Genomic DNA, 143,680 nt, shown 5'->3' with positions numbered 1-143,680 from the left:
CATTTTCAGTTTGGCAGACCTGAGCAGTGTGTGCTGAATGTTTTGCCTACTTTCTAGTATTTTTTTGAACAGAAGTTGATCCTAAACCTTCTATGAAAATACCCAGTGTTCTATTGTAGGCATGCTAAATGCTGAACTATCTCAGGCCAGGAGGTGGTGCCAGAAATTAACTTTGTCTTCAAGGCTCTTCTTTTCCAATATAGTGCGTTCGGAAATGTCCCCTTGCCACATTTTCAGTGATTGTAAAAGATCTGGGAAGAAAACTTGTGAGCCTAAAGTCTATTCTTACCCAAAGCCAGGTATTCAATGGTGGCAGTCATGCCTGCTGCTGTTGTGTTGCTGTTTTTTGATTTTCTGAGGGAATTAGACATGTTGTGTATAGCCTGTTTGGTCTTTGGACTCTTGAATGAAGCTATTAGGGTAAACCCTGGAGAGTGGAAATGTGAGTTAAATGCCAAGCTGTTATTGATTTGAGTGGTGGGTGGTGGTGGAGTACCAAGTCTTAGCTTCTGGGACTGAGTTTTAAGTGGATGCTGAAAAGTGAGGCAGTGTATCTAATTACTAAATTTCTGTGCTATGAAGTCTTTCATCCTTATTTTTGCCATTTTTACACCTAAATCCTGTGGATTAAATGAGTTGACTGCATTTGCTCTGGACAGGTCGCCTGGATATCGATGTAGAATATGTCAGTGATTGCAAGAGGTTGGCCAAGCAGTGTCGCCTGCAGGACCTCATTGATGATTTGGAGACCAAATGTAAAAAAGTCTATGAATTTGGTAAGCATTTGACTTGCTGTTATCTCTGCTGTGTCTGTGTGCCCTTCCAGGGAGAAACAGGAAAGTGTGATGGTGGATGTTTCATGGTATTCTTGGGGCTTCTGGAAAATGATTCTGTTGTGGAATTTCCACGTTTGCATGACAGTTTTCAGTCGTGGCCTTTCTGTAGGGTAGCTGTAGTAGTTTCTGACACATGCTTGTTTATAATTTATATTGAATACTTTCTGTATAGTAGAGCAGCCATGGCAGCAGGACTTTGCCATGGTTGCCAGACATTCAACTGAGCGTGGTGGAGTATATACTGGGAAGTGCCTTCCAACATGGAGTTTATTTAAGTCCCCAGAAAGATAAAAGATATACAGTTAGAGGTATTTTTCTGCATTTATCTGACTCCTAACCAAGGTGAAACGTTTGATAATTGGCCCAAAAAGGGTGCAGAGGGAGATAGAACTCTTTTTTAAAAGCAAAGAAGTATTTCTGAAAGCACGTGTGTATTAGTAACACATGGATGTGCCAAACATTAAATGAAACAATCCTCTACTTAAGGACTTTTTGTTATCCAAAGCTTATTTCATGAAGACCAGCAGCTGGAGTTTATCATTCATCTCCTTAGCTCAAGCTCATGCACACGTGAAGAGCAATCAGAACAGCACAAGTGCTGTTAGTCACGAAGCAGAAAAAATTACCAGATAACAAAACCTTCAGGGTGAAAGCTGCTGATTCTCATTCCATGCTCTGAGTTAACTTCTTTACTTTAATCAAGTTAATTTTTTTCTGAGAAGAGACTCCAGTCTATAGTTTAGAGGCAATAGCATCCTCTTCCCTAACCTAAGAGGCAGGGGTGTAGCTGTTCCACCTTTTCCTTTTGAATACGAGTTGTGATTATTCAGCCTCCTGAAGTTGCAGGACATAATTTGATAGAATACTTCTGGCTCAAGAAATTCCTCATCTGCAAATCACATGGAAGATATTACCTTGTGCAGGCCTCCCTTTACACATGTGCAGTTGTTTGGTGGTGGTGGGGTAGAAGATTACCATGCTACAACTGTTCCCATGTAGACCAGGGTGCAACTCCTTATGGAAGCTGTGTCACAGATCTTACTTCTGCTGTGTAAACACAAATATAAACATGGACCCAAAGAGATTAGAAATGCATTTCTAGGTACCTACAAAAACTGTAAGGTATCAGTTTGTATTAAATAAGTGGCTGAAAAGGGAAATGGTGAATGAATATAAAATAAAAGCTACTCAGAAATCAGGTAACAAAATTATTTTGTGTCATCTTTTGATATCAGAGTAATTCAGTAAGATGCCATCGATCTGTTTTTTTCTTTTTATCTTTTTCTCCCAGGGTCTAGCTGAGACATTCCATCTTAATTAATTTAGTTAACATCCCATATTATATTGTGGAAGGAAAAGAAGGTGCTTAAATCTGTGAACTGCAAAAAAGCTGATTTCTTGGTGGGTTTTCAGATGGAAAATAATGAAGTAAAGATTCAGGTTAGTTGGAAGTTTAGATACAAGCACCTCTTGGAAATACAATGACACTGGACAAATAATTTAACTTCTTTGTTCTTTGGGGAGGGACCAGTTTTTCAATTTTGAGGCCTGACAGAAGACTATCAATGGGTAGTTTAAAACACTGATGGAAATTATAGTCTTGATTTTTATTTATGACAGGTTGGATTTAAACAATTAGAACAACTGTTAAAAGTTTGTATCTAAAATCTCATGTGGAGCCAGGAAAACTTGATTCTGCAGAAAGGCATATATGTAAGATTTATAGAAGTTAAAAAATTGGAAAGGTCTTAGATCACATCATGTCTGGCACTTGACAAAGCGTGTCTGTTTCTTTGAGTGTTTTAGGAACCTGTTCCAAGTGCATGCTGTGGAGCAGACATCTGATTCAGGTTTGCAGAGCAGGATCATGTATTGCATCTGTATTATGAAGCTGAAACAAGAAAACAAGATGAACTCAAGCCTCTGCTGCTCCACTGGATAATTGCAGTGTCTGCAATCTCATTATCTAGAGTTAATCAGTATTTCAAAAGCACTTACTATCTTGGCATGCACAGACAGTAGGACAGGAAGAGGATGACCCAGTGCCTTCTGTTGCACCTGAGATATATTTGGGTGTGAATGCTTGCCTAATTTCCCCTGTGTGTATATTGTGGCTATAAAAGGAAACATTATTGTAGTGTTCGGAAGAGCTCAAACAATTTGTCTAGATTACACCATAATCCTTCCTGTAAAAATGCATGTATTAAAAAATAAATGTTCTGCAGTTACTTCAGCAAGTTTTAGGCTAAAACGGGTGAGAGTAAGGTTTGAGATGCTTACCATTGTGGCAAAGACACTGCATATTCAGAATCTGTGTTTATACCTAATTATACCACTGGGAAGAAGATGCATCTGAGTGTGAACATTTTGAAGGTATTGTGAGTTTAGTGTGGTTTATTTGTGGCTCTTATGTTTTGTGGTACATTGGCTCAATTTAACCAGAAGACTGCAAAGAAGTATTGAGCAGGAAAACCAAGGCAGCTGATACATTGGTAGGTGATGTTCAGTGCTGTACAGCTGTGCTAGACTGGGAAGAAATCTGAACCTCAACCACAGTTTGCTTATTCCCTTCAGCTCCTTGCGTTGTTTATGTTATTTTTTTGGAAACCCCTCCATTTGTCTTTCTTGCATTCCTCTTTCACGGTCCCTGCTCCTTGCTGGCAGCCAGCAGCTTATTCCTATTTCACAACTTTGATTTTTGTTGTCTCTGTTAGGAAAGATTTTTGAGTGATACCAAGTGCCCTTGGATTTGAGATGCAGTGTCTGAATAGAGTTGCTTCCCAGAAAAGTCACTGTTCTTTTATTTCACTGGGAGAGTTCACAGATGCTCTGTGGATCCCAAGAGAAGAGCTCTTTGCCTTGACTTACAACTTGCTGAGTCCATTAGCACTTACAGAGCCTGACCTGGTGACTGTTCCAATAAGTACTACAGAAATACAAACGTTTCTCTTTGCCATGAAGAATTTCTAATTGCAAAGTTAAGAAATTTCCTCTCATGCAGGTGTGTAAGTGATCTGGGCTTTTTGAGAAAATGCACTCTGGTTTGTGTTGGTGCCAGGCCTCCTCTTAGCTTATTTACCCTGGAAGTCATCTATCTGAGGGTAGCATTAGGGCAGCCTGTCTCCTTGCTGGTGAGCTTTGTGTGTAGCAATCATGGTACCTGACTATTTCGTACTGGTAGAATATCCTTCCCTTTCCAGCAATCTTTCTGGGATATGCAGCCTATGGAGAGGCACATTAGTGGCATATTTGAAGAGTGCAGCAGTGATGTGGAGGAGGGGGTGGAGATCTTGTTTTGTGGCATATCGTGGTCTTGTTTCGCCCACGACCCAATGGAGTCATCTGATGGAGTTCATGTAATGCTGTGCAAAATGTCAGGAGGAATGAGGTCTCAAGGTGGCATGATTCACCTGTGAGGGGTGAATCATACCTGTCAGAAATTCTTCTGAATGCTTTGGAGTTAACTCTGTCTCTCTGGCTCCCAACAGTACCTTAAGGCTTCCTCACCACAACTTTGCATTTTCCAGTGGTGCTCTATCTTTTTTTACATGTTTCCTTGTGTGCCAGGGACTCTTGAATGTCTTACATGATCCAGTTCTTCCCCCAAACCATGCTGACCTGGGAACAAACCTCAGGTGATGGAGCAAGATAGCCAAAACAAGAGAGGCTGTGCCAAAAGTGGCATTGTACCATGGTGGGTCTCCTTTGGGCTGCCACTCGTTTGAAATTCGGGTTGGTTTCTATGAGCTCCACAACAACTTTGGTTATAGCAAGACCACTAAGGTATGATCACTAAAGTATTTTGCTTTCCCTTTAATGGGCTGTTTTATTGTGTAGGCTGATAGACAAGATGGGAAGACACACTAGGTCTGAAAAAGGCAAATGAAATTGCTGAATTTGAATGGTCTGTTTGAGCTCTTTGATGGTAGTGATGCTTAGGTCAGGCATGTGCAGGAGTTTGAGTACTTTGGAGTCTTTGTGATTTAGGGATCTAGAGATGGAGAGTAGAGGACAGACTCACCTGCTGAATTTACTGGCTAAACAAGAATAAAATCCCTTTGTTCCTTGCAGTGAAGTCAGGATGGCACAGCTGAAGTGTGAGCCAGTGAAAGCATGTGACAGAGCAGAAAGGCTTGGAAGCAGATTAGTTTTAAAAACTCCCTGGCATGGATTTTACCTTAGGTGACACTGTCAGCTCTAGGGGTAGTTGAGGAAGGCAGTGTGTGAGTGGCTTCTACAGGGATCAGGGCAGCCTGATCCATGGTCCTTAACTGTAATTGATGACATGGGTTCCAAAGAGCAAGTTTGGCTGAGGGGTGCTGAATGTGTGTGGGCATAGAAGAATCGGGTGTGTTTTGCAGTAAAAGCTGAACAGCAATAAAACTGATTTTCCTGATGTGTCTTTTATCTAAACGGGAGAGAATGTTCATAGAGGAATTCAGGAGTCTCTGCTCTTTTGTTTTTTTGCTTCTTCCAGTCTCTTCCAAGCCAGGGACCTGTGTGAAAGTGCTGACGATTGAGCCCACAGGTAACTGCCGGCTGCAGGAAGATCTGGCTCTCCTGGCAGACTGCGCCCTGCCAGCTGAACTGCGGGTAGGGAGCACTTCTACTCCTCGTGGGCTCTCTGGGGCTGGGATATCTGCTCACTTGTGTCCAGTCCCATCATTGCTCTATCGACTTTGGTGCTGGCTTCTTTCCTGGTGCTCCCAGTGCTGAAAGGCTTTTATCGCTTGGAAATGCTGTAAAATTGTGTAATGAGTGCTGGTCTTTCTCCTTGAATGTTTCTCCCAGCAGGGATCTTGGTAAATAACAGCCTTTCCATGTGGTTGGTGGGGATTTCCCCATTGAATAAAATGGGACAAGGCCCCCCAGCTGTTCTCTTTGCCATCCTTCTTGAGCATTAGGAATGTTGTAGCAGCAGGCTTTGGTACCCAAAGAGATACATAGGTGAAGGATGGCTTACTGGGCTTGCTTGCTAGGAACTGACACACTGCAATGGAGAGAAGCTACCAAACCTTGAAAATATTTCCAGCAGAAATGTGAGTCCTTCAGAAGAGAATTCAATTGACTGGCAATAGATCTGCTTTTCCCAACTATGTCTTGTCCCTCAGAAATAGCCCCTAGGTTGATGATGACTATGTTAAAATCCCATCATATTATTAGTTAGGATCACATATGTGGATCTTCTCTCCCGTTTGCAGAACAGGATAACTATTAGTTGTCTTCATTCTTTCTGCATCTGGTGTTTTCTGTAATATCAGCAGATTGATTTTGGCCTTATGTATGTCCTTTTTTTGTCCTCTTTTTTTATACCAACCACTGTATTTAATAATGTGGACTCCTTTTAGGTGGCTGCTGTGCCCAGAGGTTGTATGATTGAGCAATACAGCAAAGTTTTATTGCCTTTTCTCTTTCTGTCCCCTGCCAAATAGACCTGCCTGCTGGTGCAGAGTGTGTGTGTGTGTACATGGATAAGGTCTCTTACATTCATAGGCCAGCATGTTTTGTGCTGGCTATTTTCAGATATATTTCACTATAGAAGGAGTTTTTTTCTCCATCAAGTTTACAACTACCAGTTCAGAAATCTTTCCTGTGTAACCTGCCTCCTCCAAATAACTGTACATTTTTTTGTAACTTTTAATATGCTTTTCTGTATGTTTTCAGGCTTTAAAGGGAGGTGATACTATAAGAAAGCTTCAGATTACCTCCCCAGGAATTAAAAAAAAGGATCATGGACCCCAAAATAGTGAGATTTACATATATTTTAAGTCACTGCACAAATAAAAAGAATACTTCCTGTTTGCTTGCTTGTTTCCAGACCTTGATGGCATACTCCTGTTAAGCTGTTCTTCTAGAGTTAGAAACACTTTCCTTCTTAATTCTTTCATGTAGAACAGGAGCTGTAAGGAAAGGAGGAAATTGGAATAGTGTAACCATCTGACAGTGCTGTGAATTGTGAGCTGTGGTGTTCTTGCTGTGTTCATAGATTGGTATGAAGGCAGCATTAGAGTTATAACAGCTGTACAAGTGAAGAGGCCATGGGCATGCATACCTGCTCACTAGGGAATTTGTGTGCCATGCACATGTGTGGGTGCTTTGTTTAAGCCTGATAAAATCTAAAATATTCCCATTTTTCTCTCTCTAGGTGCTTTTTGTTTGTTCCTTTTTGTTTGTTTGCCATTTATCTCTTACTTGAATGTTTTCAAATTGTTAAATTCTATGAATTGGGCATCTTTGTTCTGGGACAGAGGCATTGCACATCCTCATTCTTGCAGGGTTTGCTGCCATCCAAGGAATAGGATACAAACTATGTAACCTCAAATGTCAGGAACAAGTGAATAGTCACACACAGACATCTGTGTTTTGAAGAGAAGCATGCATTATTTTTTTTTCCAGCCTATGCAGAACAAAATAGATATTTGTATTCTGGATAAAAGCTAGCATTTCCAGAATTTGGCAAGAAACATTTTGAGCTGCTGCATGTCGTGTAATGCCATATTATATGAAATGGGGATGTATTCAGCTTTCTGTTTCAGTATAAACAAATAATTTGCATGTAATGTCTTTGATACTTGGATGATGTATGAAACTTTGTGCATTTCAATTTCATGGTTAGCGGTATCTTGCAGGACTGAAAAAATAATGAATGTTTGATATCCAGTTACAGCTCATTATTATTTTCTAGACTGAGAACTATCTATTCTTTGAAATCTCAAACACATTTATAATTGTGGTACCTTGTTTCTCTTTCCTGTTTGCTTGAAAGCCTTTTTTCCCCCCAGGGTCTCCTCTTACAAGTATAGTTATTGTCTCTGTTTTGTTTTAAAGTAGTAATGGCCAGGATTTTTCTGTCCACAACAGCCGCTTCCTCAGTTTGTTGCAATAACATTTAGCAGTTACAGATTTAAGTAAAATACCATGAAAAGCCAGGCAACTGTAAAAAACCATGTGGTTTCCCACTGTCTGCCTGGTTCTTCCTATCTGCCTGGTGACCTCTGAGTTACAGACTCCAGGGTTTCCTTGTAACTGTTTTTCAGTTACCTTTTAACTGAGATCTTATGTTCCAAACCAAGGTGAAATCAGACTTAAAGGATCAGAGTTTGCCATGAAATAAATACTGTTCTTTCCATCCATATTGACATGTGGTGTGGCTGCAAAAAAGAGACCATTTGCCACTTTGGGGGTAAAACTAGATCTCATAATGCATAGGAAGAACAGTTTGAAACAAGCAGATGGGTTCGTCTTGTCTGTCTGCACCTGTGTACTGTGCTTGTCCAAGGCAGTGACTCCTGTGCTTTGCTTTGCCTGTTTGGCAAGAGGCAGATGAACTGAAATATTTACAACATGTTTCCAATTTAGGGTTTTTTTTGTATCCAATCCACTTGCATCTGGTTGTGAGCTGCTAATCTCTTCGATCACCAACCCCTGTATTTTGTGTTGTAATTTATTTACAATTGTCTTGCTGAGATAATTTGGCCAAGGTACAAATTGCTGCCACTGATTTGTTTTCTATGTTTTTGCCTCCAGCAACATTTCTATTTAAGCTCTAATACGAAATTTGCAGCAGCAAAGACTTGGTCTTCCATGTGTGATGGTGGAGAGTGAGAGTATTCAGGGTATTTCTATATGGTGATTGTGTTATTGTGAATGTGTTTGGACCTTGTAGGCTGGACTGTGTTGTGCTCCTTGGGCAGAATACTTGACTTTGGCAGCTGTGCATTGCCTGGACAGAGGCCTGTGAAGGAGGTTGTATGAATAGGGGTGGTGGGAGGAATAAGCCAATTTTCTGCAGGAAGATCCTGAAAAGGAGATTAGATTCCTCAAGCATGACAAGGGAGGAGAGTAGAAGTAGAAGAGACTTGAAAGTGGAGTTAAAGGGAAAAATCTGCAAAGCCACTTGGTGCTGAATAGGTGAAACAAAGACATGAACCTTCTTTTGTAGTAGAAATTGAAAATAACCTTGTAAACCTGAGCAGCAGAGTGGGAACCAGGCAAGGCTAGAAGCAGGAAATTGAGCCCAGAGGAGTTTATAATTCAGGAGACAAACTCTGAGACAAATAATACTCCCATATCCATTCCAGAGGGATGGACTTGTTTTAGATATTTACCTTTGGGCAATGAAAGGAGAGCAAAGGAAGGATGCACATAGGAGATGTGGCATTTATCTCAATTAAAATTCCTATGCCACAGAGTGGCATCTTGTCAAAGTTAGTTTCTAGGTTTGTTTTACCTGTGATGTGCCTGCAAATCTGTAGCCTTCAGATTTCTGTCAGAATTTGTAGGAGAGGACATGGAAGCTGTGGGTATAGGGTGGGGAGGGCAGCAAGGCAAACAGAGGAGGCAGTTGTGTCATGATACTGGTGTTTTAACACACTGCCACAGAGTGAGGCTGCAGATCCCCAGACCATGGACCAAGGACCAAAGCCTTGAAATATGAGACATGGATAACAGTAAAATAGCAGCCTGGGAAATCTACAAACGGGACAATTTCATCTCATTTTGATGAGGTGCTGCCCTTTGTGTTGCAGCTGTTGCCCTTTGTGTTGCAGCTATATGAAAAAGAGGTGATAGATCAGGTGGGCAACATTCCTTGAATTGCTGCCTCTCTTCTGGAACAGGAGTTGCCCAGTGGAGCAGGACTGCAGGAGAGAGGTGCTATGGAGAGCCAGCATTACTGCAACAGCCTTGTGCATGATTTACATCCCTGGGCTTCTCCTGTGATGAGGAATCAGAAGCTGCCAAGTGTTGCTGTGGACCAAGATCATGGTGGATGAGTGCAGATTGCCATGTTCAGTGGTGGTGTGAGCTTTTGCCAGCTTGGTGCCTTGCCACATCTGAGAATGTGTTTTGTGAGAAACCTCACTGAGCCTGGCTGAGAGCTCCCACCCAGTGTGTTCCAGTCTGTGTCTTTGTTCAGCTCAGGAGGGAGGAGTCATCTGGCTCCTCAGTGGAGCTGGAAGCCCTGTTGGAGGCAGGTGGGTTGGAAATGGACAGTCTGCTATTGTGAGTGCAATCTTTATTGTCAGGCCAGGATTTTCCTAGGTGCAAACTTGGGACGTAATTTTCCTGGATGAAAGGCAGCAGGAATAAACTGCTTATCCTAGGTACCTCAGGGAGATGTTTATGGAAAGCTAGAACCAGGGGAAACTTGTTCCCAGAGATTGTCTTGGCTACATGACTGTGGCTATAAACTTTTTTTTTTTTGCAATTGAATTACACTGTGTATAGAATAAGGTGAAAGGGAAAATATTTGGAAGCATCACTTTAAAATAACATAAGGCAAACTGGCTTTTTTTTTTTTGGTGTGTGCTGTCATTGTTGGCATGTGGGATTGGGTGGAGGTGTGTTGTTAAAATAATTCACTTGAGTATTAATACTGCAACAACACTATCTTTGGCTGCAAATCAAATCAAAAATCTAAAATGAGCTCTAGCAATGTTGGATTATTCAAGTGAGGCAATAATTGTAGCCAAACCATTTCAAACTGGTGTATACATGGATGTAATCTATATATTAATACATGTACCCAGTGAAAGGCTGGTTCCAAAGCTCCAGTATGCTTATGATACCTACTGCATGAAGTAAACTTCATCTCCACCTGGTTATCTGCCTTGTTAGATGGCAGAGAAACACTTTCCAGAGGTGTATGGAGATTCAGGAAATTGCCATGGATAAAGGAGGCAGCTGTAACTTGTACCAGGAATATCTCTTAGAAGCAGTGGAGTTCTTAATTTCCTGACACTGGAATCTGTGTTCAGAGCATCTCTGGTGCTCTGCACTGTGCTGAGGGAATAGAGGGATGGCATTTTCTGGGAAAACACAGCAGTCTGAACTTGGGACCCTGGGTGTGTCTAAAACAGGAGTGTTAAAGGAAGGGTTTTCTGCTGTCTCTTCCTAGGTTGGGTTTGGGGAGTTGCCCTTTGACAGCACTGACAACTTCAACAGCTGTCCTGACGTGTGTTTCCGTGTGGAAGATTACAACTTCTTGTGCCATAAGGTATGTGCTTGTGCTCTGTTTCCTTCTCCTCCCTTTTTGCCATGAATCTAGCCTGCTTGTCCCCCACTCCTTCTGTGCTGGATACACTCTGCAGAAGCAGCATTGATTCAGCTGGAAAACTGCATTTAAAACATTTAACAACACAGCAAAGCCTGCCTTTTCTGCAGAGGTGTGGAGATCAATTTATAAATTCAGCTGTGGCATTCACAGCTGCAAAATCTGCTGTTGCTGGCTTATGAGTTCAGTATCTGGAGAGAGGAATGTTTGATCTGCAGATGAACAGCACTAAGAATGAATTTTGAGATCCAGCCTCAACTCAAGGTCCTGCCCTAGTGCCATGCTAATTTAGAATCTCTTGAGCTCACCATTTGTGTTTGTGGTTCTGAGGGTAGGCATGGATATAATAAGGTCTGGAAAAATATTGGAGATACAGCTTCAGAATCTAAAGAAAATCAAAGTTATGGAGTCTGAACTTTTGAAATATCTCTGAGCTGCTCTGACAGCTGGTTGGTTCTGCCCTTTGGCTTGGTGCAGTGAGCAAGGTATCAGTCTTGGTTTTTCATTCCTCTCCAGGCATTTTTCTGTGGTCGCAGTGATTATTTCAAAGCCCTTCTTGAAGATCATTTCAGTGAGAGTGAGGAGCTGCAGACACAGCCCAGCATCCCTGTGGTGACTCTGCACAACATCTCAGAAGACATCTTCATCCGGGTCCTCTACTACATCTACAGTGATGATACAGAGGTGAGCCCAATCACTGGTCCTTCCTTCAGTGCTGGTGAGCTCTGAGGGGCTTTCAGCAGTGTTTTTCTAAATCTGGAGCAGGGTCTGTGTGTATATTCTTAAATTTTACTGCCCTGCCCTGCTATTTCACTTTTGTCTCAGGAATCCACATACTGGGACATGCTGTTAGCCAGAGAGGGTTGTAGTTCATGTGCATGATGTTCAGGAAGCAAATCTGTAGTCTTTTGTCCCACAATAGAAATCTGGAAATTAGGTTGCATGCTGTTTATTGACAGGATAAGTACAGGGCTTTGCAGCTTTTCCTCTGGGGCTCTGTGGAAAGATAAGGGAAGCATCTGCCAGTAGGTGGCAGATTGAACACATTTAGAGATCTGGATTGGTTGAGAGATTCTACTTATTTACTCTTGGCAAATAACCTTACTCATAGCCTACTTTTCCATTTGTAGCAAGTCATTATTTCTACTGTTATTTATTACTGGGATGGGCAAAGGTTCCACTGTGAGACCAGTGTCTTGCTGTGCTCAGTATTGCAGGCAGTAACAAAATAGTCCTAACCCACTTAGTTTTCAGCCTAATGGAAGATGCCGCAAATCCCAGGGTTTAATTAGCTTCCTGCTTTGGTTTTGTGGCAAATGCTTTCAGCAGATCTCTTCTCTGCAAGATCCCAGAACACATTCCTGCATCAGGGCAGTGACTGGAGCTGCTGCTGCACCTGCCAGTGTCACTTTCCCCAAGCAGTGTTTGTGCTCTGGGTTAGGTGCCACATCCAGAGAGTGCACACAGCTGTGACCTTGTTTCTGCTGATCTGTTCACCTCTGGGTAGCAGTGAGGAGAGATGTGTTTGGCAGGCAGCAAGGGCAGGATTGATACTGGTATGCCAGAGAGCTGATTCTTCACTTGTCTGCCTTCTTCCCTCAGCCCTTTGCTGAAGGGGCAGGCAGAGAGGGAAAGAAGCTGCTTGAAGATCCTCCTGATCTTGTTCCCTTGCACTGGAGCCTGACCCTGTTCCTTTGCACTTCTCCAGTCTGCCTGCCCTCCTCGTGATGACTCACAGGAAGGATGTTTCCCAAGCAGCTATTCCTTTCCAGGGGGTGCCTCAGCTGCTCTGTCTGGGCTTGGGTCAGGAGGATAGACCAACAACAATGTGTAGGAGTTAAAAGGATCTTACTCATATGTTTCATGTGCAGAATGGTGCTTAGCTTGGGTTTCAAGCCGAGCAGCCAAGATGTGAGCTTCTGCAGGGAGTTCACCTGTCATGAAAAACTACCAGAAAAAAATGGTTAGGAAGACAGGAATATAGCTCAAGTTCCACATTCACACTTGGAGTGTTCTCCCTGGCCTGTGTTTTTCCAGCCAAGTATCAGCACTCTCAATTCCATTTTTTCTTCACCAAGGATTTATGGTGTCTTTCTGCCATGCAGTAGTGACAGTGTTTGCAGTTATAGGGAAGAGTGTGTGCAGAGGACATAAAGGCTTCCAGGCACAAAGACAAGTTTCTGATCAGAATACTTGTGTAGGCTCGAGGGCAGTTCTTGGAGGAACATTTACCAGGTTTGTCCTTGATGAAGCAGTTGGGAGCTGCAGCCAGCAATACTACTGAGGTTTCCACAGCTTATGAAGGGACAAAGCAGCACTTGATTAATAATCCCAAAGGTCTTTGTTACCCCCTGTGCATACATAGCCCTCGTGACATGGCTCTCCTACATCTTGCATTCTTCTGCCCAGCTGCTGCAGGGTGTTACACAGCTGGGTCACTTGCTGGGAGCTGTCTCTCCAAACACAGGTGGAGACAGCTGTGGGAGAAGAAAAAATCAGTTGTTTGCAGTTGTCAGAGTGAACAACCACACATATAGATGTGCACAGCAGTGTGTTTGCTGCTCACTGGTTATCAGGAGAGTGGACCAGGCTGCACCAGTTATCATTCCTCCATCCAGACCAGTGTGGTTTTGTCTGTAAATGCAAGGGCCCTTGCCTCCTCCACAGCCAGGGCATGCAGTGTCCTGCAGATCCACTGTTACAATGGATGTGGGTAACTGAGCTCTTTGCAGTTCACATCAGCAGGAACAGAGAGATACTCTAGATCCAGGTTAGTGATGCAGATGGCTGATAAAAATAGGGTTTGCCTGGCCAAGGGGAAGAGGCTGAGTGAAGCTGGAGGTGGTGTCTCCAACTTTGTCTACAGGTTTTTTTTATCCTCAGATCACCTCCAAGTACCCAAGAGGGAAATGGGAAGGTGGTTCTCTTGCTCAAGAGCCTTAAAATGTTAAAGACCATTCACAACAGTTTAAGTTTGAGCATCTGGTCCATTAATTTAGTGCATTCTGAATGCATGTTAGAGCTCCACTAGTGTTTGATGTGCAGAATATGTTCTTACTCAGCTGGGCCTCACCTACAGTTTATTTTGAATTCAATTTTCTGTCCTTTAGTGTACGCCCCCCTGCCAGGGAGGTTGTGCTGGTTCTTAAGAGAATTTTGCATATTTTTCACAAAATGAGAGTCCAGCAGTATAAAATGGGAGGGAAAATGTGGGGACAAGGTTCTCTGTCCTGCCAGCCTCTTCTGTTTGTCTCTTGGAAGTATGTCTGGTAAAAGCTACCCAACACTGTCACACTGAGCTTTTTTTAACAGCCAGGTGCCCTTGGGTGTTTCAGCATTGCCTTGAGGTTAGCTGCAGCATGAGAAATTCCCTGCTGCACTTGAAATTCCTCTGTGGAAACTGAGTGGGAGACACAGGCTGAAAGACAGGGCTCCTGTCTCTCCATAGTCAGCACTTTGCCCAGTAATGGGCCAAACAGCACATTAGTTGCCAGTGACAGGCAGCGTGCCTGGGGCTGGGCAGTAACTCCCCTGTGCCCTGCAGCTGTCCCCAGAGAACGCCTATGACGTGCTGTGTGTGGCTGACATGTACCTGCTGCCCGGGCTCAAGCGCCTCTGTGGCAGGACCCTGGCGCAGATCCTCGACGAGGACAACATCATCAGCATCTGGAGGATTGCAAAACTGTTCCAGCTGACCCGACTGGAGGACCAGTGCACTGAGTACATGGCCAAGATCATTGAGAAGGTATTGAAACACTCCCCATGGCAATGACCACCTGTGCCCCTGTATCTGAGCCATAGAGATGACAGATTGAATGGTTGTACTTTGGTCTGTAGTTAATGGTTGTCGTCTCTGGATTAATGTGCTTCCAGGAAATGAGCAGCAGTTAAGTAGCAAGGCACATGGTGAGTTAGGACAAAGGAGGAGGAATGTGGCAGTACTTGATGTCACCACTATAAGCCAAATTTTGGTCCCTGGCTAGCACATCCCTGTGGAATGTGGGGTGAAAAAGTTGCCCAAAAAGCTTTGCAGGTACCAGGGGTGGTGATTTTCACTGAACCTTCAGCCACTGTGCCCAGGTAGCCATGGTGTTGCTTGAATACACCAGCTGCAGCCTGGAGAAGTCAAAGGGGTGAGTAGGAAAGCTCTATGCAGGAAATGTTTTTCAGTGTTTGCTGTGGGAAATTCTTCCTGGCACAGTGCTCTAGATAGGAAAAATCAATGTGACCTCTAATCTCCTCCAGGATGACAAATCAAATAGTAGGGGTTTGCTCAGTGGATAATTTGCTGTCGAACAGCAAGTAATGAATTTAACACTGAAGTTTTCTTTATGGGGCTCAATTTAAGTGTTATCCTGAGTGCTTATAGCTTAGACTCAGGACTCGTGGAGAAAGCTGCCATATGGAAGGATAAACTAGAACCTATGAAGGGTTTTTATGCTGAGACAGATCTTTATAAGTGGCTTGTGCAGTTCACATGGGAATGTGACATTTTCACCTGCAGCTTGAAAGGTGTGAAATTATTTTTGGTGTGAGAAAACAACCCAGAAGAAGGAAATGGTTTTGTTACTTTGTTCAGTGTATAGCTTGGAAATGACATCCGCATGTACCCAGATTCTGAGTTCTGAAAAAGGATTTAAAAGATGTTGAATATCCCAAGTAATGATCAGGATAGGGCTCTGCTTGTGTGTTCCCCATTCTCTAGCTTGAATGGGAGTCCTTGAACCCAGCATTGGCAGGGTTTCTTCTTAAGGGTGTTGGCACAGACAGAGCCACCCCAGCTGATGTTCAGACATCAGTGGTTGCCAGCATCCTGTGGAGATGCACTGATGGCAGCAGGGAGAGATTTTGGCAGTGTGGTAGCAGATCAGAGCTCAGCAGCCTGCTGTGCCCAGGCACAGTTCAGTAGCATAGACAGATGGAAACTGCCTCTCACCCCTCAGCTCACCACACATTCCTGGGGAACCTGTGCAGAATCATTCATGGGTGACCCAATTCTGTCAGGTTGAGTGCAGAGCAGAGCAGCTGCCTTGCTGGTGGTGATGGGCCTGAGTCAAGGCAGAATTGTAACTTGTGGCTCCCAGTTCTGAAATGGGCACAAGCACCCACTGGCTTCTGTGCTAGAAGACATTGCCCAAGTGTCTGGCAACATCTCCTGGTTCCTGCTGGGGAGCCTTTCTGGGGGGAATGTTGTGTAGTGCATGTGCCCCAATACCAGAACCAGGGATGCTTAGTTAGAGGGCAGTGTTGGCGGTGCAGATTGCCTTCAGCTGAGACTGTTTGTTGTTGGAGTATTACTGTGTCCTTTGGATGGATGCAGGATGCATCTCCAAGTGGTGTCTGCAGGAGGATTTGGGCCTCCATGTATCCTAGCTTTCCTTTCTTTTCTGTGGGATCCTTTAGCAGTGTCTGAGACCGTTATCCCAACCCTTTGCATCTCTTTATCTGTCCTCTTGTATTCCTAATGGTTCTCTTGTCCTTCTGGCCCAGCTGGTGGAGTTGGAGGAGTTTGCAGCTGCTGTGAAGGAGAACGCAGAGGCCGTGGAGGAGCGGCAAGAGACTGACTCCATCCCTCTGGTGGATGACATCCGCTTCCACATCACCAGCAATGTGCAGACTTACAGTGCCATTGAGGAAGCCAACCAGAAACTTGAAGCTCTAGAAAACCTCCTGGCCAGTATAGGGCTCGAGTGCTGATGTGTGCAAACCCTGCCTGTCATGTGCAGCCTGCACAGCCCTCACTGCGTTGGCTCAGAGTGCAAGAACGTCTGAGTCTGAATGTCCCACTTCCCATTCTTTGTCCTCCTTCCCATCCACCTTCAGGCATAGTTTCTTTTTAATTTATTTGTGTCTGGACATTTGCATTTCTGGTTTGTGTTTGGTTTTACTTTGTTTTTTTTTGTTTCTCCTTTCAGAAGTAGCTCCCAAAGCTCAGACTAAGTCAGTAGCTGCTCCTTTGTGCAATATACTGTGGAGAGGAGACTGTGATCTGTTGGGAATGGTGAAGGAGCTGTTCTGGGGACTTCCTACTGCCTGGGGTTAGAACCCATCCCATTCTGTGGTTCAATACAACACACTTCTGAAACTGGCTTATGCCAGAATATTTGTTGAATTACCAGCAGCAGAGGAAGAAAACTGGATTAAAGTCTTAAGTGTATGGGAAAGGAGGTCAGCACTGTCACTGTCAGCATTATAAGACTGGCAGAACCGGGCAGTGCTTCCCTAATGGGACAGAGAGGTACTTGGCTATGTGGAAGGCAGTGTCTTCACCTGCTGTTTTAGTACTTAGATGGAAAAAAACAACAAAAAAAGTGATTTCCAGGTCTTCCCTAGCTTTTCATTGCTTTGAAGTGCTCAGAATTTAAAAGCTTTGCTCTCTGAACCAGCATCTTTGGGAATACAGTAGAGACCAGAATCCTTCCATTCTTAGAAAGCAGTAGCTTTCAATGCACAAAAGAAGGAAAAGCAGCCCTTTTTAAGAGGGGATGGAAACACCTTCTTCTTGGAAACAGCACTTTTCCCTTTATTTTTGTCCACTGTGGTAGGGCAAGGCTGTCTTGCTGGTGGGTCTGGGAAGAGGGGTCACTGGAAATCTTTTTCAAAAGGAAAGGGGCCTTTCAGGGCTCTCATGGGGCTGCTGTCCCACTCTGTGACCTTCTGGCTTTGCTCAGCCTTGAGCCTTGTAGCTTCATTGTTCTCCAGGAAATTCACTGTCTGTACTAATGAATGTTTTTGAATCTGTATTTTGTTATCTCATGTTGTCTGCCTGGATTCTTAATGAGGGTGATGGTGTTCCTTCTCCTTGGCACTGATCAGCAGGTGATAACCCTGCATTGCCTTGCCTTGCCAGCTAGGCTGCCCTTGGAGCTGTCCATCTCTGGAATGGTGTGTTGGGTCTCCAGGGTGCAGGCTGGGTGTACTTTGCCATGCTGTGCTTTGGGAGGGAGAAGAAGCTCTGAGTGAAGCACAGGCATTGGGCTGCTGTGACCACCTCATACAATCATTTTGGTCCCTTCCTGAGGCAAGAGTTGAATTTACTGTGCCAGAGGTGCATTTATTATGTGATGTGGGAACTGGGCGAGGATCCCCTGCAGCTTCAGGGTGTTGTTTTCTGTAATGGTGGGGGTGCCTCTCATGGCTGAGGGGTTAGGAGATCTGGGGTTTGGCAGGGACTTTCTTCAGGTGTGGAGTTATTGAGAGGATGGGTTTTTCTTTGCTAGTCTCACTAGTTGAGAGACTGATATCCCACAGCAAGTGAGAGCTGCAGCCTCGCTGCCTGTTCCTCTCCTGTTGGCAGGTACATGGGCAGGCTCTGGGCACAACCTGCACTAGGCAGGCTGCCTTCAGTTCTGAGGAGGGGACTCTGGACAAAGTCTGGAAAGCCAGACTTTGGCAAAATCATGTGTCAGGATTGAGTTGCACTTAACAGAAGCTGTGGGTAGAGCTGGGGTGGGGGAGCAGGGATGAGGTTCATTGATATAATTGAACCCCAGATGCTTGTGCACTTTGTCACCTGTGTTTAAGTGGTGCCTCTTGCAGATCAAGTCTCTGGGGCAGGGGATGGTGGTGGCAAGGCTATCAAGCAACATGTGCTTCAATTCTGTTTGAAAACCCTTGTGAAGAAGTGCAAGGAGTTGTTGTGGTTTGTTTCCTGCAGTCATACCAGGTGAGGATGGAGGATGTGTCCCTCCACAGGAATGTGTTGCTGCATGGGAGCAGGAAGCAGCAGGTGTGTGCTTCTGTTTGGGACAGTGACATGGAGAGGAGCTGTGCATTTCTTGTGTGATTTTTAGAATGTACTTCCATGTCCACCTCTAAGCTCAGTGTGTCTTTGACAGGACCACCAAAGAGCCCAGCACAACTGATGAATATATCCCCATGAACTCGGGGAGGGTGAAGGGCTATCGAGGAAGCTTTAATATGAAGTCCCGTATATTTTGGAGAAGGCAGGGTGAAAGGAGAACTGCTTGTTTTCTTGCTGAGGAGTGTCAGGCTCATGAAAATCTGCTACAGAAACCAGCAGCTTAACTCAGTTGGTTCAGTTCCCCTATGTTTCTCCTCTGTATATGGCTGAAGATAACACTGAACATAAGCAGGATGTTTAGTTTATCATATCTCTTCTCCTCCAGCAGAAATTCCGCTTCTGACATCTTAGCAGTTGGCTTTCCACAGCAGTGGTTGTGACAGCCCACGAGGCTTGCACAGAGCCACCAGAGAACAGGACGTGGCCTTTGCCTTCTGCTTGTACTGAGCGAGATGCGGGAGCAGGATTATCAAGGAATGTGCTAATGCTTTTCTCTGCAGATGCCTTAGCTGCTAAAGCAAATGGACACTGGCAGTGGGCAAAGCAGGAGGAAGGCAGAGGGGGAGCAGCAGTGCTGGGAAGCATTTTCCATATGGCTGCTCCTGAATAATTCCATTCCTGCATCCTTAAGTGTGGAGCAAGTGAGGCTGCGGTTGTGCATGTGGGAGAAAAGGTCAGCGTGGCCTTTTGATCTGCCTCCCCAGCAGTGCGAGTCCACGTGGGCTTCCAGGCAAATGCCTCATCTGTCTGTGTGCACTTAGTGGTCACATCTGTGAGGCCTGTCAGATTGTCCAATTACTTGGAATCCTTTAACTCCCCCCCATCCCTTTTGGCAAAATAGGGCTATCCAAAAGCATGCATAAGCAGATGGTCAGCATGCAGGCAAGCTCTCTAATTAAGATGAGCCAGGACAAAACTTAGGTTTGAATTCACTTAATTCTTGCTGCAAATAATTTTATCACAAAATAAAAACCTTCTGATTTTTCTTCTGTTGCCAGTGTCCTTTCTGTGTTTTGTTGCCTCTCTCCTTTTTATTTACTACTACCCACTTGCTGAATCAAGAAGATTGTAAAATTTACTAGAGCAAGGTTATATTTAAGAAGAAATGTGTAAGCACGTGTGCAGCAATAAAATAGTCTATTTCACTATATCTGCTCTGGCTGTGGCCTCTTTGTTACTGACTGACAACATCAGCATGGGTTTCATTTTGAGACCAAAAACGAGCTCCTTCATCTTCCCTTACCCAGGCTTACTTACCACGGTGGCTCTGCACTGTGTGGCTCCCAAGCAGTGTGTACAGTCCTGATAGAACAGGTGAGTAAAGCACTAACTGGTTTTTTACTTCTCCTTTCTCCAAGGATTTTTCCCTTTCTTTAGCAGCACCACAGCACAGGCTTGGTCAGTGCCATGGTTGTTGTCAGGGAGGTGATGTTGTCTTGGAAAATTGCTGTGGGCTGTTGCTAACAGGTAAGTTGTCATTCCCTTTTTTTTCCCATCTTGTGCCCCTGTCATTGATGGCTGTCTGTTATATGAGATTTTTCAGCCTTTGTGTTTAACTGCTCTGACTTGTTAGTGCACTCCTGGAATTGGAGGCCTGTGTTTTCTTCAGAACTGTGATTCTGCTGAAGTGGCTGGGCAGTCCTTCCTCTCTGAGGACACAGGAACCTGTTTTCTTGTCTGCTTTCTTGTATGTCTGGGTGGCTACAATTTTTTTGGGTAAAGGCAGTAGCTGAGCTGTCTGCTCAGCCCCTGTTGGCTTCAGAGCATGACTGGCATTCAGGGAACAAGCATCCATCTTGTCCTTGTTGCTCTGTGTAGGAACATGAAATTTTCAGAGAGGAGATACTAATAACATCTGAATGACTAATACTGTTGAAGGGAGGGCTTGGAAAAGTTCAAGGCTTAATCAGGTTTTTGGGACTCAACAAACAGTGCACACAAGGAGCAGCATTGTGCTGTGAGAGTAAGGGATGAGCTTCTGCAGGAGGCTGGAGCTGTTCATGTTGTGCAGTCATGGTCAAAGTGGAGATGGCACTTCCCACACAGCAGTTTGCAGTCAGTGTGCATTGACAGACTCGTCTGCTCAGGGTGACATTGTTCTCCTCTCTTGCTCTGGACAGCCTGGCAAAGCCCATCACAGCTCCAGGAGCTGGAATGTGTCTGTGCCCAGCTCCCAGTGATGAGCCATCCTGGCTAGAGCTGGTGATGGCAAACCGTGGCTTGGCTTAGTTCTCTGCTCATGGGGTGGCTGTGCTGAGATGCAGGTTTTTGTTTTACCTTCTAAGCTAAAATAGATTTGACAGAACAAATTTATTGAGAGGCCACACCAGCAAACCATATATTATATTCAGGACCTGTTTTGAATAAAGGTGCTGGCTCTGCTGGGGTTGCTGCCTGCCTTGAGGAAGTGCTGAGGGAGAAGGACAGAGAACCCTTTCATAGGCTGCAAATGGTTTCAGGGGTTTTAGGTTGGAAATTGGGGGTGGGTTATTGGCAATACCCAAGGCAAGGGCTGCAGAGGAGCAGTTAATTGGGCAGCCACATTTTGGTACAGCTATGGACATGCAGATCCTTAAGCCAAAGTCAAGCTTGAACTTCAAGCTTGTGTGTGATCAGCATCTGGGGCAAAGGGGACGAGCACACACATGCCCTTTGCTTTCCCTGCTTGTGGTTAACTTAGTAAGCACAAAAGTGCAGGACAAGCTTTGAAGGGCATTTCAGCAGATTAAAGAAAACCTTGGAAGAGAATCAGTACCATGCAAACAACTAGCTCCAGTCCCAGGGGTCTGGCTGCCAATTCCCAAAATAAGCTCTGAAAATGAGTGTGAGAGCTTTCCTCTCCCTCCTCCTGTTACCAGCAGAGCAAGCTCAAGGGGAAAGAGCAGGATTAGAAAGTGGGATTTGCTGGCTCATGCTCTGTTTGCTGGTATGGCAGAAGGCAAGGCTGTTGCTTTGGTGTGTTGGGTTAGGAAAAGGAGCTGAAGGAAGTGAGGAAGTGCTGTGGTGTGGCCAGATGCTTCTGTTCAAGGGCTCAGGGAAGATTTGGTCCAAAATAACTTGGTGTAGCTTTCCCATGGAGGAAACCAAGCTGGCCTGTGTTGCACTGTGATATCATTAAAACTCCAGGAAGGATAAATGCCTCCCTCTTTATTCTTGTATAACAACTTAGTGAGTCAGGGTCATCCCAGCACTCTTTGTACAAGGCTGTGACAGTGATGAACTGTCTGAGGCAGGCTGTGCAGACCTGCTCCAGGGGAAGGAAAGCTGGTGTGTTAGTTGCTACTCCTTGGGATGTGCTTTAGGAGATGCAGGCTGATCTTTCATATCAAGGCTGTGTTGACATTGTATCTCTCCTGTCTGCTCAGAAGGCTTCATTCTAACACAGTCTTGGCACAGCACAGCAGAACTACCAATATTTCTATTAATTTTCTTAAGCTTGCTTCCGTAGCAGGAGGCAGCAATCTGCTCTCTGGAGCTCCTTCCATCCCCTTTCTCCATGGATCTAAAACTAAAATTTATCCAGAAGTTTCAAAAGGAGTTTGCTGGTGGCAAGTTCAATCTCCTTCCTGTTTTGAAAAGCTCTTCTTGAGAAGCTGAAAATGCTTCAGGTGAGTTGTTTGCTGCTGTGCTGTTCTCTGGTCTGAGTGCCAATCAGGCACAGCATCTCCAAAGCTGTTCAAGGTTCTGGCCATCCTGCTCCTGGGGTGACTGCTCCCTCTCTTGCTGGGGGCAGGGAACATGGTATTCTTGTTTCCTGATTTTGTGACCTTTTCCAATCAGGCATGCAATTAAACACCAGTCCTCCCAGTCTGAAAGCACACAGGGGTCAGTAGTTCTTGCTCTGCTGAGCAGGTGCTCGTGGTGCTGCACTTAGGGGCACATCAGGCCTTTACTGGGCATCCAGGACTCTGCAGTCACACAAGTGCCTCAGGGCTGGGTTTGGCACAGACCAGCCTCAGCATGGGATGTGCATCAGCTCAGCATGGGAGGAGAGGGCTTGGTGTTAAAAGTGCACAGGGTGTACCCTGAAAGCTTTTGATGTGACAGAGACAAGGGCTGCCCTGTGCAGCCCACAGGGAGAAGGGCTCACTGCTGTCATTTCAGCATGAGGCTGACCCTGCAGTCCAGCCAGAGGGAAAAGCTGATTTTTTTTTTTTATTTTCCTCTGCATGGGGAACCTGAGTTGTTTATTTGCTAAAAAAATCTGCTCCAGGGTTCACTGTGTCAGCCTGCAGAGAGCTTTGCTGGTGTTGCCATTGCATGTTTGTTTTTTTTTTAACTGTAAATGAAGAGAAGATGCTGACACAAAGGCTGCTGACTTTGGGAGGTCTGGAAAGCCTCAGCTTTTCCTGGGGCTCTGTCTCATGCCAGGGTTTACTGTGCTCTGGCAGAGGTTTGCTTGCCTTTGGTCATGAACCTTCCTGAGGTACCACTTGTCCTTTGCCCCTGAGCTGCCATTCCCTCCCCTCTGCCATTCTTGTCTCTGTGTTTTCTTGGAAGACAAGTGTTTTCCATGCTTGACATCTTGCCCTCCCATCAGCTCCCCCCCAGGCCAAGTAGCTTTCTTTGCCAAGTTTCCTTTGGATAGCACATATCATGCAATCTACCCAAACTCTTAATTGATCTCTTAGGAATTGTTTTTCATCTAAATTCCTGGAATGTTTCCATCCACTGAAGAGTTTCCTCCGGAGAGAAGGGAAATGAGTCCTGTGTCACTCCCCTCCAGGAGTGGTGGCCATGGGAAGGGTGGTTGTTTGGCTTGTGCCTGTTGGGAGATAGATGTGGGTTCTGCAGTGTTTGCTCAGTTGTGGCAGTTCTGCTAAATAAGGCAGCTGTTTGGAGAGCAGCAGGGAGGTGACTGGCAGCTCCACATCAGCAGCTTCCCCCTCAGAAGGAGAAAGAGCATCCCAGATGGATAATCTGGGAGAGCATGACCCTGTTTCTGTGTGTGCAAAGGAGACTTGAGCTCATATGAGGAGAGAGGAGCAAATGACTGATCAGCATCCCCCCAGGGGCTGGGTGAGCAGGAGGGGTGTGGCAGGGGGCCAGGCTGCAGCATGTGTGTGACCTGTGGTCTCTGGTGGTGTGGTGGCACCTGCACAACCCTTCAGCTCCATCTCCCTTTTCCTGTGGTGAAATTCTGCCTGAAGCCAGGCAGGGTGGGGAGGTGTGAGTCCCTGCTCACCCCCAGCAGCAGCTCTGCAGAGGGTTGCAGCCCCTCTTCCCCCTCCTGTGATGCTTGACCAGCAGCAAATGGCAGTGAAGCACTGTGGGTTATGTGCTGAGCAGATCTGAATTTAAATTCTTCACCATCCCTGGAGCTGCAGCCTTTGCCTGCTCAGTGCCTGAGCCTGGCCTGGGTGGTGCCAGAAGTCTGACAGAGGCATGGTCCTGCTGCTCTGTGGCTGAGGATGGCACCTCTTCTGTCCCAGTGGTGGTGCAGGCTGTCTGTCCTTGCCAGGGTGGCTGGAAAGGACTCCCAAGGAGCTCTCCCCCACCCTGACACTGCTCTGGCTCCTGCTTTGCCATTCACAGGCTGATCCCCAGCTGGCAGCTGCCCCCAGAGCCAGCCTTGGACAACATCAGGCTGAGCACAGACTGAGGGAGGAGAAAAAGGCAAAAAGCTTCAGGGTTCCTGCAGGGTCAGAGTAGAAGCACAGGCTAAAAACAGGAAGGCCACCTATGGCTGTGGCAGCTCAGCAGCCATCAGCTGGTGACACTGGGAGACATGCACACTTCCAGAGAGCTCCTTTTGGAGCTGCTGCTGCTCCCAGCCTTGTGAAGGACTGTCCCCTCCCTCCTGTGCTCAGTCCCTGTCCCAGCACCATGGTGTGCACCCTCCAGTGACCCTCAAAACTGTGTTGAGCTTAACAAACCACCAAAATATCAGAAGAAAGAGCTGTGGACTTGCCAGAATTGAAGCAAATGTTACCAATGATGCTCCTTGCTAGTGTGGTGTGCCTGCTGGCTTGGTGAAGAGCCCCAGCTCTGTTGTCTGTGTTGATGGCATCAAAGCCCTTGGCCAGAGCTCCTGGCCTGGTGAGCTGGGGTGTGATCAGACACAGAGCCTGCACAGGACTGCAGAGAAAAAAATACTCTTGATTTAGTGGCTTGAGGCATAAGGAAGATGAAATGAGTTGATGAAGGTTGCAGGTTGGGGCTGGTGCTGCTGATGGCTCTGGCACAGGGCTGGTGTGGGAGCAGACTGTCCTGTCTGTGCCCTGCTGCAGCAGCTGTCACAGGGTTTGGAGTGTGAGGGGCTGGGGAGCCCTTACAAACAAGGGACTTGTCCTGAAATGTGCATGGAGAGCAGAGCAGGAGAGGATCCTGAGGCTGCTCTTTGGGCCAGCCCCGCTCTCTGGGCAGGGGGACAGTTCTGCAGTGTGGGGCACTCTGACAGCACCAACCCTGGCTCTGCATGCACCAGGAGCTCCTACAGCATCTGGGCACTGCCTGGGAGCTGAGGGCATCAAAGCCACTCCCCAGCCTCATCTGCAGCCACAGCTGGGGTCAAAATGTAGGATTTAATCAGCAGTCACTCCTGGCCACAGTGCAGATGCTTCCTGTTGGAATTGGGTTTAGTTCAGGACCAACATCACATTTTAATGGGCGTCTAAAAGCATGGGAACCAGGTGCTGAAGCAGGCTGGGTTTGCCTGACACTGCCTATCCTCCCACAGCCCCACACTTGTTTAATCTGGGGTCTGGGAAGCACTTAGTAATGGTCACCAATGACACCCTCAGACACACTCTGTTCAGAAAACATAACTTTATTATTAGTTGCAATATACATTGTATTCCTTTAAGAATCCTAAACTTGTATATGGTTTTTCCACTGAAAATACATGTGTATGTATATATGTTTTTATATATGTATATATATTTATATAATGTATTTTATTGGACTGGAACACAACAGAACAAGAGAGACAACCTCAGGAATTACTTGTAAAAGGAAACGTGTTCCCGACGGGTTTGTGCTGGCAGTGTGCTAAGGTGAGTGGTATAAAAAGGACAGGCTAAATAGAAAACAGGGTGGGTTAGGCAGTGGGAAATGGCCTCTCAGTGCTACAGGTGGTGAGATATACAGTAGTTACACGTTGCTATTGCTCAGTCACGGGTGCCACCTGTTCTCCAAGGCAGACCAGACTCTGGTGCAGCTCTGCACAGCAACATTCGTAAGGCTGGCTGTGCTCCCTGCAAGTGGTACCTGCCAGCTGGAAATAGAGTGTAATTACATTTCCCTCAGCAGCTGCTCTGCTCATTGCTAATCTGGTCAGCCAAGGAAGAATTCCTCCGGGGCTTGGTGAAACCTAACTAGGTCAGTATAAAGGAGCTTACAGGCAGGGAAAGGGATCAGCAAGAGCAGAGAGAGCTGAAATGTGCAGATTGCTGTCTCACCTGGCCCAGGCTGATTTGTAGCTGGCTCCTTCCCTCTGCACTCCTTCCCCTGCCAAGGAGCTCTGGCCCCTCTGCTCAGCAGCCAGCCTGGGGGTCTGTGGGGTCAGCGCAGGCAGTGTCCAGCTTCTTTAGGATAGGTTTCCCTGTGTTAATTGCCTCAGAAGGTAACTCCTCAGAAAACTGGCTGAGGGTGGTAATACCTGCTGCTGTGCCATGGCTTTGGGGTCATTTGGCTTTTTGTTGCTGCTCTTTGTAGGTTTTGTTTGTAAACCTTTTTTGGAAACAGCCTCCCCAGGCCGTGTGCCACTGCTGAGTTTAGCTATAGACTGAAAGACAAGTCTTCCCCAGATCAATGTAATTGGTTTCCCTTTATTTCTCTTCAGCTGCAGATGTTTCTTGGGTGAAAGGACACATTTTAGCAAAGGCACTGACAACGGACGTTCCTCTGCCTGAAGCCAGGTTGGAGGGAGCGGACGGGTTCTGACCTTTCTGCTGAAGGGTCACTTCCCTCTCCCCTCCTGCAAAGTGCTTGTCACTTTGGAAGGGATGTAAAAATTGTGGGCATTGATTTACTCCTCCTGACTTCCTCAAGAAAAGTGCTTTCAAAAATCCTATCCTTAAATCATCATCTTGCTACTACCCCCGCAACGTCTGTCACCTCTGGATCACACCCACTTGTTTCCCCTTCCAGCTGAAGAAGCAGGTGAGATTTATCACTGCTGGAGTGTTTCTCTTCTTGCTGTCTTTCTCTGGCAGCATCTGGCCAGGAGGGAGCTTGCTCAGGCAACAGAAGTTGCTGGAAGAAGGAAAGCAGGTGACCTGCTCGTTGCTCTTTCCCAGAGTGAGTGTCACAGAGGTTTCACAGGGGCTGCTGAGAACAGCTGATTGCACTGGAATAACATTTCAATTAAAAGCTAATGTTGCTGGGAGAGCTACAGCTCTTTCCTCTCTTTAGAGGCAAGAAAATACAAATGCCAAAGTGCCTGGATCAACCTGTATAAAAGCTTCCCTGACTCGGGCCCCTTAGGGCAACTACAAGGACACAACCTGCATCCACACATCTTTCATCCATCCGTGCTGCCGGGACTGGATGGGACTGAGCCCTGATTCTCACTGTTATTGCACAGAGGTCCCTCTCCTGAACCTTGCTGGAACTGCTTCCAAAGGGAGAAGAGGTGGGTGACCCCCTGGCTGCCAAAGGGGGGATCCAGCCCTGGGGGCAGCAGCTCAAGGCACAGTGGCTGGTGCTTCTTGCTGCTGCCAGGGAAGGCAGTAAGGGCTGGTCTGTCACTGGGGGAGATGCCCACTCTCTCATAGTGCAACATTTGCATTCTCTTCTTGCAAAAGCAGAGGGAGAGGTGCAGGTTAAACCCATCCCTTGGATAGTGCCAAGAAGTATATTCATGCTGAGGGCCATCACGCTGGATAAATTGTCCTGCACAGCCACTCTGTCACCACTGTGCAGCTTTTACTGTGCCAGTGCGATGGCTCTGCTCTCACCCAGGGTCTAAACTCTCTCCTCTCAGAGACTCAGGCAGCTCAAGAATTTGCCTTACCTGCACCACAGGCCCTGCCCACAGGCTCCTCCCCAGCAGGTTGTTGAGCAGGGTCTGTGGGTGCCCAGCACACAGGGTGGATGGATGATCACACTCCACACTCTGCCTTCAGTCCCCACATGTCCTGAAGGGCTGAGCTCAGCCCACCCTGACCTACCCCAGTGCTGACTGGGAGGAGACTGGGATGGGCTTGGACAGGATCTCTGCTCGTGCTGTGGGTCTCCTGCTAAACCAGCAGACCATGAGGACACCCACTGCTACTCCCCAGCCACCAGATGCTCTGCACTTCTCTCTAGCATTATTTTCAGGACATTTTCCAGCTGATGAAGGAAAACAACAGATTATGACTGTAAAGTTATGGTGAAAGGACCGGATCCTGGTAGGACAACACTGTTCCTTGCCAAGAGAAGGAATGATTAACTCCTTCTTTACTCTCCTCCCATTTCTTTCCCAGCTTCCAGCCACTCTATATCATATATTATATTACTATATTCTCTTATAACTTTAACTTTGCTTTTTCATTTTCAGTAGCACAAGTGATTAATTCCAAAAGGAAAAAAGAAAGGAGAGTTAAAAAAAAAAAAAAAGGAAAAGAGGAAGGAAAAAGCCCCTGACCCTAGGGATATTTACAGAATAGTTCATCTTGCAGAGGAGATGGGGTTTGACACGGGGAAAAGCAGGGGAATTGAATGTGCTAAGTGGGTTTGATTCCACATTCCTGCTCTTCCCTCTGGGATCCTGCTTGGATGATGAAAATCAAAGCACTGTTCAACATGCTTTCCCCAAGTGCAAACTCACAGAGGATGTGCAGGGTGGTGGGGGAGGCATCTCTATCCCCTGGCCTGGTCTGCTTAAAAAGGTAGTATCCAAAGGGGTCTGATCTTGAAAATCAGCCTTTCACCTTCAGGGAGCTGTCAGCTCCATCTTTAGCCTCTCCTCATCACCCAGCACCTTTGTTAGTGCTCTCCTCTCAAGGACCAGGGTTTTTAAGGTGCTGGATGGTGGGGACAAGGGGCGCACCTGGCATCAAAACCATGAAGTGGAAGATACAGATTTCTTTTACATACCAATAATTATTGCAGTAAAAACACACCCCAGTCACCACAGCGAAAGCAGAGAAGGGGAAGCCGTGGAGAAAGTTTGGTGGGTGAGGGGCATCCCCCAGCTATCAACTCTTCTCCAGATGAGGGCAGTGGCCATTTACATCAGCAAATAATGCCCCACCCTGTGCCTCTCCCCCCACCCCCTCCCTTAAGCTGTGTGTGATTAAATATTCCAAGAATCCCTCCGTGTTAGATCTTTTCCCAAGAGATTTCTAGTAAGAAAAACATCTATTCCTAGAAAACCCCAGTAAGAGCTGCAAATGCAATTGCTCTTAAGTGTGGCTGGTTTCCCCAGCTGCTGAGACCTTCTGGCCAATCCATGTCAGTATTTCTGTGAAGACAGAGGTAGAGACCTCAGGCAGCTCTTTGTGGAGGGCATGATAGGCTTCCTCATACACCTGCAACCAGGGAGAAGTACAGATTAGCACAGAAAAAATAAATCTGCATGAACAAAACAGCCTTCAGTCCCCTCTCATCAACACCCACAGGTCCAACACCTCCTGCCCACAACTTGTCAGGTTTTTTCCAAGATGTAGCAGGTTATGAAATGAAGGAGATGCCACTGGTGGTGCTGGCCCTCAACAAGCAGGAAGGTGTTGGCATTGCTGCCTGCCTGACATCTGTGGGTACCAGAGCACCCTGCTGCCCTTTAGGAACATAGTGCATGTCCCAGCCCCATTCCACTAAGCAGGAGGAAATACTTATCATGCCCTTGGAATGTAAAGGACAATGGGGGATGCTCCCATCATGCCTTGTGCAATTTTACTCCTTTTATGCTCAGACTATCCAGTTATTTTTTCCGATGACAAAAGCTTTCCCTTGGTCTCCCTCCCTTTTCTTTCAGGTTTATTCATGTGCTAACAATTGGTTAATCAGCTGTGGTTCTCTTGAAATGAGCAGATGTGAAGTGGCTTTTATTGTCCAGCATTTTGGAAAGACCTTCCTGCACCTTTACACGCTGGACATGAGCTAAGGCTGGTGCTCACACAGTTGGCATTGTTCAGAAGAGCTTTGTGGGTCAACGCTTTACCTGCTTATGAGACTTGCTCTACTTCTACACCGAGCTGCTTCATGTCCAAGACACCCTCTGGGCACGCAGCCACCATCCCCTGCCCCCAGCCTGGTGAAAGGCCACCACACTGAGCCCAGGGAGGGCTGGGCTTGGGCCAGCCTGGTGAAGGGGCTGTCACCTGCCCAGCCTCCCCCTCTCTGGAAGCCAGCAGGCTCCTACCCCGCACAGCCCAACACTGACAGCACCATCTCCCAAGAACCGAGCCAGCCAGGTGACCTTGAGCGTTTTGTCCTGGCTCTGCACGGTGTCCATCAGCAGGTAGGAGCCCCTGATGTCGCAGAGCTTGTCGGAGGAGCCGTGTAGCACCAGGATGGGCAGGGTCAGCTTGGGCAGGGCTCGCTCGATTCTGGCGATGGCGTTCATCAGCTGGATGACAAAGGACACCTTCATGCCGCCGTGGTACACCAGGGGGTCAGCTGTGTAGGACTCCATCTGGCAGGGAGAAAGAGGTGGTTTGAGGTCAGCGCTGTTTCGTGTGTAAGAGAAAAAGCAGGTCAGCCTGGCAGTGGAGAGTCTTCCCTTGGCCTGCACAGTCATTCCCTGCTCTCTCAGGACATCTGGCCATCAGAGTCAAGGTCGAGGGACTGTGGTTTACCAGCACTGCTCACACAACCTGACATGCATGCTCTTTGCTGCAGGTTTCTGTCTTACATCACTAGAAAATATTCAAGCCAGAGCTCTTTGACAGGAGCTCCTGCAGGGAAACAACCAGTGTTGGATAAAGACCATTCCCACAGGGGCTCCTGCCTGCATTTTTCTCCTCTGCTGTGCCCTTCAATGTGATATCTCTTCTACAGAGGGTTCTTCAGGCTGTGTTATTTGAAAGCTGATGTTCTCCAGGCCAATATCTTCTCTGCTGAGGACTCAAATATTCTCTTTCCCTGCCTGGGGGTGGTGACTGTCAGTTGTCTGGAGGTGTAGGTCACAGAGGTGACTGCAAAGCCAAGGGCTCTGCAGTCTCTGGCTGCAAAGCATGACAGACAGGGCAGCAAATGATGGTATTAGGTGGTAGGCAAAAAAAAGTACTCAACAACCTGCTCAGCAGATTGTGAGGGGATAAAAATGCTCAAGAGCTGGTACAGAAAGTTGCTAGGAAGGAGTAGTTACTGCAGCAGGCAAATCTACAGTAAATATTTGTATACTGTATGTGGAGACGGCCCACACAGGCCCCACTATTGCAATATTTGCCAGAATGCTTTGATCATGGGCTGGTCTCTGGCACAGCCTCCACTTTCTCCCAGCCCTGGCTGATGTTTATAGAAATGATGGTTATTTATAGGGTAGCTGAAAACAGTCTCCTCCTCTCCTCACAGGCACTGGGGTCTGTTCAAGTTCTACCTTGGAGGCTTTAACTTGGGGTCCTTTTGCTCCTGCCTGTGCCTGCCCCGAGGGGACCATGGGTAGGAGGTGACCCAACGGCCACCCAAGGACACCTAGCCATGGGAAGGTGTAGCACAGGCAGGCACTGTAGGACAGAAAGGTTTTGGGGTGGATTCTGTCTTCAATTCCCTGTGAGATGAGATTCTCAGGGTGGCAGAACATGGTGGGGCTTTCCCACCTGGATGCATTCACTTGCCAGAGGGTTTGGAGCCAGTTTCTCCTGTTGTCATCCCAAGTGTGCTGGAGCACAAAGCACTGGAAATGGAGGTGGCAGTGAGGTACCCTGATACTCCAAGTCTTTCCCCATCTCTTTCTTACTCCTGGTCCCCACCATCTCCCACTGCCTGAATTCAGGGTTCCTATCCCTACATGCAGCAAGAGAAAGATGTAGGGGGAAATTTGGGACTATTAGTGCCTGACACCATTCAGACCCAGCCCACACTACTGAGGATGGTCCAGGGAGGGACAGCTGTACAGCCACTCCACTTTGTGTTGGAGTTGGACTGAAAAAATTCAAGTTGTGATAAAACTCACTTAGGGATCCTTGGAAGTGGTGGATGTTTCTAGGATTTGATTAAGGCTATTGTTGTATTTTGGTCTCTGTGCAAGATTATGTCTGCTCTGAAGTGAGGGGTAATTTTTGGCAGGGAGACAAAGATAATCATCACAGCTCATCATATTAAGATATTACACACGGCATCTCCCTTTCAAAGAAGTATGTGCTTGCTGAAGGTCTGGAAAACTGCTTTTAAGAGGCAACTGCAAAGATGAGGCTGTGGTTAAAACATCCTCTGCTCCTGCTAATGGCCCTGGGAAGCAGACACTGAACAGCTCACAGTCCTTTTGGCTCTGCATGGACACCCCAGTGTCCAACCAGCTTGTTGGTGCAGAAATCTCCATCTGCATCTTTCATCCCCTGCACTGTTCAGCTGTACCTTCCCTGCCCTCTAAAGTCTTTCAAACAGGGCAAGAAGCCACCTGTGTTTAGAGGAAATTGTTCCCTGGTGGATGTGCTCGTGGGAGAAGTTCAGCTCTGACTTTCAGAACACCAAGCTCCTGGGGGGGTGCAGCTCACTCCCCTGTTGGCAGCTGGGTCCACCCTGGTATGCTCAGCCAAACGTGGGGACTCCCAGCTTTCAGCTTTTTGAGCAGAACCACTGTGTTGCATTGGCTACTTAGCAACTGGCTTCAGCCTGTTCTGGACCTATGTCACAGTGCTGAGCTAAAGCAACAGAGTTTTGAAATGGTTTTATGGTTTTTTAGTTTGGTGGGTTTGTTTGGTTGGTTTTTTTAATTGAATGTAATAAATAAGAGATTTTGCAGCAGGGATTCAGGAAGGATGGGTGGATGGATTGACAGAAGGTCCCTTCCCATGGAGTAAAACAGTGTTGATGAATTCATGTAAGCTGGCCCCTGCCCCAGCCCCATAAATGCTACAAGAATGACCTGAAGTGTTTCTTTGTCTTGTTGTCTGAAAGAATGGGGGATTTTTTTAGCTACTGAACAGCCAACAAATATTTTTGTGTTGATGATGGCAGGAACAAAAAAAAGACCAAATCCAGTCCCAAGCCCAAATGATCAGGAGTGCAGGGGCAGTGTCCTGTTTGTAGTCAAAGAACAGGAATCCTTGTCAGAGTTAATGCTCAGTGAGTGCCAAGCAGCAGCTCCTGGGGAAGGAGCAAAGACAGGGAATGGGCTTCATATTTTTCAGGTTACAATCTGCAAACCCTGCAAGCCCAAAACTGTTGTTGCTGCACCAAGTTCTGAGATAGGGGACAAGAACAGAAGGTGATCCCAGGAGAGGCTGTGACTGCTGCCAGACACTGCCAGGCAAAGGCTCTCCAGGGTCTCTCACAACAGCTGCTTTTATCTTTATGTAATTCCAAGACAGAAGCAACCATCAGGCTGCTGCATCACACTGACCTGGTTAGAGGTCTGCATCTCCTCTTGCAGCCTCATCCTATGGGGACTTGGCAGAAACAAGGCTTGAATCAGGGGGACCATTCCACTAAGTCAACAGCAGCTAACAAAGATTACAGGGGTAAAGAGGCTCCTGTCACTGTGAGGTCATTCCTCCTTGGAATAACAGGACTGGTTTTTAAGGTTGCTTCTCGCTCTCTTTTTTCTCTCTTGTGTTTGGTACAGCAAACATCAAACAAACATCTCTATATCATTCCATATTTCAGTCCCCATAGCCTGAAGACAGCTTTCTGGGAACACAAACTCATTAGGAAATTCTTGGATGTTGTCCCAAAAATATTTCTAGTGAATAGAAAGCTGGTCTGGCAGGAGAGTATGTGTAACATATAAATAATGGATGTTTGCAGCACATTGTGTGCTTTAAATCTGAGCATCCTGAATCCAAAAGGAGGGTGGAGTGTGCTTAGAGGCAGGCAGAGGACCAAAATGCTGTCTTGTCTTCAGTAAGTGCCTGGAGCCTCAAATCCTGGTGTTTGAAGGGGGTCAGGAAAGTGCTTTACATCACTGCCCCCAGCTGCTATGTCAGCTGTGTGCTCACGTGTGGGTGAGAAGGCAGCACAGCACACAGGGGGTCTCATTTGGAAGACATCTCCATTATGGGCAGGCTCCAATGAAGCAGAGCTACACCTTTATCCACTGCAAAAGGCTCTCCTTGCTCCATGGAAAGGGAAAGGGCAGAGCAAAACAATGCTCCAAGGAACCTTCAGAGACTGGAAACATCAGAGAACAGACAAAGCAGCAGCAAATACGTGGTTAGAAAGACAACACAACAGCAATTATTATAAAGTGTGTCCAGTGGTTGCTGTGGTGACTCCTAACACCACCACCACACAGAAGTGCTCAGTCAGTACTGTGTGCCAGCTTCAGCAGCTCTCTGACACTTCCCTAAGTGTATTATTATTCAGGATGTCCCTACATCATCACTTTTCTCCTACAAAGCTATGAGTGCAGCAGTTGCGTCTTCCAGCAGAGGATCCAGCTCTTGGAGGTGTATTTAAAACGTCCTTGAATGTTTTAAATTTAAAACATCCTTTAAATGCAGCTGCAGCAGAGTTCAGGTGTCACAGAACAAATGAGGGCAGAAGCAGGTAAAGACTCACACATCACAGACACGCTCACTCTTCAGGTAGGGAATAAAGCTCTCCAATTCCTCTCCTCCTCCAGAGCACTGATTGCTTTTATCCTCTAAATACAAATGTAGATGGGAAAACTTTCCTCTGTGTCATTTTAGAGAACTGATTGTCTAATTTAAACCTTTTCTCTGAATTATATGCAACGAGTTATGGCAGCTGAATGCAATTAAGAACAGGTTTCTTCAGCTAGATTGGAGTCAGCTTCTTCCCAGGCATGTATTTTGTGCAGCCTCCTCTGGTACTTTGGAGCAGATGTCACATGGTGCATCAGCGGATGCACATGATCTCACTCCACACTAGTCCTGTCTTCTTTTCCTCAGCTCCTCGGATCTTTCCACCTCCAACACAGTGAAATCTTATGCTCTATTCAAGGATAAGTGAACTGAAAGTCATTGGAACAAAAACCCCTCTGGCAGTGCCAAGAAATGACTCTGAGCCTTGAGGCTATTCTGGGAAACTCTTTGCTTTCTGGTTTTCTGAATAGGTGAGCCAAAATGTGGGATATGCTGAGGCCAAGTGCACTGCACTCACACAGGTGTTGGCACTGTCTTTGCCCCTGATCCTTTCAGCTTCAATTCTAATGCTGGTTGAGCTGCCTCCCCAGAGAAAGGCAATTTATTAATTCCTAGTCAAAGTATGAACCATTGCATGAACAGCAGAGAGAATTACAGCATCTGTCAGTGAGATGTGAGCATGGGAGCACAGGAACAAGTGACCACTTTGCACCAGCAAAGCTCTTCAGACACCCTTGAGTGCCATTTTCTATAATTCAAGAAAAAATGGTGCTTTCTGAAATGCACCAAGTTCTGGGTCTAGCCTAAGCACCTTCATTCACTCATGGTTTGTGATTATCTCCTTCCACTCCTCCCACAGGGGTGAGAAGGAAAAACCCTCGTCAGGGGGTGTTCCAGCAGGTGCAGCTACACCTGTTTGTGCAGTGATGGCACGAACAGGCTGACACAGTTATCACCAGGAGTGAGTGGGAGACAGTCCCAGGCTATTGTGGCACTATAAAAACTCAGCCCCAGGACAGTTCCACGCACATTCACAGTGGTGAGGCTGGAGCTGCGTTGTTACAACAGCTGCTTCAATTACTTAGAGAATTATTCTTGGGTGCAGCATGGATATGTCATTTGATTGGAAAGGCTGTACAGAGTCAGAGTGTGATCCAGGAGACCTTGGAACAAGTCCTTTGGTTCAAGCATGCTCTTGTCCTCTGCCTGAATGCATCTGGCACCATGTGATCCTGGTTTGGAAGCAGGAAAACCAATTCCCAGGACTGTAGGGTTTTGCAGGGTTTCACTGCAAAGAGCAGGTGTGGAAAGGTTGACTTTAGCAGTGTGGTTGCTACCTGAGTTGGGTTTTGCTGCTGCCATGAGTGGTGGTGCTGCAGCAGAGGCAAAGACGTGGCTCCCCCGTGCTTCCCCCTGCACCTGCAGCTCTCTGTCCCGTCTGGTACCCAGAGCAGCTGTGGGTGCAGAGCAGGGAGGAGCAGCTGCTTTCCCACAGCCTTCTGTGAGCAGTCAGTTCCACTGGCTTCAGGGATATGTCACCTTTCTACAGCAGCACAGATTTTGCCCTCCTGATTTAGCAAAACGCTTGTGGGTTTTGGCAGGACTGGGACAAGATACCCACTGTGCAGTGAGTTAAAATGGCATTAAGGTTCTCACCTCTTTCTTGTTCCGGGAAATTGCACTTGGATCTATCGACCCCAGGGATAGGTTTGGGAGCACAAAGTTGAGCACTTTTGCTGCAAAAACCTGTGGGAGAGAAAAGGAAGCAGTCAAGGAGCCAGTTAGAGGAAGAGAGGGAACATAGAAGCCCAAATCCTGAGCTGATGGAAATCAGCACAGGAGTTAAACAGTTGAGAATTGTCAACTAACTCTGGAGAAAGATCTGTCCTATATTTAAACCATTTCTCCTAACGAGGAAAGTGTCTGAACTGCTCCTGGGAGCAGGGAGTGGGTGTGCTAGACTGAAATGCCGTCAGCTGTCCGTCCACATGCAGCAGCACAACTTCATTGTACTGGGGCTTTTCCTCATTCTTAAGTTAATTTCTGAAAGGCCTCAGTTAAGTACTTTGATAGGAAAAGGTCATTTCCAGCTCCTAGAGGGCTGGGTTTTGGTGTTTTATTGCCTTTTCCTTGCTGCCACAGCTCTGATCTCAGGCTGCAGTGCATGAGTGATGCTGGGTGCCATTTGCAGCAGTTGCCTAGGCTGCACTCGTTTTGATAAGTGTATTCTCCAGGGAACCTGTAAATAAACAACAGCCAAGTGTGCATGCATTGGCTAAGGGAATCCATTGCTCTCACATCTCCTGGGAACCACACACAAAAGCACTGAGCAGCCTAGGCTGGAAACTGCTGGTAGAAGAAAGGGTAACATCTTTCATTTCAATAGCACTACAAGCACATTGATACCAGAGTTCTGCTCTGATCTTTGATAGCTGCCTTTAATTAAGTGATCACAGCTTAAGTCAGAAAATACACAGTTGGTGTTCATTGGTCTGGTTTGTGGAGCTGTGGTGTTCACAGCTAATGCTTGGAGGTAGGCTGTCCCCTATGCCCTCTGTTCCTACAGATACCTAATAATTTCTGAAGCACTCCCTGGCACTTCAGATCACAGATGACACATGACAGATTAATTATGATATTAGGGGAATAACACAAGGTTGAAGTCAAAGTCACTGAGGAGGGAAAAGCAGTAAAGACTCCCAGCAGGTTTGGGAGCACTGTGTGTACCTTGGGGTAGACATGAGCAGGAACCAGTGTCACTGCCAGTGTACTGAGCCCCTCACTGGCTATGACATTGTGCCAGCAAAGTTAATTTTTACTACACAACAATGCAGGTATGAGTTTATGATTCTCCAAGAAGGAATGGGGTTTTCCTCATTTCATGTTAACTCCAGGCAGTGATGATTTAAATCTATGCACCTCCATGTATCCTAGGCAGGATTATGGACTCTGAACATGATGAGTATAATCTCTGCTAAACTGAATGGAATAAAGGAATAAAGCAACAACAACAACAACAACAACAACAACAATAAAAATGAATATAGTGCTTCTAGTTTGATTACACCTTAGGAAAAGTCCTTTGTACCCACTGTTACTGGGTGCAGATTCAGGCTGAAAAACAGTGGGCAACGTGATCCCAGTCAGGTTAGAAAGCAATAGATGAGCCAGAGGAAAAAGCACAAAAGGTAAAGAGAGAATATCTTGTAGTGAGTCCTTAAACAATAGGCTGAGGGTCAGTACAGGATTAAACACCAGGGAATATGTCCTAAGGGGATGTCCTGCCCACCTGATTTCAAAGCATTCAATAGCAGAGATGTAGAGGGAGATGCTCTCTCACCCCTGCTCTGCCCTTTGCCAGCATATGTGACTGCTGTCTCTGCAGCCTTTGAAACTGCAGATTCAGAGCTGAATTTTGTCCAGGTCAGTTGAGAAGAAAAGGGGGAAGGCAGCAAGATCCCTCTCACTCAACTGGATTTGCAACTGGATGCTTCCATCAGGACACAGGATTTATAGGGCACTGATGAAATTGTTTCTGCAAAGAGCAGCATTTGATCTCCTTGCACAGAGCCTGAAACATGCTGTGCCTCTGCTGCTGCCAGGGCTGGCTCAGCAGTCAGGGAAGGTATTTCTAAGAGGGTCTGAAGGACCCAGTGTGTCATCTGGCTCGCTGTTATTGATGTCTTGAGCCCTCATTTGTTCAGGCCAAGGTAAATTCTTGCTCAGCTGGAAACTTCCCCGGCAAAGGGATGAATGCAGTGGTCCTTGGGAAATGGCCCAGGGCTGAGAAGTCATACCAGTTCCAAGGGAAAACTAAGCCTTTGTTCCTCAGAAGCACAATCACCATGAAATGTTTTTTGACTCTCAGAGGAAAAAAGCCCCACAGCTTTATGGGAAAATGTGGCTTATGCAGGAATACTCTGCTTGTTTTCAATCCTTCCTCTTGCAAATACCTTTTCAGCTCCCGAAATGATTTCAACTGAGTGTGACAGAACAGAGCTATTTCAGGCATAATTAATTTTTTATCAGTGTTGAGATGCAATAGATTTGAAAGAGAAAGAAACTGACTGTGTGCTTTTGTAATACTGCATGTGAGAGACTTTCCTAGAAAGAGACCATATAAAAACCTCCAAAATGCATCAGTTAGAGAATAGGATTTCCTACCTAAGTAATGCATCATTGCATTTATTTCTTACACAGAAATAAAGCAGCACCTGGTACAGATCTGCAACAAACCAGGCTACAGTAATGCTAGTTCCCACAGACCTTCTGAGTCCTTGTTTCAGAAAGGGTTTAGCATCCAGCAAAAGGTAAATCTACAGCAGTTGTTCTCTATTTCCCTTGATTAGAAAGAAAAGGCTAACAGTCTCTCTCATATTCAGACTGCTTATTATTTTTTCTTAATAGTTATTCTTTTTTTTCTTTCCCAGGTAAGAAAAAGCAGGGGCACTGGTGCTCACAGGACATCTTATGTCAGATGTAGTCTCGCATGAAGAATCAGTAACCAGCCTCCTAAAACCTTTGGTACTCTGGCTTCTATTTAAATAAGTTAACTTGGGCTGGATGACTTCAGGATTCACTTCTACTCTTAAAATTAGGTAGGACTATGGGAAAGCACTTAGAAGGAAAATATTGACTGGCATCCAGGTGGTGCAGATCTCAGCAGGGTCCTGCATCTTAAGGCTAGAGGTCTTAATGCATTTTTTTTTCAGTGGAAAAGAGGTAATTAGAAAGCACCCTTTGGTGCTTGTAATGATTTGCGAGGTCTGTAGATGGCTTTGGCTACAGCAGAAAGTGGGACAGGATTATACTGAAAGCTGAGGCAATCTGTCTCCTTCCTCACAGAAGAAGAAAAAAAAAGGAAGAAATAGCTTAGAAGTAAATTAAAACAAGAAGCTAGCCCTAGGAGAAGTGTCTAAGGAGAGAGGATAAAGGAAGGAGTCCTGTGGGAATGAGAGGCTCTGTCCTTTGTGCTGGTTTAGCTGCTCCTTCCCTTTGCTTCCAGCTTTTTTTAGGATTGTTGTTTATTCTTTTTAGAATGCAAAAAGGAGGGGAAAACTGAGGCTCAGTTGCTTTGCAGAACCTCCCTGGGGAAGGGCAAACTGGGCAATGCAACTGTGGATCAGAAACAGCTCTGGAGGGCAGATGGAAATGGGAGGGGGATAAAGCCTAAATGCAAACCAAAAGAGATGGTCTGGACAAGAACCAGCCATGGTACCAGGCCAAATGGGATGCAGCTGGGGCAGTGATGCTTTAGCTGGAAGCCTCTTTTGAGGCTCATAAAGGATTTCTGGGACTGAGGAGCTCTGGTTCTGTTCAGAAATTGGTCATCCCCTAAATGCCAAAAATAACCCTGGCCTGACTTAGCCAGCAGCCTGTGTTGCAACTATAGCAGACTCTGCATGAGTCAGGAAGAAAGCTGTAGGAGAGGAAGGGAAAGGACAGCATTGTGTGGGCTGCCACGGGGTGAGGTGAAGAAAGCACTGTCTGCTACCACCAGTATCCAACTCCTGCTTAAATAGGTTTTTCTGGACAGGTTCAGGATTCACTTCCCCTCTGAAAAGTAGGTGGAACTGTGGGGGAGGCACTTAGAAGAAAAGTATTGACTGGCATCTGGGTGGCACAGATCCCAGCAGGGTTTTGCTTTTCAAGGCCAGAGGTCTCAACACTTTTCCTTGTGCAGAAGAGCAAGGTGACCATGTGCAACGCGGGTTTGCTCTTACCTTGATGGGAGTGGCAACTTCTGGGCTGGCTACCACTAAAGGAGAGATTAACAGCATGCCTGAAAACTCACTGGGTCGCTCACTAGCTGTCAGAATGGAGATGGCTCCCCCCTGCAATGCAAAATAACAGCCCACAGCTTAATACAGGTGCCAACATCTTGTTTGTATAGTAATTCTGCGACTGGAAAAGGTTTAGTCCGAGCAAGAAATTACTTCTGCCCCACTGAGAGTGCAGTGGGGTCAGCAAGGGAGGCTGGAGGAGTAGAAGCACTGGGAGTGTCTGGTTTTTGTGGGGAGGAAGAGGTCTGGTTTCTGTTCTCATGCTACAAACCCTCATGTCACACAACTCAACTCCCCATGCAACATTCATCCGCTCCCCAGGATGCCTTGTGTCCTCCTTAATTTAAAGGACTGAGAAGAAGAAAATGTCTGAAGTGGTAGTTCAGGTGGGACTTGAGATGTAAGGGGAGGTTCACCAGCCTGGCAGACTGGTGCTGCATGGGGGAGATGCCCTGAAGCCGGGATTGCTCTGTGCCGTGCCACTGGTAACCTGGGCAACAGCAATGATGCCACTGGCATGTGAAAATCTTCACTAATTAATGGGAATTAAATATTCTCCTCCCCAGTGTCCCCAGCCCCCAATGTTGTGCCAAGGGCCTGGCAGCAAACACCCAGCCCACGGTCTGGAGCTAAATGAGAGCCAGGCTGAGCCGTCCCGCACGAGGACGGGCTGATGGCGAGGGGTGCTGATGGAAGGGATCCCGTGGGCTTGCTTGGGAAAGTTTGCAGGGGATTAGTTGCCAAGGGAAATATTTGGTGAACTTCCACACTTCTGGAGAAGCAGGGGCTTGTTAAATGGAGCAGCAGCGAGAAGCATCTCAAAGGCTTCACTGGGAAATTGCTCCTTGTTACACGGTGGCTTTGGAGCACGGGAGCCCTTCAGAGCATGCCATGCCAGAACACTTATTTATCTGAGCATGGGCTGAATCCCAAAGTACTCATTCATTTTCCTCTCCTCTGGGAAGGCAGGGAGAGCAGATCAATGACATCAGTGGGAATACTGTTAGCTTGAATAAAGGGATTTGGCCCGTGCTGTCAGAATCAGGCTTCAGATCTGTTCACCAAATCAGTGCCTTTGTTTTTGCAGCCTTAATCCCTGGTACATTTTCCTGTAAGGTTGTTTAACAGAATAAGGCTACAGGGTATTTTCATGCTTCATCCCCATGCTGCTCACAAAGCCTTGGAGGGCTTAACCTCCTGGTTACAGGTTAAAATGAAAGGGGAAACCCGATGCTGCAGGGAGCTGGTGAGACTTACCACGCAGCCACGGGAATGAATGGTCATGTTAAAAAGCAGGCTTCTCCTTGCAAATGGCTAATTAGGGCCATGGTGGGGGTAGAAAGTTAAGGACTGTCTTTACTCAAGGCAGATCTCAGGGCTGTAGCATGCTGGCAAATCAATCAGTGAATGAAGTGGAGGGGAAGGCTCCTTGTAGTTTTGTTTTCCTGCTGTGGAATGAGTGATTTCCTGCCATCCCCATGAGTACCACCAGGCTATGACCCATGTGCTGGGTGCTGCTGGGAGGGGCAGGGGATGGTGCTTACCATGGAGTGCCCCAGGATGAGAACAGGCAGTTTGGGGTGCTCTTTCTTCATGAGATCAATGTGCTGTAAGCTGTCCCTGATGAAGACGTGGAAGTCAGAGACAACCATCCGATCGCCCTCGCTCTGCCCGTGGCCAACTGCAGGGAGAAGCAGAGCACACAGAGCACACAGCTCAGTCACTGGAAGCAGTGGTTACATCAGGAAGGACCTGGCAGCAATAAACCTGTTGGACTGTTACTGTCCTAACTTGACCTTCTCCTGCAGTCATCTCTCAACAGAAAAAGTGCTGCGGAAATGCAAAGGAAACTGCACAGAGCTGTTAAGTGGCACACTGTCCATGACCTGACTTTTTTAAAAAACATCATAGAATATTAAGGGATTGCAAGGGGCCTCTAAATTTGGACTTCTATTCCCCCACGTTTCTATCTGCTCTTCAAGACTAGGAGTACCAATTTACTTCTGGCAATCTCCACCTCAGGGTGGGGAAGGGCTGTCTTGCCTTGCTGATGGGTCACTGCATCCTGGGAAAAGGGGATTTGCCTCAGGGATCACATGCTTTGTGTCTGGTGGCTCACTGGACAGCTGTAACTGCTGTGTAGCATCTTGGCCAGAAACAGAAAAGATTCTGAAGACTAGCTACAGTTGCTATAAACTTAATGGACCATGGACACTGCCTTTTCCAGGGCCTGAATGTGCACAAGATTCACAGTCCTGCTTTTTCTCATCATACCCTGCAGTGCTGGGTGGGCTGCAAACCTCCTCTGGGTGAGGTAAGGGGTCAAGTGATGGAGTTTGCAGCAGCCTGCAGTGGGCAAGAATCCAGTGGCAAACTCCTCCTAAACAAGTGTTAATGCCAACTGTACCACACCTGGACACTGTTTCCTCACTCTGTGTCTGGGAAATATCTTGCCTAATGGAAGCGAAGGGGAAGATTAAAATGGGAGATGGTGAGTTGCCATGGGAACAGTGGCATCCCTGGCAGAGGTGGAGCCAGCATCACCACCAACACAGCCCCAGGCAATTTTGAGCTTGCAAAGGCTTGAAATTAATACCACCTTGGGGAAGCAGTTTGCATGCTTACCTGACCACACATGCATGTTATTGCCTATCACAAATAGGATTTGTCCTTAGAAACAGCCCTTTGCTTGTTTCTGTTCCATGCAGGTTGTTAAGGAATAGTGAGAAGGGGAAACTGCATCCCACCCCTATGGATTAGGATAAAGGGGGTCTGGAACATCTCCCTCCTGCTGGGTGTCTCCTTAGGCCTTCTCCAGTGTGCACTGGGGCACATGTATAGACACAAAGGGACAATGACTTGTTAAAGGAGGTGAAGCTGATAATTGTTGACATGCTGGATGATTCCCCTTGCAGTGATCAGCAGAGGAAAGCACCACTGACACAGCCACAAAGGCAGTCAGTCACATCTGCTGGCAGTGGCCATACCAGTGGGAATCAGTAGGTCTTAACTTTCTTGTAAGCCACCCAAAAAATCACCTTGCAAATTAGGCAGAACTTCTAATAAAAATCTGGACTAAATTCACTCCATCTAGGAAAAACTGAACCCCAGACTTGTTTTTTGTCAGGTGGTCTCCATGGCTGAGTCTTTTGGCAGTGAACGCTGCAATCAGCCACCCTGGCTGCCATAAAAACCCATACATGTCATGCTGATCAATTATAAATAACATTTTACCAGTTCTGCTTTCCATGCACACACTCCAATTCCTGCCAAAATATGGTGCAGCAAGCATCCTCCATGGATCAGTGACCAGAAACAAATCGAAGAGCAAATTAAAATACAAGTCATGATAATCTCCAGAAGTGAAACCATGTGTGTGGCTAGAGGAACTATTGACTTTAAACTGGTTTTTGTTACAAATGGAAAGTGAGCTTATTACAATTTTTATACACATTCAGTCCACTCACTTTATGGTCCTCAAATGTGTTATCTGCCAACTATTCAACTCCAAATGTAGCAGGTTAATATGAGTTTAACAGTCCAGAGAGAGGAACTTTCTCCCTAACAGAGCTCTGCACTTCAGCTTTATTTTTCCTCCAGTGCTGTCTCACTTGCTTCTAGCGTCTCCTTCTCTCCAGTGCTCAGACAGCTGTGCAAGCAGAGCCAGCAAACCCCCGTGGCCCAGGTCTGTAAATGGGCCATGACTCCTTGCTCTGGAACTGGGAGTCTTTGGCCTATTTTTGGATGAGACTGAGGGAGGTCTGGAAAGCCTCCTTGGCTCCCAGTGTGAAGCATTTCCCCTGCTCCTACCACATAACAGTGACACTGCTTGTAACAGCCAAAGCAATGATTGTGGAATCCAAGAAATACCTGTGCAATGCTGTGACAAGTTCCTCTTTGAATTTTTCCAGGGTTTTTTATTGATAATTTATGAGCCCCCTTTTTAACCCCAGTTTTAAAAACTAAACTCCTGTTCCCCACTCAGCTGGCACAAAGCCTGAGCAGCAGTTTGTCTGCACATGTGGGACAGGAAAGCCATGCAAGCCTTTGCTTTGATACTCTCCCTGTCCCTTGCACAAGGTTAGCCAGGAGGCATTGCTAGGTCATGGTCTTTTATTTCACTATTTTCTGTTCTTCCCCTCCAAGAAACCAAACCTGTCCCCCCAGTGAATGAGCATACTGCAAGTTTGAATTCCCCAGCTGACAAACTTCAGGGTGAGGAACCAAGACCCCTTCTATTAGAGGAAAGATATTTGCACAACCAAACATCGATACAGTCAGGAATATTGACGTGTTTTTCTCTGATCTTTTGCCTTTAGAGCTATTAAGAGTGAAAGGTCAGGTTCATCCTTGATGTAAAGCTGTTAGCTTTGGGTTTTGCTGGGAATGAATCTGCTGTGGTGATTCCACAGTGCCAGTGGCACAACAGTGGGTGTAAGAGGAGTGGAATCCCCTTCCCCCAGAGACTGCTCCACACCCAAGGGACACAATGCCAAGGGTGACAACAGAGAAGTGTCCAAGAATCACAGCTCCCTGAGCTCCTCATCCCAGCATTCCCACAGGGAGCCCTGGTTCCAGCAGGGCAGTGTGAGGTGCAGTGCACAGAGCACAGAGCTGTGGCTGCTGGTGCACGTCCCCACAGCACACTCAGCACCCAAAAGCTTTTAAACTGTTTCCCATCCATCTGTCCTCACAGCCAGCTTGTGGTTCACTGCTAGTGCTGTGTCTGTGCAGGGGCTCAGTGATCATTTCAGGCTGTGTGCACTGACCTAACTACAGGCACCCTGCCCACGAGTCTTTAAAAGGGGGAACCCAAACCACATATTTTCAAGTTGCAAATCTAGAATTAGGAGGTTTAAGCATCCATTTCCAACCAAACACACCTCTACAAAATAACATACTTTGCCCAAACAAAATCTGAATAAAGGCTTGATCATCTGGCCCAATATGTCACAGTTATTAAATTCTTCCCTCTATTTTCAGCATGCGCACACTCAGACTGTGGCTCTGCCCCTGGAGTCAAGAACAACAAACAACTCAGTCAGTCCTGTCAGAGAGCATGACTTCAGAGTGTGGATCCACCAATGACTGTAGATCCTCTGGAACTACACATCTCTCTGGATAAAATAATACTGACTGCCTGCACAGGAAGACAAAGCTGAGAGCTCAGGAATGGAGTATTTGAGGGTGTGAAGTCTCTGCGGAGTCAGTTATAACCATGTAAATATGACTCTGCCAGCATAACAGATCCTGTGACCCTGGGAATACATACTTCTGTAAGTCCCTTCATTCCTCAAATCCCATATTCTCTCATGCTCTGGGGCTTGCTTTTGAAAACCACTCCAAAGCAGCCAGGCTCTTCAGCTGGCATTGGCTCACATTCCTCAACAAAAAGGTTACGTCCTGTTCAGATTGGAGATATCCTGAAAAACATGTAACTAAAAACCAGTCCAACTTGACACTCCTTTCCCTTCATTGAAAGCCAAATGGGAACTGCCTGAAGAAATGAGCAGCCCAGCTCTGGGCTTGTTGGGCAGACTCAGTCTGATGAGGGGACCTGGGCTGGGTCTCCACCAGCATGATGCCTTTTTCCTGGGGCTGTGGGGCCACACCAGAGCTGAAGAAATCTGTCCTTAAATGCAGTTAAGAAGACCAGAAGAATATCAGGCAGAGAGGAGAGCTTGGCAGTACCTGTCCTGCTCACTGTGGGGTGCCTCAGCCCTCAGAGGCACCCTGGGGATGGTGAGTGTCCCCACACCCTGTCCACCCTCAGAAACCTGCTCTGGTTTTCTTCTAAACACTTTTACAGAAGCCACCCACCATGAATATTTGTTTCTCTTTCCAAGTGCTCAACCCTCCTGACACAAGTGGAGCCTGAGCCTGGGTGCTTGGATGAGCACTGAATTCACCCTCTGACCTTCAGCAGGAACGTTTTGCTATGGAAAATGAGGCGATGGGAGTGCAGGTCAAATGCTGAGTTCAGCTATGGTGCTGTAAATTCACCAATTTCAGTGCTGTGCCTTAAAGCTTACAGTCATGGGAAAGCAGAAATTATGCACCATGTTGTTTTTTCAGCCTTTGCCCCCTCTTTATTATGGAAAGCCCATAAAACAAAGAGGACAGGAGAAATCTGCCTAGGGAACAGTAATTTTTCAGGAAGAATTTGTATCTTGGCTTTTGACATATTTTGTTGTTTCCAGGGGGAAAGTGGATGGTTTGGACCCATTTTTATTGTAGTGAGAACACCACCACTGTAGGATGAGATGTTCTCCCCTGCCAACTGATGGTAGAAACAATCAGGAGGAATGCAGGGCTTGACTCCTGCCTCAGGATTCTCAATACTCTCTGTTTTCCTCTCTAGAGGTGCACTCCAAGATTTTAGAGTGAGAGAATCAGGAACAGGCAGAACCAGGGGTTAGGTCAGGAATTCCAGGCTAACCATTCTCTCAGCACAGACACATTTTGAATTGCAATGGTACTAACAGAGGAGTGTCAGGAGTTTTCAGTGGTTAAAGGTGAGAAGTGCCACCACTGTGAATTCAATGATTCCCAGAAACAGCTGAGGGGCAGCTCTGGTACCTCAGAGCCCCACACTGCAAAGAAATGTCTTACTGGTGGCAGAGGGGCCATCACTGGCAAGGCTTGGCACTGGAGCGTTTGATTTAACAAGCTGGAGCATGATGTGAGCAATTCCCAAAGAGCTGCTGTAGGCCAGAAAAGGTGATTTTGCTGCTTTAGCACTGGCACTGCCACAGCAGTGGGCAGCAGCTCGTTACAGCACAGACAGTGGTGTGCAGCAGAAGGATTTGTGTTAGAGCCCACAGCCAAGCTCCTCTTCTTTCACTGCCTTGATCACCAATAAACTCGTTGGAATCTGATAGGTCCATTTGAAGCAAATGCCCAAATGGCTTTTGGAAAAGAAGCTATTATGTGTTTATTAGCTTTCTGAAAGATTTGTTTTATTCCTGAAGTCCTCTGCTTCTATTTTCTGCCCAAAACTGGAGATGGAATGGACCTCTCACTGGTGTTGGACACTGTCACATGTGGGAAGGGGAGCCTACCTCACCCTTTTTTTGTTCTCACCCCACCAAAGGTCATGCTGCTGATAAGAGACATGAGCATAGTTGTGTCCTGCTTGCTGTCTGCTTTAGGGAATAAATCACATAATTAAAAATCCTCATGGATGCTTTCGCTCTGCAGTTGGCAGAGGGACAATGCTGGGTCTGGAGCCCACAGAAGGGTGGTGACAGTGACAGAAATGTGGACGGTTCTTCTGGTGCACAGGGTGTAATGTGCCAGCCTAAACCCTCACCCATGACCTCCTGAGCCTGCAGCTGCTTGCTCAGGTGGGCACCTCACTGTGAGGGCCCCCAGCCTATCCTGAGACCCCAGTGCCCTGGGAAAGCAGCACCTCAGCAGCTCATTTTATATCCAAACCCCACGGACTGGGAGAGAGCCCTTGCCTGCCTCTGCTTTCCTCTCTGCCCTTGACAAAATACATTCAGTCTTGGAGGTAAAACTTAGAGCACAAGATGCAGCAGATACAATTTTCCAGAGTGTTTCAGCTTTAGCAGCCAGTGCAGAGTTAATGAAGTGTGTCACTAGGCATTGCAGCTGATGCCTGTATTTATGAGCTCTACTGAAACTCCTCTGAGCAGGGACTGCTTCTTTTTATTTTTTCTTTTTTTTTTTTTCCAGCACTTGTACAGCACCAGCACCACAGGGCATCACCACAGACCTTGGTCCAAGGTATAGCAAGATTTAAAAGTAATAATTAACTCTAATTCCAGGCTATAAGGCAGCATGGTTTTGCAGAGGAGGAGTTTGGAGAAAGCACATGGATGGAGAATTTGAGGGGACACAATACACAAGGAAACGCAGCAAATGTTCTGTGAAACCTTGATTTTCTGCTCAGTGACTTTTTAAGGTTTAATGAAAAAATTATTAATGAAACAGTAAACACTTCCAATTGTCATAACAGTTCACTACTTAAAAAACTATACTTGTTTTGTAATGATTTAAGTACACATCTATTTCATCAAGTGTGCAGAGCTCATTAATTAAACATACTGGATTTCAAAGCTTTCAGTGTTTAATTATTTGTTTAACAAGCAGTACATCTAATCCACCATTCAGACACACAAACAACTAAAACAACAGGAAGAATCTTCAAAGCAGGACAATCAACATCTGGAAAAGTCAACAGACTGTGCCTGTATTGTCAGTAACACATAAAGCAAATGTTCCCCTGGCAGAACAAACACACAGAGGAAGCACCTCAGAGATCATCCTGCTGATTCCTGCCCAACAAAGCATCTTTCTTGCCCTCAGAACAGACTTATCACAGTAAGGGAGCTTGTTCCTGTTTGATTTCCCCACTCTTCAACCAAATCAAGTCTGATGCACAGAGGGCACTAGGAAATTTCTGCCCTCCATCTGCACCTACCCTTCTTTTTGGTGCATGTGGAGAGCTTTAGCACCAGGACAGAGACACACGGGCCAGGAGAGAGCAGGGGAAGCTGTCCTAGGGTTTAGGACATGGGTCATGCTCCCTGATCTGATCAAGCTGCCATCTAGGTCAGCTGCTGTGCTTATTCTGTATCTAAACCTTGGAGCTGAGTGTCTCAGTGTCCACCTGACTGAGCCTCAGCTGTGCACTCATCCTCTCCCACAGCTCTGGTTTCCACTGGAGCAAAGACCAGCTTGACACAAGCCTATGGTCTTTCCCAGGAAGATTACTTTCACATCAGATGGGAAGCGTGAGGAGCTAAAAGGAGAAGATTCTCTCTCACCATGGCTTCCACTTTCATGTTCTTTGGGAACCTGAAAAACAGCTCAACATATGCACATCCTTACCAACATCTGGGTAGTCCTGGGCACCCCTTCTTTAGCAGCTCCAGCAGAGATGCAGTGAACACACTGGGTTTTCCCACACAGGCACATTATGCAACCACTGGATACAGTACCCAACAGAATTACCTCTTCCCCTGGGTGTTTTATGTATGAAGCATGTAACTAAAAACTACAGATTTATTCTGCCTCACTCTGACCAAAATGAGCCTTGTCCTGAAGGCACAAGTCGATCAGCTTTCCTCTTCCCTTCCATGGTTAGCAAAATAATTTTCCTTTCAGCATTTGCTGGGTAGTTTTTATTCACTTGCCTCACACAAAGAGTGCAGCAAACTGAAAGCATTCTCCTCCCACATCAGAGAAACATTTGCAGAGATGAGATATTTTTAGAATAGTGCACACAGAGATATATTGTTTGTTGTCTTGGTTAGGGAAAAAAAAAAGCAACAGTCAATTTTCTATACTAAAATTATTTGTGCCTTATTGCTAGGGAGCAGACAACCAGTCATCTTGGTAAAGCCATTTGAAATCTTTTCTGTACTCCAGAGATGACAAACAAAATGACCTGGTATGTATCAGAGCAGTCGTTAATTCTGGCTAACAAGGCAAACTGTTTCTGTCAATGTTAAGAGCCAATTCTTCTCTAATGGATACAAACATGGTTCTTTTGGCTTTAGAAGCCTTGCCCATTCCTAATGCAGTTGCTGAATTTGGCTCTGAACTGCAGTTCCTTAAAAGTCTTCCTGGAACATTATGTTGCTCATGCAAACATGCTGAAAAAACCCATCTGAGTGTTGGTGTTGCAAAATAAGGAGGTGCATTTGCAAACAGCAGTCACTGTGGCCAGGCTAGAAGCCCAAGTGTCTCCTGGGATGCCATGAGAGGAAGGGGCCAAGGCAGAATGAAAATCTGCACATGTCGTGGTCACTTCCCACACTGCCTGCAGAGGGGCAGCTTTGTCATCCCTGTCACAAAATCAGGAAGCTGCTGTGGCGTGGCTGGTGAAGCCAAGGTCCATGAAAGAGGAATATGGAGCCCGCTTCCTCTTCCACAAAGCACACTCACAACAGCATTCCACTTTCCTCCTCAGGCCCTTCTGCAGTGTCACCTCCCAAGCCAGCCCTTAAGAACATAAAGGCAGAAGACAGCTGGCAGAAAAATCCTTTTCTACCAGGCTGCTGAGATCAATGGTTTGAAAACATTGCACAAAGCCAGCATGGATGGCTGAGTAACTGTTGAGCTCCTCTGCAAAAGAGTTTGCTTTGCTGATGAATGAAATGATTCCTGCCTAATCTCTTCTCCTATGGGATGAAGATCACAACACAATATAAGATACATAATCAGCAAAGCACAACTTACAGTGGATCTAAGGAGTCAGACACACTAACTAATCCAACACTAAGGGATTTCATTTAGGGCCTATAATAATTTTTAGAAGGCACTATAATTTTTAATAGTTATTCTTGCAGTTTTGCACTGAGATTTTGCTCTCTTTCAGGAAGAGCACATAATTTCCTGAAGAATCGGTGAGGTGGCTTTATTTAGTATTGGAATTGGTCATCAAAGACTTAATCTGGCATGACAGAGAACCAGTATCAATGCCCAGATACCACAGAAAAAATGCATGGACTTTGCTGGAGTTAATCCAGGGTCTCCCAAGTTCATTTGATCTACATGCTGCTGATCTAAGAGCAGAGAAGAGCCTTTTTTTCTGCTTTCCACATATGACTTGAGATATCACTAATGGTAGCTAGAGTTTCACCTTCAGTGGAAGAGGCAAGCAGCCAAGGGATATCTCCCTTGGTATTTTATTTTAGCTTTAAAAACATATATAATTTTCTTATCTTGTTTTAATCCCATAAATTAAAAAATCAAGGCTGCAAATTCTACTTTTTCCGAGCTCAAAACAAGGACGAAAATCTAACTGCATTAACTTTCTGTTATGCAGTTTTAAAACAGCTGGGGCACGAATTCAAAATGTCAGGATTTTCAATGAAAAAAATAATTTTGGAGTGCTGGAGTGGAACTGCACACTCCCCTTCCCTGCCCATTTATTGCAAAGCACGTGTGCTGCCTGTCCAACACGCACATGCTATTAACTCCTAGATGACTGCTTCTTCAACTAGAAAACATTTCCATTTCTTTCCTCAACAAAGGCTATTCATTTCTTGCCCTTCTGTTTGAAAGATGGTTCCATTTGGCCTGCCTGCAGAGCCCTGCTGACTGCTCCCCTTGCAGAGTGTCCAGTGAATGGAGGTGGCTGAGCAGGGAGCCTTGCCCCGCTCGCTGCTGCAGCATCAGCCCAGCTGCTCACACTGCAAAACCCAGATGTGAGCCTTGGGTAGCTCTGTGCTCCAGCAAACAACCAAACCAACTCATTTTGGGAAAGACAGACCTAATTCTTCCCTGCCTACAGTAGCTTAGGCATCACAAAGAAAAGAAGATGAAAGCTGGATCATGTAAGAACTCCCTTCATGCTGCTGAGGAATGTCTTGGGAGATGGACACAGCTTCCTTTCAAGCTCTCTTCAAAAGGTTCCTCTCCATGCAGACCACCCATTGGGGACCCACATCAGTAACAACAACAAAAAAGAGTTTAAAAGACCCATTTTTCATCCAATTTATTTACATGTTAAAATAAACTCGAGTTCCCATCTAGAGCAAGGGCTCCCAGTGGGTTCTGTTTAGTCTGTGAGATTCTTGGCACCAGAGTACAGATTTCTCTATTCCAAAGCAATCTTGGCACAGAATTGTTGGTTATATAATTTTTTTTAAGCAACTGGCAAATGAATAATGATGTTTCTAAAAAGAGTGACTCGTGTTCTAGGATACCAGTAAGGTGTTTTACCAATTAATCTGCTAAAAGGTCGTTAACAAACCTGGAGGGTCTTGAGATCCCTCCATTCAGGGTCAGCTCTCTCCATGGGTTGCACTTCCAGTTCTCAATCACCCTGTCCAAAGGGAGCTTTCTCACAGAGTTAAAAAGATTTTTGCTTTTTGCTTCACTTCTTGTTATTCCCACATGGCAGTGCCACCCTCATTAGATGGGATTTGTCCCTACTCCTGACAAGGCACGAAGGAAATACCACTCTCCCAGAGCCAATAGCTTTTTATACCCACTCTGCACAAGCTCAATGGTTGAGCAGCAGGTGGATTATTTGAAGTAAGGGCAGGCTTTTTTAATTTTATTTTTTTTAGCAGGGTACATCCGCCCAGAGCTGTAGCTCACTCAAACCCTAACAGATCTGGGAGCAACACAATTAAGGAAAAAACCTCCTGATGAAGCTGGTCTGGCAGGGAGCATTCCTGGGTGGGTCAGTCCTGCCCAATGTGCCAGAGCACAAATGCTGCCAGTTGGCTCATGGCTGAGTGGCATTTCGATGGTGCACGGGGGAAGTCACGGGGAAGTGGCAGGGCAGAAAATAGCTCCCCTAAATCTGTCTTGCAGCAAAGCTGTTGTCCTTTCCTGGTAGAGGTTGATTTCAAAGTTAGTGTTGTGGTTGTTTTTTACCACTTCATACCCTTTGCTCTGTATCTTTCCCCACTGCAACTCTGAAATTCTCCTCACTACATCTATATTTACCAAAACCACCCCAGGATCAAACAGGCAGGTTATTGCTTTCTGTGCTCTATTACTCATTTCAAGCCATGGCTGGGTGACAGTAGGCAATGAATCCTGGCTGGCAGGTCTACAGTTCAGTAAACAATGCACAGATACAAGTGTTGAGTTATTGAAGGTTACAGACCCAAATGCTGGTTTTGGGCTGCGAGAGCTACTTCCCCATCAGCCAGCAAGGGGGTATTTGCAGCTCAGGGAGAGCTCTCTACAAAATCTGGGCAGGAGAGGTGCAAGGTCCATGAAAAGGCACAGGACTGTAGCCAAAAGTGCAGGTGGTATCAGGCAGGGTCAGTTCAGCAGTGTTCTCTGCCTCCTCTCCCTCCCCCCAGCCCTCAGCATGAACTTGGCACCACCATGGGTCAGGCTGCCTGCTCTGTAGCATTAGAAAAACTGCCAGGATCTGTCAGCAGGCTTTGTCTTGGATAAATTCAGAACCAGAAAATAAATGTAGCATGGAGAATGTCAATTTTAAGAGATCTGGGTTGAGAGCATTAGTCTTTGTACCATCTACAATTCAGCACTTTTTTTTTAAACTTTATTTTGGTAGCTAAGCAAGAATTCTCAGATTAGAGAGTACTGCCAAGCCCTGAATAAATCCCAGCATTAGAGATGCTGTGGGTATAACAGCTCTCCCTATGAACTGAATCTGCAGACAGTATCTTCAGAGAAATTAACCCTTGAGTGCCACAGAACAGGCTCTGCAGCATCAGTTTGGATGCTGTGGGAAAGCTCACCTTGTGGTTAGAACAGGTCTCTCCTATTCATGGAGCAATACTGATGAAGGGTGGAGTAAAGCACAGGCTTAGAATAACTTACAATGGCTGACACAGTAACTTTGCTGCATTGTTGGTGAAGTGGTCAAGTTTCCAGGTGGAATCCTGAAGACAAATTCAGCCAAAGGATGTGTAACTACCAAACTAGTCAAGCAGCTTGTAATTACCTGACTTGTGATTGTTTATTTTCCATCCCCAGCCCATTCCTTCTGAAAGCACCTGCTTAGAATTTGGATAAAAGGAAAAGCTATAGAGGAGCAATACAACCTTTCTTATTTTTCTGCCTCCTCCCTTTCAATATTGGTGAGATGTTTTATTTTAAGCTGCTCTATTCTCCGGCTGAATCTTCCTCTCAGCCTGTGAAGAACCATTCACAATAATGGTTTTGCATTCTTGGAGCTCAGGGCTTCTCAGCTGCCAGCTCCCTGGAAGTGGGTCAACACCACATTCAGATGTTTTCATGAATAACCTGAGATACACTGAGGTGAAGAGTCATTCCTGAGAGCCAAGACAAACCTGTGGCAGAGCCAAGTGGCACTTTCCAAACCCCTTCCTGCATAGCCTAGTGCTGTGCTGCAGAATGAGCCACATCCTGATCTGAGTCACACAGGACTGATCAATGGGAAGGGAACCAGCAAGAGATACCCACAGCAAAAACTGCAGCACTGCTGGAACACAACACAGGCCAGATTAAAGTGATGGGAAATCCAGGAAAGTCTTCAGAAATAAAAGCAAAAGAGCTTTTCTAGTATAGGTCACTAAAATTTGGCCACAGCTGGCACACACCAGGACATGCTCCCATCTAAGGACTGGCTGGTACTTACAGAAATGGGCTGATGAGTCCTTGTTTGATGTCTTAGTACATTATGGAACCAAAATCCCCCCATGACAATTGACTCCCTCACTGCCACAATGCACAGAAGACTTCAAAGTGAATTCCACACACATCTTCAGGTAAGACTTCTTCCAGATGGCCTTAGGTTTTGTAAGACCTTTTGCAATCCTCATTTTGTTATTCTGAAGAAGGCTCAAGGCCAAAAGGAGTGTTACTGGGATGCTGGAGAATCTTATCTGGGTTGGAGAATGAACCAGAGGTTAACCAGATGTTTTGCTTTGCTTTGCCAATGGCCTCAGAAGTGAAGAGGATCACACAGCCAGAGGATTTCAATTATCAAGGTTAATTTCCTAAAATTCTGAAATAATTTTCCCAAAGCACCAACTATGATTGTATAGTTCCCTGTACACCTTAAATGCTAAAATGATATTTTATTCTCTAAAATAATAGTTCAAGATATGCAAGTTTTTTACTAAAATAGGAAAAAAGCCTTAAAACCTATGAGTCAAATCCTAGTCCTGCTGAAGTTAGTGGCATTTAGCTACTGCCTTCAGAGGATGCAAGCATGTATTCTGTGTGCAGCAGCACAGAGGCAATTAAGGCTCAAGCAACTAAGAAATAAATCCCCAAACTATATAAGAATCACATTCTAAACATGGCTTTAAGCTAGAGACATTCTGAAAGAAATGAGAGGCTGCAGGGCTGAGCTGGGCACAAAGGGACGGGCACCACCCCTGAAGGAGAGGGGGGCAAAGCTGATGGCATCTGATCCCTCAGCAGGGACCAGCTGATGTCTCAAAGAGGAAAGGAGAGGCAGAACCAGAAAAGGGATGTGTGGTACAGAAGGGAAAGACATCAGCTAATGACAGCAGTTTCTGTTGTTAATGCTCTGCCAGGCTCCACAGACAACCAAAAGAGAAATGCTCTGAACTGACATGTTGTGAGTAACTAATAGATGGAGAAGAGAAAAACACTGGCCTCCAGCCCTAATGTGGGCAGGAATACACTGGGACAAAAAGTGAGGACCTTCAAAGAGTCAGAGGGACAAGAGCCTGGAACAGCCTGCTCAGCAGCAACAGTGTGTGCTGGCAACCAAACTTGGCTAAAAACTGATCTTGACCCCTTGTGAAGAAGACAGAGGATGCTGTTTGCCGGAGCAAATGCCTAGATAATGCAGGGAGTGACTTTCTGCCCCTGCTGCCAACAGGAGTATGTCTTAATAATAAAATAAATGCCCTCTTTTATCATTCAAAATGAAAGTGCAATAGGAGAAGCCCTATTAAATTATATTAAATCCAATCCACCAGACACTGCAGAACCAAACCTGTTTCTCTTCAACACTTGGACTTATTGAAGAGGGAAGAACCTGAATATGTGAATCAACAAAGGATTAATTTTCCTATTGTTCACTAATTATTTTCCTTCTGGGGCTTGTTGCTGCAATATGCACTCATTTGGAGGCACTGATAGAGAACAGTCTGTTTTTTAAAAACAACCTCTACATATTTTATTATTTTCAAAATTACTATTAGTTTTAGGACTTCTGAGAATCCCTTAAAAGTTCTGCTCACAGTCTGTAACAAATAGAGCTAATCCCAGGAAAATCAGCAGGGAGAAAATCCCCCAGCTGGAATCAGAAATTCCAGCTCTGGAACAACATGCCACACTTTGTGAATGAACAAATAAACAAACAATGAACACTAGAACTACAAATCATGAAAAGCAGTATATGGGTTGCTTCTGCATCTTTATTTTGTCACGTGGAGCTCTGGAACTGAAGAGCCATGAAGGAACAGGAAGCTGTAGGAGCCTGGTGCCTAGAAGGAGCCTGGAGCTGGTTTAGACCCTGCACCAGCCCCTGGCATTTCACACCGTGCCAACACACACCGTGTGCTAGGTTTGCCTGCACTAGCCAAGGGAGTCTGTTAATAGCAAGTTTTGGTGAAAAATAGGCTGAGTGCCACAGTTTAGATCAAAACACACAAATGCATGCAACTTAAGTGAGCCTTCCCACGACTTCAGAAGGAGTTATAAGGAAAAACCATTCTCTTATTGGAAGTTTTGGAAAGTTTTGCTGCTTTAGTGAACCATTTCCCTGATACTGTGACTGTTCAGTTCAGCAAGAAGGATTTCATTCTCAGTTTCCAATGCAGGCAGGGCACAAAGAGCATTAAAAGTGAAGACAAAATTGCAGGTTCAGGCTGTTTATTGACTGGTTACGTGTTTTACTTCTCTTTGTAAATCTGCCTGTCCTTTGCCTTTGCTCATGCTCCCTTTGCACACCCCACTCTTTAATAAGGCTCTTCCCCAGCTTAGTGCTGAAACAGGCACTAATCTGAGCTGGACTGATCTGAGCTGGACTGTGCTCCTTTGACTGCTGTTATCTATCTAAAAAGGTACTGAAGGAATCCAAATAACGTCTTATAATTCCAAATAATCCAACTAGAGTTATATAAACAAAGTATGTTTTTTCCCTTTAATTTTCAAAGGGTGTTCAGTAACTTGGAACAGTAATTTATAACTCAATTGGATGACAAAGTCCACACCTGCAGGAAGATACACTTGTAGGTGAGGAATCATCAGTAATTAGCTTCTGAAACTTCACCCAAATAAGACATCTAAAAAACAATAGGAAAGCTAAGCACATTAATGAAATGCTGTTGCCATGGAAAAGTTGTTCCTGTAAAGGTGGAAATAAGCATGCCTTCTTTTTCTCACAGTGCAAAAATGTCAAAAAGCCTCTCCTTGATGATGAAGCTGGTTTTAACCATAGGAACTATTAAAGTCTGCTTTTAAGGTAGTTTTTCTCTCCCATTTCAAAACCCTCTATGTTTTATTTTTAGAAGCAACATCCCAAATAGTAGGGATGTATTTGGGATGTAGCTAGGATGCTCTTTAGTTCATATAAAATAATTGATGCTGGGGCATATGGTGATTTTCTAGTTCAAGCCTCTCCTCAAAGTGTTTCCCATTCAGCCAGGTTTTCCAGGGCCTTATTGAGCTGGGTTTAAAATATCTCCAAGCCTAGAGATGTCCCCACCTCCCTGGGTCCTGCTCCAACATTTGACTGCCCTCACGGTGAAGACATTTTTCCTTGTACATAATTGGGATTTCTTGCGCTGTAGCTTGTGTCACTTCCCTCTCATTCCATCACGGGGCACCTCTAAGAGTCTGGCCCTGCTGTCACCACTGGAGACTTGTAGGCAGCAACAAGATTCCCTCTTCTAAGCCAAAATAAGGCTTCTTAAAGATTCCTTCTCTTCTAAGGCTAAACAAGCCCAGTTTTATCAGCCTCTCCTCGCACATCTTGTCCTCCAGTACCCTAATTGTTTTGACAGCCCTCCTCTGGCCTTGGTCCAGGATGTCAATGTTTTCATTTTACTGGGGAGCAAATTGGACCCAGTGTTTCAGATGTAGTCCCAAAACTGCTGAATGGAAGAGAATAATCACTTCTCTTTGGTTGCTGGCTATAATCTTTCAATACAGCTCAGTATGGGGTGGCCTTCTCCACCACAAGGTCACACTGCTGACCTATGTTCAGCTTGTCTGTGAGGATCCCCAGGTCCTTTTCTGCAAAGCTGCTTTCCATTCATTCAGTGCCCAGCCTTTAATGCTGAATGGGGTTACTCCACCACAGATGCAGAACTCCCCAAGTGCCTTTGTTGAAACTTCACAAGGTCCCTGCCAGTGTCTTTCTTCTGCACGTCAAGGTCCCTGGGAATAGCAGCCTTCCAGCATATGCTCAATTTCCACCCTGAAAACTGGCTGAAAGTGCTCTCCATCCCACCATCCACACCATTAACGAAAAAGATCCACTGATATTATAAACAACACTGATTTGTTACTCTTCCCCTTGAAGAACACAGATTACTCTGATGCTTCTGGAGGTCAGAGTCCCTGATGATATGAACTAATGTCCTACCACAGAAGTCAGTCAAGGAACAAAGTTTGAAGCGAGTTTGACATCTGTCCAGTAGCCCCAGATTACAGACAGAGCTGGGAACATGAAAGGATCTGTTCTCTCAGCCTCAGCTCTAATAACCATCTGGTCCTTGTCCTTCCACCCCCAAGCATCTTGCACGCAGACATACACCCACAGCCTGCAGAGCTGGTTATGGGAGAGCAAGGAAGCTGTTGAAAACATGACAGGAGGTTGCCAGCCCTTCTGCACTAATATGAAATGCAATTACAAGTTGCAGCTTGAACCTGCTTTCTGACATAGTGACAGAGTTATCCTGGATTTATATGAGCAGTTGGGAAAGCAGAATTTGACCCTTGATTTGGGGATTAATTTATACAGGTAAAGACTGAGTAAAGATGACAACTGCACAGAATCCTGAAATAACAAGAGTGAAACAACAGATGAAGGTAAGATGATTGTAAGATTAAATGAGCTGACTTCAGTCAGGGCTATTTCCCCTTTAGTTTCTCAAACTGACCAAAGCAAAACCCTTGTCCAAAAAGGACAAAATATTTTATTCCTGATTTTTGGGACCACTCACTCAAAATGCCTATCACTTAGGCCCAACATTTTCAGCACCACATGAAAAACAAATTGAATGGAGTGTGTCTCCCACCTGAGAGTCAGAACTGGGGAAGTGAAGCCAGGAGGACCCAACCCTCATGGGAAGGAAAAGCCCTTTAAGTCCCTTGAATGAGTGACCCATCGTTCTTCTGTCATGCTGTCCGTCTGTCAGCAGTGGCAGGCTGAGGAGCACGGTCTGGGCAGTGGGCAGAGCTGACAGTCCCAGCCCAGCCATTGTGTCCCAGGGAGCACTCTGTTCCTTCTGCTGCCCTGTGCACACTCACAGGGACTGTTGTTCCAGCCTCACGCCTCCTTGTGTCAAGGCCAACAGCGAGGCTTTGTTCAAGAAGCAGCTGCTGGGAAGATGTCCTGTCTCATGGAATGACTGACTGACATTTCTCCCCCTGCTCTTTAGTGAGCAGTGAATTATTAGGAGAACTGGGGTGGGCTGCCTGGCCCATTTTGTTTGGAGTAAAAAGCCAGGCCCTCAGATCCCAGGGTGCCCCAAAAGGGATTCCCTCGTAAAGTGGGCTTGAAACAAAGCCAGGGGAGCTGGCTCTGCAGCACCTTCTTCTCATCACCTGATGGAGTGAGGAAAGAGACTGGCTCATGCCAGAAGGTGGATGGGGCATGACTGGATTAAGATGTGTCCCAGCTCTGCTTCCCTCAGAGCTCACACCACATCTCTGCTGGATGATGAGTGAGCTCAGTTCAGCCAGGGCTTGAGCCAAAGATCCTGTTCAACTGGATGACATGTTGTTTATTCAATAACATTTTGTTACAGGGTGGATACAAAGCAGTGAGGAAATGGCTGAGCAGTTGGGAGGAGCAGAGTAACTGAGGAAACCACAACCACTCTTTTGCAAACTTTGCTGCAGCCCAACACGATCATCTAGTGATGTCCACACAGAGGGGCAGTGATGAAGGAACATCTGCATTTTCTTTCCCCCTATCAACAGTGCCTGCATCCAGCTCTGGGTTATAGCATGGAGCTAACCTGTCTGTCTTACCTCACTGACTGTACCACAATTAAACTGATTTAAAGAATAATAATTGGTCAGGGTCAGATAAACAAAGAGATTGCTTTGAGCAGCCTGGGTGTGGTTGGCAAGTTTTCATAGCTCACAGTAGATGACACTACGTGTCTGATTTCAGGTGCTCTTTCTTCCATGTACCTGTGCTAAAGGGGTATCCAATCCTCCCAATTTCCAAACTCCCTTGCCTAAAAGACTGGTGCAAGACTATGTTTGCCCCACTTTTACATCAGCAGGGAAGTCTGTGAAACAAATAAAGTCTCATCCCCCTGAGTGAAGTAGAGAGAAAACACCTCTGAGTATTTCCTGCACCTTTCCCAACCCAAACATTTAAAGCAAAATACTACACTGCTGCGTATGTCATATGCGTGCTCCATCAGACACATCAGCTCTCTGGAGCCTTACTGTTTATTTATTTTTAGTTTTCTGTGGTCTAGCAGCTTCCTGGCCCCACAGAGTTGTTTCATCTGCCTTCACACGACCAAAAAAAAAACAAAAAAAAGGCTGCATTTGCTGTTCTAAGTCCTGGCTTCCTCCAGAGCAAGAGACATTGCAGGGATGTGCTTTCATGATTCACCCAGAGTCTTTTCTCTGTTGTGTAGTTGCTCCTCTCAAATGGAAACAACTCTGACTGCCCTGAAAGATGCCATGTGGTGCACGCAGAGATTCGGGACTGTGTGATCCCCGTGTGAATGAAGGGTGAGGGCTAAAGCAGCAGAGATCGCTTCACCAGGGCAAGATTGGGCTGCAGAAGTCTGTAATGATCTCCTCAAAAATAACAAGAATAATGTGGAAACCTCCATTTAATAAAGCCCATCTCAAAGTGCTTACAACTGCCTGTTGTGCCCCAGGATACTCCCCTTGGGCCACACTGTGTTGTGATACAATTCTGGGCACATTTCAGCACCATTATGTGACAGGAGGTGTATCCAGGGGACTTCTTCCTGCATGAGCTGTGGTCCCTCTGGGAGGTACCACCTCACAATCACCAAAAGGACTCAGGCTCATACAGCAACCTGGGAGAAAGCAAGGGGAAATAGACTGTCCAGTTGAAAGATTGTGTTCAAGAGCTTGTTCAGAGCATGGGAAAAGTTGCATCTTAGCTGTAGGAATAATTTTATAATTTCTATAAATTCAAAGAGGCTAAGACAGCATGACCTAGTTTTCTCAGCAAGCTGTGACTGCTACTCTGAGATCCTGAGTTACAAGATCAGTGATTCCAGAAGAGCTGAAGCTCAGAAACAACTGGTTTCACTTTGCCTGGAGCTCTTTGGTGGCTGCAGGGTGGTATCCCAGCTCATCTCCTTCCATGAGAATCCCCACAGTTAGAGAAGAAAGGCAGAACTATGTTTACTCATTAGCTATTTGTTTATAGGATGATTTTCTCCAGGTTCTGAGTTGTCTCACTGCCTAAGGAATTCCATGGTGTGGTGCAGTATCTGAACTCTCACCCTGCAATTGCATGCTGTGGTTTCAGTTCCCGTGTGCCTCACAGAGGGATAGCATTCCTCACCACTGCCTGGAAGGCAGATAAGCCTGTCTGCCACCTTCATTCAACATCTGGAGAAGGAAAGGCAGGGAAAGGTTTGGGATTGTACCGAGTAGGGAGTCAAAACAGGGATAAAACAGCACTGGCAGAGCTGTACCAGCCGGGGCAAAGAGCCAAATCCTCTGGGGTCCCCTGTAAGAAGAACTCCACGGCAAACCAGCTCCAAATAACCTTTGCCAAGGCTTTCCTGACTCCATCCCTTGAGACTGCCCTGAAGCCTGCCCCATCACAATGTCAGGGAATGCTGCTGTCCAGAACATTCCTGCATGCTAATGTACATGAGCTGTTACTTCACACTTGCAGTGCTACCCTAACTCTTGTTCTTATTAATTCTGACATCTTTCTTGGTCATTTTCCCCTCCCAGTTTGACCATGTTTGGTTCTTTTTAATCTTTCTGTGTAGACCAATCCCTCCCAGTGCTATGAATAAATAAAAGCCTTCTGTTCTCATCAACAAAATGGTCTTTTAACAGTTGCAAGAACAACATAGCAATCACTTAGGAAAAAAAAAACCAAAACAAAAGCAGCTAATATTTGGTGCATTTAAAAATATCTGCTCCAGCTATTTTCTACATTTTAGAAATAAATCCTTCATTAAACAGAAAAAGCAGCGAAAAAATTAATGGAGAGAAGAAGCACCAGTGGGTGTCTGAGAGGGACCTGCTAACCCATCAGAAATGCTCACCACACACAAAGCATCAGCAGCAGGGCTGCCAAAGCAAGCTGAACTTCAGTTAGAAACATCTAAGGAATGTGAATAAGCTGTTAGAGCTGCAACCTTCCCCCTGCTTTGATCTGACATTAAACACAACTCGAGAGTGGGAAACTCAGCAGCTTCAAAAAGGGTGAAAGGGTCAAAAGTCTTCATGTACCAGGACAGGTGGAGGGTTCATTCCTCCTGGAGAAAGCAGGATGAAAATATATCTGGTGCCTAGGAACTGCCACCAGGTTAGGGCTGAGAATTTCATCCTCCTCATCCTTGTGTAAAACTGACACAATACCCCTAAGTAGCATGAGCAAGTACAAGTGAAAAAGAGGGCTAATTTCAATTATGATTAAAAAGTGTAAGAAAAAAGTAACACATTTTTGTGGTGTCTGTATCTTGCAAATGTGTCTCTGACTGGTATTAGTTGACATGTACTTTTGAAGGTGAAATTGTGGTTTTTCTGGGCTCTGGCCATGTAATGCAACCATAGAGCATTAGATCTCAGCAAATGAGATGTTACAGGAAGAGAGACGAGGATGGCTGGAACATCATGTGCTTTACCAACTCAAAATGCTTGGTATGAGAAAACAAAGCCACATTCTCTAGCCTTTATTCTTGTTTTCCTTGGCTCTCAGCTTTACAGATCCCTAAAATTACTGTGTAAAACTAAAGGAGCTGCAATCTGCAGCTGACTGAAGAACTGCAATATCACTTCACTTTGATGAATCCCCCACAGTTATTCTTTCTTGAGAGCTTTCCTAAATTGATGTCCAATAACCTAATATGTTTGTATCGTTCTTCTGTCATCAGAATTTTGCCATAATAAAATATTATTAGTACAGAAATTAAGTTGAAAAGGTGAGATGTTGTTTCAAAATACCTAAACTTGCAGAAATAGCAAGGTCATCCCAGCACTCTTAATTCTGCCATCATGAAGATGCATGCCAAGCAAACCCAGAAATCATGGGAAACAGTTACCTGCCTGTGAAAAACACCCCATAAGAGACCACAGGAAAAAAATTGCTGTGTTACACAGAAATTCCATTTTCCTCTTTCACAGGGCTGATATAAACCAAAGGCATATTTAATAATATTAGATGTAAGGTAAGGTTAAGAGGTCTTCTGGAATTCAATTTCTACCGTCACCATGGAAAATTTCTAATACATATCTATGAGGTCCAGCAGCCTTGTGATTACAATCCCAAAGAGCAAATGTTCAAATCTTCACATACTGAGGAAAGTGAGCCAGAGGTACCTTACACTAAGGGGCAATACTAAGACACAAATTGGGGTGCACAGTGTTTGTTACTCTGTGAAGCACTTTTTTGGTGAAACCTTGCATAGGAGGAAGCACTGATGCAGAGCAGCCTTTGGAAAGATTTAGAGCCCATGTGTGAGGTCCTACAGAGTCAGCAATAAAAATGGAAATTATTTTTCCTTCTTTTGACTGAAGGATAGACACAACATAAATCAGTCAAGTCACACATACTCCAACCCTGGTAACTTCCCGAGTCATTTGGGAAATCTTGCTCGCCACGCTGGGGAACTGCATTAATGATCTCATGGATAATGCACCTGTATTGGGAGTTTTATCCATGAGAATACCAGAACCTGAACAAATATCCAGGTCTGGAAGTCTACATTGAGCTCACAAGACTAAGAGCCATGGTACAAGGTAGGGAACAGACAGCTATTACAGTGCTAACACAATTGAATAATTGATATTACCCAAAGATACCCAAAGGAAAGGACACAAAAGGGAACACACTGCTGAAGTGACTTGGAATAGATAAAACATTGGAGGAAAATTTTAAATCTCCCAGACTGATTAGAGCAGTTTTAGCAATGGAGGTATTTATGTCCTTCAGCTTTCACTGGCATTTAGCTCAGGATGTAATTTGTATTTTATCAAAGTTTATCCTTCGTGGTTGCCTCTTTAAGTGCAAAGATTGTTATGCAGAGCCTAAAAGATGTTAATTGTCTTTCTAACTTACAGTGAATCAAGGCTCAGTTACATCAGCTCTTTGTATAACACAACTGTGTTCTCATTGTTCTGCTTTCAGGTTCCTTTTCACCCTCTCCTCTCTACTGATCAGGAAAACAGAATTTACAAATAAAGCTGTAGGTCTGACAGGGAGAACAAAGTTGTTAACTGACCTGAGAAATCATATTTGTACTAATTGCGCTGTTTAATCCAGCAATACTAGTGTATTTTAAAAAACCTACACAGGGAGAAAGAGACCCAGGAGCTGAGTTAGGATACTTCTGCACAGGTCTGCAGGTGATCAATTGTTCAAAAAAAAATGTCACATGGGTTTTATTTCTTTTCCTTGCAAGCTGTCTTGAGGACTAGATATTCTCTTTTTCAGAGAAAATATAGGGGTCATTTCTGCATATCAAGTGCAGAGCTGTGACCAAAAGTGAGTCACAAGACCAAGAGCAAGGGAAAGCCTTGGAACCAAGATTAAGTAAGGTTTTGCCTATCCTCTTACAGGTAAATGGTGCAATGACTCATGTACATTCAGGATCTTCAAACTCCAGTTAAACAGTCCTGTCTTTGAGGAGACCTTGGGGGAAGGTTTGAGTCTTGGCTTCAGCCAAGTAAATTGCAGTATGCTTCCCAATGTCAGTGGTTAATCTGCCCAAAGGACATCAGATTTACACCAAGATTCATCCCATTTCAACCTGTCAGCTCAGAATCTGGCCTTGCATTTGTCTGCTCTCATCATCAATCCCATTGATTCATTTTGTGATACTGATACTGATGGAGTGGCTGTCACAGGGAGCAGGAGTCTGCAATGATAAAACCAAACCAAAGATCTCCAAGCACAAGGAAGTTATGAAGCTGCAAGGGTTTATGTGTGACAGGAGGCTACCAGAGAACCAGGATGGGTGGTTCAGAGGCGTTGCTGGGATGTCCCCTCCATGCACTGCAGGAGACTTGGGGACACCCAGCACATCTCCATCACAGCATGGGGCACAGAGCTGAGACCTTCAAGCAAGAAGAGGCAGGGGCAGTCCAGTGTACCTGGCCCAGCAGTGCCCCACCCTGCTGGCTGAGGGCCAAAGGGGTGCTGCTGTGCTGTCACAGCCTTGCACCCTCCTCAGAGGGTTTCTCTCAGAGCTGAGGCATGCACAGCCAGCTCCAGTCTCTCTGCTGGAGCGTGGAGATGTGCTCAAAGGTGTCAGTGATGCCTCCTTGCCTCTCCATGTCTCAAGGGTGCAGCTGTCTCATTGTATCAGTATAAGAAAGCTGTGCTGATATTTCAGCCTCCCCTCGGGGATCACTCAGGACATTGACCTGAATTCAGCAGAAATGGCTCCTAGTCCCACTTCCACAGTGGGCAATACCACTTCACCCCCAAGAGGCAGGTGAAGAAGAAATAATCCCTTAGAGTGGGGTCAAAAGGCTAAGGAAAACTCAAAGCAAACAGGGATAGCTTTTGCAGATTCAATATGCAGATCTCGACAAAGCAACAGGTAATCCTTTTTTCATTTATGTCTAGTTGTAAATATTTTATTGGCTCTTCTCTCACTGCTGAGTAGCTGTAATGGCATCTACTTCAGCAAAGGCCTGAGCTGCTGTAAATCAAGTACAGTTTTTTACTCACCATGGTCATGGGCAAAGACAAACAAGTTGAGTCCTGTCAGCTTCTGGGCCAAGTCGTCGTAGCGGCCGCAGTGCTCCCCGGCACCGTGGGCGATGAACACGAGGGCCCTGCAAGGAGCATCAGTGTACAAATCATTAACGTGCCAACCACCCTGCAATCACTGCAGAGCTGCAAGGGAAACCATTCAGTTCAGCAACAGCATTTCAGACATCAGCAAACACCAGGCAGGTACAGAATTTGCAGAGTTTGAATACAGGGGAAGCCATCGTCACCCTGGCCTGCCATCGACCTGGCCATCAGCAGGTTGTTGTAGGATGGGTTCCAGGGAAGGCCAGAGCCACCATGGTCTGCTGCAAGTTCAAGATGCAGGTGGGCATCAGCATCAGTCCCTGAGCTGGATATCTCCATGGGGGCTTGAGGCTCTACGTGGCTCCTCCAGTGTAAGTGATCTAAGAAGTTTCTTTTGGGACTGGTATGTCTCTGGGATTCAAATACCAACACTGTCCTCAACTTTATAACTTCAAACATTGTCTGATGCTCCAGAGCACTCTAAGGTGGAATTCCAGCCAAAGAATAGGTCTCCAGCACTTTGCTTGGAGTTTGGAATTTTATCTTTTGATTCAATGATGGTAATTTTACCATTTCCAGTTTTCACTTCTGTGATTAAAGTGACTCTTACACAGCCACTGTGTAGACAGAGATAATAAAAAGCTAGTCTAACAGACACTTATTTTTGCAAATACCTATCTTTGAAAATTTCAGTTTTATGAATAATACCTTACTTTTATTGGAATGTCATCAAATGGAAGTGACTGAACTCGAACACCCCCAGTGTTTCTGCCAGATAAAATTAGTATAGACTTGGGCTAGAACTATAGCAGAAGTAGCAATGAGATTACAGAAATTCTGCTGGATTTGACAGGTGACTATTTAAAATCCAGTTTTAGCAACATAAACATAACTTGTTTGCTTAAAAGGACCATTTGTCCTTGCAACATCAGCAACTACAAAACCATTTGAAGGCTACAAGTTTGACATTTTCAACTTTATCTTAATTGAGGTCTTTTTAGACAATGTATTCACAACAATGAACTGCTTAGGTCTTAAATATATTTAAACTTAAAAAACATGTTGGATGATGTAGAAATTCCTGTCCTAGCTCTCTAATTAGCACCTGCTTTAAAGCATTTGCCCAGCTGGACAATTTAAAAGAGCATCCATCCAGACCAGAAGGACTGTACAGAGTCCACTGCAAACACAAAAGCAACAAGGCAAAGATGCTCTGGTATCTGTCTAACACCAATTAGCAAGGGTGACACTAGGTCATGTACCATATTTAACTTGCTGTGCCTTACAAATCCTCTTTAGTGTCACTGAAGGTTGCAAAACAATCCATGTGGAGCAGTCATTCCTTCCTTTGTCATTGTCCCTGATCAATTATTTGTCAAGTTATCAATGCACCAGGCAGACAGACTGATTTTTGGAGTGCAGGATCTATTATTACACCTCCAAATACTGGAGAAAGTGAGACATTGCTCACTCAGTGGAGAATACTAACTTTCTTCCTGCGGGCCCATTGCCCTGATATGCAACAGACTCAGCCAGGCTAAGTCTCTCTGCCACACCTCCTACTCCCACACCTCCCACTACCTTCAAGCTTGACAGCTTCCTTGCTCAATGTCTTACTTGAGCTCTTTAGGGGACCTATATTTGTTTCTGCTGACTAAGCACAGAGATAAAGGTGCACCTTGGCTGACAAAATAAAGCCCTTCATTTCTCAGAGAAATGGCACTAAATGGCACTAAGTGAATGAAACCTAATGGGAAGCTGGCAAAGAGATCTCTTCCAGGAAATTCTTAGTTCTTCATCCCTGTGACAGTAAAGTCCTTGTTTTGCTTTTATTCACACTGATGCAGCATCCTTCTAGATGCTAAGAGCCCTCCCTTTATGTGAAACCAAGTGAGAAAAGATAAAAACCCAAAGCTTCAGAGAGGCAAGGTGTTCCTGTGACCTTTCTCTCCACCTGGAACACAGTCTCCAGGTGTCACAGAACTGAGCCTTTGCACACCACAGGGAACAGACCTGGGTTATAATTTGTCTGCAAAATGCTGAGTAAAACCCCTGAGCCTGTTTGTGCCTTAAGAGTTCTAATGACAGTAGCTGTTGAAAGGACTTAGATACTTTTGAAAGTTTTGTCCTATCGATAATCATAAACAAAGCATAAAATTTCAAATTTGTGACGCTGAAACAAAATCAGCCTGTCCTGTTGTTCAATAAAAAGTGAGAGTGGCTTTGCTGACTAAAAACTAGGTCACATCTACACAGCTCTTTAGCTCCAGCTTTCAGGTCTAAGCACAAGGGCCACATTTTGAACACAACCTTCAAAAATTGAAATTATTATGAATATCATGTGAACAAGTATTGAAGGATTTGGCTCTTTCACTTAATCTCCAATTTTCCATTACAAAGTAAGTTTAGATTTGGCAAATAATACCTGAAGGCAGTGTAACAAATACGATTTAACATATTTTCACTAGCAAGCTGCCAGGAAAATACAACAAACTATTAGATTGACTGACAGCAATTCTTTCCTGTATGTAAACATTTTTGCAGATATCCCTGCTCTTAAGTCACAGTCTTCTCCTTCCTTACCACAATGGCTGGAATAACAGATTATCAGAGATTGCTTTCAACAGATTCCTCTAAAATTAACATGGATCCTGCCGTGTTTGTGGTTTTGCAGGACTGCAGTGCCTCTCTGTGCAGTCTCAATGAGAATTTTGTTGCAAAAAGATTTGTATCAAACTGGTAACGGGGAGAAATTTCTTCACCTCCAGCTCTTGCAGTTGTGCTGCTGAAATTCTTGGAAGTTTGCACATAGCAACCAGAAAACATTGTGCACAGCCTGCAAAGCTCTCTCAAAGTGACCTGTGCCTGGACCCTGCTGGTTCTGATGTCTGACCACAGGCACAGAAAGCCCGAGTGTCCCTGGATGCTTCAGCCGGTTTGGGCCGGTGGAAGTGCGATTGCTGAACGCCTCGGAACAGCAGGGCTTTGGCACCTGCTCAGGGCAGCGCTCCTGCCAGAGCAGCAGGGCTCGCCGCCTCCTGGGCTGGCTCTGAGCGCAAAGCCAAGGTGCGAGCGGGGCGTGACTGATCCCACGCTCCTGCTCTCACCCGGCTCTGCAACAGCCATCACGGGCTATTACAGGAAACCACTTTATTGACTGCCGTTTGCAAAAGCAACAGATGGTTTTTGCAGATTCCTGCCCTTCCCATGGCCTTTATCACCTCCTCCTCCTGCAGGTTTCTGCCTCCTGGTACTGCACAGCTTGGCAAACAGATGCCCTTGCTTATTACAACAAGAAGGCAGAATAATATTTGTCTTTAATATTCAAATCAACTACTGGTTGTGTTTTGTCCTCTTCCATGATAAGGTTATGGGCACTCATGACCTGTCCTTGCTCCCACATCTCCCCTGACTGGTTTCAGTCCCTCCTATATTGCAGCTGCAGCCTGTTAAGCTTTGTAAAACACAGCAATGCCACACCTCAGTTAATACAAAGCACCTGCAAACACCCTGTCCTTTATTAGGGGGAGTGGAAATTGTGGAGGCCAGGTTGCAACACGGTCAGTGCGTACAAATCCATGTGAACACCTTGTTCTCTTCTGTCCTGCCTCTTGGAGAGGTCACCACCTGATCCAAGCTTTAGCTGTGTCCAAGCCTTCCCTGTTTCTCACTGTAGCTTCCCACCCACTAATATCCATCCCTCTTCTTGGGGAGGCAGCAGTTTTGCAGGGCAGGGTCGTGCTTTAGGTTGCAGTTCTAGGTAGAAAGGCAGTATCAGGTTTAAAGGTTCTCACTTTCTGTTTTGCTGTCTTTTTTGACAATTGTTCAGAGATACAATTCCACAGTCAACTGGAGGAGAACAATTCTAGGGAAAATAAATTGCAGCACTGGACTTACACATAGGAGCAACAGCCCTCTTAAACCAAGACTGTTAGAAGAAAAATACACTGAAAGCACAGCCAGAAAGCTGCTGTGCTGTGACACTTCACAGGCCTGAAATACCCCTCAGGGCTTGGGTCCTGCTGGGCATAAGACCCATGTTCTTGCTTTGCTTTGAACAAAATTCATGTTGAAACTGAGCTAGACAAAGATGGTTGCAAGCAGGATGGTGTGACTCTAACATCTTGTGTCCTCTGGGGACAGAGCCACTTCTCTGGGACCCCTCTTTTATTGCCAGAAAATAACCCAAAACAGTAGGGCTGAACCACAGAACGGAAGACAAGCTTCCTATGACTGCATATATGAAAAATGCAATCTTTTCCACCCCATTCAAAAGCATCCCTCTTCAGAATAATATTTAAGTACTTGCCTTAACCTCAGGAAACTTTCTTCAACACATGAAAGTCAACAGGACTCTCAAAGTAAAGGATGAAAGTTAAAAAAGGATTTATAAATGCTGTCTGGAATAAGGACTGATTTAATCACACACAGAAGTGATTTCCTGAATCAAGCCCTCACAACTGAAGCTAATACCATGTTATTCTATGTTAGGTAACTGTGCTTTTCATTTGGTCTTGTGGATGTTGTTACCAGAACCAGATCAGCTTTAACAAAGAACATCTGACTTGCACAGTTTTGAATTCCAGACACTAAATTCCTAAAGTAATTTTTAAAAACAAACTGACAGGAAAGCTCTGAGCCAGCTAAGCTGCCAGAAAAATGACTGGCTTAAGTGCTGCATTTTGTTGTGTTGTTTGAGCTGATTTATCAGTTCCTTTGTAGCTGAACAATTAACTTTTATTTACCAAAAACTGGTGATGTTTTTGGACAAGCAAGTGGATAGTCACTCACAGATCTTTTAGTGTGTTAAAAATGTTATGTGTGTATTTTGCTTCCAAAGTATATTATAATGGAAAGTCACTGGAAGGTCCATTCTTGTGTTAGCTGGGTGAATGGGCCTCACTATGAACATTAGCTAGCTATCATATAATAGGATTTGTTGAGGTTTTCTATCTAATTTTCTGTCCTTGGTATTTGCTTAAAGGTTACCAAAAAAAAAAAAATCCAGCTAATAATTTACAAGAACATGTAATGAAGAATAAATTTTTTTGTGATCTAAACAAGTGGTGATCTTTTCCTTTTCTGGAGGGTTCTTCAGGCCCTTGCTTTGGGTGTAAGACCTGAAGTTTGGAAGGGGCTTGTCTCTGTCTCTGCTCTTAGAGTCAGTTTTTGCATTCTTTTTCCTGGAGGTTATTTGGGCCCCAAGACAACCCTGAAAAAACTTGGGTCATGTGTAGGGGTTACAAAAATCTATAGCAATCTCACTTATGTCATGAATGCTTGTGACCTACACACTTAGCCATGAGTTTAGCCTAGTGTCTCCAGTTAGACAGGAATATTTATGGAGTCAGGTGTGTCCCTTCATGCCATCCTTCTGCCTCCAGGAAACATCTGAGTTATGTCCCCCTGGAGGTGCAAGAGGGAGTGACTTTTCTCCCAATTCCAATCCATGTTCTAAGGAGGCATTACACCCAAGGGCATTTCTTGCTCTCTTGCTCAGGTTTTTGCATTCTCAGCCTCTGCCCTACTGCCCCACAGCTTTGCCATGCAGGCCCAGGCTCTGGGCTGCCACCTCTCTCCAGCAGCTCCATCACTGCTTTTCCCAGTTCAGGGAAAAAAGCGAATCAGAACATCAATAGCCTGGAGCTGAGCCTCTATCCACCTCCTCTCAAAGTCACAGACCATACAGCATTGGCATGGATACCTCACAGAGCTCGGAATCTGGAGGAGTTTATCTCTGGGGTTTAACTTTGAAAAACCTTTATGCATGAAAGAACATGTCAGAGGAACCTGCACTGTGCTCACAATGCACAACTTCTGCTTGACTATACAGAGCTTGTGGGGCTTGAGGGTTCTGTGCATTTGTGTTTGATGTGGTTTGATCTAGACTAGTAGAATCAGTAGCTTTATTCCTGTCCAGATCTTACATTGGCAATTAAAAAAATAAGCCTCTTCAGCAAGCTCTGCTTCCTGCTCTCTTTCCTCGTTTCCTCAGGCTTGGAAGTTTCCATGCAAGCCCCTCCAAAGGGGCAGCTGTTAGTTTAAGCACCTTCTTGCTGTCTTACACCATAGAGATTTAGGGCTCAGTCTTAAAACCTGTGCCTGCTCCTGCAAGCAACCCTCTTGCAACATGTCTGCAAGCCTGGTCTCATCACACATCTCAAAATCACAGCTCCTCACAAGGACAGAGTTAGGAGGACAATTCAGAACTGCCCTGTTCTGAAACTGTCCAGAAGGAGTAACAAGGCTAAATTTTCCAACCCCCTCAAATAGTGCAGACATCATAAATCAGCAGAGCAGAGACAGATCCGGTTAGTACAAATATATTTCATAACAAAAGGTTCAACAGGATCCAGCCAGAGCCAGCACAAAACAATGTGGAGAAATAGTTTAAGCTGATTTATTGTAGTTTTTCAAAAAGCAAGCCCTCACTGAGAATAACTCATGAGCGGTCTAATACCGGGAGAAGAGAGGAAGGAAATTTCAGGTGGGGGTGGGAGAGAAAGAATTATTGGGTCCTTGCAACTGCACAGCTCTGGGTCAATCTCTGCAAAGTTAACATCTAAGATCAGCTGTATTTAGTTTCAAGGAGGCTTTGCAGTGATATTTTAGGGGACATGAAGCTGAGATCAGAGGTGAAATGCCTGGTGTGCAGCTTAAAACTCATGGGTTGGATCTTCCCACCCTGCTCTTGAATAAAACTGAGGAGGAGTGATTCTAGGGTTACATGGGCTGCTCTGGGGAGACACTCCACTTTGATATCAGAGATGGGATTTGCCTTGGCAGAACTGCCTGCCAGACCTGCTGCTCTGAACCTGCAAGACAGACAAGATCCCTGGAGGCTTGGGCAACCCAGGGTTGGATCAGAGCCTTCCTGTGGCTGCTGCCCTTCCACAGAGCACAGGAAGCCTTGAAAGAAGGATTATGAGTTCTGCTTCCAACAAGAAAAGGGGTAGGCATTGTCACACACACAGGACCAAGGAAGGGATGATGTGGGGGAACAGAACTGCCCCAGGACCTGAGTGGGAGGAATGCTGGAACTGGACATCCCAGTCCTGTGCTCTGCTTCAGCCCTTGCTCAGTACAAGGGTTACAAGGGAGATAAAATGGAGGTCATATCTCCCAAGGGGAGATACAGGCATGGATGCACAAAGCAGTCAGTGTCTGTCTAAAAAACTGTGCAAAACATTGCTTAAATAGAAGCTGCCAATTTCAAGTCAACCTGAAATCACCCCCAAATTTTTTAGATTAGCTTTAGGGTGTGGAGGGAGAATATGGAGAGAAACAAAAGAGTTTCTGGCACAGATCCCCTTGGAAATCAGGAAAAATAAAGTACTTCTGGTTAGTTTGATTAAAAATTCATTTTGACTTGGAAGCACAGCCAGTGCAGGGCCACCACTCTCCATGGAGCACCGACAGACAGGGAGTAAGAGCAAGAACAGTTTTCACAGACTCTCTCTCCTCTTCACTTGCACTGAATGTTTAATGATTTCCAAAGGGACAAAAATGACTGTTTAGCCAGTCATGAAGCAGTTTCTTCTTGAAATCAAAAAGCAGACACTGCCTAGTGAGCCAAAGCCTTGGAAATAGGAAGGCCTGTGTGGTGAGATGGACTGTCCTTTCCAAGCATGAGAAAGCTGCAGTTGAAGGGCAAGAAGCTTCTGCACTGTCACTATCTCTGAAACTCAGCATTACTCACTAGTTCAGTACTACACCTGCTCTCTGAAGAAAAAAAGGGTTTTTTTATATAAAAGTATGTCTCTGTTTCAAAGTAACTGTGCAAAACCAGTTCCTTTTTACTGAACTCCCTTGAAGTCTTGGCATATTCAGAGCATTGGAACCTGTTCCAGTGACAAGTCGTTATTGCTGCTGTAAGTTCATAGCCTGAAATCCAACTCAACCCTAATAGAAGGGAAGCTTCCTAGAAAGGAACAAGGTGTGTTTCATTAAGGGATGAGCTCAAGCTGGGAGAGAATGCTCCTTACATGGCATCCCAGCCACATTTTTACAATTTAATCTCACTTTTTGGCATAGCACAAAAGATGGAAATAAACAGCATTATCCAGTTATTGAGGTGAAGAGTTTTAGATATGCCTCTGTAGCTTCCAAATGATGGAAATTATTTTATTTAGTAAAGCCATCCCCCTGGTCAGATCCACACGAGTACATGGTAATGTTTAAGTCCTTAGGAACATGCTGCTTGCTTGGTTGTTTTAAAATATTTGTTAAGAAGGGCTTGTGGTGTGAGACAAATAATCAAGTGCTCCAGAGAATACCACATCTAAGGGTTAAGTGGCACCTGCTGGAGTCCTGTAAGACAAGTCTGCAGGCCTCTTCTGACCTCAATTCTTTTGCAAGGAGTTTTTATGCAGGACATCACTCATAGTCTGAACCCAGGTGCACCAGAGGTTCTTCATAGTCAATCCCCCCCTCCCCAAATCAATGGTTCTTAAAAATGAGCTTTTCCATGGTTCAGAGTCTAGCATGACTCTGATCACCTCCAGACTCAAGCTGCTATTGCAGGGAGTGGGTGGTACAGACAACTCATGACCAGCAATACTGAAAAAGTTGTTTCAGGAAGAATTCAGCCCAGCAGCCCAGCACCTGGGCAGGGAAGGGGCTGAAAAGCACACACCTGGCACAGGAGGGTCAGAACATTTCTGAGCTATTCCTACATATTCCTGAAGTACTTTGATCAGGCATTTGGGGCTTATGTGGGCAAACCTTCACTAGCCTGGAACCATAGAATGGTTTGGGTTGAAAGGGGCCTTAATGATCACCCAGTGCCAACCCCCTGTCATGGTCAGGGACACATTCCAGGAAGAGAGCTGTGAATAAAGAAGGAGCAAGAAAGGAGATGACACTTAACCTGTTCTGTGAAGTCAAGATACTATGTTGTTATAACTTTTTAATAGCGCACTGACAGTGCAATTCCTAGTTGTATGGCAATGGTTTGAAGAAAGACTTCAATTCCCTGAAATACTTAGACCCAATAGTACTGTTTGTGGCCAGGCAATTCCACTCCTAATGTGGAACTCCTGATTACTTCCTGCACTGAGTCAATTGCCCATCCTCACTTTTGCCTTCCTGATCCAATTTTGTCAGCAGTCCTCTGTGTTGGCAGAGATCTTAATTGGTTTTCCTTAACTAACTGACAAACTCGTTATAAGTTCAGATGTCAGAGAGAGTATGGGTCTCTAATTGCCAAGTTTTTCCACATGATTTTCCAAAATCTTGGGTGGAATTATCCCATAAACTTAGAAACAGAAGCTCAAGGATTTATTTCTTAATCATAAAGGGTTTATGTATATTTTAACATATTTTGAGATTAAACACATTAATTTCCAATGAAATCTTGGCACATCCCAGTGCTGCACTTCGGCCTTTCCCAGCTATGAGAGGAGTCTTTGCAGCAAGAGGCTTTAGAGGCTCTGTCAAAATCAATATCAGCAGCTACTCCTCTGGGAAATTAGGAATGTCACAGGCAAAGCGTTTGCCAAGGCTTTCAGCATGTTCCAATTAATTTACTATTCCATGTTTGCTGTAGACCTGAGGTAGGAAGGAAAGTTGAATGTAAGCAGCTACACATGAGACATGGAATGCTGCTAAGACAATGATCACTGCAACAGCAGCTTTAAAGGCTGAAATGTTTATTCATGTTTTGGACCACAGTGAATTTTAGTCACAGGTGAGGTGCAATGGCTTACCTACAGATGATTTAAGAGTTGGATACAGACTTCAGCCTATGGCTGCCAAATCAATAGGTGCTATTTCTTGGCTGCACTGAGCTAATCTGGGTGTCCAAAGGCTTCAGCTACTGCAGGTTTGGTTTCTAAAATGTGATTTTATTTCTAACATCCAGGCAGCTTCACCTCTCTCAGTGAGGCTGCCATGCTAACACAAATAAGGAACCTACCTGCCATGAGTTTTAATCACTGCCCTGTTGATTTGCTCTCAAAAAGGGCTGGATGTAATAGCTTTAAGCTCCAAAATGTGAATGGGGACCTGTCCAACTTGAGGTGCAACTACTAGAATAAAGATGGGTGGTAACAATAAAAAAAAGAGTATTTAGTTAGATGAGTCCTTGGCTGCAATCATTTTAGATACAGGCAAAGAAAGCCAAAGGCATGTGGGATGTCTTTTCTGCAGAAAAGCTTAAAATAGAAAAGGAAATCAATACTCATTTACAGTATCTGGCAGTCACTGAACCAAAACATACATGTACACCTACAGCTGAGCAGAAATAACAACATTTATTTAAACCACAAGCTGTTATTCTGCTGCAGGAATGCTGTGTTTCATGTGGAACACTTCACCAGAGACTGTACCACATATTTATGACCATTTTTAAAAAGCCTCAACAATATCCAGAGCAAATACTTTCAATGCCACAGTCATTAACCCCACCAGCTTCGACTCCTTCAATTCCTGGCAAAGAAAGAGTGAGAGCTGTTGTGGAGGAGAATGTGCCCAGCAGGAAGCAAACCTCTGATGGGCAGAACCCTTAAATAATGCTTCAGAACAGAAATGTAAACCTGTGTGTAAAAATGAGGCAATGTTTCCACTATGCAAAATTACAGGCTTCAAAGGAAGGAATAGAGTTTAACAAATCAGCATTCCCCAAACACCGAAAGTGAAATGAAATGTAAACAAAGTGAATCTGCTGATTGCTTGTTTTTTTCCCATTCCCCAGCTCTGAGAAATGTGACCAGTAAATAAACAGGATAAATAATAACAGCAGCTGGCTTTTGTACAACACTCCTCATACAGAAAACCCAAAATGCTTTACAAATGGTGCAACCAGGCTGCTGGCAGAGGTCACACAAGGCAGAGAGGAGTGGCACCTCAAGAGAATCTCTGATCCATTACCCCACCCCAAGCAAGGATCAGCCCTTCTTCCCACTGCCACAGAGGTGAAAAGCCTTTCCTGTGGCAGCACAGCATGCCAGAGGCAAGGATGGACACACAGGGTGAGTAAAAGCCTGACTCTAAAGCAGCCAGCAGGAGCTCAACAGCAGAGTTCAGATATCACCATGGGCTCCCTGTGCTACAGGGAAGGGAGCCACAGTGAACCTGGAAGGAACAAAGTCAATTAAAACAAAAATCTTTCTGTCCTAATGAATTTGTGGGCATCTAATAATGTCAGAGTGATGCTCTGTGCATTTTCAGAACAAGATGGGCTGAGATGTTCCACACCTCTTTTTTGGGGGCATACAGAGGATGACTGAGTGCTGATTGCTTTAATGTCTTTTTAATAACATGAGGTTATGAATGCTGCTCAGAATACAGATTTTAATGCTCCAAATATTGTAGACTAGCTCTCACATAAAATTGAAAAAATGAAGAAAAAGCTCAACCATTAAGTCAGCTGGATGTTATCTTACAGAAATTTAATTACTTACTGCTTCCTTGTCACTCCTAATGCCTTTCACCCAGCAAATTAAACCATTGCAGATTTCTGGAATCGACAATTAAATTTGAAAGCCCGCTGAGATAGTTTTGAAAATAAAAGTTAAAACTATGTTAAAAAATTATAAATATAAGCTCAACTTGTCTGTTGGTGAACCAACTAATCTGCTGACATCTACTGCAAACTAAACCAAATTCTGTTTTAGAGAAAGGCCAATGATTTAGGTCTTATTCCCTCACTCTGCAAGCTTTAAGCTTGAGCAAGGAAGAAAGAAAACGTACAGAGCAAGACATTTATCACAGGTCAGACAGACACCTGAAAAAGATCAGCAATCTTTCTTGCACACCAAATCTATAGTAGTTTGTACATTTTCTCCTTACCTATCTGTACACAACACCACAGCAAACAATTACCACCCTGTTACTGCTGAATGTTTGGCTTTAGCCCAGTTGTCAATATTTTGTCCCCCTTTTTTCCCTGTTCTTTCTTTTCAATGATTGCCACTGAGACAATTTACTCTCTGCAGAAGTAAACTAATTCAGCAGAGAACAAGTAATCCATCACTTAGCAGATTTTATTTAAAATCTCTCTTCAAACATCAAGCCTTCTTCAACCACTAGCTGCTCAAGAAATAACTTACTTTCTCTGGAAACTTTCATCTAGAGACTCCAGCCCCAATTTGTAGCACTTGACTGGATGACTACACACAGCTGTAGACAAGGAAATAAAAGTATGGATTGTAGGTCTGATTCTGTAAATCCTGGTGATTGTGTCTATTCACTGTCTTGACCATGTTTTTCCTGTTCTCTGCTCCTCATTGCCTCCTTTTTTCTGTTTTTTGACACTGAATTCTCTAGGTCTAGCAAGCTGCCTTTGCCACCACTCAGTATGGGAGGATTCAGAGGCTTCCATCATCAAGTGAGTGCCTGCCAAACTGAAACAAAGATAGTTTCTGGCTGCAGAGCCAGCGTCTGACACAGAAGGGGGGACTCTTTCATGCCAGTGGAAGTACTCATGAAGTTTGGTGTTACTCAAGGCTCCCTTCAGACACAGACATACTGCCTGTGCCTGAGAGGAACAAACACATTCCCAAGCAGAAAAAGACCAAGACCAAGACCTATGCCCTTTCCTGCTGCTGGGGATATCCCATGGGAGCATGCTTGGAGGCAGGTAAATCTGACTGCAGTGCTGTGGCCACCAGGACAGCTTCCACCAGCTGTTCCCTTCCTGGCTCCAAGGCCACAGCTTGGTACTCACTGTCTGGGCAGTGAGTCTGGTCAGCCTGGGGATGCCTTCCTGCCACCACCACCCAGTGACTCCCCCAGGTCTGGTTGCTTTAGAAGATGTTTGTGGTTGGGACAAGCCCAAGGTTGGTATTTGGGATTGCTGCACCAGTATTTTTCTTTCAGTTAACATTAGTGAAACTCTATTGGTCAGCAAGAGGAAACCCTAGAGGAGATATCATTTTAATGATGTCTAAAAACTTTACTTACTCTGGTGTTTGCTGATTTCCTTCTTTCCTGTTATGGACAATAAGTCACACTGACCCAGCGTCAGAATGTCTGTGCTCTGGAGTACAGGACAGGGATGGCTGGGTGTAGTTAAGGATATAACTGGGGTGGGATGAGGTAAAGGACCTGCCTAAGCATATCTTTAGGAATCTCATGGGCAAGATGCAACTCTGTGTCCTTGGATACCTGGGATAATCAGCCATTTGCTATCAGGGTTGTGTCACATCTCTGGCATGAGGGACAATAGGGGGTTTCAAACACTGGTGGCTTCCATTCAAGTGGGAACACATTGGGACAATGACACGCCTGAACCTAGGGAAGGCAGCTCAGCCAAACATGTCTGCAGGGACAGCTCTTAGAACAATGCAATTTCCCTAGAAGAACAAAGAGTCAGATGTTCACCCTGACTTTAAAAAGGACAAAGTCACAGCAGTCAGAAGGGAACTTGAAAGGCCAACTCCTCTGCTACAGACATCTAGAAAAAATAGCCTCTTCCAGCCAGAACAGCTGTACAGCCAGTTCTTGTAGATGTATTCACAGTGATCTAAAAGAGCTGCTGTGTGTTCCCAAGGGATGTTCCAAGAGTCCTAGAGAAATTGAAGGAAGGAACTGTGTGCAGCCTTTTTATTATTTTCACTAAACCTGTATATTCCTTATAGCAGTGAAGTAAAGTGCTCTTGCATCTGGAACCCTGGTACGATCACTGAGTTGTCTGCTTCAGGTATTGTGTCATTACCAACAAATAGCTGGTTCAGAGCATTCCCAGTTTGATGAGCTGAAGAAGAGGCCAGTGGAGGGTCTGCCCAGGATAAAGATCTCTAAATGCTGAGTGACCAACTTGGGCATCCATTGGAGTCATGGCACAAAGCCAATACTGATCATCACACTTTTATTCCAATTAAAAGCAATGAACTGTTTGTTTTACAGATGCCAGGTTTGCTTATCCTTCAGTCTCTGACAGAATAATGAGCAGAAAAATTATCTTTACAACACTATCTTTAGACCATTTTTCTTCTTTTCTCCTATTTCTACCTCTGCTTCTTATATTCACCATGCTGGAGAGCAATGTTTCCAATTCATCAGGTGGCACACAGAACCAACACTGATTTTGCTTTTTTTTGCTGCTCTCAGGATCAGGATGAAATATTAGTGCTTTGAGACTCACAGCAGAAAACTCCAAAAGTCACCTTGTTCCCAGACACTGGTGTCACAAAGTTGCACACCTGTGCTCAGAAGCAGATCCTACCAGGGCAATGACCAAAAGGGACAGTTTAATTACAATTGTTATTCCATTTGCCATTCACCTTTTCCCTTGGTTTCTGTGGAATACAAGGCAGATTTGCTTGTGGTGGACATTCTTGTGGAGACTGAAAAAAAAATTATGACACTGAAGAAGCCTGTTGGAAGTATCTGCAGTGAGAACCCAAGCAGCTCCCCTGTCCGTCAGAGTCCCTCTCACACAAAGCTGGTTTGCTAATTTGCCCATCCTCTGGAACCACACAAGGAATCATAAAAGGATGCCCCCATTCACAGTGAACAAGACAGTCACATGGAGCAAAGATAACAGAGGCATTAAAGGAACACATACACAGCTGATGAGAAGAAGGGATGCTTTAGAAACTCAGACAGTAGCAATACAGCAAGCAAGCCTGGAATGTTGATTTGACAATGATCATTGTCATTTCCCTTTGCAGTGTGTGCAGTGGGATCAGAAAAACACAGGGAGCTGAATTCATCCTACAGCAAACTGTGCTGACATAAGTCACTCTGCATCCTACAGATTTGGCTTTAATTTTGAGTTGACCTCATTAGTACAAACAAAGTGTTCTTCAAGAATGATGCTGAATTAGAAACTGCTTGAAATATTTCTAGAGACTAACACAATACACCATAATTAAAGACATTATAATCAGTGACTTGATTTCTTTTGCTTTGACTTCACTCTGCCTTATTTATTTATTTATTCATTCACTTTGGAAAGGTCTGAAAGTCAAATTCAATTTTGTTATTTGCTCATGCTGGGAGCTGTGCTGTTCTTCTGGAAATGGCATGGGAGTGCTCGTAATGAGATGCCAAAACCATCAAGCAATATTTACAATTTAAGGGCCAGTTCAAATACAAAAGCAATTTGTATTTCTGTACCACAGGCACATCTGCAAAATCTTTGGGGAACAGAGAAATCTGTTTTCTCCTTATTGGCTTGGCCTTACATTACTAACAAGAAAGAATGGCAGGCATTCTTCAAAGGGTAAAAGAAGTATAAGAAGTAAATAGAGGAGTGGGTGCCTTTTGTTTGCCTAATTTTGTATTTTTAAACACATCTCAGGTGTAGAACTGAGAGAACTCTTAGAAAGGCACTGTTTACCCAGACAAATGCAGCTCTGTTTACTTAAACTGTGCTCACAATGTCTGAAGTTGAGCCAGCCCATGGCAGTGTAAGTTAACAATGGCCCAGGAATGTCTCTGTGACCAGAGAACCACAGTGGATCCAGGCAATCCTCCAAGTCCACCTAGAGACCACTCTGTGAGAGACACCCAAGCACCATGCTAACTAGCCAGGCAATGGTTTCTCTTTGGTGACTGAGGAAGCTCACATTCACACATGTCTGGAAATCACATTTTCAAGTGCATCCTCCAGCTTCCAGTGTCTCAGCTGAAAGTGACTGATCTGCCAGGAGAGACTTGGGCATCACTCTGTCTGAAGTCAGTGGCAGCTACAGCTATGAGCACCTTTGAAAAAATTACTCTGAGTCAATAAATCTCACAGGATTTACTTGAGGTCAAGAAGAAGGGATAAAAGTGCCCCACAAAAAACTATTTGTGCTTATCTAGGTAGTGACAAGAATAGACGAAGCATCTAGAAAAGGCTACAGGGATGTAGACCACAGAGGAAGAAGGTCACCTCTGAAGTTCCCCAGGCCCTTCAGGGGCCTCAAAGGAAATGTCTTGACTTCTCCTCCCAACTTTCCTTCCCCTTCCTCATCAGTGTCTATTCTTAGCAGCTTTGTCTGAGAGCTGGGAATAGAACTTGGTTTCTTAATTCCTCACCTCCTGTTGCCTCATACTTTGTCTCAGAGTGCTCAGGGTGGTGACAGAGGTTTAAGCCTTGAATGGAGCTGTTGCTTATGTTTACACAGTGACTGCTTTCCCATTAAGTAGGGTTTCTTTGGCTACTGGGACATGCTATAGGCATGAGATCAGTCCTGTTTGGTTCTAATGATTTAATTCCTTCAAACAACATTACAAAGACCTGAAAATGCCATGCCTTGCCCAGATCCTAAGCGCTGCATTCAGCAGTGAACACTTGGTGCCAAAGAGTTACCCATTTTCACGGTCCAAAAGTTCTGCTGTTGGCACAAAACATGAAAACGACACCAGAACACACTGCTTTTTCTTCCCTACTGCATTCAGCAAGGGGAGACCACTTAATTACACTTTAAGATGGAACTGGCTCAACAAGTTGGGCAGCCTGCAAGGCTGCTGGCCAGGGGAGCTGCACCTGCACTGCTGCCGGCAGGCAGGAAGAGAAGATGACACCCAGGCCCCAGCTCTGCTGTTGGGAGTGGCTTCCCACGCCAAAAACAAGTGGAAAACTGTCTTTCTTCTTCCTTAGTCCCATTACTCCTTACTCCATCTACCCCATCTAATCATTATGACATCTGAGTGCCTTTGTGTGTCAGCTTCCTGTGAAGTAATCACCTAAATCCCTCTCTGAAACAAAGCAGAGCCTGCTGAGGAACTCACAATAGGTGCCTTTCACTGGCAGGACAACCTTGGCCTCAGTGGCACTTCTAACAAAGCTTCCATATGTGCACCAGTATGGGCTGGTCAGTCAGATCAACACCACACAGGATCAGAGCCTGGGTATTTGTGAGCATGAAGCAATAATGCCCCACAAAATTTCTCCGTCTTCCTGAAAAAATAGGTTTTTGGTGATTTTTTTTTTTAAATATGCTATAACACATTAATCTGCTACAGACTTTTATCCACATTTATGAGTCTGTTCAATGAGATAAAAAAGAAGCACCAGCTCCAAGGGGTGGTGTCTGTCAGTCATCCCCACTTTCAGAGACTGCCTGGCCATTGTCTGCTCTTCAAGCCCAGGCTAGAGCTACTTTTTAATATTTCCTTTGGCAGGCATCCTGGGTTTTCCCCCTCCCTGGGGGAGGGATCAAGGGCGATAAGTTCTATTCTAATAGAAGACAAGTCAATGATAATCTTTGGGCATCTGCAGTGAAGAGGTATTTCTACAGCTCTGGCTGGGATTAGGCACATAATGGATCAATGAAAGATCTCACCATTTGACGGTTATAGCATCATTCATTAGTGTTAAGATGTGAACCTGAATCAACAATTGAGTTAGAAGATTGAAAGAATTGCTTTCAGAATTTGAAATAAATTGTAACAGGCCTGTAAAAGTCCCCTGAGGTGTCTCTCTTTCTCTCCCTATACATATATATAGAGAGATCGGTTTTGCTGAATGCTTAAAATTAGATGAAAGTTGCTGAGCTTCTACACAGGAAGAAGAAAAAGCAGAGCTTCTTATGTAAAGTGAAAGGGGGCAAAATAATGTATTTTTGGTTTGCCTATCAAAGCACTTCAAGAGCAGTCTTGATCACAGGATCCAGGCACTGACTTGTTATTTAGTCACTTACCATCTCTCATATATAACAATTCATGAAGAGCTAATAATAAACAATACACCCCCTCCTTATACACAAACACGCAAACACACAGGAGCTCCTTGTAAATGAGCAACACTGATCCCATCCATTTTTCTTGTCACAAAACTAGGACAAGTTCACTCTTAATTAACTGCTTGGTGCACAGACCACTAAAAAAAATTAACTACCCAGAGGACTTAGACACCAAGTTTTCACTCTCAACTCCTTATCATTTCTGGGACAAAGATCCATCCACCCACCACTAATCTGGTAAGAAATTAAATGTGATCAAAAAGCAGTTCCACAAGTGGGTGACGAATGTTATGGGTAGTTAATGATTAATTACCATTACAATACAAAACAGCCTGGTTTCACTGTAGAACCTTGATTTCATAGCATTATTTTTCCATAAAGGCAATTTTCAGGTTGGTGCAAAGACTATGTAATGCATCAGTGCCAAAAACCTTCCTCCTTGTTTCTGAAAGGCAGTGAGTAGAAGCAACTATAAACTGCTCTGCAGACCAGGAGATCTTGAACCAGAGCCCGGTCCTACAGCCCAGCCTGGGCCATGGAGCTGTGGTGGGTTGGCTGCACTGTCCTCCCCTCTGGGCCAGTATATTTTGGTGCTTGCCCACACTCTGTATTACCTGAGTGCCAACCCAGCCCTATGTTACTCCCACTGTCCCTTAGTTTTGTAGGCATAAACCCCAAGGCCAGCTAACTTGGACCTGTGTCCCTCTCTCAGAGCAGTTGCCAGGCTCGTTTGGGCAGAGGAGGGTGTCTTCTAACCTGTTGGCTCATCAGGATAAAGTTTAACTCCCTACTACAGATTGAACAACTCATTCCTGTGATTGTTTTCTAGTTATATAAAATCAACACAGCTCTTCCTGTTGGCTTGCAGAAAAAGTAAACAATTAAGCAATATCCAGATTTTTATGAAGTAGATACCTACATAACTAGTGGCAGCACAAATACATGCCAAGCCAGCAGATACTGGAAGAAGAAAGATCATAACTATGGGAGCCACATCAGATCATAATTAGCACAGAAAGCTATTAAAGAGATTATTTAAATTATGCAAATATTTACAAAATACAAAAATATTAGAAAAAAATCTCTATCTGATTCTTTGTCTGTGTTTATTACACAGGTCAGTTTTGAAATTGCAATTGCCAGTGAGAGAGCTCCCTGAATCATTTACTAAGTATAAATAATTTAAAACCAGTCAAAAAGCAATGCAGTCAAACATTCTGCCTGTTGCCCTGCTATTACTATTGAAACTGAACTCAGATGCTGATGTTGAGTTTGTTGATGCTGATCAGATCAGAAAGAGTGAACATTCCAAAGCCTGTATCCCGGTCCTCCCTGACTGCCTGTGCTGTTAGTTTGGGGATAGCTGTTTACTGCTGATGGGCATCAGCCACCTGCCAGAGCCACTTGGTAGAATACTGAACTGCCAACCAAGCCAGCTGTGCATGGAATGACAGCAGCTCCAGTCTTTATATCTGCAAGGCTGACTCGAGCAAGTTGAGGTTTGGAGAATGCAATTTTTACAGTAGGGACTTTCTCAGTTGAGAGAAAACTCTCTTAGGGGCTCTATAAAGCTCCATGTACACGGCCCAGTAATGCCAGTCAAGCTAGAAACAATAATTGCATTAACAGAGTTGTATCTAGTGATAGCAGAAAGGACATTTGCTTGAAAGTGCTCACCTGGGAGATGCTTCTGGCTTCCAATACCTGCAGAAGAGGTACTGCCCATCAGCATTGACGATATGGGGCAGATCCTTGTATGGGATATTTTGAGGACTCCGCTTTGGCGAACTTTCCTCTGGCATTCTGGAAGAATGACCTGCAAGGTGTTAGAAGAAACAAGACATACTTTAAAACAGGTGAAAACAAGATAAAAGCTGATGAGCTTGGCAGCCACAGACACTCAAGAAAGTCAATCAGTAAGGCAAGTACCACAGATGGGAGGCTGCTCCCAAAACAACAGCCAAAGAGCCCCCCAAATCACTGCTTTAAAACAGAAATGTAGCAAATGTTTTTTTTCAGAAGAGGCTCACATTTAGCGGTAGAGCATTGAGGGGGTGAGGGAACAAGAAGAAGGGAAGAGCAATCCACCATCAGTACTTCATTTACAGCTTTCTATTCCACACTTCTCCCATCTGAGTTTATTTTTCATCATTTCGTGAAGCGGATCCTAAAGAGAATATTTTAACTGCAATCAAGAGCAAATTATGCAGCAACCGCTACAGATATGAAAAGACAGCTGCATAAAAGATTTATCTCTGGCGGAACATCTCCAAAGAACAGTGGTGGGTACACAGCAGAGGTATCTGCCACCGTGTCATCATTAAGATCTTCTCTGACATCTCAGACAGGAAGGTGGCGGCGGCGGGGAGCGAAACATTTCCAAGAGAATTTGCCACAAACCTGTTTTCATCCTGTGCAAAGGTTTGCATTCTAGTGAGGAGCCGGCATCGCAAGTCAAACGCAAGCAGATGAGGCTTTTTGCATCTCGCCGCGGAGCCGCGTTCGCAGCCCGGCAGCCCCGCGGCTCCCGGCGGGCGCCCGCTGGGTCCCTCCCGGCGCTGCGTGCGCGGGGCTCGCCCCGGCTCCGCTCCCCGGCTCGCTCGCTCTTTGAGGAAAGTCGCTTGGGTAATTCACCACTTCTCGTTCATCACTTTTTTTTTTTTCTTCTCAAACAAATTGCGTGTGCGGGCTGAAGTGGCGGTGGTGGGAGGGGAGGCTGGGAAGGGTTGGGGAGAGGGAGGGCTGGCGGGTGGGAAAGCTGCAGTCCACTTTCCAGAAGCTGCTGCACGTACATCAAAGGCACCTTGAACACATGCAGCTGGAGCAGCTCACAAAGTTCCTGCCGCGGCAGGTTGTTTGCAACTTTACTTCCTTCCTGCCACTTACAGTTCGGAGGCCGCGGCGACGGGGGGAGGCGAGGGAGGGGGAGACCTTTCCTCAAAGCGATCCCCGCTGCGAAGCCATCTCTCGTGTAAGCGCAACTTCCCCAGCCCCGCGCTGCCAGGCGGCGAGCGGGAGGGAGGGGAGGAGGAGGAGGAGGAGGAGGAGGAGGAGGAGAGGGAGGAGGGAGGATCCAAGCACCGACGCGATGCCAGGTCGCCAGCCCCGCACACGCATCCTCCTGTCGCGGCAGGGCGCGGCGGCCCCGCGTCCGCCCGCGGAGCCGAAGCGCGGTGGCTCCACCGCACGGTGCGCGCCGGCTGCTCCCGGGGAGAGGGAGACAGCGGCGGAAGGGCGGTGGGTGGGTGGGTGGATGGAGGATGCCTGGATGCGGGGATGCGTGGATGGATGAAAGGATGGATGGATGAAAGGATGGATGGAGGGGCGGGCGGTGCTGCCGCACCCTCGGCTGGGCTGGGCCGGGCTGGGCGGGCAGCGGGAGAGCCCCGCGGTGCCCCCGGGCCGCCCGGCCGCGGGGAGGGAGGAGGCACGGCCGCCCCCTTCCCCGGTGCCCTCCCGCGGGGGCTCCGCACCGGCTCCGCCGCCGCCCCGCTGGGCCGGCGCGGCCGCAGCCCCGGCACCGGGATCCGGGCACAGGAGCGGCCGCTCAGCTGCTGCGGGCTGGGGGACGGCGGAGACAGCCCGGGGACGAGGGCGGCTGCTCGCGCAGAATTTCAAAGGCAGGACATCGTGGAGCCGTGCTGCCTCCTGGGCATCCCGGTCCGAACAGCTCCTTGGGATCCCAACACCAAACTTTGCTGTTTGCGTTTAATGTGCACCTCTTCAGGCTTTGAAGCCATACCGGGGAGATCGCTCCGATACCAGTTCAGAGAAGTGCCCAAGCTTTGCAGCCTCATTCAGGGTAAAGGCCATTTATAAACACAGCATGTGATTTATACTCACATAAATCATTATGTCGCTACAGACTATATGCAATACATGTGCTGCTACTCTGTAATGTGAGATCTGTTTGGTGGTATATGATACTTGCTTATAAAAATTGTCACAGCAAGGTTCCCTGAAGCCAAAATAGCTCCCCAGCTTTAAGGAGAGCTATCCCAATAGAGAATTTTGTCATTTAATACTGCTAAGTGGTTAACATTGATTAAGCACAGATTCATGCCTTTTACATTTCATCAGTTCCTTTCATTTTTACATGCCTACATATGCTTAGAGGTCTCAAGCCTTTCTAAGAAGAGGCAGCTAGTAACCTTATTTTTGAAGTGAAGCAACATGCTCATCAAGTGTAAATCCATGAACAAAGGTTTAGGAAAGGAAATAAATACATGCTAATGTTAATAACAATAAATGCAAAACCTCAGAGATGATCTGTATAAAAATAAAAAGGAAATCCAAACCAGATTTTATTTTACTCATCTTTCAGTGTCATTTATATTAAATGCCTAGGGGGGTGTTAGTTATAAATGGAAAAAGCAAAATTACATGTTCCTGTAACTGCTGTTGTTTGGACAAAACCAACATTTATGGCTGTTTATAATGAGTGAGATTTAGGTCAGAAGGCTCTTAAGCAGAGCCCTGGGAGCTGTACCTGGAGCTGTACCATTTGCTAGGCCAGTTACTATCTAAGTATGAATGGGTGGAATTAAAGATCTATCACAAGCCAGCTCCAGAGTTGGTAGAAGCAAGGACATATATAATTATTTAAATGATACAGATCAGATAATAACTGGATTAAGAAGAAAAGAAAGAAGGAAAGAACCCTCTTCCCCCGCTCAGGGTTTATCTGCCAGGAACACTTTACTGCTTCCCTACAGCCATCCATGAAATCTGATGCCAGGAACAGGCTCCTCTCCTGCTGTGGTGCTGGGAATATCAGAGTTCCCAGGGCCACAGAAGGGTGGAGAGAGTTGAGGAGAAAATCTCCTTTTAAACTTCTGGATAAAAATAGCATCTCAAGGAAAACGACCTTTGTTGGGACACAGGGGCGAGACCCTGACTTTGAGAGCCTGCCCTGGTCAGCCCAGATATATGATTCCCTTGGTACCCTGTTAACCTCAGTGCAGCTAAAATTGGAGACAGCATAACTGTGGTGCAGCCTGCCCTCTCTGCAGGCCCAGGTCCTCACCACAGCACTGGAATAAAGAATCAACCAGCAGCTCCTTCCCTTCTCACCAGCTTCCCTAAGACCCCAGGAATCTGAGGACATTTCTTCCCATGGGTGATACACACTTCCCCATCTCAATGTCAGCAGCATGAAAATGAATGAGGAGCAACTGCTGATTTGTTGTCTTATCATTTTGCAGAGTTTAAGCTGTGAATGAAAAGCCACTGGAGAAAACTGGGTTGTGTCTGGGGAATTCATGTACCTGATACCCAGACTATACAGCAGGCTTCAGCAGAGCAATTGCTGCATACTGCCTCCCTGTGAGAAATCAAAGGGCTGCCTCAGCAGGCAGTATTTATGAGATTGTAACATCTTCTCTTGTCTTGGTAGAGGGAAACACGTTTCAGAAATAGAGCTTAGGCTAAATCAACTTCTAATAAAAAATAGATTCACACTTGGTGAATCTTTACACTAACTCAGCCATTACTCAGTCCTTATAGGAAAGGATGTTTGGTTTATTAAAGGCCGAGCCCTGCTTAATGAAGTGTCTCCTTTGACCCCCCAAGGTATGCACAGCAATACAGAGAAAAGGGGTACACTTTCAGACAGAGCAAATTTTAGGGAAAGGATCAATTGCTGGAATGACAGAGTAAATACATGTAATGAAACTTGATATCACAGCAAGCAGAGGGAGAAAAGAGAAGAGAAGAGAAGAGAAGAGAAGAGAAGAGAAGAGAAGAGAAGAGAAGAGAAGAGAAGAGAAGAGAAGAGAAGAGAAGAGAAGAGAAGAGAAGAGAAGAGAAGAGAAGAGAAGAGAAGAGAAGAGAAGAGAAGAGAAGAGAAGAGAAGAGAAGAGAAGAGAAGAGAAGAGAAGAGAAGAGAAGAGAAGAGAAGAGAAGAGAAGAGAAGAGAAGGATGATGGGAGAGAGCACAGCAGGCTGGTGTGTAGCTCTGATACCAGGGTAAAGGAGCAAGGAACAAGGACTTTCCTTGCAGTTAGGCTTTTGTTCCCAAAATGAATTTTTAATGGATCCTATCCTGTTGGCATGCAAAGGTAAATAGACTGTATGAGATCCTTCTGCTCTTGTTGACAGCCCCATGTTCCTAAATTTTAAAGCAGTGGTTTTGTTCGAGGAGTAGATTTGATAGGCTGTGTGTGATAAACCATTTGGGATTCTCCTCACCAGGACCACAAAGTGAACTTTTGCTGACAAGAAGAGGAAAAAAATATCAGAGGAGGAGGACAGAATAATAAAATATATTAAGAGTATGTGGTTATGGAAGAATCTGATGCAAAACCAGAAAAATGCTGGAGTTACAGTAGTCAGGGAGCAGCTGGAAAGAGCAACAGACAGCACAAGCAATAGAACATCTGTGAAATGATGGGAAATGAAGCATGAAGAGGAAGAATTGAAATCAAGTGAAAATCAAAGAAGCCAGTGCCACTAAAGCTATCAGTTTAGAGTCATTAATTTGGATTTGCCCTACTCTTTGGCTGTTTTTTAAATTATTATTATTAATTCTTAGATGGAGTCCAGGCATTCACCTTTACTTATTTCTGCAATCTGCCTTTGCTTTTCTCTCTTTTTTCCTGAATAAGACATGTATGGGGATGAGGCAGGAGGGGAGTCTGGGATGAGCTGTTCTCACTTGCCTGTAAAATATCTCTTTTAATGTCTTGCAGCCAAAAAAGAAGCTTGATGTCAGGCAAACCACATTGAGGAAGAAAATACTAGAGGAAAACATTGTATTGATCAGTTTAATCTTAACAATGTCAGGAGGAATTATAAGTAGCTCAAGATTGTCCTGCAAAATTCTACAGCCTCATGGACCACCTCACAAATTGGTGTGAAATGGAGAAAGGTTCAAGGGTAAGCACAGGGAATACATGAGTATCACAGAAATTGTTTGCAGGCTTCCACTGACTTGTTGCCCCTCAGTAATCTCACCTTCCCCAATCAGTAGGAATAAAACTGTTAGATTATGCTACAAAGTGGGTTAATACCCCTAGGTGTAAACTACAGTCAAATAATAAAGTAATTTTACCATGTAAATAAATATAATTAGTGGTAAAAATAGTCCTAGTTTTTTTTAGGTAATAAAAATTTGCAAATCGTGCTGTAATGAAAAGTCACAAATCTGTGACTTGCAAACAGTAGCTGTATGAGTGGAGTGATTAGTATCTTGCCTGTGCTCCTTATTTGACAGGGCAAAAAATACACACTTAAAAATACAGTAATTGAATATCAGTTTCCACTTTTTAAAGTGATGTATGGAAGATCACCTATCCTACATAGATGCTAATTTGAGAACTGGTTGTTTTTCATTAAAGAAGCAATACATATTTTGTTGGGTGGTTCATTTAGTTTTTTGTTTGGGTTTTTTTTACTAAAAGCCCCACAAGATTATTAATACCAGATTCTGAGACATTTTTAGTATTAAAAGGAAGGCATCTTCCAAAGGCAGGAAATTCAAAATGAGAGTGGAAACTCTGCCCTAGAGCTTTTTTCCACAGGAGGGAGGTGGATGGAGTTATTTTAGCAGCCTTTTGGTTTGAGAATAGCTGTGCCTTGGTAATGAATGGGTTTTCACAGAGGTCTGGAAGTGCACAGGCTCAGCTGTGGTGCCCCAGCTCAGTTCTGGGGCCAGCACTAGAGGGCACAGCCTCAGCTCTGCTGGACAAGGGCTGCATGTGGGCATTGCAGCCCTACCAAAAAAACCCTCAGCTGGGTTGGTTTGGGTTGTTTTCATTCATTCTACCCTTTATCTAGAGGTTTCCTTTAGACATTTGTCCCTTTTTATCTTTGCAATGTCTAAATAAAAGTTTCCTGTACTGGTATATAATTAGTCCAATTTTCCCTCTGGATTTGTACTCATCTCTAGAATGAACTTCAGTGGTGTGAGGAGAAAGGGAAATGCTGCCCTTGTCAATGTGAGCACAGACACCTTAAAGCATGTTTTTACAGAATGGCATTTCCTTGCACATGGCCATAGCAATGTTCATAAAATGCTGTTCACCTTGGAAGAAAAAGGGGTCTGGGGGCAGAAGACATAATCAAAAGGAACCTGAAGGAGAAAGTCCAAACCTTGGAATTTTAATATGCATAAAAGTCAGAGTAAGATGACACTATGAATTTTCTCTAGCAGGAATTATGGTCTCAATTCTGAGGAGTACCTGACCATTTCTTTTCTCATTTTTATTCCTAAGGTTGACTGCATAATCCAGTCTACAAACCCAGCATTATTGCACCAGGGCTAAATGCTACAGGCAAAAGCCAGCACTACCCTGCCATGCTTAGAGTGGGGCTTTATTTTGGTAGCTGAACTGGAAGCATTGACTGGAGAAGGGCTGTTATTGTGCTGCCTGCTTTTCTTGCTGCTTTGCAATTGACAAAGCATCATTTATCATGCTTTGCATTCCAATTTTTCTTTGCACGTTTTCCAGCTCATCATAACATAATTATGTTTCTGTTTCCTTCAGCCAGGGGCTGATACTTTCTTTTACTAAGACAACAGCTGCACTGCACAACCTTGATGAATCCCCATAAGGGTAAAGAGAGTCTGTGGTGCTTGTTTCTGCCTTGGCAACCCAAATGTTCAAGCTCTTTTTTGTGACAAATGCTGCTCTAAAATGCACCCAACCCCGATGCTTTCATAGCATTTCTCAAAATTAGGTTTTATATTGTAAATTAGACTTGAAATATTAAACATTCTGCCTGCTTTGTAATTTTAAAGGCTTCCTTTGTAACATTTCTGTTTATGGTGTTTATAGGTTATAGACTCTGGGATGGAATTTAGAAGGCTGTAGTCACTGATGTGAAATTTGTATTTTGAATGAAATTGACTTTATGTGGGACAATAAGCACAATCTGAAGGTCTGTTTTATGTCCCTAAAAAGCATCTTAAGGCAGCTTTCACAGTACAGGTGAATAATTTCCTTGATTACAGCCTCAGTTGCTCAAGCCACATTGTGGCATAAAGGTAATTACAGAAACCCCATCTCTGAAGGGCATTAATTGTTAGTGGTAGAAAAAGACACACTATTTTTATTATCAGTCATTGAGATATTTTATTTAACTCTAATGTAGTACTCTGAACCTGAGATTTTAAAGTACTTGAGAAAGGAAGAATGTTTTCTGTATTTTACATAGGAGAAACCAGTGCAGAGAAAAGCAGGACTAAATACTGGAGGCAAGCTGAGGGCAGAATCCATTCTTAATGCTCCTGATTTTCTTTACCCAATTATACCATTACTAACTCCCCCCTCATCTCAAAATCTATCCATCACAGCACTGTGTACAGTGGAAGCAGCAACGTTTTCAGCCACTGAAGATTGCCCAGGTTTGTAAATATATGGGATCTTGTGGCCTGGACAAAACCCCAGCCTTGACAATTGCCTTATTCAGGGCAACATTTTCCCTACAGTTTTGCTTTCTATCCCATTCTGGTGTTATTACTCCTGACACCATCATTTGAAGATTGTTTGTATTTATACATAAAAATTGCAATAAATCTGTACGTGGAGACAAGAGTTGAACTGATATGATCAGTCCTATCAGCCATATCTATGTGCTCCATGATCTAAGGATTCTTTGGGAGTATTTTAGTTTTGTGTTGTTTGAGCTCTGTCCAGCACACTGGACACTGATGCAATTGCCTGGAAGGCAATTAGATGTTAGGTGTTGATGGCACTCTCCCTGCCCAGCCAGGGCCAATTTCCCTCAATGGTTCTGCTGCTGATAAAAAAAGCAGTGGCTGCTTGTGTTGGAAAAACAATGAACACATGGCTCATGAGAGGAGCTTGCCCTGTGCTCCTTCCTCCTTGTGATCCTGAGGGAAATTCAGGCATATTTCACTCAGATCTATTTTAGCTTTTTTACATCTATCATGAGTTTCTTCACTCAGTCCACTCATGTTCAATATAAGATGTGCATTCTCTTTCTGATTCATGTACAGTAATTACTTCCTAACATCTGCCTAACAGATTTTGTAAGAAAAGTAACTCTTCAAATATTAAGAAAAAGAATTAATCTATGAAATCTTTGAAATCTCCATTACTGGGGTTTGTGATCCACAGCTGACTGGATTCATTTCCCAGCCAGGAAGCTGGTTCAGCAAAACAGCTGCATTAGTTATTTAACTGGAGGCCTGATCCTGCTCCTGCTCACACTGATGCAAAGTGGGAATAGTACCAGAGAAAATAAAAAATATCCCTAGTGTGAAATACATGTTGCAGAAAAAAATAAAGCATTGTGCTCTGGAACAACAAAAGATCTGTAGCAGATACTCTGCCACCCTGGTAGAGATGTTAGGCAGGATGTCAATGTCTTGCAGAAACCTTACCCCAAATGCACTGCCAGCTCCTGGGAGGGTTCTTTTACTGTGGTGGCACCAGGTGACCAACAGAACTAAGGCCCAGTTGTGCTCAGTGCTGTGCCCTAATACCATGAAATCACAGGTGACCTATTCTGTACTAAGTACTCATCACTGTTTGCATCTGGTTCATAATTGTTCCCTCTCAGTTATTTAATTTTTACAGTGTCTGCTACAATTATTTTATACCTTCTGGCACAGAAAAATGCACTCACTGGTTTTTCTCCTAGGCTGAATTAATGCATGTGGTAATTGACCCAGGAGTACACAGAAAGGAGAAGTCAAAGGAGAAGCATTGCAGTGAAAAATGGGACAAAGCACCCAAAAGTGTCTCCTGTGTAAGATGGCAATGCTTCTTGGACAGTCTCAGGACATGAAGGGATGGTTACCAGAGCCTTGAATGCTTTAGAGATACGTCTTCAATCCCCAAGGCCATCAACACCTGCCATCTGATTGTAAAATGAACTGTTAATAGCATCAAAACTCAGTACTTGAGAGTTCACTCCCCAAACCTCACCCAGTTTCCTCCAACACAAGCTATCCATTGCAGCTTGGCTACAGACTGACTCTCATGTAGCACAGGTATCTTGGTTTTGTTTGGGCTGTGGAGGCAGTGGCATCTGCAGCTGCTGGGGACTCATAACACCAATTCATATTCCTGCTGTACATCCATTGGAGGGGACTCCTCAACTCTTGCAGATGGGAACCTTCCAGCCCACAGTACTGTGCTCTGACACCAGTAGGTGTTTATTTTCGCTTGTTGACTTTTTCAGGTACATAACTGAACCTTCTCTGGAGCTACAGAAAGTTTTTAAATGGAAACCGAGGTCTGGAGATGCTACACTTTCAGACACAAGAGGAAGGGGAGTTCCTGGATGGAGATATCTACATGAAGCTCCATCATTGCTAGACCTTGGGGGGTTTGAGGAAGAGGACAGCAGATGGGAGGCTCCAATGTTCAGCTCCTAAGCTGGAGAGTCTCTCTTTCCCTCCCGTGCTATGAAATGTGTACAAGAAGCACTGACCAACACACGTAGCCTCAGCCCCAACCCAACCCTCTGCCAAGCACCCCAGTACTTGCAGGGATGGGATTACAGCAGCAGCTACGCTGTGGTTTAAAACAAGGATAAATTCCTAGCCTTTAGTTTTGTGGGGCTGTCTGAAATGAGACAGAGTTGAGGCCAATGTCTGTTGGAGCCCAAAGCCTCCCTCTGCAGCCAGCCAGACACGTTCCCCAGGCTGCGCCCGGCCCTGCAGAGCTCCGCTGTGGCTCATCTGCCTCCTCCTCTGTGCCCAGTTTCAAATCTCTTCAGCAATATGTTCTGTAACAATTAAGGATTTCTGAGGCAACTCCATTAAGATCAGAAAGATATCCTTCTGTTTTGAAATATGTGAGCATGAATGATCCATTCAGCACAGCACCCCTTGGCCAGTCATATCTCTCTGATGATCAAATATATTTTTAATTATCAATCTATCCAAGGGGATTTTTTCTCTAGACAATATCCAACTGTATTGTAAGAGCCATTTGGATTGATGCAGAGAATTTGGCAGCAAGATAGGGAACATTTGGGCTTTCAACACTTAGGAACATATGGAAAGAGGTTTGGAAGATTGCCACATGGGATGTAGCTTGGAAGATGCTACATTTCTTCATCCTTTTTTTTTTTTTCCTGAACAGAAATAGAAGAAATTTTGCTTTTTTTTCTTTTTAAGGATCCTAATTCCTGTTTAAATTCCTGTTTATTTTCTATGCTGCTCTAGGATAAACCACTATGGTCAGCTGCAAGGTTTGAGCAAAATCAGCTGCATGCTTACGGGCAAATGTAGGTGGGCAATTAAAAGGATGGTGATATTGCAGATCTTTTCAAGTTTTTACCTCCTAATTCATGAGGACCCGCAGAGGTGAACTCACAAAGCTGCAGCCTGTGACTCAGATCATGGGGTGAAGGAGGGATCTGGTGCCAGCCTGTCAGGATGTGCACCATTTACTGAGGGCTCTGAGGGTAAGGCCCTGCTCCTTCCTTCACCCTCCTGCTGGGACCAGCTGTCTCCCAGTCACCTTGACACCCAGGGTTGGACAGACAGTCCAGGCTGTCTGTGTGTCTCTGGTACAGAGTTTCACCATGTAGCATCCCAGGTGCCTTTGGGACAGCACAGGAATGGGAGAGAGGAACCTCCTCCAGCTCAGCACTCAGGACTGGATGTGTATGAACCAACATCATATCACTTTAGGGACAAATGCCTCAAGCCCATGATGGGAGTATTCTGTGTCTCTCAGAGTTATTGCCTCTGCTTGCCAGAAGAGCAATGCTTTTTTAATAATTTTAAAAATTTTTTTGTGGTTCCATTGTGTCCCAGGTTGGGGGGCTGCAGCAAATGCAGAATTTATTGGAATACACAAACATGTATTTGCAAAATTGGCAAGTGGGCCCTGCAGCTTAGTAAATGCTAATTAATCTCTCAGACTGCTAGGAAATCATCATTATCCCAGTTCAGCAATGAGAGACAAAGACCAAAGAGAGTGGCAGGGGCTTATACTGAGTGACAGAGTCAGAGCAGACAGAGTTGCAGTCTTCTTTGGTGTTCTGAACAGTAAACCACACAAGTTTGGCAAGACTGCATCTGGAGAGCAGAATGGAGGCACCTGGGGCTTTTCCCTCAATCCCTGTCTCCAAGAGCCCAGCTCAGGGCAGGCTGCAGCTCTCATCCCACCTGACTGCTCAGATTTCCTTTCCTTGAGAAGTAAGAGCAGTGGAGAGCTCTGACTGCAGCAGGGAGCTGGAAAGCAGCCTGACTATGCGTTCACTTCTGGGAGCTGGGAATCACTCTCAGTCACCCCTGTTTTGGTTATAGCCTGAGTGTTTATTGTCCACAAATTCATTGCAGCCTTTTATCTTGCATTTTCCTGTGAGAGTTTGATTCAACACTTGCAGCCAAATAATGACTAGACAAGGCAAGTTCCTGTTATTTCTTTGCTAATGGGATGCCAGGAGTCATTAAGATATCTCTAGCTGAGGTGAAGGCTAAGATGACATCCAGGATCAGGAAGAGAACATGGAGGGGTTGGTGACAAGAGCAGAGGAAGGAGAATCTCCTCCAAAGGTATTCAAAAACCTGTAGCAACAGCTTTAGAGAGTTGACCATAGAAGAGCAAAAAAGATAGGCAAATCCCTAAATCATGTGGGTGGGATTTGTTTTAGAATGAAATAGCTGCCTTTCTGAATAAAACCTGGAAAAGATCATGTGAGCTTCAAGTATATTTTTAGCCATATATACAGCAACTGCACATTTCTGAGCCAGCTAAAATTTGATTCAGAAGGCTTTAATTTTTTGTTCCTTCTCATAGAGTACACCTTGATGGACATTAGTCTTTTCTGTGGCCATAATAACCCCAAGTTCTGCTGTTCTGAGGATGCACTTCTGGTGTCAATTTGGAAATCTTTTGACTCTAACACAGTTGCATAATTTTTTTAGAGACATTAAGGAGCATTAAAACTATAGGAACCAACCTTTCCTAGAACCCCATCCAGTTACATGCTTCTTTGCATCTCCATTCCCATCTCTACTGATGTAAAAGGAGAAAAAGGACTCTCCTATCAGCCTGCTCCTGCTGCCTGATTAGCTGGCTGCTATCACAGCTCTTCTTTTGCTCTGTTACAGTTTCATTTTCAGAGGAAAAAGCCCTGATGGATATTGAGCCTCAGGATTGTGGCACCACTGCAAATTAAATGAGGTTTCTGTTTATACCAAAGGGACGGCAGTACCTCCTTAATCAGGCTGCCTGTTCTTTGGAAATCAGCAGATATTTTGCCTAAAAGCACCCAGCAGTGCAGTGTAACTCAGTAATAACTGCTTATTTGGGCTTAGGAGGGAAACCCCAGAAGAAAAACTGTAGTTAGAATCTGTAAAAAATCTAAAATCTGTTTAGTGGTTGACTTTGGGGGGTTTCTTTTGCCTTTTGTTTTAAGATTGCCTGAACTTGATGGAGGCTCTTTCATTTAAAAGACAGAGAGACCTACAAATTAAGCAACATCTAGCTCCTAATGTGTGAAACTGCAATTTGCATACATCATGGCAGCTGCTGAGTTGGTCCTTATTACCTCTGCTGGAGTGTTAATTTAACCACAACTTTATCATTAATTTAAATGGAAAAGCAGCGGGTTGCTGGCCTGCCACATTATCTGTCAGGCAACCTGGGAATCAGTTGACAGAGCCAGAAAGAAATTTCAATTCAGAGGGGCTGCAGGGTGCTGCCTCCCAGACTTGTGGTCACAGACAAGCTCCAGATTGCCCTTGGCCTGCTCTAAAGGTCAACACTAACCCCAAGGAAAAAACCCAAATCAATATAATATCTGGACTGTCATAAGAGAATACATAATACAATCAAACTTCAAATCTCTGTATTTCTGATTTTTTTGTCCCTACGCACCCAAACTGGCACTGTTTATACAGCTATGATAACCAAAACATCATTGCTGGTTCTGACTACAAATGGTTTGTAGAGCAACCACTGCAATGTGGTGCAGACCCACCCTGAGGGCTGAAGGCACTCGAGCTCTGCCCAGGCAGGAGATGCCAAAGCTGCCCAGGCAGGACCTGCTGGGAGCAGGGAGCAGCTGTGCCATGAACGGTGCCTGGAGGCTCCTCCACACTCAGCTGATGCCACATGGAGGAACAAACCTGCCAGAACCACTCATGTGGGAAGTAAAGCAAACGTGAGGAACCAGCTGCCAAACCAGAGGCTGCCTCACTCTCCAGGGAAAGAGGCTGAGGAGCCCCGAGAAACTGCTGGGATGGGAGGTGAGAGGAGCAGTGTCCACATGGGGAGCCACCCATGGGCAGGGGTCACCGAGCACGAGGGTCTCCTTTCCCAAGCCATGATGATGTGCCACCATTTAGTCACACAACTGTGTATTCTTCAGTGGGGAAGGAGGTTCTGCTCTGAACCACGGCAAGAGTGACAGAGGAGATGAGCTCAGCTCAGAGCCTCGGTCGAGATGTTTCCGAGGCAGAAAAGAAAAACCATGTCCTGATGCCTGCCAGAGTTTAACTGAGCTGCTGTAGGTCTCCTCTGAAGTTCAGCCAGAACTGAATGTGACTCATGGTCCTGCTCATGGCAAACCAGAGCAAAATTTCAGCCATGGACACTTTGTGTGCACACACCCACCAGAATAGGTGTCCTGCTTTCAGGTGAAATGTGAACATTGTGTAGCTGTTCCCAAACTCTGGACTGTGATAAAAACACACTTGTAAACAGGTGTTTTTCTCCTAAAAAAGGGCTATTTTTCCAATAAGTGAATCACTAAGAGTTGAGATTTAGAAAGGAATGTCTTTGCTCATGCAGCACCAGCATGTACTGCATGACTGCTGTTATGCAGACACTGTTCTAAAACATTAAATTCAACATATATTTCCTAAACACTGATAAATTTGCACTAAATGTGCCTTTTCTGTCTCTGATGCCTAGTCCTTCTTGTTGTTTCAAAACACACTGTGCTAAAAGATCACACATTTCTTGAATTATCACAGATACTCTTCCATTGGTATTAGCTTAACAAAGTTCAGGAAAAACTTGTCTTCGCCCACATCTCAGCCATTCATTTTTATAATAAAAATCACCATGACAACAGATAATGATATCAGAATGAAAAGATTATTACTTAATTACATGAAGAAGGTGAAAACAGGCTTGGCTTATAGCAGAAAAAGCTTTTAATTCCAGCAAAAATATGGGGGGCACACACTCAATTTGTGACATCATTAAGTGTTGCTGAGAGCTGCCCAGGTGTTGCCCCACTGCATGATGGGGTGTCCCAGTTAATTCAGTGAAGTGCAAGAGAAATACTCATAATTTCATGAGAAATAAAGAGAAATTTTCCTTAAAAGTGTTAGTGTTTTTGTGAAACATGCTCATTATAGAAATTATCAGAAGAAATGCATCCATAAAGAAACATGATTATTATTTAGGTAGTGGACTGGCTTCATATAAATAAAATTAACTACATAAATGCTCCACTGTTAACCAGCACCATGCTATAAATTGTTCCAAGTTAGAGGAGAACAGGGCAATCTACAGGATATGGTCCATTTTTATCACAGCTGTGGCATTTCATCAGCACACTGTTCTATCTTAGCTTCTGTGAGAGCTGTGGTATCAGACTGGGTATTTTTATTTCTAAGATAAATCTGAACTTTTAATAAGAACAGTCTGGGGGGTTGGACAACATATATCTTTGTAATCTGGTCTATCAAATTCTCTGACAAGAATAAACTTTAATCACTGAGATTTTTTTCCCTACTTTTGTTCACAAATGCTATGAAATATGCTTTTAAAATAATGTATTTTAATTTTCCCTCTAAACCCAACAAACTGCTCTTAGCAGTTGAACGTTTGTGCAAACTTCCTCTGGCTTTTAAAAAACTGTGTAATAAAATCATCAGAATAAAAATCTAGATAAGGAATCTACATTTCATTTTCAATTTTCTCAGACGTTATTACAATCAATCAACCAATTAGCATGGTGAATAAATAAATTAATGCTATTTAAAAGTGAACATTCTGAAAACCCCTTAATGTCTTTCCCAACTAAAAATGTTGGCTCAACATTAATCAATTTTATAACCCTAAATTCTGCTTAATCTTTTTTCCATCTTTGCTTAAACATATGGAAATAAAAATAGTGTATTACGGCCCTCTCAGTTCCTCTTTAATTTTCAGAGTATGAGATGTACATCAGTGCAGCCCCATCATTCTGGACCAATTTAGTTGATCTGTTTCTGATCTAGCACAAACAAGAAGACAGCCATAAAATATACAGATAACAACTCAATTTGGTCAGCAATCCTTCTTTGGTGTACAGCTTCTCACAGAAGGGCAGGAGGATCAGTTTGGGAAAATTTCTGTCAGCTATGGAGACAGTGGCCTTGGTTTTGGGAATGACTTGGATAGGGTCAGCAAGCAACAGCATCTGCCGTGGTTGGGTACCCACACCTCAGAGGTAGGTGGGTGCTCCTGTGCTGGAGCTGCTCCAGCCACCCAGGAACAGCTGCCATACGCCTGGTTCTGTGCAAGGTCCGTGGGGGACATAATTCCTGAAGGGGTCACTAACTCCATCCCAAGGAAGAGCCTGATGCTCCCCAGCACAGTGCCTGGCAGGCAGCACATGGACAGGGGAGAGGAGAACGGTGCCTGTCGGCTGTGTCCTAATGTGCCCCTGTGCCTGACATTAGAGCAGCTCCTTATCCCAGTTGGAGCCCAGTGCAAGGCTATTTATAGCCCTGGCACCTCACTGTCACCAGGGGCTCTGTGTGCTGTGTCAGAGCTCTGCCTCCCTCTCCCATGCCCTCTCCCAGGCCCTTGCCGCTCCCAGCGTGGAAAAGGTACATTTAAATCCCATCCCCACCTGGAGCAGGAAAGGGAAGGGTGTTTGCTGTTGGGACAGATGGGCAATGTGGAATCACCAGGGCCAGGCTTGCTTTGGGTTGCTGGGTGCATGGGAAACCTGTGGGCAGGGATACCTGAATGTTTGTCTTGGGGAATCCTTAAAGGTGCTGCAGAGGAGCATAAACACTGGGCCAGCTGCAAGGCAGCAACAGGGGGAGGAGGCTGTAGGACCCACTGCTGGTGCCAAAACTGAGCCCTCTCAGCTCCTCGCAGTGCCTGCTGCCTAGCTCCTAAAGGAATTGTAAGAGATTCCTTACAAAGTTAGGACAGGAACCATTGATCACATCAAACTTGGGGTCTGTTTGCAGCTATGTGAGTCTGTCAGCAGTGTGGGAACAGGATCAGCCAGTGGATGCAGGAATTTCAGTGCCTGAGGTCTGTGCACGGTGGGAAGATTTGAATACTCCACAAACCTGCAAACATCTGGACCTGCTTCCCGCTCAGAGAAACTCTTGCCTTTTCAATCAGGGTATCTATACATGCCTGGGACTGATCCCTGCCAAAGGGACGAACATTTTCAATGTGAGGGTCCAGTGGGGACTGCAGATTTAGGAGATATTGAGTGTGTGTGTCAGTGAAGGGGCCGTTTTGGAGGTGGTGGTGTGTTCTGCCATGGGTTGCTCTGAATTTTCCCTTCTGTGAATATGGACAATACCCACGTATTTGCTTGGTAGTGATTGAAATTGGAACTGGAGAAATTCAGTGGTAAGTTTCGATTCAAACAGTAACTAATGGGATCCTGACATTGGGTTATAAGGGTTTACAATTTGCACTTTATTATAATCTCACTGCTGAATTAGTTATTAAACTTTTTACATACTTGCATTTGCTCACCAGAGGGATACATGCTCCTGAGTTATGTAAGTATTAGCAATCAGAGTTCACAATCTTTTGTAAAAATGCAAGGAGGGCCTAGTTGTTAAATTATGTTTATTTTAATTGTGACACAGTCCTGTTTATATTATATAACTGTTCTGGAAAGTGAGCCTTTCCTATACTAGCCAATATATTTAGAGAAATGCCAAAAAGAGAATCTCCTAAGGCCCTTGTCAGGCTGACTAAAGAGCTACTGAAATGCATTTTGGAAATACATTTTCCTTCTGTTGGCATCTGTCATTGTAAAAAACTTGTGCATCCTCCTTCTGTGAATGAGCACTTTGCCATTTCACTTAGTTTTTATATGCAAGAGAAATGATCTGCGTATGTGAACTGTAAAAGAAATGGGCTTGGTATGTATTTCTTTAGGTTCTATTCTTCTCATATAATTAATGCACATAATTGGCTTATACTGGGGTCTGTCCATAGGTGTTTGTTTGTTAACAGAGCCACATCAATTTTCTACTTAAATTGTGGGATTCTTTTCACTGACTTCACTGAGCTTTGAACCAGATTAAGTCAGGTGAAGGCACATTGGAAAAGATGGCCCATAGGGTCTTTCATTTCCAGCTGCTTTGATTTTTTTCATGAATCTGTAACAGTTTAAAGAAAAAAAAATATGCCTGGTATTTGCTGAGATAGGATCAATATTAATCCAATCCCACATCTAGGCCTCTGAGTTGGCAGTACACAGAGCTCAAACTGTCAAATCTTCCCAGAATCATAAACTAGCCACAGGCTTTGAAAACTGATCAAAGCATCTTCAGGTCTCCAATGGTCAATCATGCTCCCAAACACAGTTTTTGAAGCTTTGCAGACGGCTTAAAAAAATCTCCCTGGTAGGTACCAAGTTTCTCCTAGTTCATAGCACCTTGTTATTTTTATTTTAAATTAAGAGCAATGCAATGAGGAGGAAAATGAAGCTTCTGCAGAAAGGCCAGGCTATGTTTCTTGCAGTCTGAGTGGAGATGACTGCAGGCTGTGCTGGAGCGGGATGCTCGGAGCAGCAGGGATGCAAGGATGTACACAGGGGAACACAACAGTGCCACAGCTGCCTACGTCCACAGAAGCAGCTTGTAGGTCAGCAGCGTGTCCCTGCACTGAGAGCCTCCTTTTGCACGACTTGTAGACTGTAACAAGCCAAGAAAGCTCCCGTGAGCCTGCCCAGCAGCCCATCCCAGCAAGAACCTATGGCCTATGCTTGGATCTACTGAGACCTCAGAGTGCCCTGACAAATCTGACTGCTAGACTTTATCTCATATGGGCCAACGACATCATTGGATTTGTCATGGTAGTAGTTCCAAAACCTCAAAATTCCTCCTTCCCTGCCAGGAATAAATCAGTTCAGATCACCTGAAGTGTACCTTGGTGGGGCTGTGGAGGATACGGGGTTACAATTGTTAGAGCTGTCAGGCTCATGCTCACCAGAAGGCCCCATGGGAAAGGCAGAGCTGCAGGCGGCACGGGCGGGAGCCAATGGAGGAGAGAGAGCCAGCTGAGTGACAGTTGGAAGTGAGATTGTGATTGGCTGAAGGATGCGGGGAGAGCACATGAACAGGAAGCTGATTGGCTGAAGGAACACACAGACAGTTTATGAGCAGGAAGCTGATTGGATGGTAGGACGCGTGGGTAGCAGCAAGGCAGCTGAGCCAGCCAATGGGCACCTTCTTTCTGTTAAGTTCCGTTAGGTCTTGGTTTGGTTTCAGTTACGTCAGGTTAAAATTAAAGGCATAAAAAGGGCCGAGTTTTACAATCAAGTGATCTCCTTCAGATGCAGAAGGGGGTCTGTGTCGCTTTGTTCCCCAGTGCTACAAATGGTGCCCGAACAGGGACCTACAAGGCGGCACAGGGTGTGCAGTCTGCTCTGGTAGCAGCTCTCACTAGGCCATGGAACGGGCTGGGAAGGGTCTGGGAAGTGGATCCGGGAGAAGGATCTGGGAAGAGTTTAGGAAAGAATTCAAGAGTTTGGGAAGGGACTTGGGAATTTAAAGTGCGTGCACCTCACCGGGAGATTGAGTAGACCAGTGACTATAGAGCAATTAAAGAACTGAGGGTAATAATAGAACAAAGCAGCTTATCCTCCCATCACACCCTCGGCGACCTAGAACCCATCTGCACGGCGTGCGTCCTTGTACCCCATGACTGGAAGAGCATAATGAAGTTATTCTAACAGCAACGCAGTTTGCAGCCTGGCTCAGGTTACTGAGAACTGTGTACAGGCCGGGCAGAAGCGCTGCAGGCCAGAAGTGCAGCCGTCACCATGGCGCGGCTGCCCAGAGAGGGTGCATGGCACAGCTGCCCAGAGAGGGTGCATGGTGCAGCTGCCCACAGAGGGTGCATGGCGCATGGCGGTGCTGCCCAGAGAGGGTGCATGGCAGAGCTGCCCAGAGAGAGCGCCTTTGCAGTGCCTGCAGCCCAGGCAGGCTGCCCGTGTCATGTACGCCATACCATCGCCCAGCCCGCCCTGCAGGCCCTGCGGTGACTCCCAGGGACGGGTGTCAGTTCTAACCTGTCTTCCGCTAAGATCTCCCAGGGTCCGGCAGAGTCACTAGTGCAGCTCCTGGACAGACTGCCAGCCGTGCTCTCCCGACAGGAGGACAGTGATGAGGGCAGGGTTATCCTGTTGTGGCGGCTGGCTTTTACAAACGCAAACGAAGATTGTGGAAAAGCATTGCTCGCTGTTCATAACCCACACGCTGGTGACATAGCAGATATGGTTAGAGCGTGCCAAAATGTGGGAGCTATGCTTATAACCAAACACTCAGTTTGGTTTCAGTTATGTCAGGTCAAAACTAAAGGTAGGAAAAGGGGCTGATTTTTACAATAATGCCATCTCCTTTGGATGCATATGGTGGTTCCATGATGCCTTGTTCCCCACTGCTACAGGGCTGATCCTGAGAGAATGAGAGGGCTGAGCAAGGAGGGTTCTTTCAGTGACTTTAATAGAAGGTCATTCCATCATCTGGCAAATATTTTAGAACTCCCTAAGCTATTTAAGGCTGAAGTTTCACCTATAAAATTGATGCAGACACTTCAGTTCCTACATTGCACAGTAAGCTGAAGCAGGAGCTGGGCTTTTAACCTAATTAGATGCCTTTGGAAGCCTGAAAATCCTAATTCTATAAGTAATTGGCAGCTGACTGAATATGGAAAACTTCCAGAAAGGTACCCTGGCTGCTGGTAGCTACAGTGATACTTGAAACACATCTATGCACTAAATCTACAATTGTTACAGAGAACCATCTTTTAGTGACACTTACCTGTATGCCTATATGAACATAAATTTCCTAAAAGAATTGGTTGTTCTCCAATTCTAATTGGAGATTCCTAATGTTCTGGCACAAGCCTGTGTATTTTATCTGGACAGAATGAATGAAATTAATTCAAGAAATCATATCTGGATCAAAGCAAGAAAGTATTCCCTGAAACTCTGAGTGACCTTTTCAGCACAGATCTCCAGCCACAGACTAGAGATGCTTCCCAGTCTGACCACCAATAACTATTATTTGAATTGGCTTTTTCAACCAGCTGGGCATGTAACTAATCTTGATTTAGTCTGTGGATTTCATCACAATTTGTCACATATGACCATATCAGTAGTCTTAAGGCAAAGTATCTAATTTATCCCCTATTATCCCTGAAAAAAGTGAAGAAAATCAGGTTGGATTGACACAATTTGTTCTTGATAAATAGGCGCCATAATTGCTTTTATCACCTTGTTACCCTCTAAATCCTTATAATTCAATCACATAATAGTTTCTTCTGGCATCTTTCCAGGTGTCAGAATTAAGAGAATGATTCCTATTATCCTATAGATACAGGAACATCTATAATTCATTGGAAGCTTCCTTTGTATATCTTATTATACCTGTTCCTTGTATCAAGATTAGCATTATTATTTGCCCTTTTTGAGCACTGTGGGATCTTTTGCACAGTTTAAAATCTTGATTTTAAATGCCAGCACAGTCTTCATAATTGAACTCCGAGATTATAACATTATTATCATCTGGGTGCTGATTTCTGCCTCACTGTGGCTGTCAGCCAAATGTCATAATGCATACAATTAACAGATTTGCTTCTCAGCTTACTGATAACAAAGGAAGCACAAATAATTCATGGGCAGAGGCACTGGTTCTTTGATGTGATTGAACTCTTGATCCTTTCAGCACCTGAAGGGAGGCCGGCTGAAGGCAGGGCAGCCTCATTAAGGCAAAGAAAAAGGAAAAAAAAGCAGAGGGGGAAGAGGAGGATGCAGGAGGTGCCCCCCACACTGGGTGCTGTGACCTCTACTGGGTCAGGTCCTGCAGCTCCCACCCTCCCACCATGACATGGAAACAGGAGATTCCTCAGGAAAAGACAAAAAAATATCTATGTCCCAGACAAAAAATACAGACAAAATATTGTCTCTTATTACAAGGTAGCTTTTTTTTCCCCCCCAGAGGTTGGGGGAAATTCCTGATGAGCTACTTCCATCTGGTATACAGTCCCTTTGCACTGGGGCAGTTCAAAGAGCCTGCAGTGTAACTGAGAATTGAGGACAGCATTTATTTATAGTTTGATAGCCTCATAAAAGCTGGAGAGCTGAGCTCACAGCAGTATGCTTATTTATGTTTTAAACTGCTCATGCAGCATGCTACTGCCTGGCAAAGTGTATGCTGGAGCTCCTGCATACCATTATATATGGCTCTTTGTAAGGTTCATGGCACAAAGGCAAAAAAAAAAAAAGGTGAAATCAGACTAACTAAATGGTTGATATAAAAATTAAAGTAGCAGAGAGAACTGGAGAAAAGTTAATAGCCCAGCTCTCAAATAAAGTAACATCCAATGGAGGTTTGCACCTGAATCCATTTTTCACAGTAGAAGAAAAAAGTATCCCAAAATTCAGAGTGAGGCATTAACTCTGACTTCAGCTCCTTGTGACATTATAAAGAATTTGAACCTTGCACTGGAAGTTTTATAGTGACAACTCAGCCTCTGACAAAATCTTAGAGCAGTGTCTCACTGCAAATTATATTTGTATCACACTTATCGTCTCTTTTACTATCAATGTACCATCTTTTCCCCTCTGTAACCCAGAGGGAAATCAAAGCAGCACTGTTCCATTATTACCCTTTAATAGTCTTTCCAGTGATATAAAGAAGAATATTAATATCCTTCCAATGACCTCACCTAAACACTGCTAAAAGCTAGGAGGGAAGTGACAAGTTTGCACCTAAAGCACAGGGATGAATTTCTGAAGTTAATGAAAGGATTTCACCCCTGGGTTTCAATGTTTTCTTTTTAACCTTTTAGCTTCAGTTTCCTCAGCTGTAGAATGGAGAATGTAGACTCACACGCAAGTCAGCAGCACGATTTTGTTGAGTGCAGGTCAGTCAGGAGCTGGCTGTGCTGTCAAAGCACGGAGATGAAGAAGGTGTGTTCTGGCAAGAAAAAGTGAATATTGTCCTCTTGCAAGGGTGAGGTAACCGCACTCTTCCTGCAGCTCCGCCTGGGGAGGCAGCATGGCTCTGCAGAGCTTAGTGAGGTGGTGAAGACAGCTGGGAGGGCTGCAGTGACCCTCCTGGGAGGTGCAGGCTCTGCACAGGGGGAGGTGATGGTGGAGCAGGTCCAGGAGAAGGGGCTCAGCCCATCTGGCTGTGGGCAGCCCTGCTGCTGCTCCTGGGGAGGGCAGAGCAGAGCCAGCAGCTTTGGGGGGGCAGAGGAGCCCCCTGCCCTGGCTGCAGGTGGGCACTGCCCTTCATTGCCTGGGACTTGTCCAGCAGACTATTAATACCTCAAGTAACACATTAATGGCATGAGCTATGTTTTTCCTCCACAATGCTGTTGCTGAGGCCCTGCTGATGAAAGAGCAGAGGAGATGTCTGCCAGAGTGTTGTGCCAGATGTGCTGATTGCTGGTATGAACACTTTAAAATTCACAAATCTAATGAACAGTGTAATCACTCATGAATGGTTGCTCTTAGGAAAGCTAAATTAACAGTGAAAGAAAACTTAAGGTGACCAGCAAAGGAAATGAAATCATAACTCAGTTCTACAGACAGCTTTTTCCTGATCTGTGCAAAAGTCTGGGGGAAATGAAGATGATTAATTATCTCACTTGTTCTTTACATTAAAAATACGTATTTTGACCATTATGGAAAAGCTGGGGGATGCATGAAGTTTTGACATCATAAAAGGGAAAGGAGAGAAGTTGATAATTTTGGAGGAAAAGTCATGATTAGTCAGAATGTGAAACAGGATTGAGGCTTGTTGGTGCTTACTAACACTTTCAAACAGCTGGATATGAACAATCTGGTTCAGAACACTACAGCTCATCTTCTTTAGGAGGTCTGTGCTTATGGTTTTTGAGATGGGAAGCACAGTTTCTGATCTATAGGGAGGTTCCTTTATCAAAATGCAGCGAAGATCAAATATTACAAAATTATGAAATAGCACAAGGGTAAAACAATAAATGATCTAATTATCATGTAGGATTAAAAAAAAAAAGAACATTTATTATCTCATGAAAGGCTTCTACTGACTGTAAAGAGTGCTCCAGGGATAGTCAATGCAGAATTAAGACCCATGTTTTCTCAAATGCAGTATTTAATTTCAAAGGAGACAGAAAAAAAAATATAGATTTTGAAATACCATCTCTTCTTTTTTTGTACTAAACTTGCTGTTTTGATTGAATTTTAGAGGTATCAAAAGAGGAGCTCAGAGCCTGGCCCACATCCAGATGTTAATGTTTAGTCTTCCAAATTCATTTTTTAAATCTGGTAATAACCCAGTTTCATTTCTTAGATTTGTTGCTTCTGCTTCCATATTTGGAATATGGAAATACTCAATCAAATCAAGGAAATGCCAATCTTCAAGCATGCTTGGCTTTTAAATTAGCACTCAAAGTGAGGAATCTACCTAACTGTAGAATGAGAACTAGTTCCAAAAGCAACTGAACAGCTAAAAGAGTAGGTTTGAGTTTGGTGATATAGCTGTAGGTTTCCTTTCCACCTGGAAAATAACTGTAATATTTTTAAAGATCTATCTATCTAAATCTGTAGAAAAATCTGGACTGTTTGTAAAAATACCTCTAGAGGAATTTCAAAGAATTTCATGTAGTCATTTTTTTATGTTGATACATGTTTCTGTAATGAAATTAAGACTTCTCTTTGTGCTGCCAGGGTTTGAGAAAACCAATTCAATCTGTGATACAAGCCCTTGATCCTGCAAGTATTTAAGCTGCTGAGGAATGTTACTCATTTGAACAGTCTCATTAAGCACTTTGTACCATGTTTACAATGTGTTTCAAACATGGTTATACCACAGCTTTAGGACTTGTTCGTGTACTGGTGACTCATGACATGAGTCCTTAATGCATTTCTAAAACAGAACTGTCTCATTACCATATTACAGCCAAAAAATGTGATAAGAACTGGTATCCCTCAAGTGATGGTAAATGTCATTCTCCCACTGAAATTCTACACCTGTACCTCACATTCTGCAGAAGGACAGAGATTCACTAAAGGCTCTGCCTTCAAAAAAAGCCAAACAAACAAACAAAAACCAAAAACCAAACTAAACCAAACCCCAAAACAAACAAACAAACAAACAAAACAAACCAAAAACCAAACAGAAATGAGACCACAAATTTCCCTTTCCCCCCCCTTAAATAAAACTGGAGGGAGCATGTTAATAATTACAATTGAATTTAAAATGTCCCTTGAGCTTACAGTGAGTGGAACCAAAACTGTGACTCTTCAGCACATAAACATCCTGCTGAGAAGAAGGAGGACAGCTTGAAGGCTGGCCTCTGTTTACTGAATTTATTTCCTCTATTTACTTTACTTATTCCAAAGGAATCCAGTAGCAACTCTGTAGAAACCAGTGACCTATGCTTTCGTGTGAGAGAGAAAAGAATCTGGCCAGTTGGACCAAGCTGCTTCCTGCCACTTCACTACCAGTCTTTGGGGGTAAAAGCTGCCTCTACCCACAACACAGAGTGTTGACTCTCTCAGCTCAGCTCAGTTCTTATAGGCTCTGTATCAGGATCAGGGAAAAGAGGGAGAAGGCAGGTGAAAAAGGCTGCTTTGAAGGGAAGTCTGTAATAGCCTTTAAATAATCTCAGAATTTCGGGGTAGGTATTGAATACTGAAGATCATTTGAAGTGTTGATTTTTCTTATATTTTGTCTTGGATGCCTTGAACCTGAGACCTCCCCATAATTCTGCACGATTTTTATACCTTACTGATTGATATCACACCATACAGATTATTAACTTTTGGTAATTACAGCAATATTCATTTGCCCAATAATTTGTTCTTATTGGACAATATTATGCTTCTATCTCTAGAAACATTCCCAATGGAGACCTTTAGTTCTTGAGGATATTTAAAGAGAGGAAGTTTGGAGAGCCACCATGGATGGCAAGGCTGAGGAGAAGAGAAAGCAGCGCCACAGCTTGGCTTTACTGGAGCAAGTGAAGAGCATGAAGGAATCGGCACAGATCATCGACGTGGTGCTGGTTGCAGAAGGCCAGAAGTTCCCCTGCCATAAGGTGGTGCTGGCTGCCTTCAGTGCCTATTTCAGAGCCATGTTCACCTGTGGCCTGGCCGAGTGCTCGCAGAGGGAAGTGGTGCTGCACGAGGTCTCTGCCGAGAGCGTGTCCGTGATCCTGCACTACGTGTACAGCGCCGAGCTGCGCCTCACCAGCCTCAACGTGCAGACTGTCGCCCTGGCTGCCTACTTCATGCAGATGGAAGAGGTTTGCAACATGTGTCAGAAGTACATGATGGACCATATGGACGCTTCCAACTGCGTGGGCATCTATTACTTTGCAAACCACATCGGGGCAGATGATTTATGCGACCAAGCGAGGAAATACACCTATCAGCATTTTGCTGAGGTGAGCTTGCAGGAAGAAATACTCGAGATTGAATTCCAGCAGCTGCTGACTCTCATCAAATCAGATGATCTGAATATTTCCAGGGAGGAGAGCATTCTGGACCTCGTCCTTAGATGGGTCAAGCACAGCAGAGAGTCACGTGCAGAACACCTTGTGGAGCTCCTCAAGCAAGTGAGGCTGGTACTGGTCAGCCCCTCTTTTCTTGTGGAAGCCCGGAAGAGGAACACAATGATTCTGTGCAATTCAGAATGCAATGATATGTTCGAGGAAGCACTGAAAACCATCCAGCTGTCCAGGCACCCTGCCCTCAGCCTGCGATATGGCATGGAGACCACGGATCTCCTGCTCTGCATCGGCAACAACTCCCTCGGCATCAGGTCCAGGCATGGCAGCTATGCAGATGCCAGCTTTTGTTTTGCTCCTGCAACGCGAAAGACCTACTTCATTTCCTCCCCAAAGTATGGAGAGGGCTTGGGATGTGTTTGCACTGGTGTTGTCACTGAGAAAAATGATATCATTGTTGCAGGCGAGGCAAGCGCCGTCAAAATGTCTAGACAAAGGACCAGGAACATTGAAATTTATAGGTGTGTACCCTCTGTCAGAAATCCCCTAATTATTGAAAAATTTTAAATCTAAATAATGTCCCTGGGGACAAAAAAGAAAAAAGACTGTTATACAAAGCATTTTTTACTTGATTTCTTTTTTCTTAGAGATTTTGACTGCTTGGATCAATTTGTCACAACTTATTTTCACAGCTCTGAGATATACATACAGCCAGACTCTTCTGAAAGAATGAGGAGTTAGTTACCCTTGTGGTATCTCTGAGTAAATGAGCTCAGTTTGATCAAGACATGTAGATTTTATATTCTCTTTACCCAAATCTCAGTATTTTCCTTGGATACTTCTTTTCTAGGTCATTAGCAGAGGGAAATGAGCCAAGTGATGATCCAATGAGCCCAGTAAAACAGAGAAAACATGCTTCTCTGTTGATGGTGATGATAATGCTTCATAGATTAAATATAATGATTGATAGCTCAAAAACCTCATTCTGTTTTTACTCATATCCTTTCAGACGCACACATTTTAAAGAAAACCACACATTTCCTAGATTAAAGATCAAATTTTGAAATGGTGACAGCATTTTCAAATGCAAATGCCTAAATTTGAGGGAATTAATTCATAGTGAGGCAGGTGAAGTGGCTTTCTTTTCAGCAGTGTTGAGTTCTCACTGCTCCCACTATTTTCAGCAGAAACTGATTGAGCAGCACACACAGAAATAAGTGTCTTCTTATCTTAATTATGGTAAAATATCTTTGAAAGGACCCCTAGGATTCCTCGTACTAAACATGCTTGATCTTGTAAATATTGGGCTCAATTCTATAACTTCTCTGTGAAGGAGAGAGCTCCTCTTGTCACTGGACTGAGTAAACTGACAACTAAAGGGGGTAACATTTCCAACCAGGCTGATGGGACCTGGGTGAAGCAGGGCATTTACAACTGTGGGTTTTCCTACAGATACCACCAGCGAGGAAACCACTTTTGGCACAGCCTGTGCACCACTCAGCTCCGTGAGCTCTACGCACTGGGCACTGCCCACAACGACCTCTACGTGATAGGAGGGCAAATGAAAGTGAAAAATCAGTATCTGGTCACAAACTGTGTGGAGAAGTATTCCATGGAGCAAGGCACCTGGAGAAGCACAGCCCCCCTGCCAGTGCCACTGGCCTGCCACGGGGTGGTGACAGTGAAGGACAAGCTGTACGTGCTGGGTGGATGGACGCCACAGGTTGAGAATTGTGCCCATTTACTTTGTTTGCTTTGTGCACTAACAGGAACTGTTGTGGAGTTTTACAGAGCTGCTGGCATGGGAAGTCACATCAGTGATAGCAGAAGAATAAGTTGCTCACATTCCTCTGATTAAACATATTCTGTAGGAAAACCAGACAGGGTGAAGAAGAATAATATCCATCTATGCCATCCTCACTGTAAATACCAACTTCAGGAAGGGCAGTTTGTATTCACAGAGATGTGGACAGTGGGTAAGAGTTTAAAAAAACATCTCCTTTGTCATTTTAGGTTCCATCCTTTCTATTCCTTATTCACCATCCTCTTAATTTTTCTAGGTAAAATAAATAATGGCATTTGATCATACAGGGGCCCTTAACTGTGCCCTGTCTTCAAAAAGCAGGTTACACAGGTACACTTCAGGGACAGATTTCTATATGGCATTTAAAGTTCACCTTGATTTCTCAGGAAGCTTTCTTGGTTAACTAAAGTTAATTCATTTGATTTTCATTAAATTACATTTTAAATGAAAAGTCAAAGCATTCTCTGGAAAACAGGGTCCTTTAACCAATTTATTTATTTCTGTTGCATTGCTTGGCCATATAAAGTTTTTACAGGGATTTTCAGCAGGGCCACAGATACACGTTCAGAAGTACAGAGATTATACAGAACAATGCTACAAGGAAGATGGATGTCAAGGGCAGTGCTCACTCTCTCCAGTTGCTCCCAGTGCAAAATATCTTTTTTTAAGAGTCTAGCCCATTTTTATTTATTGCTTGGTGAATTTTAAATTTGAGTGCTCAGAAAAAAGCCCCACATTCACTTGACAATGAAGTGGAGCATCTGTAATGCTCGTTGCAATATGTTCAGACTGTCATCACAACTCAATGGTTTCTGTCCTCTTGAAATAAATTACTGTTTAAAGTATTTAAAAGTGAGATGCATTCAGCTAACAAGACTTCCACCTCTTTGAATATTTTGAGTGTGGGAGTCCCCAGGGAGGCCACAGAAAGATCAGAGTATTTCTGATACAGAAACAACTGTGCAAGGGTATCTCATATGTGAAGAGCTAAAATACGAAAACACTTAATGTAGAAACAATCTGTCTGTAAAAAAAACTTGAACTGAAAGATATGTCATATAACAAAGACAGATGTTGAAGTCAGACAACCAGCTTTGTTAAGCTTTTTTCCAGAACAGATTGTGAGAGGGAAAAGTGGCTTAGAGGCACGAGTCAGAAATATTGAGCCAAGAATATTTTTTTTAAACCCACCTAAAGTGGATACCTGCCTACCAAGACTATCAGTAACAATGCATGGGTGTCTGAGTTTATACAGAAATAGGTTTGAGATGAGCAGATTAACAGCAATTGATCAAAACCTACAGCTTTGAAAGATTCTGGTGTACCTGCACAGACAGAGAATAAATTAGCTAAAGTACTCAAAAAAGTGCTTTAAGACCAGCACTAAGAGTGCTGAATTCTTCTGGTACCATCTATCTTCCCCCTGTCAGATGCAGTGATTGCATATGTGGGGTTACCACAGCTGCACTGGGAAAGCAAATGAGCTGGCCAGGCCAGGGGCTGTCCCTGTGCTGGACGGAGCAGCACTGAATGTTCTGTCAATCCTGAACAATCACTAACAACAGCATTGACAGAGTGCCCTAAATGCATGTGTCCATTACAGGACAGAGAAAAATACCCTTCCCACTCAGGCTTTGTAATTGAAATAAGACAAGACAAAGTCAAGCCAGGACATAAAATAACAGCTTAGGAGGGCGAGGACTTGCTCACTGCAGCGCTGCTCTGCTCAGCGTCGGGCTGGCCCCCTGATGCCAGCGCAGTTAAAACCCAAAGTGACTCCAGCCTTGCTACTGGGGGCTGTTAAAATGGAAGAAACTGTTTGGTGGGGCCGAGAAGAAGATTTCAGACCCCTGAGACACAGAGAAGGGCTGCTGGAAGTTATGTTTTCTGTACACAGAGAGAACAGGGTGCACTCCAAGGAGAATGTTACCACAAAAATGAGGTTGGATGTGAATTTACAGCATGTCAAGTGGTGGCTTCTCCTAAGTACATGTTTAGTCTGTGCTGAAAATACTCATCTTTCAAATACCCCTCTTTCAGTGAATAAATTAGCATTTCACACTTACCACGGAGAAAGAACATGCCCGGGGCACTTACAGGGAATAACCAAGGGGCTTTATATTTACTCTCTAGTTTGCCTCCTACTATCTTATCCACGACATTAGAGTTGGAAAGTCTTTTGGGAAAGAAAAATAACAAGAAAACAAGGACACATGTAACACCATCACAAGTAAGCAAAGTATTTCTCTCCTTCTCACTCTCTCTATGTGAAAACTTTCATCCCAAAATATTTCAGAATCCTCCCTCCACATCCCACTGCTAACATTCAAGGGTGTCATACTCAGAAAACAGCATCTGAATTCCCTGCATTGTATAAGCCAGGCAGAGAAAGGGGAAGAAGATTAGAGAGAACAAGAGGAGTAGGAGTGAGTATGAGTGTTATGGCAGCAAAGATATAGCGAGGGGGTCAGGAGCTTATTATGAAAACTATTGAAGTTACAGCTGTTGAACAACATTACAGTGGTTAGGATGACTAAATGAACATGCAAATGGTTATTAGAATAAGATATGGAAAAATATATTAATATATATAAATATTAATATATAAAAACATGTATATACAAACATATATATATAAATAGATAAATATAAATATAAATATAAATATAAATATATGTTTATCTATAGGACTGAGAAAGGCCAGCAAAGTACCTGACTGAGACTCATGGTACAGTCTGAGTAATAGTGGAAAGAGATTTCAACATTTATCAGGAAAAAAAAGACAGACTGGTTTTCCCTCATTATTAGTAGGACTGCACAGCAGCCTTGTGGAAGGGGGTATGATCTTCCCGAGCTGGGAACCTTAACCCTAACCTAATCCTGAATGTATTGTTAGGACCCAAATTCTTGACTCTGTTGCTGCAGGGAATAGATATCCACTTATTCCTTTCCTTCTGCAGCAGAGTCCCAGCCACCAGCCATGGGTGCTGGTGAACCCTGGGGAGTACAATCCCCCCCAGCTGTAATTGATGTGTTTGTGCTGTTTATCTGCCGAGCTGTCTGCTGTGATTAACTGCCTGCAGGCATGTGTGGAGGGCTCCAAATGTTGTGTTATTACATGGCTGTCATATTTCATGCAGATGGATCTGCCTGACGAGGAGCCGGATCGATTGAGCAGCAGAACGTTTCGCTACGACCCGGGCCAAGACAAATGGGTGGAGAGAGCCCCGATGAAGTTCTCCAAGTACCGCTTCAGCACAGCCGTAGTCAATGGGGAGATTTATGTCTTGGGTAAGAGGAAACAGATTTTTTACAGATAGCACCAGGACTTTTTCTTCTTCACAGCAATTTGCCTTTGTGAAGTGAAATATCTCACCCTTTGTTACGTACTGAAGGGCAAAGTACCTCGTACTAAATGGGGAGTAATGTCTAGAATAACTCCTGCTTGTCTAGGATAACTCCCTAAGCCTCAGAAAAGTATATCTAGTGAGATATTAGGAAGTTCTAAGCTTAGTAATGGAGCTTTGACATTGTGTTTTCAGGCCTACAAGCAGGTATTGTATTTGAAATAATCAGGCATTGTTTTAACCAAAGGTACGTGTGCCTATAGTGGTTGGATGGAAATACTGTCAATATGCTTTTGCTTTTTGTGACTGGTCAAAACACTAACAAAGTCAGTTGTAACATTAAGTTCTTTGTCTGCTGCCTGGGATGTGAGCTGCTGGCATCTTCCCATTGTCATAACCATGTAATGAGAGTGATGCTGGAAAATAAAACAGCTCAAGGCACGTTCCTCAGCAGTCCCGTCCTGTTTGTGATTTGTACATAGATGGTGGCTGGCAATAAATGGGGGAGTATTTTTATAAAGTTATTTGTTCCCCACATTATTTCTTACTTCTGTAATTTATGTGGATTAAAATTACGTGAATGTGTAGTGTGCAACAAAGATAATTTTCTTTGGGGTGTCAGTGTGTGGCATAAATAATAATGAAATTCAAAAGCTGAGTAGAGAAGCCTTGAAGCACCATTTCACAGGTGAGCAGTGAAATGCTAAGGAATATATGCAGCATCCTGAAGGAAATGCATAAGGATAAAGAAAATTTTGATTTCCCAAAACTTATATCATGACTGTCTCCTGACAAAACTCAGTGAATACTTCTCTTCCACCTATCTCAACACAGTGCATTTTTAAAAAATATATAAATATTTCTTTTTGTCAATTTTTGATTGAATCCTTTCAGGTTTTTTGTTTCAAAACAGTACTTTGACCAAAAGTTTTACAATTTGTGCAAATGAGTTCAATAATCTCCTATCTATCCTAAAATCTTTTGCCCCCAAACCTTATTGCATATAGATATATGACTGGAAAGTTCTTGGGGAAGGAAGGAAAAAAACTTCATCCAGTCAATCTACAGGTGGGCTGTAAGTGATTCATGCCCTTCCATGCTCCCATGGTCTCATGGGCAGCTTTAGGTATGAAGAAAGCAGCAATTCTGTCAGCACCTCAGGACATTTCAATCCCCTCTGCTTCAAACTGCTCCTGCTTACAAGCTGATCAAAGTGAACACAAGAGTACAGTGTTATCAGCTAATATACCTCTTCTATTAGGGTGTTCTGGCTTTGTCTGGGTTGTTACACACCAGGGATAAAGCAGTTTGTTCCTGGCTCATAATACAGAAAGGGAGATATGCAGGAAAGGTGTCTTTGAAGCAGAAGAGGAAAGTGGCTTTAATGCTGCATTTGTCTTCCTTTAGAGAAACTTCTTTCTCTTAAGTGATTTGAGAGAGGCCCATAGGCACAACCAGGAGGAAGGGTGAAAGAAGCTCATATGGAAAAGTGAGTTTTGAAAACAGAAAGTTGGGTCGTTATTGTCAAAGGTTAGTGATAGAGAATGTCAGTGTGCTGTTAAATAATGAGAGTGTTGGCTGCCCAGGTTCAAAGGTGCTTTGAGAACATGGAGACTTTGTGCTTTGTAAAAGGTTAAATACATATAATTATTTATACTGACACTGATGCTCTAATGGGGCAGCAGAAGCAGCTGGAATAGCTGGGAAGAGAACAGCAGCATTCATGTGTCTCACTGAGAAGTGCTCCCAGATCAAGACCTCGAGGGCTGTGATGACACAGGGAGTCAGGGAGCAAAGAAAAGCAGCTGCCTTGGGATGCATGTGATAAAACAAATTGACAGTCTTCTTCCCAGCAAGCCTGACACTGGCACAGGGAAAAGGAGTGGCTAATGGGGAAAACTGCATCCATGTTCTTCCCTTAAAATCTCACAAAGCAAGAAGCATAAGTGAGTGATTACCGTAATGAAATGTACAGATTGGATTGAACACATAACACAGCCTTAAATCCAAAAAATGCCTGTTTAAATGGCATTGAGGAAAGTTCATGGTCTCATGGACCTTCAGAAGCATTTTGCTAATTAAAAATATAAAAAGCCTTGGTTTTGTATGTGTAGCAGCCAGTGCTGCAGTATTCAGGGAGGTGAACACTGGCTTGGATTCGTTCTTACCTGCTGGCCAATACCAGTAATTCTCTGTGCGTGGGAGAGAAAACCTTGGCTACAATCTGATCTGCACATGGTTGGTACCAGAGGATTTTGCTCTGTCTCCATCATCTTGCTGGCTCACACACCTTCCCATGGCAGTCTTTATTTGAGCCTATTCCTGAGGGAACCAATGCACTTAATGCTTAGGTGAACAGTTTGCTGCATTAGACCCTTCACTCTTGCCACTCAGTCTAACTAAACATTCACAAAGGCACTGTTTGTTCTCAGTTTTAGCAGTGTAAATCTGGGGTAATGGACAAACTTATGATTTATACCAAGGGTAACTAAGCTCACATGCTGCTCCAAGTAGCAGATTTTTGAGAAAGATTGGGCTATTTTTACCATTACATTTCTGAGCCTGCCTCCCTTCTGATGCTCTGCCCACTCAAGGTGTAACTGCAGCAAGTGCAGACACAGATCAGTCACCATCAGGTAGCAGGAATATCAGTTGCAGAGAAGACATTTTGACCTAGGTCTGGGCTGCTTTCACAACATCCTCATTGCCAGTTTTCACAAAGCTTGTAAGAACTTTAACATCCATGAATCTGCAAAATTTAGTTGAAACTGGCCAACAGGCACAAAAGCTATGTAAGGTAGAGAAAATAATGTAAATGTAGACAGAGACCACACATATAATTGCATAAGTTTTGTTTTCCTGGGAAGTCAAATAACATTACAACTAATTTTTTAATCGAAAGACAAGTCTGAGCCAAAAATGATTGGTCAACAAATTCTGCCTTTGAATATGCTGATTTAAATCCACCTGCAAGAGTATTGGTGGAAACAGATATTTATCTGTTAAAATTAAGAAGACAAAGTGGTTGCTAAATGTTGACTATCACAGTCTGAAAACTCTGTGGAGAGATTAAAGCATTTTCCAAGACCTCTCAAAGTGATGAAGCAATTTCCAGATGAACTCTGGCTGGAAACAGTGATACAGACATGACAGTGGCATCTTACTCTGCAGACACCGCACGTGGCCTCATCTCCAGCTGTAAATTCACACTCACCAACTGTAACTAAACCTCCCAGAGAAAAGCTTCATTCCATGGTTTATCTGTGGTGCCAGGTTCATGTTACCTTGTGAGTTCTCAGGCTGCTGGGCTGTGAGGTGGGTCCAGCTCCCCTTTGTACACAATTGTGATGGTAACTCCAGCTGGGGGAACAGGCAGCTCACGGCATTGAGAGGAAGTGAAAGTGCTCCTAATCTGGCTGATGTGGCACTTGATCATGGAGATGATGTTCAGGAGAGAATGGGGATGGAAAGAATAGAGATTGATAGTGACAGAGCAAAGAATAGCAACTGTCATGAGGGTGGTAAAACCACTGCAGGCTCCCCAAAGCTGTGGATCACCCTGCTTTGTAAGGAGTGTCAGGCACTCTGGGAGTCTAGAAAGATGCTGTCAAGGGTGATTTGTGCAGAAAGACAAATTCTGAAGAGGATCATTGTAGGTGCAGTTTGTGGTCATTGGGAGTGGGGCTGGCCCAGCCCCATCCCAGTGGGCACAGCTGTGAGCAGCAGGTGAGCAGCACTGACAGCAATGAGCCAGGGAGTGCCCAGGGGCACTGAGCAGCCACCAAGGGGAGCAGAGGGCACACAGGGGCACTGCATCAACAGGAGGGGACAAAAGGCTGGGCTGAAGAACAAGAAGGGCAGATGCTTGCAGCCTTCTGAAGTGTCATGATGTTGCTCTGCGTGGGCAGACACCTGAAGCCTCCTGATGAGGTGAGGTGTTACTGTGTATGGGTTGAAGCTTTCTCAAATTGTGTGGGATACTCTGTGTGTTGTGGCTGTCTCAGCTGTGATAGGTCATAAGTTGTTGTCATGTAGTGGCCTCAGAGATGGCTCAGGCATAATGTCTAAACTTTTGTGCTGTAGGTGAGGCAGAGGCTTTTGTTGAGTCTCTGCTATTGATAACCTCCCTAATCCTAATGGGAGCTTCTCATGGTGAAGTGTGCCTGCACAGAACTTGCACATCTAACAGGCTTCTGTGCCTGCACAGAACTTACACATCTAACAGGCTTCTGTGCCTGCACAGAACTTGCACATCTAACAGGCTTCTGTGCAGCCCCAGTCAGGGGACGCTCTGTGAAGGGGCTGTTCAGAAGCATGGAATGGCAGCCCTTGGATTCCCACAGGGATCCCCCACTTCTCCTGCCATTCTTGTTCCTTTTGAGGTGCACATCTCCATGGGCATCCTGCAGCCAGCTAAGGAGATCCACTTGGGGCTGCTGGAGGCAGAGGAAGGAAAGGAGGCAAGGTGGAAACACATAAACACAAGATATCTTCGGTATGCCTGGAGGACCACACCCTGCTTCCCAGGAAAGAAAACAGGAAATAAAGAGAGATTTCTAGCTGACCACACAGTGATGCAGAGACAGAAGATTTCTTTCAAGCAAGTCTTGAAAACAAAGTCCTTAAATGAAGTCAGGTTGTCAGCTCTTTCCAGCAGGATCTCTTGCACAGCTGTTGGCACATTGAGGGACTCTAGAGCACAGATGAACTTTCTCATTGCAGAGAAAGTTGATCCTCTCTAATATCTGTGGTGTATAAATGCAATTTCTATCATAAATATGAAGCAGAAAGAATTGATGGAATATTAGCTTTGAATAAGGTGAAGTAGCAGACTCTTTGATAGACAAGTTTAATTTTTGCTGTCATCCACGTAGGTGTAAATCTGTAGTAAGTAGTCTGCTGATGGCAGTTGTGTTGAGATCACTTTATTCTCACCCAGATCAGAATCTGATGCTTAGCCTTTGAAGTGTTAATTTCTGAAAAGTCCTCTTGGCACAGCACAGAGTATGTAGTCACTGTCCAAAAACCCTTTCCAGACTAATTGCCAGCTCCAGCATGTAAAACCCTAATGACTTAAATGGAATTATTGTAGAGTTCAAGCTGATGGAAGGAAAATGAGAAGTAGATCAGAGTTTTTGGCCTGAGTAATAGCATTGTTCAAGAACCTGTACCGTGTGTCTTAATCAGCAGTCCTGCACCATAATTGTCTTGTTTGTTGTGCGGTGTTCCTAGAGACTCTCCTGCTATTTATACACCATACATAATCCTCATAAGTAAATGAACAGCATTTCCTAAGGCTCAAAATCCTTTCTCCTATTCATCTCTTTTCACTGGTCTCAGCTCTTTCTCTCCATATTTTCCCAGGAGCATAACTATATTTGTTGGAAAGCCCAAGAAAGAGCAGTATTGTGTTCTTAATGACAGAGGCAATTGAGACACTTTTGGAAGAAAACCAGATGGGAGGGCTCTATTTAAGGTCATGCATTTTAATCTCTCACTTTAAATAATATCCTTTCCAGCTACTTCTCTGAAAACTTATCACAGCCAACATACAAATTAGGAAAATTTATCCAGATGAATCCATTTGAATGCCATATTCATTACCTCTGTTAAAACACACTCAGTAGAACTAGTGTCTCTGAAATACAGGTCACTGGTAAAAAAAAGCTGTATCACTATGACAGCTTCAACCATGTGTTGCTTTTATGCTCTATAATTCCTGCTTTATAAATAATAAAATGTATTGAAGGACTTAGATGAGAAATCCTAATAGGGAAGATGCAGGAACCAAAGAATTTTTGTTTATCCTCCTCAGACTGGCATCCTACCTCTTACAATTTGGGTTTTTTCCCCTGGGCTCTTGCTGAAAGCTTCTTTTAGAAGTTTTAAACAGTTAAATGAGGTTCAATTAAATACTGAACGTCTTGATCATAAAATACTTATTTGAATATGTACTTTGGGGTCTCTCTGGAAAAGAAAGTGTGTGTAGGAGGAGCTGGAAGGAAACATTTTAGCTTTCACGCTTGAATATTAACTGTGCATTTGAAAAACACTTTCTTTTAAAATAAACATGTCTATTTATAAATATGTTTTGGACTTCTGACAAGTAGCAGCTTATGGGTCTGATTCTGAGCTTTTGTACCTGTGCAACAGCCTCCAAAGTGTCCATGTGCAGGAAGGAACCAAAATAGGCAGATAAATTGGTCTGATAGATGAGATTGAAACTGCTTTCTACACACTTAAGTATTTTCAAAGGAAGTCAGAAAAGGCATATTATAAGAAAAGGAGCTGTAACTGAAACATTGACCATGCTTAGGAAAGGATTAATCTGGTTTTTCAGCCCTGCTTCTAATCAGTCTTATGCCCTCCTGTCTTCTACAAGCTGCATTACCTCATCTGCTGTGCTCTGGGTTAGCAAAGGATGACAGTGCTTCTTGGTTTCATCCTTGAAAGTGCCAAAAGCCAGGGCTGCTTTATGATTCCCCCATTTCTCTGCCATCCAGCCCTGCTTAGCAGGACTGAGAGAGAAATAGAACTGCTGGGACTCAGCTTGAGTGCTGGTAATGAAGGGAAATGTTACATAAGAGATTAGCACTATTAAATTCATTGTGCATTCCAGAGATCAGTTTAATAATGAACTGCTTTACAGGAGACAAATCTTGGATTTCATTTGCTTGCTGAAGAGTTCCTTTTTTTTTTTTTGGTTTTTTTCACCCATTTCCAAGGTTCCTTTGATAAAAATCCAAAGAGGCACTACTAAGAGCACATATTACTAGCTATTGTGATCTGAGGACTCAGTTATAGGATAAAAAATAACACTGGCAGTACCCTGAGGGCACTAACCACTCTTGATCATCCTGAGCAGCATCACCTGGGGCCTCCCCCACCCCTTCTGCCCATAGCTCCAGGAGCATCAGTAAAACACAGTCCTAATGACCTAAACTCCTGTGCCCTCTTCTGCAGCCTGCCTGAGCTCCCTGAATGTCACCCCCACTTTGTGGAGAGGCTCCTCTAGGAGCAGAGCAAGAGCTCAGTTTTTCAGCTGCTCTATCCAGAGATAAAGACAGTCTTTGTGGTGTTAACTCTAGTTCCCTGTGTCTCCACTTGCATTGGTGATGGTTCCATAAAAGTGAGTGAAGAAGCCAAAGGGACAGGATGATCTGGATTGTTGAGTGATGGAGCACAAAGTGGCCAGAGCTGTCTGACACAGCAAGGGGGTTTTTCTGCCAATTTGAAATCTCAAGTGGTATATACATTATAGGTTATGAATAGCCTGGTTAATGTGAGATTCCTCCACTTGGTTGTAGATGTGAATTCTTTTAAATTTGAGACTTTTTTTTGTTGTTGGTTTTTGTATTCAGCTCTTTGGGAAGAGTCCTGAGACATCCATTTCCATAGAGGAAAAAAATATACTTTCTCACAGGAGTAATTCTCAACTACTGCATCTGGGAACACAGAAAAACAGTGCTCTGAGAGTCTGATATCCTCAGTTCCTTTGTTAGCAACCTGCCAGTGTTAGCATTGCTTTAAGAGAGGAGGTTAAAGTTCATGATTTCTTGTTTTCCATAATGCTCTTCTTCTAAGCTTGAAAATTAAATTTTACTCCCCTCTGATTTTTCCTTCTTCCTTTCTATTTGCTGAGAACTTCGTTTTGCTATTGTAAATTGAATATGAAATTGGATTTAGCTGAAATAGCTGTGCAGGGTTTAAATAAAATGGAAATGTTTTGTACCTTCAGGACTGTCTCTGATAAAGACAGGATTAAAAGAGGTTAAATATAAGTTGCTTAAACCACCCCATGAAGGTTTCATGCTTGAAAACATGTAGCTCTGAGATTTATGAAAAGATGCATCAATAGGTCCTGGAAAGCTACTTTTCTAATAACCATACAGGAAAAATATTTGGTGGGAGATCCCCTGGGCTGGCAGCTGAATGCCTTCATTAAAAGGTAATGGTTGTGAGGCTTTTTTGCAAAAAGTCACTGACTGCTTTGTCAGTTTTGTACCTGAATATTTGTGTTCTTTCTAAAGTTACCTTGCCCCACAGTTACTCTATTTCTTACTGTGTTTTTATTGCCATTTTCTAAATAAACAGCTATTATGCTTCTAGAGAAGTTCAGGGCCATTTTGTTCACCTCCCCCTCCCTGCCTGAAATAATAAGGCAATCAGCTGAGTTATTGGTTTCTGACATGCTGCATGCATTCCCTAACTGGTGCCATTTATTCCTCTGATTGAACAAGAACCTCTTTCATTTCTCACACGAAGACTTTTCTTTTGGGTGAGTGCATATTCTTCAGTGGGGTACAGCAACAACTGGGCTAATTTAAAAATATCTAGCTTGACAACCAGCAGCCATCTGTCTTTGGCACCACAAAGATGTATTTTGAAAGGGTCAATTTAGTCTGTGGGGAGTTCTAATATTATTGGTTCCCAGTTAAAACTGCCTTGAGAATCTCTCTGCATTACACTGCAGTTGTGGACTGTACATAAACTGGTGGCAAATTGTTTTCATGCTGTATTCTATGAATCTGCCAGTGGAAGCTGCACAATCAGAAACCATAGGAGATAAGCAATCAATTAAATCGCCTTATGATTAAAAAATTTGATTAGCTCTTAAAATTTTTCTTGATAAATTTAGGGGAATATTATCCTGTCCTAAGGAGTAGAGGGAAAGTCTGCACAGGGGACGATAATACTTCTGGTGTAAAGAAGAATGCAGTAAGTAAATGTCTGAATTCTGAAATACCCCAAGGAATAGCTCAGTGAGCCTCCATCATGAGAAAGGCTCAGCAGGGTGATGCTTCCCTTTTTGACAAGGAAATGATTAGCAAAATCCCATGACCACAGTTAATCTCTACCTCAGCTCTCTCAGGTGAATCCAGCCTCGGAGGAGGAGCCCATCAGAGCAAATGCTGCTTTAACTGAGGGTGTTAACACTGAGCACATTTCAGTGCCAGCCCTGTGCAAGCACACACTAAGGGGTATCTGGTACCAACTGCAAGGACCTTACTGGTGGACACTGGGGCAAGTAAAGGTTCTCTGTGCTGGAAAAAGAGATGAAAACCAAACTTGGTGAAGGTTTTCAATGTCAAATATTGAACAAAATAAAATACATATAATTTTAGCCAGAGGAAAACTTCCTGCTGATGATAATGGACGCTGAATTTTATTCTAGTTTTTCTGCTCTGATGCAGGTTTAACTGATTTTTATATTTGCCTGACTCTAAAATGCAAATCAGGAACACAGTGCTAGCAAATTTGGAGCACTGCAGTCCCCATTTATAGGGAGCTTCCTCTTCCAAACAATTTTGGAGAATGCACAAGAGATTTAAAAAATAACATGGTCCCTTTTAAGAGGTAGGGGAAAAACCATATACAAGTAAAACTTGGAGCACTAGGGACTCATTTCTCTGACAGACCAGCTTAACAGCACTGGGGACAATATATTTTAAAAGCAGCTGAACAAGCACAGGTTGCACTTGCAGTCCTTTCCCTTTGCATATGCAAGGGCATAATTACATGCTTACAATGCATTTTGGATTTGCACAATTGAGCAGCCCTACACGCGTATCTGGAATGCCAGCCTCCATGTGGAAATGGCTTGCCTATTGCAGCTATTTTATGTTTGAAAGTAGCCCCAAACACACACATGCACAAAAGAGCTCCATCAGTGCTCATTACAGGGTATTGTGTCCACTGGCACAGATGGAAAACCTGCCCGGGGACGTCAGCATATTAATTCCTGAGAACCAAAGGCTGCAAATTCAAAGTGTGGATTTGATCACTGGAAGGGATTTGGAAAGGCAGAGTTTGCAAAGTGCTGTCACTGTTTCCAGGGGTCTCAGGTACACCTGCAGGCTGTCCCAGCAAAAGGAAACTGGGATCTCTTTCAATCCTGCATACTGACTTCAAGCACCCTAATTAACCACTCATCAGTAGGGTTGGTTGCTAAAAACTCAGCTGGCTCTCCTGTGTGTTGGATGGGTTTGTTACTGGAATTTTATTTGCTTTAAGAAATTAGTGTAATTTAGCATAAGAGATAGGTACATTTTTCTTTTATTGAAGAAAACTAACCCAAAAATGCAAGTAATTGTTGGTAATGTGTGAGGGTCAAATCCAACAACAGTATTTGAAAAATAGGTTTTGATCCATTGCAATTTGTCCAGCAAATAGAACAAATAATTATGACAATTTCTACCATATGGGAAGAAAACAGAACAAAATACCTTTGTGTTTTGAAGACATTCTGCTTGTCCTCCCTTTGATATGAGACTTCAGAAGGGATCTTGCTTTGGTGTCTGTGGATAACGTGCTGTAGCTTCTGCCTTGTGTTCTCTCACAAACTTCTGAAGCTGCAAAGAGGAAAGAGTGGGAAATGAGAAGATGCAAACAGAAAATGCAGCCAGCAGTGTATGTCAGAGCAGAACGTGGGACTGCTACATTTGACCTGTGTATCTTTTGCAGGAGGAATTGGGTGCCTTGGTTATGACAGAGGACAGACACGGAAATGTCTTGATGCAGTGGAGATTTATAACCCTGATGGAGACTTTTGGAGGGATGGACCCCCTCTGCCTTCTCCCCTCCTCTCCTTACGAACCAACTCCACCAGTGCAGGCTGCGTGGAAGGGAAGCTGTACCTCTGCGGAGGATTTCATGGAGCAGGTACTAAAATGAGTCCAGCATTCTCTGTGTAGTTAAAACCAGTTTCACTGGACACAGACTGACCTGATGAGTGGTCAGCCCTATCAGATGGCACTGTCATGCTCTGGAGTCACAGACCTGATTCTGCCCTTTGGACTGCCAACTCCTAATGTCAATATGAATTGGGTTCTGTTTGACTTTTGCTTTTTTCCTTAACAAAACACAAAAATTTAAGGATGTTTCTGATCTCTTTCTAAACCTGTCCGAATCTAAAACCTCAGCAGAATTATGCTGGATTTACATTTAGAGTCACAGAAATTAGGAGCTTAGTGTTTTATGGACATTAGAGAATTTGGGCATATTTGTTGAAGGTTAAGTCCCTGTCTATCAGTCCTTAGCCATGTTATCTCACTCTGCCTGCTTATTTGCATGCTTTTTGTAATCAATGTTGAAAAATGTTGTGCACTTAATGAGGACCCTGGGTAGGAAACTGAGATGCAAAAAGACTGAAGTTCCAGATCTGGTGATTTTAAATAATCTTAGCCCCAGGGACACCTTTCTCCTTTTAAGTCTTCTTCCTTCCAACTTTGCTTAGCTTTATCTAGATCTCCAGTGCACATAACCTATTTTTTTTTATTATAAATGCAAAGGATTGCAAAACAAGCACCCTTAAACGATTCTGCTACGTACAGCTGTCACCCCAAATTCCTTTCAAGGAGAAAGCAGTAGCACAGATAGCAATAGCAGTTATCCAGTGCTAATAAATACCATGTCAGCCTCACTGTTGACCAGGAATGGTCAGGTGGTACCACTGGGAAACCTGTCCTTCTCATTACAGTTTTACTTGTATAACAACCTCTAAACTTCAAGCTGCTGTTATTTTAGAATGATGATTTTCATCAGCTAGTTCACAACTTGCCTTCTGCTTTCACTTGCTACTGTTTGAGGAAGCTGCTTCCTGAAAAGAATTGTTTGGCGTGTTCCACTTCATCTCTGATGGAAGTTCTGTGACGTCAGAGAAATTTTGCTTATCACAAATCACTGTGTTTCCATAGCAAACCTTGTGCCATTCTACTTGTGGTTTTTCTCAGCAACATTATGAAAGAGCCTAAAGTTAGTGGGTAAAAATTTCAAAAGGCTAATCATGGGAAGTGGTTGAGTCACCCTCCCTGGAGGGATATAAAAGATGTGTAGATGAGGAGCTTAGGTACGTGGTTTAGTGGTGGGCTTGGCAGTGCTGGGTTAATGGTTGGGCTGGATGATCTTAAAGGTCTTTTCCACCCTAAACAATTTGATGACTCTGTGATCATTAGCTGTGAAAAATGAAGCAATTTTTTCCCAGATGACTAACAGATTAATATGAGATTTTCTGACTAGCGTAACTTCAGCGCCACAAAAACACTTTCTGTACAATACCACCACATTCTGTCACTGAGTCATGTATAAAGAGTGGTTGTTCTGGGAGAGGCTGAAAGTCCTCCTGTGGATTTCAAGAAGGCTGTCTTTTGTATATTTGTATAATGCCAGCTCAATGGGGTCCTGATTCCACCCTCTACTATTGCAATCTATAGCATTATGTATAGAACTCCTCTGCACTAATAGTGTTATTTAGATTGGAAAACAAGAAGTCAAAGTTAGAAAATGCCAGTTTTGCAGTTACCTGTGCAGCCTGAATTCTGACCCCCTACATGTGCATTCTGTGCACCAGTAAAGAAGTAGTGTGTGGTTGTGCTGTTAGGCAGTCATTAACAAGGCAGCCAAAATAAGAGTCTCACTGTCAAATCAAGTGTAACCACACAGTTTAGGAGCTGAGAGGAACCTGTGCCTTAAACACAGGCTTCTTAACGTGACTTTCAAGGTAGCACAGGAAAAGGGTTTTCTAAATGGTCACAACAATAACAGCTTCTAGCTACAGCATCAAAACAAGGATGGGCAGAGGCCATGAGGAAAACATGGAGATGTCACCTGGCTGGCCTCTCTCCCTGGCCACATCTTCTCTGCATGCTGGAAAGGCTCTTGGTGAACTCTTTGGAGTGAGAGAGGGCTATTACTGCCACGTGGGAGCTTGGCAAGGGTGACCTGACCCTGCACTTTCACAATTACAGCTGCTCAGCAGCTTCAAGGTACAGAACAGCATGTGCTTCTGCTGCTTTAGTAGAAGATAGTATTATTTTAGAATGTGTTTGTTTGGTTTTGGTCTTTGGGCTTCTTGGCATGTCACTTTGGTTTTTGTGAGGGATGCGACCGAAAGAGGATATTCCAATTTTACAAAACGTTGTAATTTATCTTCATCCAGTTGGAGTTCTTGGAACAAGCTGGAAGCACAGCTGTAGTCTTTGGGTTTTCTGCCTGCTGAATGCCAAAAGACTGCTGGGATCATTCAAGAATAAGCACAGCAAAGAAATAAAAAAAGGAAAATAAGCCAAAATCACTGCTGCAATTGAAGTCTTAGCTTATAGGGCTGAAATCAACCCTCTGTATAGTATAGATCTGTCCTAATCCCTTCAGCCTTCACTTGCCTTTGCATTTGCTTAAACCCACTCTTGATCCAGAAGGAAGTTGATCTGGTAAAGACATTGTTTCAGGCTCATTTTTGACTGGTATGTGTCATGCTCTCTATGCCTTCCTGCATGTGTACAGACCTCAGTGGATCATTAGAGCCCAGAGATGCTGTAGCCAAAGCTGAAAAGCAGTTGTCAACTGCTTAAAGGGCCCTAAATTTGAAAGAAAGGATAAGTACTGCTCACCTACCATCTTTTCTGAGTTCCATGTGACAGCTGAAGTTTTGTGATGGCAGGATTCCCATTCCATATGTATTGCCTGTCACAAGCCCTTGTCTGCCTAAAGGGAAGACAAATGGTGCAGCCCTAACATCATCCCCAGGAGAAAAGGAAAAACAAACTGCAGCTACTCTAGAGGGAAGTCAGCTTGGCCAGATGACAGTAGCTACAGGAGTCCTTCTAGAAGATGGGTGAACTCCAAAGTGTGTTCAAGCTCCCTCTGAACTGCAAGGAATATTTTTCAATGTTGAGATCTGTTAGTAAAGCTCGTAAAGCTTCTCCTGCTGAGGCTTGTTCAAGTTAGAAGCTTGTTCAAAGCTGGCCATGGAAGAGGAAAGGGGATTAATTCAGCTGAAGTTTAGACACTTCTCTGCAGTGCCTACACTAAGACCTTGGTAACCCTAGGCTCCCTGCAGCAGATGGAGAATCACAGACACTTCAGAGGGAGATTCGGATCCTTGGTGCTTTATATCTGCTCTGAAGGAGCAGAAAGAAATTCAAAATTCAGAGGAGCTCTCCTTTTCTTAAAGCTTCATGTTTAAATCAGGATGTGAGGGATTCTAACTTGGCTTACCTAGGGCAAACACATCAAAACTTGGTGTCTGGTTTGATGGTGCAAACATCTGAGAGACCTCTGTGTTGTTATCATTAGCTGATTAATTTGTACGTTTTTGCAGTCATAAGTACCCAAGAAACACAGTTCTTGTTTTGAATCTGTTTCCTCCTTAGTGAGACTTGCAAAACTTAATCTGCTGTCCAGTTGTTCATACAAATTAGCTAATTTTCTACTAAAACTTCTATGGTAGACAGGAGCCATTAACCTGCTTGCCTCAGCTCCAGCTCATGAAGCCCTGTTTTATAAATGTTGTCATTTCCTAGCACTGTTGTAGCATTCATCAAGATAATCACATATGTTTCAATTTTTTTCCCCCCGTTGGTTTATAGTTCAGCACAGAGCAAAACCATTACCCCAAGTATGAATACTCAGCAGGGCTCAGTGTGCAACAGCCTGCCAGATTTCTGCTAAAATACTGCCACATTTCCTGTTGTAACTGTGGATTTTAAACCAGCCCTTGCAGCCTGACTGTACAGTGTTCTTGTTGGTGTGTTTTGTTTTCTTTTCATTGAACAAAAACCTGTCAAGCTGCACAGGCTGACAGCTACTGACATCAGCCTGTGCCCAGCAGAAGCAGCCTCATTAGTGTGGCTCCCTGATGGAGGGGGAGCAGCTCTTCAGGTATGCACAATTACACCTTTATAAAATGCCTGCCAGCTCAGGTTCCCTTTCTTTTTGACTGCTTCTGAGCATTTTAAATGTTTTCTTAGTGAAAGTAATGAAAGAAAAGGTGTGTGCCTGCTTACTGGAGCCATGTCATCTGCTGTCATTATCACTTGTAGCCTGTATCTGGTGGCTGGGGATTGTAGCTTTAGTTTCAGGCTATAGTTGTTGGTCCAGCTGGTTTTTTCATAGATTTGAAAGAAAGAAATGGAAATCCAGAGTTGAATTGTTTTGGCTTTGTTTTTTTTTTTTTTTAACTCAAAGCATCCTGGCTGTATCAGCAATAGTGTGGCCAGCAGGAGCAGGGCAGGGATTGTCCCCCTGCACTGGGCACTGCTGAGGCCACAGCTCCAGTCCTGGTTCAGTTTTGGCCCCTCACTGCACAAAGGCTTTGAGGGGCTGGAGTGTGTCCAGAGAAGGGCAAGGGAGCTGGGGAAGGGGCTGGAGCACAAACCTCCTTGGGACTGGCTGGGGGTGTTTAGCCTGGGGAAAAGGAGGCTCAGGGGGGAGCTTATGGATCTGCAGCACCTGAAAGGAGATTGTGGGGGTCATCAGGTGGGGGTCGTCTCTTCTCCCAGGTGTAACAAGTGACAGGAGCAGAGGAAGTGGCCTAAGTTGCACCTGGGAAGGTTTAGATTGGGTATTAAGGAAAATTTCTTCACTAAAAGCACTGTCAAGCACTGGAATGGGCTGCCTAGGTCAGTGGTGGAATCACCATCCCCGGAGGTGTTTAAAGCCACGTAGTTGTGGCACTGAGGGACATGAGTTAGTGGTGGTTTGGCAGTGCTGAGTTATGGGTGGACTTGGTGATCTTAGAGGGATTTTCCAACCTAAATGATTCTAGGATGTTAATTAAAATGCCACCTTTACTGTGATACTGTCATCCATGTGACATCAGCTGATGTGCAAAGTATAGTTACAAGCACCTCAATGCAAATTATGAAATGTTTAATAGATCTGCTCTTAGCAGAACATATCCCCTAAAAGGTCTTATATTTTCATCAGGTAATGGGGCTTTTTGTGGAACTGTCTCTCTGAACTGGCAGTTTTGCCACCTCCTTCCTGTGTAGCTTAGAGCAGAGGAGGTAAATGTACTTCCCTGACATGTATGTTGAAAATTTCTGTAATGTGTGTAGTTTCATGTGGGACCCGAGCTGCTTAATGCAGTTCTGGTATTTACTTACTCTTATCAAGTATTTTTCAAGTATTTTCAAATTTTTCTCTTGAATAGTGTTACAGCCAGAGAAAGGAAGAAGGGAAGAAATATCTATGAAATGGACATGCAAGAATCTAAATTATTTTGTGCTTGCAACTCTTACCCAGGATAGGTGACAGTGATACAGAGTCCTACTACCTCTGTTAATTTTGATTCTTTTAAAAAACCAAAAATTTACAACAGATTAATTTTCTAGTCTATTCTTCCTCATTTACATAATCTGCAGTCCATGCATTGGAATAGAAGCAGCTCTGCTTGCAGGAGTGCAGAACTGTGTAGTAATTATTATATTCCAGCTGAGCTAATGAGTTTTTATCTCCACACTGCCCACTCCTAATAGCAGACTAACTTAATACTTATTTATTTTGACTAATCTCCCATGGAAGTTGTTCCCCTTAGTCTCCTCCATTATGTGATTTAGATGGAGAATCATTCTAGTGCTTGTTTTTTTTTATTATAGTGGTTATGGAACATTACTGGAATTAAATATAGACATATTAAGGAGTCTGGCACAGTAAATACTGCACTTGTGAAGCTTGGGGGTTGAGAGATTGGAACAAAACCTGGTTCTCCAGCACCTTCCCATGTTCCCAGCTAAATAAAGCAGAGGTTCAAACCCCGGGCTGCTTATCTGCAGCACTGTTTGTTTCCCTCTGTTAAAATTTAGTGTGCACAGATGAATAATTAAAGTTCTCCTGCCCACAGTTGTTGCCATTAGAATAAATACTCCCACCAATGGCAGAGATTCAGGGCCCTTGCATTCTGCTCAGCACAGGGCTCTGCTCAGGGCTGCAGGCACTGCCATGGCTCTGCAGCTCACAAGCCACATCCACCCCAAAAAATGCAGCTTGACCTTTACCAAATTCTCCCCCAGCACCAGCACGAGCTGCTGGCACTGGGAGAGACCTCTGCAAATGCTGCCTGCCCAGGGAGGGCTGCTCATCTACCCTGCTCATTAGCTGGAAATGTGCTGCCATAAATGAGGCCAAATCAGGTCAGGGGAATTGCTGGGCAGCAGCACCTGCTCATTTCACATCTAAATTTGACCTTCTCACTCTCTGGAAGTGGTATTAGCTATTCAGTCCTGCTTCTTACTGAGGCTCATTTATTGTTTATAAAGGGTTAATGAATGATTAATAGATATTTTAATGCATTTTAATTAATTGCTGCAAAGGTCAATAGGTTGTTTAGAAACATGGCTCGTAGCCATGTATGACATCTACTGTGTTCAAAACTGCCTGTGGTGCAGTCTAAACATGTTTTATATCTTCTATAAATTATATATGAACCTATTGTAAGGCATTTAGAAACAGTGTTTCAGGATGGGCTGAGCCAAACAGTTCTTACTCTGATTTGCTGTTTTTACCCATATAAATTCATATTGTATTGACTCCCTGCCTCTGTAACCTGTGATCCTGCTATCACCTGCTTGTAAGACTGTGCCTGAAAGAGGCCTTGGCCATGAAGAGCAGGCAAAATCTGGAAAGATTTTAAAAGCTTAAGCAGCTGGGTCAGTCCTAAGGATAACAGTTGGAGCAACTGAATTAGGACTTCCCTCCTGTAGACCAGCCCATTCTTTATATATATATTTAATTTTAGTATCCATTGATGTGTGAGTGAATGGGTGGCTGATGAAACCATGGTCCTGAAGAATTGCACAGCAGATCAGGATGAGAGAGGACCTGACTATGAGAATGAATCTCTTACCTTACTCCATGCAGGTGCTGGGAAAACAGCAAGCTGCCACAGTGGTAAATTGAAGCCCCCAGCTTTGGGTGAGTCTGGTGGGATACACTGCCTTGGTACTCCACACCAGGAAGGCTGGCCAGCCTTAAACAGCCCAGCCAGGTTTCCTCTCCTGTGGATTCTGTGCCTGTTCCTGCCCACAGGCACAGATGATGGATGACCCTGACCTCAGGAGGGTGCTGCCTGTGTCTCACTGGTGGAGTTAGGGAGCAGCTCACACACACAAATGGGATTGAAGGCCACAGACTTGATGAACTTATTATTTTTCCTACTGCAAATGAGGAGCCAGGACATCTGGTAGTAATGATCTAAATGCACTTCTATCCCATTGCAACACAAATATGAATTCCCAGGTCACCTAACTCCACCTCATGTAATTATGAAAGCAGCTATTAGTGGTGAGGAAGATAAGCAGCAGAGGCTAGTCCCATGTGTTTGAAATCATTCTCTGGTACAGATAATGGCATGAAAAAACAGGTACAAACCAGCAGTGGAGCTCCAAGGCAGCTCTGGGTGGCTGTTTGGTGTCAAGAACTGGGCAAACAAGTGAAAGAAACACCTGAGTAAATATTTCAAGGACTGTTGAACTGGCAAGCACCTTGTGATATTCAGGTGTTTTTTTTCCATGAGCAGAGCACACAGCAGTTCAACTGCTACAGCTTTGGTGTCTTTTTAAAAAATTTATTTCTATAAATTGATCTATGGCAAAAGAATACAGCACATATCAGGAACCTTCAAACTGGAAAGGAAAAATTGTATCAGCCTCAGAACCAACACCAGGAGGAGCTTAGACAAGTGGCCTGTGTGGAGGTGTCCTAGGGCACAGAGCTCCAGGACAGAGGTGACACTGAGGCTTTTCCCAGCACACAGGGTGGCCCTGCTCTGGATAAAGTTGCTGCTGGCCATCTAACAGTGTGTCAGTGTGCCTCTGTCACTGCTAGAAGGCAGGTGAACTTGCCCCAGAATACTTTTTATTTTTTTAATATCTTAGCCCTGCACTGAGGCAGAGGCATCATGACTTGTGGCTTGGCACCTGCTCTCACTGTCTCCACCACTCTGTTTCCTCATTCCTGTGCTGGAGCAAACCTCCCAACTGATGTCAATGGGCTTCTGTAAGAAACAATGAAATATCAACCACATTTCAGCCAACTTGCCATAGATTTCACTCCAGTGAATGGAGATTCAGAATGAATTTATTTTTTTTTTAAGTTCAATCCTCTGGACAATGAGCAGGCTACAGCAGAGTGAATTTATTTATCTTGGCTTATACATGTAATAGCTGTGTGGTTAGTAGTCCTGGATGCAGTATGGATTTTCTACCTGCTAAGCATATTGCTTAATTCTTCTACATCTGCCTCCCTTTAGCCCTCTCAACTCAAAACCTGACAATTGTACCTGAATTTTCAGTTACAAATGAGAAAGAAAGGTCAAAAAAGTGGTAATAAATACTATTGTCATATGCAAAGTTGTTCTTTCATTCCCAGCCTCCAAATCAGAACTAGAATGTAGTTAAAAAAAAAAACCAACAACAAAAAAATCCATCAAAACACCCACAAAGAAACAAAAACCCAACAAAGAAAAAAAAAAAAAAACCAAAACCCCAAAAAACAAAACAAAAAAACCACCAACAACAAAACAGATGAAAAAGCAGATGAAATATTTATGTTGCCTGCAGTCATACTGTGTGTCTTTCCAAGAATCGTTCATCCTGATTTATGTTCAGTCCTGATTCAAATGGCATGAGAAAACTTATGGCATAAAATAGAGTCTGGCCATATTTGGGGAGTGAATCACAAACCTTTCCAAGAAAAAACATGGTTGTGTATGTGGAAGGCAGGAAATCACTTACTGAAAATTAATATTTTTCTTCTTTTTCTTTCTGCACATTCAAAGGAAAAAAAATAATGTGGAAAAGTGTTTTGTTTGCAGACCAGAATATAAAAGTTAATCTTAAGACTAATTTTGCTTTGGCTACTGTATTTGCATATATAAAATGCAATTTTAACACTTCTAAATTGAACATTTTCAGGTGTAATTTAAGTCTTGCACTGGGAAGAGATGGATTTGTAGGGTCACTGTTAACCTTCAGTCTGGACTTGTACATCAAGAAGGCAAAACTGTACCAAAAGAGTTCTGACTCTTTTTAACACACCCCAATTTCTGGTGGGGATTAAGTTACACTGGGATTAATGATCCCCTTGCTGGTTTAGCCTCTTTCTTTCCTGAGTGTGAATAAATCACTGTTGTGCTGCTCAAAAAGGATCTGCATCAGGGTTAGGTTTGTTCAATTGGAATAATTCTAATCTAAAGTGGTTTAAATCCTGTGCAGAAAAGCACAGTATAAGAAAGTTCCTTAAAATTTCTCATGGTTAAACAAGAACATGCAGAAAAACAATGCCTCATTTTGTAGAAATAAAGTGAGTGAAACCCTTTCATTAGGTGAGGTGGTTGTCTGGTGAGGCAGAATAATGCAATGAGGACAGAGAGTTGTGTGGGGTGGCTTTTTAAGAAGGTAAACTCTGCAATACAGCCAATTTAATTTTGTAGGTGTCACATGATTCTCCTGTGAGCAAAATAGGCTGCTATGATATTGCCTTGTTAAAACTGCAATTAAATAAGGCAAATCAATGAAGAAGAATCAGGAATTATTTGTACCTTCAAGCTGTTTAATGGCATTAAAGCCCAAACCCAGCATTACAGCCTGGAATCAAAGGTGCTATTCTCTTTGGAAAGCACCACCTTTTCTGTTGTTCTTACCAAGAAAAAATAAGAGAAAAAATAAATTTTAAAATAAGGCTTGAGATCTGAAGGCTTTCAACTCATTTCTCTTTTATATAGAAAAGGTGTAATTTTTTTTCTGAAGTATGACTATTTCCAGCAGTGCTTTGCCTCACATAAACTTTCTCATCTAAAGGGTGTTGCTTAATTTCCTTTAAACAAGATAAGACTAGAGAAATTATTGCTTCCCTTGAATCCTTTTATCTCCCAAGGGTTAACAGTTAACTAACACTCCTTGTGCTGCAAAGCAGAATTTCTAGTGTGGAACAAAACCAGTCAGAATATCCCACAGAAAATGGAAACAAGGGACATAAAGGTTGAGAGTCACCCAGGTCAGGAAAAAACACAGCAAGGCTTGTAAGGAAGGGCTGCTGAACCTGCCTTTGATGTTTTAATTATGAATTCTTTTTCTGAAGTGTTGCAATCACTCACAGAATGTCTTGGTTCCAGCATTTGATTATTTTTCCTGTGTTTGTCTCATTTTTGTCATAGTCCATGCCAAAGAAAATCCAGGCATAAAAATTTATTGCATAAAAGAGATCATCTAATAAAAAACCACAGAGACAGGAGCCTCCTGTGTCACAGCTTTGGTCTGTTTGTGTTCCTGTGTTTGCCTCAGGAAAAACCTTTTCACTCTTGCAGGGTCATACAGGAGTTTGCTGGTAGTGGCACATGTTATTTGTTTGCTCTTTTTCAGTTGGGTCTTCTCACTTCACGTGTAAATGGCTTTTTTAGCAGTTTCTTGTCTTCTGTCTTGAATGGCTGCAGTCTTCCAATGTATTATTATCCTCCTATAAAGTCCAGGTTCAATAAGCAATCCAGCATACCCTGCTTCACAAAAAGGAATGGAACAAAGACTGTTCAGAGGAGACTTTATCCTGAAATCTTACTCAAAGCTCCTGGAGAGTAAGCTTGTGGAGATCCATGAGAGTCCCAGAGGTTTGGCTTTGGACCGACAAAAATTACACCACAATAAATTGTGACACAAATGTGGGGGAAATGAGAACAGGTTGTGGAAGCTGGGGCAGAAAAGCTGTGCTGCCCTCCTGAATCCAGATGAAAGAGGGTGATGGTGAATGGATTCCTTAGATAAGCATGACAAAAAATGTGCAGAATTGTCCACAAGACTTGTGCAACATCCACAGATCTTGTGCATGTTCAGGACCTGCTGGAAACAGACCTGTCCTGTACCCACCCAGCAAGGGAGCCATTCCTGGGAGGAGAAGTCTTGTTTCCATCTGACCTCCCCACATCCCAAAGCTCCTCCTTGCAGGGGAGCCTGGGGGGGTATTTTAAATCCCACCACACTGCATCATTATTACATCAACACCAGTTTTGCATGGAACCTAAACCATGACAGCACTGTCTTGGGGGTACTCAACCTCCAGAGCTGCTCTCCCCTGGAGAAATACGTGGTCTGTTTCCAGCATGAGAAACAATCTGTGTCTCTGGGTGCTCTTCTGCCTTCATCCTTTTGCCCTTCTTCAATCCTTTAGTGTCAGTTGCACATAAGGGCAGTGCCCAAACCATGAGGTGCAATTGATAGATGTGAGATCAGGCTGTTGCTGGGGGTTTGTTTGTATTAAAAAATTCCCATAAGAGATAGCTGAATGGCAATCTCACTCTGGAGCCTGTAAATTTTATCCTCTCACCAGTCTCTTAAGACTCAATAAAACAGCATTGAGTATTCAATGTTTCCTGCTATGATGGTTCTTATCCTGGTACCCTTGAAGTGTCTGTTCTTGGAAATCTGAGACCTGGCTTTTAAAACATCTCTCCTGAGGCTCATCTGGCAGCAAAGCACGTGCATGTCCTCAGCTCAAAGTAAGGAAAGTTTAGGCTAAAGTTATTTGCTGTGAGAAAGCAACTTTAAGATTAAAAGAAGAAGTAAGCAAAAATGAAGGATAGTTTTATTTTTAGGAAAGATTGGCTTTGAGTAACAATTATTGCAGAGCTCAGGACTGTTGTTAGCAAAGGAAGGGTTTGTAGTCTTGTAAGAATTTTAATACAGCACTGCTGGTTCTCTGCTTCATGGTGATTCTTTTATGTTTTGTTTGTCTTTGTAAAAAGCTTCTTGTCTGGAGATTGGCTGTGATTTAATGGCATTCTTCTAACTTGCCTGTCCATGACAAATTCCTCCGCATTTCAGAACATCTGAAGTGCATCTAGAGCCTTGGGGGCTTTTTCTGTCTTTATTTCTCCCTAAATCACAGGATGTCCAGACTGTGCACCCAAGAAAAGCCATAGTATTGGAGTGCTTCCTGCAGCCTGAGGACTTCATCTTGGTGGGGCAAAGCAAAGAACACATTGCATGCTTGTGAACAAGAGGCAACACTCTGTCTCTAAAAGATGAGCATCTGACAATTGACTGCAGGATAAACTGCCACCTGCATACTTGTACAAAGATGGAGCACTGGATGCTTTTGTCTCTGCAGCTGCACCTGGCATCCAGAGTGTGAGCATTGAAAGCACTGTGAGATTTCCATCTACACTATTTAATCTGCTGTTTGTTGACGGTGTCGGTACCACAGAAATTACCTTTCTATTTCCCTTTTCAGAGGGCCCATAATAACAACTGCCCAAACCTCTTGGATCCTGTTTGACTTGCCCCCTGCTGCTGTTGCCTTTGTTTTTCAGCTCGTCATGAAGTGATCACCAAGGAGATCCTGGAGCTGGACACGTGGGAGAACCAGTGGAACGTGGTGGCCACCGACGTCCTCATGCACGACAGTTACGACGTGTGCCTGGTGGCGCGGCTGAACCCACGGGATCTCATCCCTCCTCCTCCAGATTTGGTGAACCAATAGAAGTTCAGGGACTCTCAGTGCTTCCAGATTCTGCAGAGACTGAAGAATTTGGGGAGAAAAATGCTGCGCTGGCTCTGGTCCCAGCCAGAGGAAAGGGCAACATGTGCCCAAGGACATAATTGCCTTTGAGCTGTGCTTCTCTGATGATGCTTAATTTGATAGTTCTGGTGCTCTGCACTTCTGTGCTTGAAAGCCAAGGTTGTCTAGCCTTTGTGTGTGGCTCTACATCTTCAGTCTGGCTGTGCAAGCTCCAGTGCTGGGTGAAGCCTGGACTGCTGGGACTCTGCCTGGCAGGCACAGTGGCAGCCCAGCTCACAGCTCAGCTCACAGCAGACACATGGCAGAAAGCTTTAGTCAGGGAAATCCCTCCTTTGCTGTTCATCCCACTTGGATCTACCATCTCCCCAGGAAGCTAAGAAATAAAGTCAGCTGATGAAAAACAAGTGCCAGACTGTAATTGACTGATGCAAAGGTAAAACATAGAAAAGCCTTTGTCTGAAACAAAATCCCATTAGCCAAGGTCCATTAGCCAAGAACACCAGCTCCTGCAAACACTATCTAAAGGACAGACATTACAGTCAAGACATCCTGTCTTTGCTAATAGACCTGAACCTGTGCTAGTAGAAAACTAATCCTTTGGCAGCAAATCACAAATGAGTCTTTCAGTAGGGTTGGTAGGCAGTCTCTAGCAAAGACAAGAAGAATCTTAAATTTTCGCATAAATCCTATTTATTACAAAGCCTGGTATGACCAGGATCTTAGAGCTCAGTTAGGAAACTTCCCTTGAGAGATTAATAAGGGGATGCCAACTAAAAAGTAATAAATGAGACTAGTATTATCTGCATATCAGCATTGCAGCTACAGAGAAAGGAGAGATGTGCTCAACAATAAGTGTTTCTATAATAGCTTTAATGGAGGCTAATAAGGCTAATTCTCTACCAACAGAATTGGCTATAATCACAGGGAAGAGGAACCATTCAAACAGTGCTTCTGAAGGCAGTGTTAGCCTTTGTAGGGCTTGAAGACAGTAGGTTAGAGGGAAAATTGCTATCCCATTTGAATTTCCAGTAACTGTTCATCAGTTCTCTGGTGCCTGCCTTGCAGTGTATCTGTCACTGCCTGGGCAGTGCAGACAAGAGAACTGGAAATCTCATGGTGCTCTTTGGCCACAGCTGGAAATGGCAGCATGCTGCAAGGCAGACTGCCTGCCAGAGGCAAACATAAGACTAAACTGTGATATTGTGTGAGAATAATCATTGCCAGCAAAAAGTAGCTTTTGATAACTACAGAAGCAGCAACAAAAGTGGAAAAAAAAAAAGGCAAAGAAATGAGGAAGTCCATCAGGTAGTTTACCCATAGTCACTTCCAGGATTTGTATTTTAGAGCATCTCAATTTTCTCTTTCAATCATGCTACAAAAAGCTAATTGAAGCTCTCAATCTCTCAATTTTTTACCCCAGCTAATGTTTTATTTTGAAATTGTCCGTAGATAATTGACTTCATAAAGATCCCTGCAGATTTCTCATGCCTGTTTTCATACATGTGGTCAAACAGGAAACCATCAGGCATCTGACTCCTCACCCTCACACAGCACTGCTGGGGTTGCTTGCCTGGGTCTCAGTCCCTGCCCACTACAGGCAGACACACACATGCATTTTGCTAATTGAAATTTATGGGGCAGTGTCTGTATTGTGTTCCAGCAGACACACACTGCCACTCAGCCTTGATTTTCCAAATAAATATTGCCAAATAAATATTGTCAGCTTTTCTACCAGCACCCCCAAATATGCTCCAGGTAAGAGGCTGAGGGAGCATCTATACAGGAGGGTGACAGCAGAGGTGGGAAGTGCTCCCAGGGTGTTTCAAGATGTGGTGGATTTGGCCCTGGATCCTGATCCTGTTTTTTTCCCTCTGCTTGAGAGGTGTACTGAGATCCATGATCATGTCCCAATCATTGAAAAATAAAAGCTAGAATACATTTTTTTTTTATATTCCAATATATTCATAAAGATCTATGTTGCTTTTCTGCTGATTTGGAAGATAATGACATTCTTTTAATAAGCTGTATACCTAGTGATTGCTGTCTTAGCTACGGGGGTGGTCCCTTTCACTGGCTGCTCTCTTAATGGATTATGTAGCTCCTCTGAAAATAAGTTTCATGAATCACAATGCTTTGAATCACCTGGTCAGAAATTCAGTTTTCATTTGCAAATGTCTGTAGCTCTCCCTACAGCTTTTTAAGGGGACTCTAGCTCCAGCTTCAAAGAAAAGCTATTTCACCCCCAGTTGTGCTCAGCTGGAGCTAGTACATTTGCAATTTACTATCATTTGATGTGTAGAGGTTGAAAGCAAAGGAAATATTTGGAAATGGCAAAAATATACATAGAAAGTAGGCAGAAATGCACTTTCCTTCTCTCTCAGTGAATGTCTCAGTGTGCACTGCCCTGCCTGGTGTTTCCTGGAGTGATTCACTCATCACCCATGGCACAGGCCAGGCTGTGGCTGTGTGTTGGCATTGCTGGAGGGATCCACGGTGGAGCTGTGGGTCCTGACAGGCTGCCCTACCCTGCCTGAGGAATTACCTTCAAACCTTATCTCGAAGTGTTCCACAATGTCCTATGTAGTTTATATACATATGTACAACATTATTTTTAGAAGTTCTTTACTGACAGCAGTAAGATTCTTTTTATAAAACATACCTGGCAACTCTGTCTTCTGCTTAACTCATCAAAGTACTTAAAAAAAAAAAGTGTTGGTCTTTAAATAATTTGAACTATTCTGGGCTTCAAGTCAAAAAGATCCTTAAATTCCTTGATGAGCTAAGAAACAAATGGGGAAATATTTTAGTACTTTCCTAAAGTACTTCTTCCTTCTCCAATTTTTTGCTGGCTGAAGCATTCTCCTCAGAAGTTTTCTCCAAGTTTTCTCCTCTGAGGTTTCTCAAAAGCTTTAAGCAAGTGTCTTCTGTTTCTCTTCCCCTAATCCCATTTCTTCCTCAGCCCACTTATCTGAGCAGTCCTTAACTCCTTTGTTTCTCCTCCAGTTCCCCAGAAGCTGGGAGCAGCCACTGGGGCATTCACCAGCTCCAGACTTTACAGAAGCCTACAGCTCCAACATCAAATCAGCTTTGAAGGACAAAAGGAAGATCACATCAGCTCCCTGGATTTGGGGGCACTCATTTTTGGGCAGGTTCTAGCCCCAGCCCAAATTCTGCTGTTCACTCTTATACCAGATGAAACCTGCCTGCTCTGAAATGTCACAGATCCTGTGGCCATGGCCAGGCTGGGAGGTGACCTGCATTCCAGCCAGCCCTGCCCTGCCCTGCCCTCGCTGCATGGTGCCCGAGTCTGACGTTAAATGCCTCACACACTGTGTGTGCCACGGCCCTAATGACTGCAGGCACAAGCCATTATCATTATCCCTGATTCCTGAACACTGGATGCTACAAAAACTGCCTGAAGCACCGAGGGAGGTGTCTTCATTATTGCTTTGTAGCTCATGTCTTAAAGCCACATTTCCTCCCGCATTTTCAGCCAGGCCAGGTTTCACTAAAGAACTGGGTCTCTAATTTATCAGGTTTTAATATTGGTATTTTTACTCCACTTTGTCCTTTTCTAGTCATTCTTTCTAATAATACAAGTGATTTCACCAGCTTTTCTGTGGCATGCATTGTCCAAACCAGCCTCCCAAGGCCGCTGGCTTTTCATTATCAGGGTCCAAGTACAGCCACTAAAGTGCCAGTCAGCTGCACTACTTTATTTTTTCCCATTCAGCAGCTTCATAGTAGAAGAAATGTATTTCATCCATACATGCAGTAATGTGAGAGGAAACCACTTCCCACATACACAAATTCCTGACTCATTCCTTTCAAATGTGGCTGAAACAACTGCTGAATCCAAACATAAAAAGCTATAATACCCATTCAATAGGCTTTTGCAGGCTTCCCAGTATGAGGAGGAGGATCACAGGGAGATGTCTTGTAACTAGAGCACTGATCAGAAGTTTGAACCTCTGGGTGTGCTTTCAGTTCAATTATTCCATTTGGTAGTCTGGTCTCTCTGCCCAGGTTCACCCATGTGAAACAGTTGTAATAACACATCCCTAAGCATTTTGTGGGGCTGCCTTGTGTGTTTAGAGGGAGGGGCTCACATCTCTGTAACTTTATATTTAGATTCACATATCAGAAGGTGTTATACAGAGGCAGAACAATAACACTATTGCACTGCTCTCACCTTCTTCATTTTTGGTAACATATTTGTCCCTAGCATTCAGAAACTGAGCTTTTCTGGGAAAGGAGAGGTTGGGTGTTTGCAGCCAACAAGGGCATTTTGTTTAC

General features: G+C 44.2%; 3 protein-coding genes across 5 annotated transcripts in view; 2 read left to right on the top strand and 1 right to left on the bottom strand.

Annotated features, from left to right (window-relative positions):
* ABTB1 (ankyrin repeat and BTB domain containing 1) overlaps positions 1-17,641 on the top strand; it is a 25,025-nt gene extending 7,384 nt beyond the window's left edge. For both annotated transcript variants that reach the window (XM_084214340.1, XM_084214341.1), the window contains exons 7-12: positions 660-776; positions 5,314-5,429; positions 10,735-10,833; positions 11,407-11,574; positions 14,435-14,635; positions 16,381-17,641. In XM_084214340.1, coding sequence (XP_084070466.1) covers positions 660-776; positions 5,314-5,429; positions 10,735-10,833; positions 11,407-11,574; positions 14,435-14,635; positions 16,381-16,587 — 908 coding nt within the window. In that variant the 3' untranslated portion in view covers positions 16,588-17,641. The remainder of the gene's footprint in view (positions 1-659; positions 777-5,313; positions 5,430-10,734; positions 10,834-11,406; positions 11,575-14,434; positions 14,636-16,380) is intronic.
* A 7,802-nt stretch (positions 17,642-25,443) lies between these two features.
* Positions 25,444-86,510, bottom strand: MGLL (monoglyceride lipase). The gene is given in 9 exon segments (XM_084214705.1): positions 25,444-29,151; positions 30,042-30,257; positions 35,989-36,078; positions 40,056-40,166; positions 41,660-41,796; positions 65,617-65,723; positions 84,981-85,119; positions 86,190-86,324; positions 86,327-86,510. Coding segments are annotated over 9 exon segments (1,155 nt in total). The 5' UTR covers positions 86,421-86,510; the 3' UTR covers positions 25,444-29,025.
* Positions 86,511-110,342: 23,832 nt separating this feature from the next.
* KBTBD12 (kelch repeat and BTB domain containing 12) lies at positions 110,343-140,234 on the top strand. Of its 2 annotated transcripts, none has more exons than XM_084214704.1 (5): positions 110,343-111,342; positions 112,400-112,670; positions 115,892-116,042; positions 126,563-126,760; positions 139,176-140,234. In XM_084214704.1, exons 1-5 carry the CDS (start codon positions 110,399-110,401, stop codon positions 139,343-139,345), a joined length of 1,734 nt encoding a protein of 577 aa, XP_084070830.1. In that variant the 5' UTR covers positions 110,343-110,398; the 3' UTR covers positions 139,346-140,234. The 2 variants fall into 2 exon arrangements, with proteins under 2 accessions (XP_084070830.1, XP_084070829.1); XM_084214703.1 differs by having other exon boundaries at positions 110,343-111,468.
* The last annotated feature ends 3,446 nt before the right edge of the window (positions 140,235-143,680 follow it).

This window comes from Fringilla coelebs (assembly GCF_963513975.1).
Source record: "Fringilla coelebs genome assembly, chromosome: 13".
Lineage (NCBI taxonomy): Eukaryota > Metazoa > Chordata > Aves > Passeriformes > Fringillidae > Fringilla > Fringilla coelebs.
The sequence above is the reverse complement of the archived record's forward strand: the minus strand, read 5'-3'. Positions and strand labels throughout refer to the sequence as shown.

Bases quoted from the DNA above. Each gene is read 5' to 3' on its own strand.
- KBTBD12 (XM_084214703.1), top strand. From the start codon at position 110,399: ATGGATGGCAAGGCTGAGGAGAAGAGAAAGCAGCGCCACAGCTTGGCT. The intron at 116,043-126,562 runs GTAAGAGGAAAC...TATCTTTTGCAG, and splicing joins TGGGGAGATTTATGTCTTGG to GAGGAATTGGGTGCCTTGGT. The intron at 126,761-139,175 runs GTACTAAAATGA...TTTGTTTTTCAG, and splicing joins CGGAGGATTTCATGGAGCAG to CTCGTCATGAAGTGATCACC.